We start from the raw sequence: 144,179 nt of genomic DNA, 5'->3' as shown, positions 1-144,179 counted from the left end.
AGACGACTTTAACTACATTCTGACTTTAAAGATCAGACTTTCCCCGTCCAGTTTGTGCTGTGAAAATCTTGAAATGTGTTCCTAAAATTCAAAGAAAACGACTTCCATTCTTCTGTTTAGTAGAAAGAGTTTTGCCCAGTATGGTTTGGTATTTTGGCACAGTGATAACAGAGAGAAATGGGAAATTTCCCTCTACGATCTTATTTCTTTGTCATTTTAAAAAAAAAACGTGTCCTGCAAACACTGCAGTACATGCAATATATACATTGAAATGTGTACAATCATGTAAAATAACAAGTCAACTTTCTTTTCCCTAAGTAGAGTGTTGGTGTTTTCAAAAATAGCGTGTTAGTGCCAATAAGATGAACGTACGACACTTATGCCACATGACTGTAGAGCTGCAGCTAACGATTATTTTTCGTAATCGAATTATCTGTTGATTATTTACCGTTTGGTCCGTAAAATGTTAACATGTTGATCAGTGTTTGTCAAACCTGGAAATCACAATGTTCTCGAATGTCTTGTTTTTGTCCACAAACCAAAATGATTCAGTTTTAATGATTTCTTTGTTACGTGGAGCGAAGAAACGAAGAAAATATTGACATTTAAGAAGCTCTACATGACGGGGGACTTTGACCAATCACAGGCCGGTTTAGAGAGAGATAGAGAAAAGCTTTTATTGGCTGTTCTACTTCCAACCCCCTCTGTATAAATTTCCCCTTAATAGAGAGATCACAATTCCAGTCCTGGTAACAACTGACCAATGTTCCAACTAAAGAGACTTAAAAAAAGCAATCTAAGACATGTCGGTACCTACTCAGAGAGATTGCTTCAGGTCATGAGTCATGTATGAAACGAGTGTGTGCTCATTTGCACGTGAGCAAGCTGGTTTTGTAGTTATTAATACAATTTCTGATTCTTAAACGTGACTGTTTTCTGGTTTCCTTTGCTCCAAATGACTACAAAAAGAATTCTTGTCCACTACACAAAATGAAGTCCGTGTGTGCTGATGGTCACGTGTCATGTGACGCGTTTATCTCTGCCACAGTGAGCTGGATATCTGGATTCCCCAGCCGTTCCACGCCGAGGTCCCGGCTGACTGGTGGGACAGCGAGGCCGATAAATCCCTGCTCATCGGCGTCTTCAAACACGGTAAGAGGCCGCGCGCCAGCGTGTGTCGCAGGCTATCTGTTGCACGGAGACCTAAATCTTCCAACATGGCAGCCATTTCACACACACACACACACACACACACACGCACACACACGTCAGCGCCCTCAGACACTCACTGAGACACTCCAGTTGCTTCCAACCCAGTAAGCATCAAGCATGACACACACACACACACACACACACACACACATCCCTGTCAAACTGGGTGAGTGCACACACACACACACACAAACACACCCCACCCACTACTCTTGCCACCAGTTGATTGGTGTTGCTATGGTGATGGCAGAACGCAGCTGCTGCCGTGTGTGTGTGTGTGTGTGTGTGTGTGTGTGCTGTTACAAGTGTTAATGTTGTTAAAGCAGATGTCAGAAGTTAGACTGACCCAAGTCCTTCCTCGTGTGTAAACTGTTAAACTGGTTATATCGGTTCATCCTCTGGTAAATATTCCAGCCGCCGCGGTTTAATATGCCCCGGCGAAGCGCGCATGCACGCACATGTGGGCGCTGACTGCCGAGTGTGACGCCCGGTGACAGGCGCCGTCTAATTGTTGTGTGCAGAGACCCTCATTCATATTAATTTGGCATAATTGTCATAATTTTTCCATCATTGCCACTCTCTATGATTCTATTAGGGGAGACACACACACACACACACACACACACACACACACACACACAACCAACCATAGTTAATCATAATCCTCATTCACTAGGGAGGCCCTTTAGGGGGCGGACACACACACACACAGTGAGCTTTGTATGCCGACACACACTCACACACAGAAAAACAGAGCATCTCTCTCACACACACGCAGACAGAAGAGTGATGGCCTATAAAGGCCCTGATGATTAACGTGTGTGTGTGTGTGTGTGTGTGTGTGTGTGTGTGTGTGTGTGTGTGTGTGTGTGTGTGTGTGTGTGTGTGTGTGTGTGTGTGTGTGTGTGTGTGTGTGTGTGTGTGTGTGTGTGTGTGTGTGTGTGTGTGTGTGTGTGTGTGTGTGTGTGTGTGTGTGTGTGTGTGTGTGTGTGTGTGTGTGTGTGTGTGTGTGTGTGTGTGTGTGTGTGTGTGTGTGTGTGTGTTTGCGAGGATGACTTTCAGTCACCGGCTGTACAGTGTGAGCATATATTTAGCCGTGCTACATACAGTCCTAGTGATTTATTTTGAAGTGCCACAAGGGGGAGACTGTGTCTTTCCAGGATCTTGTGATTTACAATGATCAATGTTTTCCTGATTTTGAATTTAAAATAGTCACTTTTTTTTATAGTGATGACTTTGTACAACTTTTTGTGTGTGTGTTCCATACATTGCCGATATCACAACTTTGGTTGTTTTTTTTTATTAAATGACCAGGATCGGATCGCACAAAGTGCTGCTTGAAAGCACAAATCGGGTAAGGTTTAATTAAATCGGGCTCGTTGTTGAGGTTTAACGTTTTAGATTCGACTCCACGTTACATCACATTAGTGATAGGACTTGGTACGTTTTGTTTGGTGCCTTCTCTGGTGAAGGTTCCGAGCGACCTGAGCCAATACTCGACGTGACCTCGACTGCGAGCGCGGTTAAAACCAAACGATGCCGAACTGTAGATCGGTTAAAAAAACTTCATATAAGACATTTGAGGACCGTCTGGTGTAGAGAATAGAGATTTTTGTTGTGGATGATTGAAAGGCGGATGTAAAAATGTGGTTTGCTTTATTAATGCCAACCCAGAAGTAAGAATATACTGTATAGCCACCAGGGGGCAGACGACCCTGGTTATGAAAAGAAGTGTTTGAATGGAAGACTGTGGTAAAAATGAGTCTAATTCTCACTTGATTTCTAAGATTTTTCAGAGCAGTAAATGCTCTCAATCGCTAGATTCAGGTTTTCTTCGATAGAACATGAGGTCAGTTTTGTAAATTGTGCTCCCATTCAGAGGATAATGGAAGGAAAAAAAGCACAGCACACATGAGCGGACACCAGTTCATGTCATAAAACAGCTGCCTGGTTGCAGGCGATGTCTGTGTAATGTGTCTGTGGTTCACATTCTTAAAGAAAGTGCTAAAATAGGCCATGACATGTTTTATTTAAGGTTTTCACATTTAAAAAATGACAGTTTTATGTCTTTGTTTTATCTTAAAGGCGCCATATGTAAGAATGTGGCCAAAAACAGTTACTACATTCAAATTCAGAATAACGAGGTCTTTTAGGTTTCGTTTTCTGACGTAACTGGCAACCCGTGGTTGCTCGGCAGCTGAGACTCTACTGACTGCAATGATTGGTAGACGGCGGTAGGTGGAGCCACATGACGCCAAAACATGATTTCAAAATAATAAACATGATTTGCAATTTTTTAATGCAAATATTTTGTCTGTACTGTTGTTGTTGGTGAGTTCAGTTTGTTATATGAACATTATTCCTGAGTCTCTGTGACATATTAACTGAATCCTCCATATGAGGAGGATTCAGTTGCTTTAGATTTATTACATAATGCACCTTTAACATTAATTATATATACTTTTCCCTTCTACGTGTGTTGGGAGAACCCTGTGTTTTGTTTGTCCACTGTGGGCTACTGTTAAAACATCATGGTCCTGATATTAATGAGAAAGGCTCATTCTGGGCTAATGAAAAAGAACATTTCATATTTAATTTATCTTTAATTTTACACATTACGTTCAAAAATAAGTCTGCAGAGCTGACGCGGGCCCTCGCTTACTGTACGTCCTGGTCATGCGACGGCGAACGCGCTTTAGTGAAGTGCTTAAATATTCCGAGATTTACGGATCATATCGGATTTTGCTCGTCTTTCCTTTCTTTTTACGACACCTGATCCGGTGAGCGGCGTCCGTCAGGATGGACGGATGAGAAGCTGAAGGCGAGGCGGCTGTGGTCGTCATGGCGGCCCCTCCCTCCCTTCTCATCTTTACTCCCCAGTCTCCTGACCTCTCCTCTCCCGTCTGCCTCCCCCTGTTTTTCAGTTTCTTCTCCACCCCCCCTCCCCCCTCCACACACACACACACACCCCAGTGTGTCCCAGCGGGACCTGCACATTCTAATCTGCTCTGCCTGAATGCTTCCAACGGACACTCGCACACTCGCACGCGTGCTACTTTTCTCACACCCACCGGCTCATTTTCACCGACATCATGACGCACACTTTTTTCCTCTTCATCCCCTCTCTCTCTCTCTCTCTCGCTCTCTCGCTCTCGCTCTCTCACACAAATGAGCACCTGCAGGCTCACTTGGATACACACACACACACACACACACTGGACAGTTTCTCCTGTACACACGCGCGCACACCCAGGCTGTCTGTCTTGTCAGCAGCTGGCTCCTGGGGTCTGCCCTTCTGCTGCAGTTTTTGGCTATTCCCTTATTTAATATGGATGCACCGTGTGTGTGTGTGTGTGTGTGTGATCGTGTCTGTCGTAGCTTGATCTAGAAAAGCACAACTTATTTTTTCCCGTCTTTGGAGGAGTTTGTTGTGACCTTGGTTTTGTGTCGACAAGGCATGGAACATATCTTGGCCAAAATAAGTGCGAACTGGACTATTATTGCAAACATAATAATAATAGTAATAGTAAAAGATTAATTTGGGATGAGCCGCTGCGATACTTGTTCTCGGTCCGATCCTGGTCATTTAATCAAAAAAAAGAAATGTATAAGATGCGATCTGTAAAGCCTGGCGAAGAGCTGATTGACTTTCTACCAATACGAATAACATCAGTTTTCTCCTTCAAACCAAAGTTGTGTATGGAACGCACAAAAAAAGTTGTACAAAGTCATCGCTATTAATGTTTCAAACGTGGCTTATGCGGAAAAAAAATCAGAAAAGCAAGTTCCTGGAAAGACAGTCTCCCCCTTGTGGCACTTCAAAATAAATCACTAGGACTGTATGTAGTATTTCCAAGTCTGAAATTTTAAGGATTTTTCACATTTAGTTTATCACAAATATAATGGAAATAAAACTCTTGCTTCACTATACAACAGTTGTAATCCCGTCACAATCTACAATATTATCGCTAATCTCACTAATATTGCCGTGTTATTGACCGAAACCTGTCTCTTTTTTTTTTCCCTTTCAGGCTACGAGAAGTATAACTCCATGCGAGCGGACCCCGTCCTGTGTTTCTTGGAGAGGGTAGGCATGCCAGACGCCAAGGCCATCGCCGCCGAGCAGAGGGGCACCGACATGATGGCAGATGGTGTCGACGGGTAAGAGCGCAGGCTTCACTGACCACAGGGCTGTTGCACTTTATTCTGCTCCAGGTCTTCACCTGGCTCGGTCACTGCTCTTGCTTCATGGTCATTTATTGCCGTTATAAAGAAAACATTTTGTATGATGCACAACAAAAAGCGTACGTTTATTACGCCGAATAACCTTGAGCTACGTCATTCCGAGGTCCCGGAGTTGCAGATCTGTACAAATTTAGTGTAAAGTCACTTGATTTGTTTGTCTTATGTTGCTAAATATTACACACTGTACCGCTTTAACATAAAAATAAAGTGTTTGAGGATTTTTAAAAACCTAATTTGTGCCTGTCCGTCTTCTTCAGTGAGGAGGACGATCCAGAGTATAAACCGTTACGAGTCCCTTTTAAAGACGACATGGATGACTTCACCAACTCTCCCCTGGACGACGCTGTGGAGGGCGAGACTGAAGGTAAACTTTAAATCCACTCGGAAACATTTGATCAGATTACGATCAATTAACGTCTCGTCTTTCCCCGGATCATCCTTCACGTCATCTCTGTCTTACACCCTCAGGTGCCACGTCGGGTGAAAACGGTCAAGGTGCGACGACTGCGGGCGGAGCCTCGGGCTCCAACGAGCGGCTTTATTGGCCCGTGGCGTCGGCTCTCACGGCCCGACTGCGTCGACTCATCACGGCGTACCAGCGCTCCAACCGCAGAGAACAACTCCGCCAGGAGGCCCTCAACCGGCCCGACGGTCGCCGCCGCCGACGCAGGGAGTTCCTGCCGACCATCTCCATGGTTACCGAGACGGGAGGAGGGGCCACTTACATCCAAGATGGCTCTGCGGTGTACATGACCGAAGGAAGCCAGTATCTGACCAAAGGAGGCGCTTACTTTGCCAAAGGTGGACAGTTGATACCAGAGGCTTCCCCGGTGATGACCACCAGCTCCCTGATGTCTGAAGGAGCCATGTACTACAAAGAGAGAAGGCAAAGGTACACTTCAATTTCTTCCAGCATTTATCCTCCAACCATTTCGTCAAAAAAATCTCACATCAAATCAAACGACCGTTTACTCACACCTCTCTCTTCCCCCCCTCTCCATCCTCGTTCAGATGGACTCGTCGCGAAGAGGCCGATTTCTACCGCGTCATCTCCACCTTCGGCGTCGTCTTTGACACCCAGCGTCAGAAATTTGACTGGACACAGTTCAGGGCCTTCGCTCGACTGGACAAGAAAACGGACGAGAGTCTGGAGAAATATTACTACTCGTTTATTGCCATGTGCAAACGGGTCTGCAGGATGCAGGTCAAGACTGAAACGGGTAAGAGGAAACATGCAGGGCTTCAGGAGGCCGCTTTGTACTCTGGGGGTTTGTTTAAAGGAGATATAGTATGCAAAATAGACTTTTTAATCATTTTAATACTTATATTTGGGACTCTGGAGGCCCTATGCGTAGACAGAGTGTGAAAAAAGATGACTCACTGACATGTTTTTGTGGTCCGCCTCAAGCCCAATTTATACTTCTGCGTAAAGTGCTCTGCGTAGGTTACGCAGAGACTCTGCGTCGATGCAGAGCCTGTCAAAGAGCCTCTACGTAGTCTCCGACTGCACGAAATATTTTTTAAGTGTCCGTCACTCCGTCAAGGGACAACGGAGACGGCAAGAGCTGCGATTGGTCCTCAGGACAGGCCGAGCTAAGCTGCTCTGTGCCGGCTCGCAGTGCACACCCGACCGTCCACAGAGGCGGAGCTGATCCCCGCCGATAACGTCGCTGCCAAACTATAAATACGTCATATTTTAACACACACAGCACATGTTTGGACTCTAAATGGCCAATTTCTCGCCTCAAACGATCTTAAAACTGCGTTCCGTGACACAGAAAAGTGAGAAACGGCTACTGTTTCAACAGTCTTTCTCTCTCTTTCTCTCTCGACGCCATTGCTCACTGTAGCCAGAAGCACAACAAGCTTGCGCAGCGACCCCGACTGATCGGGCGGGAAATTGCAGCGCGTGTCCGTCACCACGACGCAGAAGTATAAAGGCTCGAGGCGTCTCCGTGGTGACGCAGACGGATAACGCATACGCAGTCGGAGAAGTATAATGTGGCCTTAAGTCTAAGTACAGGAGATAAAACATGCAATGTTGTGCAGCACAGAGTTCTACACAAACTTCCAGCCTCAGAGGATTTACATTTTATATATAACGGCAATGTGCCGGCTGGAGTTGACAAATGATGGCTTTTCCAAATGCTAACTGCTGTTAGCTGCAGGAGCCTCAGTGACACTGACGTAGTTTCCTGTGTCTCATTTGCATATTTAAAGAGACAGGCACTCAAAAGCGAGCGTTCTGAACAGGGCTGTTTTGGCAGAGTGATTGAACTGCTGTGGTGCTTCATCCTGAAGGTATTTTGACCACAGACATGTTCATTTGGACACCAGGGAACTAGGTTAACCTGTAGAAATAGGGTATAATATGTCTACTTTAATCGACTATGGGATCAGTTGGTTTGCAAGGGGGCAAAAATATTTTCAAATGAGTTTAATTTCTTCCATCTCTTCCAGAACTCCCAGACCCAACCCTGATCATCGACCCCATCACCGAGGAACGTGCCTCCCGCACCTTGTACCGCATTGAGCTGCTCCGCCGCATCCGAGAGCAGGTCCTACCCAACCCCTTGCTCTCTGAGCGCCTCAAGCTCTGCCAGCCCTCCCCAGACCTCCCAGAGTGGTGGGAGTGTGGCCACCATGACCGCGACCTCCTCCTGGGGGCCTCGAAGCACGGCGTGAGCCGCACAGATTATCACATCTTGAACGACCCTACGTTGGCCTTCCTGGACGCCCACCAGCGCTTCACCAGCCAGCGAGGGACTAGCGTCGGCATGGGGACGATGGTGGAGATGACCAAAGCTGGAATGGGAGCAGCGGAAAGCGCCGCTGCACAGCTCCTCTCCGCCGCAGAGCTGGCGAGCGCCGCGGCTGCTGCCAAGATTGCTGTTGATGCTGCTAAAGAGGTGAAAACTGAGGAAGGGAAATCGGAAATAGAGGTGAAAATGGAAACCGAGGAAGGAGACGTCAGCAACATTCCACTTGCCAAGACTGAAACTCCTGATGAACAGAAGACGAATGAGGGAGAGGTCGGAAAAGGGAAAGACGAGACTGCTGCTTCACCAAGAAAGGAGGTCAAGGAGGAGGAAGAGGAGACTCGGCCTAAAGTAGAAAAAGAGGAGATGGTCGAGCTGAAAGAAGAGCCAAAGGGTGAAGAGGAGAAGACTCACAAGCCGTCGGACGAGGAAGATCAAGACTTGACCGAGGAGAAGAGACTTGTTGACTCTCAAAGGGACCAGGAGGAAGTGAGCGTTGAGCTGTCGGGTCATCTCGACACTTCCCCTAAAGCACAAGCGGACGACAAGACTGTGGAGGAGGAAGAGGGAGAGGAGAGGGAGAACCCAGAGTCTCCCAAATCTCTGAAGTCAGCCGATACCGAGAAGAGCCCAGAGGAGGAGGAGGAGGAGAGGATGGATGAAGATGACAAATCTGAGAAATCCTCTCAAGCTGAAGGTATTTCATTGTTTGTTTTTATATGTCTTGTGTGTGTGTGCGTGTTCACATTCCTGTTGACCAGTCTTTGTCCCAGCCTCCACCGCTGCTGACACGGGCCTATTTCTGGTGTTTCCCCTCATGACCTGGCAGAGTTTTAATGAGTCTAATTTCCAGGGGCGGGAGAATAAAATGAGTTTAGATCCCTCGATAGCGGTTTGGAAAGCCTTTTTAATTAAGGGATGTGAAATGACTGTCCCTCTCTCCGCACAGCGAGCGCTGCATCAGAGCAGAAGAACTTCGACGAGGAGAGCATCGCGTCTCTGAGCACGTCAGCCCGTGACGAAACCAGAGATGGATTCTGCCCCGACGACCTGCCAGAGACGTCTGCGCTGCAGGCCTTACAGGAGCGAGCGTACGGCTTCTCATTCTGGCCCAAGGTGAGATTTTTTTTTTTTTTTTACAGAAAACTGAATTGATCGTCTTGTTCTTTACATAAACTTTGAGCTGAAATGATCAGAAATCATTGATCTTCAAAACGATAAATGTTTCCCGTTTGGTTTGAGAAAAGCAAGACGTCAAACTTGAGCGTCAAAGACCAAATGTCAAATGTTTTGGCTAACGTTACTCTATTACAAAAATTCCTCCTCTGAGTGTTCGTGTTATTCCCATTTCGGTCATTATGCGGCCCGTTTTAGCAGACGCACATCCGGATTTCCGTTGTCACGGAGAGTGAAACGGACCGAAAATGTCTGTGCAAGTGTGGGACCATTTAACGTTGTGCAGCGTAACCACTGCAAACTACATCTGACGTACCACAACAGCACGTCCTCGATGATTCTGAGCCGTATTCTACCGATTAATCAAGTAATCGGGTTAATAAATAAATAATAATGATTTTTCGTTCTGCATCCTTGATTAATAATAACAAAAATATTAGATAGCAATTTGAAAAAGTGATGAGAGCAGAAAATTGCTGTCAAATATTCCTATTATAAGCCTCAAAGTCCTGTATCTGCTTTCAGAATTTAAAGTAAAGACCAGCGTGTGTGTGTGTGTTTTTGTAAAATTTGGATCCAAATAAAAGCATTTAAATGTGAATTTTTTTTGTAAAATTTGGATCCAAATAAAAGCATTTAAATGTAACCTCTCCGCCTTCTCTCTCCGCTTCTTAGGATCGAGTGATGATCAACAGGATGGACAACATCTGCGACGCCGTCCTGAAGGGGAAATGGCCCGTCAACAGACGCCACATCTTCGACCTGGTTGGCAACATGTTGCCGGGACACAGCTCCTCAGTCACCACCGCGGCGTTAGCCACACCGGCCGACAGCCCACTGCAGAGGCGGAGCCTGGCCGAGCTGACGATGGCGGGCATCCACACATCGTACAGCGCGAGCGAAGACAAAGCGCTATCGACGCAGGTTCACGTGAGTGCCCGTGTCTGTCCTTCTCACACACGCTGCCGTTGTTTTTAAGTTGTCGATGAAGGGTGTTAACGGTTGACCTGGTGTTGCAGGAGGGCGCGCTGAGCCTGACGTTACCGCGCCAGAGGAGGAGGAGGAGAAGAAAGATTGAGATAGAGGCGGAGCGCGCGGCCAAGAGACGCAACCTGATGGAGATGGTGGCTCAGCTGAGAGAGAGTCACTCTGCTGCTGAGACCCAGAATCAGGCCATAGACCTCACTAAGGTCAGCGTCGTCCCGCCTGCACCGCTGATTCAAACGTGTTGCTGTGAAATATTAAGCATTATTATTGACTGAGTGTTTTTTTGTTTTTTTTGTCGCGCAGGGTATGCACCATCACCACAAGGCCTCGCCCTCATTGGCCAGTTTTCCAAGTGCCCTGGTCACAAGCTCCTCCCTCAAGGCCCAGATGGAGCTGCTGCAACAAGCCCAGCCCTCTGCACAAAGAGCCAATGGCTCACTGGAGGCGGAGGCGCCAATCATGAGGAGGAGGAGAGGCCGCAGGAAAAATGTGGAAGGCCTGGAGCTGCTCTTCATGGGCAACAAGAGAGCAGGAGGGGTACGCAGTTCATTCGATGGGAACGCTGACTCGGCAGTTCCAACTTTTTGTTCTCATTGTCTCGTCATTATCCACGGTCACTTATTCCTTATACATCTTTTTTTTTTTTGGATCAGTTTCAACAGCAACTCATTCCCTGGGTGTCTGAGAATCCTGAAAGTTGTCCAAAATGAAGGCCTTTATCTGCTGTTAAGATAACAATTATCCCCTAAAATCAGAAACAAACAGTAAACTAGATTTTGTTTGGAAGTCTGGAAGTAAAATTTGTGTTTTGCATTTCCACACAACCAGCCATTTTCATCTGCTCTTTGTTTGGAAATCCTCCTCACATACAATGTAAAAGTAAACCCAATTAACCCTGAAGCCTGCAGATACCAGTAACAACTTTTAAAACATTTAATAATACATAAGAATCTGTTTGAAATTCATGTTTTTTTTCCCCTTCTGTGCCACCGTGCAGAGCGTTCAGGATGATGCTGATGTGGCGGTGGTGGAGGCGGTTCAGGAAACCTCCCGTGCCCACAGGTCCATCCCCATCCCCGATCAGAGCCCCAGCGCCAGGTCTCTGGCTTCTGGAAGTCTGGAAGACGAAGACGCAGCAGTGTCCAACAAAGACCTGGGGGAGTGGCTGAGGCAGCACCCGACGTACACCATGGACATGGCTGGATACACACCAGTGAGTAGCAGTTCACCCCCTTTAAGTGAAAACTGATGAAGCTGCGGCTCCAGCTCCGATGTTTAAACGTCTTTTCTTTCGACCGTTCTTGCCGCAGAAGAGCGAGGAGATGCTTCTGTCTCAGTTCTCCAAGCCCAAGCAGAAGCGCCATCGCTGTCGAAACCCCAACAAGATCGACATCAACACGCTGACCGGAGAGGAGAGAGTCCCCGTGGTCAACAGACGCAACGGACGCAAGGTCAGCTGATGGCTAGTAACATGAGTTCATGAGCAGAAATAGAGGTTCATTCAAAACTAACAAGGCTCCTGCTTTTTGTCAACAAATCTAAAAAAAAAAGTATTTTTATGGCATTTCTGTCAGAACAATAGTGACATTAAATTTTGTAATTGTCCCATACCTCATTTGCATGGATTTTTTTGATGTACTCTTAGTTTTGATTGATTAAAGCGCTGTTTGTTTTATTTGCAAAGTATTTATAGCCTTAGTATAAAATCCAGGCATAATCTCCCTCCTTTGAAGGAAAACTCATTTCACTTCCTGTTTGTGTTTTTAGATGGGCGGGGCCATGGCTCCACCAATGAAGGAGCTTCCCAGATGGCTATTGGAGAACCCCGAGTTTTCCATCGCTCCTGACTGGACAGACATCGTCAAACAGTCGGTGAGTGAACGAGATCTAATGCACACTCACAGATTGACCCGAGCACAAAAGTCAAACCTAACCACCAACAATCTTCCTCCTCCTCCTCCTCCTCCTTCTCCTCCTCGCAGGGTTTCCTCCCTGAAGCCATGTTCGACCGTCTTCTGACCGGCCCTGTGGTCAGGGAGGAGGGCGTCCGCCGCCGGGGACGACGACCCAAATCCGAAATTGTCAAAGCTGCAGCGGCCGCTCAGGCAGCGGCTGCAGCTCAGGCTGCTCAGGCATCACTGGCAACCGCTGCTTCATCTGCAGGTACATACTGGACACATACCTGTTTAACTTTGAAGCTGCAGTGTAATGTTTCCACAATGCTGTTTTATGAAAACAAAGGTCTAGTGTGTAAGAATTAGAATCTAATGTAAAGACTGCAGGTTAGGATGGTTATATACAAAGCAACGCACGCTTAATAGTTTCATAAATTGCAAATGTTGTCGTGACAGAGGCTAAGAGCTCCTGTATTCACCTCGTCTGTCTCTGTGTCTTCAGGAGGCATCAACCCACTGCTGTTGAACAGTCTGTTTGGAGGGATGGACTTGTCGTCTCTCCAGAGCCTCCAGTCTCTTCAGTTGGCCGCTGGTCTCATGGCCTTCCCTCCCGCCTCCGACCCCAAGCAGGCCGCTGCCAGCGCCGCCGCCGCCTCCATGCTGCCGCTCATGCTGCCCGGAATGGGAGGCCTGCCCAACATGGCCGCCACCCTCCCCAACATGTTCAGCCTAGGTGGGCTGTTCGGCGGCAACCTGATGACGGCCGCCGCCGCCGCCGCCGCCTCCAACTCCGCCATCGCCGCGTCGGCGAACACAAACGGAACGACGGAGGGAGGCGGCGGCGCGGCGTCGAAGAGGAGGAGGGAGGCGGACGACGGCGATGCGGGAGAGGAGCAGGACGACGACGACGAGGAGGAGGCCGAGGGACAGGAAGGAGCAGGGAAGGACAAAAAGAGGAGGGAGAAATCGGGTAACAATGTCACTGCGGCTGCTGGGATGCCAGCTGTTGACTCGTCAGCGGAGGCATCCATGAACGGCGATGCCGCCGCCCTGCTGGCAGCTGCCGGCATGTCCGCTAATTCTCTGGCGTTCAACCCCTTCCTCCTCTCCACCATGGCTCCCGGCCTCCTCTACCCCTCCATGTTCCTCCCCCCGGGCCTGGGCGGCCTTAGTCTGCCCGGCTTCCCCGCCGCCTCCACCCTCGCCGAGCTGCAGAGCGCCATGGCCGGGGTCCTGGGCGGCGGCAACTCGGTGTCCTCCGCTCCCCAGAGAGGCGCCGGGGCGGAGAAGAAGGGTCTGAAAGCGACAGTCGTAGCGGAGGAGGAGGACGACGACGACGACGAGGATGGCGACGACGACGACAGGAAGGAGGAGGGAGGAGAGAGTGACTTAGTTGAGGAGGTGGAGGAAGGAGCAGAGGAGGAGCTGAGAGACGAGGCAGACGAGGACGCAGGGATCGGGGAGGAAGACGGAGATGGAGTCTCCGCAGAAGGACAAGAGTGACTGAACAGCCCTGGGACATTTCCTCACCTCTGACCTCCCACTTCCTGTGCCCCCCCCCTCCCCTCGTCACGTTTACACGCCTCCACCAGAAATATCCAAACTATTATGAAACCAGTTTCTTTACGTTGTTGTTGATGATGATTTCTTTCTTCTTTTTTTTTTTCCCCCCTCTGTTTGTTATTTTTTGGCCAGGTATATTTACTCTGCGTCTGAGAGGATGAAGTGTGTGTTTGTGTGCGCGTGTGTGTGTGTGTGCGCTGTAGTCAGGGAAAAGTCCTCACAGCCGCTCACTCAGAGTCCGGCTCCTCCTCTTTAAAGACTTGTTTTTTTATTTCTCTCTGGTTTCTGACAAAGTTTCTCTTCCTCAATCCCTCAAACCAGGAAGTTCACGAGGTTCCGATAGTGCTATTATTATTATTATTATTATTATTATTTTTCTTCTTGTTATTATTGCTGCTTTCAGCTCTGTCGTTTAATTTTTTTTTTTTTTTTTGCTTCTTTTCTTTCTTTCTAGCGTCTGAACTGTTTTGTTGCTGTCAGTCGTCGGCAGCAGAAACAAAAAACAAACACAAAGAAAGAAAACGGCATTTACAGCTGACCCGGCTGTCTGTCTGACAAAGCTGCTGCATTAAAAAAAAAAAAAGAAAAAAAAAAAGGAATTGTGGGTAATGGAGTTTGGCTGCGACTGTAGTTTTCACACATATCAGAGCAGGTCCACGCTGAGGAGGAAAACAGAAACTAGACAAAAGAGAAAACTCAGTCTCACACACTGACTACACACACACACACACACACTTTCACCACTAAACACACACACTAAAAACCCTCTGTCATGTGACTGTGTGAGAGGACGTCCTTCCAGCTGTGTGTGTGTGTGTGCGCTGAACCAATACTGTTAAACTCAGTCCCACACTGATCTTAAAGTCTTTCCACTGCTACGTCTGAATCTTCTCCTCCTCCTCCTTCTTCCTCCTCTTCCTCCTCCTCGTCTTCTCTGGATCGGAGGCGGCTGGGTTTAAGCTCGTGAGCGGCGCACGGCCTTCTCCGATTGGTCCGTTTCAGCCGCTCCTCGCGTGTGCGGATGATGATGTGAGGTTTCAGGTTTTTCGTTTCCATGTAAAAGGGGCACATATTTTTGTGTTTTTCCTGGTCGCTGCCACGTTTGTTTTTTTTGTTTTTAAAGAATAAAATAAAATACTTTTTCCTCTTTTCCTTCACATCCCATTAGTTCCAGACCAAGTGCTGCTCCCCTCATGATGACCTTCTCTTTAAATGACTGTTGCTCTAGTCACACACACTGACACCAGACCTGGACAGAACAGAACAGGACTGAGACGCTCGTTCAACAAGAGTTTGGACACGTTTTTTTTTATTATTATTATTATTATTATAATTATTTTTCTCGTTTCAATAAGACGTCGATTTAAAAATACTTGAAAAAGCGCTGCAGGTGTTTGATTTATTTCCATTCCTGAGGCCAGTTTCAAGTGTCTGAGATGAATTGAGCGCTGCGGTGATTCAAATATTTGAAAGTACACACACACACACACACACTCACACACACTCACTCACACTCACTCACATACACACACATCACATAAGTGTGGCCAGGTCATATGATTAACATTTGCTAACACAGCCCCGGCAGATGACGAGAGGCAGAAAAGTGGCAGCGAGACAAAGACGCCCGCGTCGCCTCTCTAATGCTGAGACAGCAGCAATAACCAAGGCAGCTTTTGAATGTTCCAACATTTCTCTCCCCACACACGCACACACACACTCACACACACACACTATATGAATAACCACAAGTGTCATATGAATAGAAAAAAAACAAACTAAAAACTGTAAATGATGACAAATAAGTACTGCAATCAATTTTGTCTCACTCTGTTCCTGTTGATGCACTGGTGTTAAAGAGTTAAAATAATCAGGTACCTTTATATTACTTAGCTACTTTTCTTGAGAAAAAAAAAAAGGACTTTTTGTTACTTTTAGCCAGCAAGCTGAAGAGCATTACCTCAAAATTCTTATCTAGCCTTGAAGTTTACAGACATACCATGTAAATGTGTTTTTTTTTTTTTTTTTCCTCTTTTATTTTGGTGTGTGTCTTTTTTGTTGTTTTTTTTGGAGACATCATGTATGATGAATTGTAGCTATGATGCTTTTAATAAAAGTGAATCATGATATTCGCCTAGGAAACCAAACCCACTGCCTGCGTCTCTTTATTTTAGCGGTAATATTTAAAAGCAGGGTATCCGCGGGGTCTTAAAAAGTCTTAAATCCAATCATTTTAATTTAAGGCCTTAAAATTGCTAAAATTCTCCTAAAAGGTCTTAAATACAATTTTGAAAGGTCTTAAAAATCTATTAATGTTAGTTTTATTTAAAACATGCATAAACTTCAGTCAACAGAACAGTTGTAGGCCACTTGTGCTGCCCGGTGAGAATTTATCGGGCACAACTAGCTAGTGTGCTCGCCACGGTGTGTTATAGCTTAGCATAGCAGCGGAAAAACTTAACGAAAGCCCACAGCTAAGCCGAATTGCTTGCATGTCTTCATGTCTTTTGTACTTTTTGCCATTATGGATGTGAAATGGGTCTTAAATTGTATTCATTATGGTCTTAAAAAGTCTTAAATGTGACTTGTTGAAACCTGCAGAGACCCTGTAAAAGCCTCCTTTTTAATTTAACATTTTAACCCTGAAATTAAAGGGAAACGTCAACAAACATTGTCTAAAAATGGAACCAAAAAACTATGGTTAAAGCATGATTTTGAGTTCTTCCATTTTTGTAGTTTTTCAGCCTATTTCCCTGGACGCGACGTAAATCGAAGTTGCGCATGCGCGAGTCTACAAGCTACTAGCCTTCGTCAGCAAGGTCACCTGCGGCTGTCATGGCGGCGACAAAATCGAATCCAAAACAATAAGGTTAAAGCCATACACGGCGTGATTTCCGCTTTAACAAAAACCATCATTATACTTTCTAAACAACATAAATGCTTCTTCCATTTTTGTAGTTCTTCAGCCTATTTTATTGTCCTGGACGCATCATAAGTCGAAGTTGCGCAGTGTACAAGCTAGCTACGTCAGCTACGTCACCCGCGGCTGTCATGGCGTCGATAAAATCGAGGGGAAAGGAAACGAAAAAGAGTGTTCGAGCTAATGGCTAACTGCTACTTCCGCCTGGGGGGGGACAGGAAGGACGTGGCGGACACTTCCAGTGAGAGGACGCTGGTATAAATAAATCAAACTGTTTGATTAAATATGGATGTTGTGGTCATATATCACTACGTGAGGTCACACAGAGGTGAACGAAAGAAAACAGGAAATTGCAAGTTGCAAGTGTGTGTGCGTGTGTGTGTGTGTGTGTCCAGCCAACTGTCAAAAATGGCCTTTCTCCCACTGGTCCTGCTGACAAGACACAAACTGACAGCCAGACCCCACTTTGCGTGTGTGTGTGTGTTACTTTCTCTTCTCTGTCATAAACACTGACCTTGTCAGGACCAGGAGTCCTCTTGGAGACCTGGTCTTAATGACACAAAAACATCATTCCTGAATTGTGTTGTTTAGACTGATCTCGTGTTGCATTCAAAGACACAGTAGAGTGTCAGTTGATTTGTGTAATCATAATCATAATAATAACAATGATGATGCCTGCTCTGCGTAGATGTTCTGAGGCACTTGTTGGGCCGTGAAGAAAGCTTCATGTTTACAGTGAACAGTGAAGAAGAAAGAGGAGGACGAGGAGTTTGTCCAGAAGACTGTGTTTGTGTGAGTCGACCGTCGAACCTGAGTGTTAGTCTTCATCCACGGATCGTGGATGACGTAAAGTCATTATTATCAGAGCTTCTCAGAGATTTTGAGTCCCGTCTGAATTTTGCCACGTCAGTAAAGTTTATGGTGACTTTTAGTCAAATAAATGATTCCATGTAATAGTAATCCTGTGTGAATAGACCAGTATTATAGGTGTGTAAATATTTCCATCATATCCTGTTTACAAGAGGTTTCTGGAGAGTTTAAAGCAGGGGTTCTCAAAGTTTTGATACCTGAGGGCTAATTTAGGAACCCACGATTGGACTGAGGGCCGCCAAAGGAAAACAAAAAAAGGAAACAAAATGAAAGAAATCCCATTTGTAATCATTTTAATGACCAGATTGCAGTTCTACAATTTACACTTATAGGTCTGTATCCAGTAATGTCCAATAAACATTTAACAATCTTTGTAGCTCCTGGATTAAAACTATAAATTGCAATTCATTGTGGGCCGCCAGAAATGTTTCTGCGGGCCGCCATTGGCTCGCGCGCCGCACTTTGAGAACCTGTGGTTTAAAGCATCTCCTCGGTGGTCAAACGAGTCTGTGGAAACGGCGAACGACGAAAACACAATTATGAACCAAAAGGACAGGAATCTGTCAAAAAACACTTGATAGCTACGCTTCGTTAGCGACCAATAAAACCTAACAATCTTTTTGCTGATTCAGTTTCCATCTTTTATTTATTATCTAATAAGGCATGTATACTGTTACTCCAACCCTTTCAAGAAGCAGTGGTCACTGACAATAAATGAACGAATAAGACAAATAAATAACTTTGTCATGATTAGCCTATTTTATTATCATTTTACAATAGATTTAAATAATTGGCGTTCCACTGAAAAAATATATGTATACATTTTCAGTTTTACAATCTATTTCACACATCATCTCCATACACACACAGGGGATATCGACTTGAAAATGTATGAATAGCGAATATTAAACATGTTCTATGGACATCGTTACTGTTAGTTAGACTCTCATCGTGAACTGATGGAACTCCCCAACCTGGCAACCGCAGGCTCCCTGAGAGCTGTCAATCAAAGTCCAGTGGCTCCGCCCCTGAAAATCTTTCCCCGTTTGCGTTTTTTTTTTTAGCTTTTGACTGCACTTGTGATTTTCACGAAGCAGCGTCATACACACGTCGCGACAGTAGGTGGCAGTGTTGCGTACATGGATTGACCCCCTCCCACTTGTGGTCATTTTACTGAGATTTCTGATCCCGTGAGAGTTTGGATGTTTCTTATTATATGGGAATGACATCTTGACGTATTGACATAAATATAGATGTAGCTTTGATATTATCACGTACAGTAAAGAGATGGAAACGTGCATCAAGAGAATAAATAAATGTCCTCGCAGGTATAGTGATATGGACAAGTGTGTCTGTGAGCAAGTGAGGGTGTGTTTACACTAGCAGACACAAGAGACGGTGTGTGCGTGTGTGTGTGTGTGTGTGTGTGTGTGTGTGTGTGTGTGTATATATGTGTATACGTGTGTGTGTGTGTGTGTGTGTGTGTGACAGACGTCTGGCCTAATCGCGTTGCTGGAGGAAGTGGGACGTGAAATCCACCAGCCTCACAACACACACACACACACACACACACACACAGTGAACCACAAACCCAGCGTGCAGTCTCCATCGTCTTGTACCCTTGTTTCTCCTTCCAGGAATCTACAAAAGAAAGTATTATATAAAAGTCTTATTTTTCTGATTTCCACTCGATTTTTGAAGGTCAGGACAAAAACTGTTGACAAGATGAGATTTTCCAATAAAAACATCATTCCAGTTCATGTATATATATATGTATATATATATATATATACATATATATATACGTGAAAAGATCATTTTCGTATAAAAGTGCAGAAACACACGGAGAATAAAAACGTCAAAGTCAAAGTCACCACAAAAAAAAAATCATATCATTTCTTCTCGTCATAATCTACATTCTCAGACAAAGCTGACCTTTATATTTTTCTTTAATTATGCTGCTCGCAGACGAAGACAAAAAAAACCAAACATATAACCTCCTCAGTGGAGACACAAATAATCTGTAATTATTCCAGTATTTAATGCGATTGTGTTGATTAAAGTGTGTGTGTGTGCGTGTGCGTGTGTGTGTGTGTGTGTGTGTGTGTGTGTGTGTGTGTGTGTGTGTGTGTGTGTGTGTGTGTGTGTGTGTCGGGACAAAGCCCGGCTTTGTTTCTGGAGCTCCGTCTTCGCCTCCGTCGTCTCCGCCGTCTCTATCCGCGTCCATGTTCCTCTGCCTTTGCCAGACTGCGTCAGTTCCTGCCAGATAACTGTGTCGTGGCTTTGCACAGATTAGTTATGATCCGCTCTCACTGTTCTACGCCATGTCGACAACCGACCGGGTCTGTGGCGGCAGACGTCGGGATCAGGAGAATCCACGTTCGCTGGAGTCAGAGCACCAGAATCACCACCAGTGTCTTCAGTTTAATAACCAATTCGTATTTGAATTCCACTCCAGGGAGAAGTTAGTTTCGATCCGATTCAAATATCAAGATGGAATCGTCTGCATAGACGTGAACAAAAAACGCTCGTGTTTGGAGAAAATGAACAGATTTGTGTAAATTTACCGACGTGACAGAAGAAACTGGCATAAATGATTCCCTTCTCCGTCTTATTTCAACATTCTGGCAACACAAAAGTCCGATTTTAGGGCGATAATTAGGTTTTCTTAGTGTCATTTAAACACGTTAGTCCGACTAAAATCAAGCTAGTCTTAGTCGAACTAAGATACCTGGATAATGTGATTCATAGTCCGGAATACGGAAGCGGACTTGCACCAAAACGTCCTCCCCGATCTTTGACCCGGAAGTAGAAGTAGACGACGTATAAACTGGAGTAACAAAATGTACAGAATCACAGCTCGATCCCTCTCACTGTTTTTCAGGAACGGATTCAATACGCACTACTTGCTTATAGAGAGATACAGCGCCACCTATGGAGGCGGAATCAGACGTAATCGCATGTATACTCGGACTCAACAAGTTGTCCGATTGTCTGTCTTGGTCAGACTATGGCCTTAGCTTGATTAAACTGTCTATGTAAACGTACTTTACAAATTAGCGCATGAATGAATAAATTCTATAGAAATTTATTTTTCTGCCAATCAAAATTGGATCTTTTATTTGGACCATTTTCTGACATTATCAGGACCAGTAGTCCACAGGAAGACCCAAAACCTGGTCCTTATGAGGCAGAACCTCATTTCTGTGGAACTGTTTAAATTAAGGGTTAAGGTTCGGATTATTGTGTCCAAGTGAACGGAAGTGTCCTAAGAAAAAGTGTGTGTGTGTGTGTGTGTGTGTGTGTGTGTGTGTGTGTGTGTGTGTGTGTGTGTGTGTGTGTGTGTGTGTGTGTGTGTGTGTGTGTGTGTGTGTGTGTGTGTGTGTGTGTGTTCTTGTATTTGTAGCTTAGCGAGGGACATTTTTGACTGGTCCTCACATCAAGGGCTTGTTAGTAGGTTAAAGGTGCCATATGTAAGAATGTGGCCAAAAGCGGTCACTACATTCACATTTTAGGTTTCGTTTTCTGATGTAACTGGCAACCCGTGGTTGCTCGGCAGCTGAGACTCTACTGACTGCAATGATAGAGGTCGGTAGGTGGCGGTAGGTGGCGCCACATGCCAAAACATGATTTCAAAACATAAACATTTGCAGTCTGCAAATTGAAATATTTTGTCTGTACTGTTGTTGTTGGTGAGTTCAGTTTGTTACATATTCAGAGTCTTTGTGACATATTAGGAGGATTTTATGACCAGTTGCTTTAGATTTATTACATAATGCACCTTTAAGACCTGTTTTCAGGGTTAGAATGGAGTTTAAGTTAGGGTTAGGGTAATTGTTAGGGTTAGGCATTTAGTTGTATAGTTGAGGTTAACGTAAGGAGCTTGATAATGCATTATCTCTAAGAGGGTCCTCACTATGAATGAAGCACAAACATTGTGTGTGTGTGTGTGTGTGTGTGTGTGTGTGTGTGTGTCCTGTCTCGATGAATCTCTCTCCACTCGGCTGGATGTGTCACTTCCTGCTCTCTGCGGTTGTCATGGAGAGGCCAGGGCTCCAGCGATAAAGAGCCATCTGCCGTTGGCATGACCACCTACAGCCCGGCCACCGTCACAGCAACCGTGATTGATAGCCCCCAGAGAGTGACACAGGGAGAGAGCGGAATATGATAAAGAGAGGGAGGAGACAGAAGTGAAGAGAGCATGGAGGCGGGGGGGGGGGAGAGGAGAGAGGAGAGGTTTCCAGGGCTGAGGAGAATAAAGAAGGGAGGAGGAGGAGGAGAGAAGGGGACATGTCCAGATGTCCTCCTGTTTACTCTGGGGTTCTCTCTCTCTCTCTCTCTCTCTGTTTCCAGGGGAGACAAATGGTAGAAATGTGACACTGAGAGTCAGAGAGAGCATCACAACACACACACACACACACACACACACACACAATCTGGTTTCCATGACTTACATTCACCTCCTGTCCGCGGTTCTCAAACTGTGGCGCGTGTACCACCAGCGGTCTTGTTGTTTGAGGCTAGCTTCGCACGACAACGATCTGAACGCAAACCCGCAAAAGTGGTCGTTGCGCTCCCACTTTTTATTTCGCGTTTAGCTCAAGCGTCTTTGGGCGGAAATCTGCATCATGCACACGGTGAGGCAAAAGTCTGTGAAATTTGATGTAGTATGCATGCCAGGTGGCTAGGTGGCACTGTGGAGCACCGTCATACAACAACACCAGGAGCCCGCGCATGCGCTGAAACTCTCGCCGTAATTGCTGTAATGACTCCTGGATCAGTATCAGAGCAGCTAAGGCGACTCGAATGTCCGACTGATGGATTATAATCCGACATGTTTGTTGTTGTTTGTCTGTTCTGCACATGGACCTGATGTCAACGCGTACGGGAGGATAGCTAGCGCGAGCAGCTCAGAGCTCACTTCTGCGTTTTCAACCCTTTAGACGGGAACGCGGCGGCGGAATAGCGTTTTTAATATTTCCACTCTGGAGGGTGGCTTCGGTTTTTTATTAGCGTTTTTAAGCCCCAAAAACGCCGTCGCCGTCTAAACGAAAGGCACATCTGATAGAATATTTGGTCGGTTTCACCCCGGGAGCGTTGTCGTGTAAAGCCAGAGTAAAGTACCTTAAAGGGACACTTGAGTTACTTAAAGTATATGACATTTACAGTATTTAAGTATCACATATGATATATTATGATATAAAATGTCCTTACGTTTTTGGAGTAAAAGTATTAAATAAAAGTGAGCCGTTTTGAGCCATGGTGGCTCAGTGGTAGGCAAGTTGTCTCTCAACTGGAAGGCTATGGGTTCAATTTCTGGCTCTGCTGGTACGTGTCCTTGAGCAAAGACACTTAATCCCACGTTGAAGCGTGTGAAAACTGTAGTGTAAAGCAGCTATATATAAGCTATATATAAATACAGACCATAATACTAGCTCTTCTTCTTCTTCTTCTGAGAAGTACAGATACTTGAATTTTCTACTCAAGTACAACACTGATTACCAGGGGTACGCGAGCCCCACACCAGAGTCTTTATTCATGTTAAGCCCCTCAAAAATGACCAGAAAGCCATGGATATGGATATGAATGAATGAATGAATGGTTTATTTCGGACTTAATATACATTGAGACATTTACATGTTCATTTCACAAATAATAGTAAATAAAAAGGTCCGAAAATGGAGTAGGCTGAAGCCGAGGGCTTATTATAGCCTATCCTTTGCTGTATCCTGAATTTTATTCAAACAATATTGCATCCGATGGATGATATTTCACACAAATAAGAAAAGAAATATATAAAAAAGGAAACGTAAATGTGTTGCATTATATAACAATAATAATACTATATTATATACTAATATAGGGTCTATTGTGGTGCTATTTTAATGTTAACATAGACTACCAACATAATTACTAAATATCTTTATAACTGTTTATCGTTTTATATTAAAAACATTTTTTTAAAACATAGATTGAGCTACACATTCTTAAATCCTTATCACAGCAGTTCCATAGTTTGACACCTTTCACAGAAACACAGTTTTCTTTACGTTTAGTTCTTCCCCATGTCTTTTTAAACATACCTGTGTTTCTTAGTTCATATTTACTCTCATGAATTTCGAACAGCCTCTGAGAACATCTTGGGAGGAGATTATGATGTGCTTTGTATATAATCACTAAAGTTTGAAGATTGACTATATCCCAGAATTTTTATGTATTCAAATGTATAAATAAAGCAATAATAAAGGAGTCGTTTCTGCCCCTAGCATTGGTGCTCGGGCCCTAATAACAACATCTTAAACTGGTGTCAAAGGTCAATGAAGAGGAAATAGTAGATCATTTATCATAGAACTGCTTCATTTGTGTTTTTTGAAAAGTAGATTATTGAGAGAAAGACGTTTAGTTTGACAGTAAAAGTGAAATGTGCTGTTCTGACTGTGGGCCGAGCAGTAGATGTGGATGTATGGAGATACGTGTGTGTGTGTGTGTGTGTGTGTGTGTGTGTGTGTGTGTGTGTGTGTGTGTGTGTGTGTGTGTGTGTGTGTGTGAGACACCGCCGTCCTGGGGTTTGTGTTTCAAACATCATCCTTGTTGTCCGCACTGTTCTGCTCTAATTTGATCTACTTTACGGGCGTTCTGTCCCGATTCTCCTCAGCCGCGGGATTCCAGTAAGAGACCTGTAAGATGAGCGGCTGCATCGCTCCGCGGCCCGGAGAGCTCGGAGGCTGAGTGAGTGTTTTCCTGTCCGACCGTCGCATTACCGCACGCTCTCTGACTGCGGCGACCTTCGTGTCTCCAAAGTGACTCCCGTCGTCTCATCGCTCAGTCTTAAACGTCCATGGAAACGTTTCTTTCTTTTCATATGTGAACATACAGTGTAGTGCAGTGTGTGTGTGTGTGAGTGTGTGTGTGTGTGTGTGTGTCTGCCGGAGTCATTTCTAATTCATTTCTGAGCCTGATCTCATTTCATCCCATTCAGTTCATCTCATCTAAATCAGTGGAGATATGAATCAGCCCTGTGTGGTCTGCAGGGGAAAAATCAATTTCTATGGCAGGAGATTTGAGATCCTCACAGCCTCACAGGGCCCTGTGTGTGTGTGTGTGTGTGTGTGTGTGTGTGTGTGTGTGTGTGTGTGTGTGTGTGTGTGTGCGTGTGTGAGTGTGAAATACGACCCAGGGTGCCCGGGTCCATCCATTTCCAGCTGTAGCTGCTGATGGGACGATGTAAGCCTATCATATCGCTTAATGACTCTGAAGTCATCACTTACCTCATCCTGACATCAGGTATCGATTGGCCGACCTGGAGAAGGGTGGTGGTGGAGGGGGGGGGGGGGGGGGGTGATAGATGGACCAGAGGACAGACGGGTGGACGTAGGGACGAACAGCAGCAGGATATACAGTACTGTCCGTCTTTGCGTCAGTGGCCTTTGAATAAATAGATAGTGAAAATCGATAGATGTAACTTAAACTCCCGGGTGTTCACTGCACAACGTGTGGTTCGGTTTGGTACAGTACGCGTTTTTTAAAAAACGGTCTGGTATGGTCAGGGAGGAGCTCACGACAGTCAGCTGATCGGGCGACAGGAAAATGTTTTTTTTCCGTCTTTGCTTCTCTTGTCTTTCTTCGTTGTCCTCCATTGTTGTCATGCCGTGCTTAATGTCGTCGTTCGTTGTGCGTTGTTGTTCGCTGTCGCCGTTCAATGTCGCCGTTCAATGTCATTGTTCGATGCCGTTGTGCGTTGCTGTTGCTTGATGTCGCTCGATGCCGTTTGATGTCGTTCATTGCCGTTGTCCGTTATTTTATTCTTTGTCATTTGCTGTCCGATGTCGTTCGCTGTCGTTGTCTGATGTCGTTTATTGTCGTCCCATGTTGTTCATTGTCGTTGTCCGATGTCGTACGTTATCGTCCAATGTCTTTTGCGGTCGTCCAATGTCGTTCATTGTCGCTGTCAGATGCTGTTCACTGTCGTTGTCTGATGTCGTACGTTGTTGTTCATTGTCGTTCTCCGATGTCATTCATTGTCATTCGTTGTTCAATGTTCTATGCCGTTGTCGTTCATTGTCATTGTCAGATGTTGTTCATTGTCGTTCTCCGATGTCGTTCGATGTCATTCGTTGTTCAATGTCGTTTGATGCCATTGCACGTTGTTGTTCACTGTCGTCCGATTTCGTTTGTTGTCCGATGTCGTTGGATGTTGTTTGTTGTCACTGTTCAATGCCATTTGTTGGCGTCGTTCAATGTCGTTTAGACTGCTTTTATCCATTACTATGCATATACAAGAATGTGCAATATGGAGTGTTTTATATCCTTTTTCTCAGCACAGCTTAGACAATCTGATGATTTTTTTTTTCATTTCCACCAACTATAAAAACACATGTGAGCAAAAAGTACAAAATTAGAAAAATGTATTTGTGAAATCACTTCTAAAACAAAATATGTGATATAAAAACGAATGCTAACTTTGTCTCAACAACACATAAGTCCAGATCAGGAGTTGTGTATTATTCCCACGGCAATTTGCCGAGGTTTCAGTGCCGCGTGAGCACGAAGGGTTAAAAACCCTGGTCCAGTTTTCACGACGGCCTGTGGCTGCAGTGAAACACAGACAATCACTCAGCAAGAGCAGATAATGAACCAGCAGAGTGCTGAGAGATAAAGACATCAGCACCAGGTTATGAGGACACATCAGTATCATTTCAGCTTTAATAAGAAATGTGATGGAGACACAGAAACCAGTGCATGGAGCAGCTTTCACGTGAATATAGTGAATAAGTGAAAGAGCAGAAAGAGCTCAGGCTAAAGAGCAACAGTTAAAGCTGTAGTGTGTGACTTTTTAATATAAACAAAGTCTGTTTTTTAAAGGTGCCATATGTAAGAATGTGGCCAAAAACAGTTACTACATTCAAATTCAAAACACCGAGGTCTTTTAGGTTTCATTTTCTGACGTAACTGGCAACCCGTGGTTGCTGGGCAGCTGAGACTCTACTGACTGCAATGATTGGTAAACGGCGGTAGGTGGCGCCACATGCCAAAACATGATTTCAAAACATAAACATGATTTGCAGTCTGCAAAAGGTTTTTTTAATGCAAATATTTTGTCTGTACTGTTGTTGATGGTAAGTTCAGTTTGTTATATGAACATTATTCCTGAGTCTCTGTGACATATTAGGAGGATTTTATGGCCAGTTGATTTAGATTTATTACATAATGCACCTTTAATTGTTCGAATTGTTAAAAAAAACGTTCAATGAGTGAACGAGTGCTTCCGTCCCTTTTTCCAAGATAAACGCGCGACGCACTAGTGAATCTCGTCTGTGATTGGACGGTCGTTCTGCGGAGTTCCTGAGGTTCTACCATAATGACGAAGTATACGGGTGCAAAGCTCTATTTCCTCTGCTTTACGGTAGTTTTTGTTTGTTTTGTTTTTCCCAGTCTAGGAGAAGTCGTTTTCCTTCAGGCTGTCTTCGTAGCGCGGCTGCGTCAAAGTGCCTTCCTCTTCCATGTGCCGGAAACACCAAGGTAGATAGAAAATGCATAGATTGCCATGTTTCAGCAACTCACCTCTACCTGTAGATCTCGACAGACTGGACTTTTAGAGAAAATCTTCATCGATATTGAAAAAATATCACCCCTGGTTTAGACCATTCAAATGTGTGTGAGTTCTTGTATGGGTATCTTTGTGAGGACCCACGAAAAACTTACAAACCTAAGGAAGTGAGGACATTTAGGCTGGAAATTCTGACCTGGATTTAGGGTTAGGGTTAGAACTAGGCTTAGGTCAAAGGTCAGGCTTAGGCACTCAGTTCGGGAATGCACGCTGTTGTCTATGAGTGTCCTCACTATGAATGCTACACAAACACAAGTGTGTGTGTGTGTGTTTGCATGCACTGCTCCTGCAGCTCTGCTGATGACCTACACCCCCCCCCACACACACACACACACACACACACACACACACACACACACTCCCCTCCCCCACACCTCCAAGGACTGTATGAGGACAATGGAGGTATGTCGGGGGAGGGGAAGGAACAGATCAACCAGAGTGGATCATCTGCATCACTGAACTCGTGGGCGGGGCTCTGAGGTCATCAGAGAGCTTGCGTCTGATTGGTTAGTTCGGAGTTTATGGATCAGTATGAGCAAAGATCCTTCCTTCCTTCCTTCTTTGCTTCCTTGCTATCTTCCCTCCTTAAGCCGTACCCTTGCTTCTGATAAGGATCTTTATTTCTCTCTTCCGTATAGATCTGATTTAACCGTCATTAACATCGATCGACTCGGGGTTAAACCATCGCGACCTCTGCGTTCACAAGTCGAGAGGCATTTTTCAAAAAATGTTCCCCCACAAATTGAATCTCACTTGTCAATTCAAATGTATTTGTTATGTTGCTTTTTTGCTTTGCAAAATCAGTGTGACGGATATCATTTTATTTACAAAACCACGTGTACATATTTGTTTACTTTGGAAAACGAATCAGCTCCTAATTTAAATATTTTGGGAGGGATTGGGAAGTAACTCTAATCTACCTTTTTTAAAGACATTGACTCGTGGAAAATAAGGATATGAGTTTAATGATGTTTACATTATTGGTGTATGGCTTTTCCTTGGTGATAGGACATGTTTGAATGTTGACAGTTCTGACATTCTCTTCTTTTGTGCTTGTTTTTTTTCTAATCCTTTGTTCCTGTATATGTTGTACACTGTTCAGTGTGTGTGTGTGTGTGTGTGTGTGTGTGTGTGTGAAAGAAAAGAAAAAGGGGGAAAAGGAGAATAGAAGCGTCTCACCTGGTTTTAAGCTCCATCAGCCATCTGTATGAGGCACAAACTGATGATCTCATTCTAGAAGGTCAGTGTAACTCTACCCCCTTTATTCTTATGCGTGTGTGAGTGTGTGTGTGTGTGTGTACTTGTATTTGTTGCTTCTTTAGGACATTTTCTGACATAAACACTGACCTTGTCAGGACCAGTAGTCATCATGGCGAACACAACCTGGTTCTAATGAGGCAGAACCTTCTTTAATGAGGAATTGGTTGAGTTCAGGGCTTAAGGTTATGGTTTAGGTGAGGAATAATGAATGAATGAATGAATGAAAGTCAATGCAGTGTCCTAAGAAGAGTAGCTGCGCAAACCTGTGTGTGTGAAATAAGGTTTTGGTTATGGTTTAAGTTCAGTCAGTCGAACCTGCAGCCACTTTATTAGGTACATCTGTTTTAGTACAGATATCTAATCAGCCAATTACAGGACAGGAACTTAAAAAAAAAAATACAAATCATCTCTGGAGTTGACAGAGAACACACACAATATTTCAACGAAGTGTTAAGTATCATAACTATTATGATTTAGTTTCTGCTTTTTCTCTCTTTTTAATGAATTGGATTATTGCTCAGATCCTCTCTGGTGAAGAAACACCAAGTCTGCATGGTCCACACTGACCTCTGGTGGATTTCAGAGGTTCTGCATGAATTAACACTTCATGAAAAGGAACATTTCACAAATTTTACAGAAAATGGTGAGTTTAGCTGTTTTTTTGTTTGAACGACATAGTATACTTTTGAAAAACTTTTTTTGGTCCAAAACTTGACAAAGACGTCATACTATACTATGTAGTATGTCAAACTATACTATGTCGTCCAAAATGTGACCATTTTTTAAACTCACACTATAGCATGTCTGAAATGCCAGGTAGAAACAAAATGTGTCAAAGTGACACAGAGGCTCAGTGGCCTAATGGATAAGGCGCTGCTCTCATATTACAAAGACAGTGGGTTCAAGTCCCGTCATACTGCATGTTGTCTAAAGAAAGTCAAAATTTTTTATTGTTGTCCGCAAAGTCATACAATATAATGAGGAACATACCTGTGATATTTTTGAAAAAAAAGAATTTGGTCCAAAATTTGACAAAAACGTCATACTATACTACGTAGTACGTCATACTATACTAGTTCGTCCAAAATATGTAAATTTTTTGAAAAAAAAATTTGGTCCAAAATTGACAAAAACGACATACTATACTATGTGGTCCAAAATCTGACAATTTTTTTGAAAAACATTTTTTTGGTCCAAAACTTGACAAAAACGTCATACTATACTACGTAGTACGTCATACTATACTAGTTCGTCCAAAATATGTACATTTTTAAAAAAAAAAGATTTGGTCCAAAATTTGACAAAAACGACATACTATACTATGTCGTCCAAAATCTGACAATTTTTTTGAAAAACATTTTTTTGGTCCAAAACTTGACAAAAACGTCATACTATACTACGTAGTACGTCATACTATACTAGTTCGTCCAAAATATGTAAATTTTTTGAAAAAAAAGATTTGGTCCAAAATTGACAAAAACAACATACTAAACTGTCGTCCAAAATCTGACAATTTTTTTGAAAAACATTTTTTTGGTCCAAAACTTGACAAAAACGTCATACTATACTACGTAGTACGTCATACTATACTAGTTCGTCCAAAATATGTACATTTTTAAAAAAAAAAGATTTGGTCCAAAATTTGACAAAAACGACATACTATACTATGTCGTCCAAAATCTGACAATTTTTTTGAAAAACATTTTTTTGGTCCAAAACTTGACAAAAACGTCATACTATACTACGTAGTACGTCATACTATACTAGTTCGTCCAAAATATGTACATTTTTTGAAAAAAAAGATTTGGTCCAAAATTGACAAAAACAACATACTAAACTGTCGTCCAAAATCTGACAATTTTTTTGAAAAACATTTTTTTGGTCCAAAACTTGACAAAAACGTCATACTATACTACGTAGTACGTCATACTATACTAGTTCGTCCAAAATATGTACATTTTTTAAAAAAAAAGATTTGGTCCAAAATTTGACAAAAACGACATACTATACTATGTCGTCCAAAATCTGACAATTTTTTTGAAAAACATTTTTTTGGTCCAAAACTTGACAAAAACGTCATACTATACTACGTAGTACGTCATACTATACTAGTTCGTCCAAAATATGTACATTTTTTGAAAAAAAAATTTGGTCCAAAATTGACAAAAACGACATACTATACTATGTGGTCCAAAATCTGACAATTTTTTTGAAAAACATTTTTTTGGTCCAAAACTTGACAAAAACGTCATACTATACTACGTAGTACGTCATACTATACTAGTTCGTCCAAAATATGTACATTTTTAAAAAAAAAAGATTTGGTCCAAAATTTGACAAAAACGACATACTATACTATGTCGTCCAAAATCTGACAATTTTTTTGAAAAACATTTTTTTGGTCCAAAACTTGACAAAAACGTCATACTATACTACGTAGTACGTCATACTATACTAGTTCGTCCAAAATATGTAAATTTTTTGAAAAAAAAGATTTGGTCCAAAATTGACAAAAACAACATACTAAACTGTCGTCCAAAATCTGACAATTTTTTTGAAAAACATTTTTTTGGTCCAAAACTTGACAAAAACGTCATACTATACTACGTAGTACGTCATACTATACTAGTTCGTCCAAAATATGTACATTTTTTAAAAAAAAAGATTTGGTCCAAAATTTGACAAAAACGACATACTATACTATGTCGTCCAAAATCTGACAATTTTTTTGAAAAACATTTTTTTGGTCCAAAACTTGACAAAAACGTCATACTATACTACGTAGTACGTCATACTATACTAGTTCGTCCAAAATATGTAAATTTTTTGGAAAAAAAATTTGGTCCAAAATTGACAAAAACGACATACTATACTATGTGGTCCAAAATCTGACAATTTTTTTGAAAAACATTTTTTTGGTCCAAAACTTTACAAAAACGTCATACTATACTACGTAGTACGTCATACTATACTAGTTCGTCCAAAATATGTACATTTTTTGAAAAAAAAATTTGGTCCAAAATTGACAAAAACAACATACTAAACTGTCGTCCAAAATCTGACAATTTTTTTGAAAAACATTTTTTTGGTCCAAAACTTGACAAAAACGTCATACTATACTACGTAGTACGTCATACTATACTAGTTCGTCCAGAATATGTACATTTTTTGAAAAAAAAATTTGGTCCAAAATTGACAAAAACGACATACTATACTATGTCGTCCAAAATCTGACAATTTTTTTGAAAAACATTTTTTTGGTCCAAAACTTGACAAAAACGTCATACTATACTACGTAGTACGTCATACTATACTAGTTCGTCCAAAATATGTAAATTTTTTGAATAAAAAATTGGGTCCAAAATTGACAAAAACGACATACTATACTATGTCGTCCAAAATCTGACCATTTTTTTGAAAAACATTTTTTTGGTCCAAAACTTGACAAAAACGTCATACTATACTATGTAGTACGTTAAACTATACTATGTCGTCCAAAATGTGACAATTTTTTGAAAAAAAAAATTGGTCCAAAATTTGACAAAAACGACATACTATACTATGTAGTATGTCATACTATACCAGGGGTCTGCAACCTGCGGCTCTAGAGCCACATGTGGCTCTTCAGCCACTCTGCAGTGGCTCCTTGTAGCTTTAGAGATCAAGGCGACAAATAAGTGTTTTAATATCTTGTGCATCACATCTAACGTCGACGTAAAATTCAATATTCGGTACATGTTTGGATGCGTCCTGTCCATCTTTGGATCCACATGCCTTTTTCTCGAGCATGAACAACATACAATCCAAATATTTGCTTCATTTATTTCAAAGTGGGTTAATATTTTATTTCTTTAATTTGCCACAAACAATGAAACAATGGAAGAACCAGGTCTAAGGGGTCAAGAGGTTGGGTATAAACTGAACATGTTGTAGTTCTTAAATGTCATCAATGAAAGAGACTATTACTATTGTATGTAGTTTGTCTGTATAAAAACCTTTATATGTGTTATATCTTCATCTTGCGTGTTTTTTTGCGGCTCCAAATTAATTTTATTTGGGTGGAGAGATGACAAAAATGGCTCTTTTCATCCTAAAGGTTGCAGACCCCTGTACTATACTATGTTGGACGACATAGTATAGTATGTCGTTTTTATCAAATTTTGGACCAAAAAATGTTGGACGACATAGTATAGTATGTCGTTTTTATCAAATTTTGGACCAAAAAATGTTGGACGACATAGTATAGTATGATGTTTTTTGTCAAATTTTGGACAACATAGTATAGTATGTCGTTTTTATCAAATTTTGGACCAAAAAATGTTGGACGACCGTATAGTATGACGTTTTTTTGTCAAATTTTGGACAACATAGTACAGTATGTCGTTTTTATCAAATTTTGGACCAAAAAATGTTGGACGACATAGTATAGTATGTCGTTTTTATCAAATTTTGGACCAAAAAATGTTGGAAGACATAGTATATTATGACGATTTTTTGTCAAATTTTGGACAACATAGTATAGTATGTCGTTTTTATCAAATTTTGGACCAAAAAATGTTGGACGACATAGTATAGTATCAAGTTTTTATCAAATTTTGGACCAAAAATGTTGGAAGACATAGTATAGTATGACGATTTTTTTGTCAAATTTTGGACAACAGTATAGTTTGTTGTTATTATCAAATTTTGGACCAAAAAATGTTGGACATAGTATAGTATGTCGTTTTTATCAAATTTTGGACCAAGAAATGTTGGACGACATAGTATAGTATGACGGTTTTTTTCAAATTTTGGACAACATAGTATAGTATGTCGTTTTTATCAAATTTTGGACCAAAAAATGTTGGACGACATAGTATAGTATGTCGTTTTTATCAAATTTTGGACCAAAAATGTTGGAAGACATAGTATAGTATGACGATTTTTTTGTCAAATTTTGGACAACAGTATAGTATGTTGTTTTTATCAAATTTTGGACCAAAAAATGTTGGACATAGTATAGTATGTCGTTTTTATCAAATTTTGGACCAAGAAATGTTGGACGACATAGTATAGTATGTCGTTTTTATCAAATTTTAGACCAAAAAATGTTGGACGACATAGTATAGTATGTCGTTTTTATCAAATTTTGGACCAAAAAATGTTGGACAACATAGTATAGTATGACGTTTTTTTGTCAAATTTTGGACAACATAGTATAGTATGTAATTTTTATCAAATTTTGGACCAAAAAATGTTGGAGGACATAGTATAGTATGACGTTTTTTTGTCAAATTTTGGACAACATAGTATAGTATGTCGTTTTTATCAAATTTTGGACCAAAAAATGTTGGACGACATAGTATAGTATGTCCTTTTTTTTCAAATTTTGGACCAAAAAATGTTGAACGACATAGTATAGTATGCCGTTTTTGTCAAATTTTGGACCAAAAACCTTTTTTTGTCAAATTTTGGACGACATAGTATGTCATTTTTGTCAAATTTTGGAGCAAAACATTTTTTTCAAAAAAATTTGGACGACATAGTATAGTATGTCGTTTTTATCAAAGTTTGGACCAAAAAATGTTGGACGACATAGTATAGTATGTCGTTTTTATCAAATTTTGGACCAAAAAATGTTGGACGCCATAGTATAGTATGTCGTTTTTATCAAATTTTGGACCAAAAAATGTTGGACGACATAGTATAGTATGTCTTTTTTATCAAATTTTGGACCAAAAAATTTTGGACAACATAGTATAGTATGTCGTTTTTATCAAATTTTGGACCAAAAAATGTTGGACGACATAGTATAGTATGTCGTTTTTATCAAATTTTGGACCAAAAATGTTGGAAGACATAGTATAGTATGACGATTTTTTTGTCAAATTTTGGACAACAGTATAGTATGTTGTTTTTATCAAATTTTGGACCAAAAAATGTTGGACATAGTATAGTATGTCGTTTTTATCAAATTTTGGACCAAGAAATGTTGGACGACATAGTATAGTATGTCGTTTTTATCAAATTTTAGACCAAAAAATGTTGGACGACATAGTATAGTATGTTGTTTTTATCAAATTTTGGACCAAAAAATGTTGGACAACATAGTATAGTATGACGTTTTTTTGTCAAATTTTGGACAACATAGTATAGTATGTAATTTTTATCAAATTTTGGACCAAAAAATGTTGGAGGACATAGTATAGTATGACGTTTTTTTGTCAAATTTTGGACAACATAGTATAGTATGTCGTTTTTATCAAATTTTGGACCAAAAAATGTTGGACGACATAGTATAGTATGTCCTTTTTTTTCAAATTTTGGACCAAAAAATGTTGAACTACATAGTATAGTATGCCGTTTTTGTCAAATTTTGGACCAAAAACCTTTTTTTGTCAAATTTTGGACGACATAGTATGTCATTTTTGTCAAATTTTGGAGCAAAACATTTTTTTCAAAAAAATTTGGACGACATAGTATAGTATGTCGTTTTTATCAAATTTTGGACCAAAAAATGTTGGACGACATAGTATAGTATGTCGTTTTTATCAAATTTTGGACCAAAAAATGTTGGACGACATAGTATAGTATGTCCTTTTTTTTCAAATTTTAGACCAAAAAATGTTGAACGACATAGTATAGTATGCCGTTTTTTTCAAATTTTGGACCAAAAAATGTTGAACGACATAGTATAGTATGCCGTTTTTGTCAAATTTTGGACCAAAAACCTTTTTTTGTCAAATTTTGGACGACATAGTATGTCATTTTTGTCAAATTTTGGAGCAAAACATTTTTTTCAAAAAAATTTGGACGACATAGTATAGTATGTCGTTTTTATCAAATTTTGGACCAAAAAATGTTGGACGACATAGTATAGTATTTCGTTTTTATCAAATTTTGGACCAAAAAATGTTGGACGACATAGTATAGTATGTCGTTTATATCAAATTTTGGACCAAAAAATGTTGTACGACATAGTATAGTATGTCGTTTTTATCAAATTTTAGACCAAAAAATGTTGGACGACATAGTATAGTATGTCGTTTTTATCAAATTTTGGACCAAAAAATGTTGGACGACATAGTATAGTATGTCCTTTTTTTTCAAATTTTGGACCAAAAAATGTTGAACGACATAGTATAGTATGCCGTTTTTGTCAAATTTTGGACCAAAAACCTTTTTTTGTCAAATTTTGGACGACATAGTATGTCATTTTTGTCAAATTTTGGAGCAAAACATTTTTTTCAAAAAAATTTGGACGACATAGTATAGTATGTCGTTTTTATCAAATTTTGGACCAAAAAATGTTGGACGACATAGTATAGTATGTCGTTTTTATCAAATTTTGGACCAAAAAATGTTGGACGACATAGTATAGTATGTCGTTTATATCAAATTTTGGACCAAAAAATGTTGGACGACATAGTATAATATGACGTTTTTTGTCAAATTTTGGACAACATAGTATAGTATGTCGTTTTTATCAAATTTTGGACCAAAAAATGTTGGACATGGTATAGTATGTCGTTTTTATCAAATTTTGGACCAAGAAATGTTGGACGACATAGTATAGTATGTCGTTTTTATCAAATTTTAGACCAAAAAATGTTGGACGACATAGTATAGTATGTCGTTTTTATCAAATTTTGGACCAAAAAATGTTGGACAACATAGTATAGTATGACGTTTTTTTGTCAAATTTTGGACAACATAGTATAGTATGTAATTTTTATCAAATTTTGGACCAAAAAATGTTGGAGGACATAGTATAGTATGACGTTTTTTTGTCAAATTTTGGACAACATAGTATAGTATGTCGTTTTTATCAAATTTTGGACCAAAAAATGTTGGACGACATAGTATAGTATGTCCTTTTTTTTCAAATTTTGGACCAAAAAATGTTGAACGACATAGTATAGTATGCCGTTTTTGTCAAATTTTGGACCAAAAACCTTTTTTTGTCAAATTTTGGACGACATAGTATGTCATTTTTGTCAAATTTTGGAGCAAAAATTTTTTTCAAAAAAATTTGGACGACATAGTATAGTATGTCGTTTTTATCAAATTTTGGACCAAAAAATGTTGGACGACATAGTATAGTATGTCGTTTTTATCAAATTTTGGACCAAAAAATGTTGGACGACATAGTATAGTATGTCCTTTTTTTTCAAATTTTGGACCAAAAAATGTTGAACGACATAGTATAGTATGCCGTTTTTTTCAAATTTTGGACCAAAAAATGTTGAACGACATAGTATAGTATGCCGTTTTTGTCAAATTTTGGACCAAAAACCTTTTTTTGTCAAATTTTGGACGACATAGTATGTCATTTTTGTCAAATTTTGGAGCAAAACATTTTTTTCAAAAAAATTTGGACGACATAGTATAGTATGTCGTTTTTATCAAATTTTGGACCAAAAAATGTTGGACGACATAGTATAGTATGTCGTTTTTATCAAATTTTGGACCAAAAAATGTTGGACGACATAGTATAGTATGTCGTTTATATCAAATTTTGGACCAAAAAATGTTGTACGACATAGTATAGTATGTCGTTTTTATCAAATTTTGGACCAAAAAATGTTGGACGACATAGTATAGTATGTCGTTTTTATCAAATTTTGGACCAAAAAATGTTGGACGACATAGTATAGTATGTCCTTTTTTTTCAAATTTTGGACCAAAAAATGTTGAACGACATAGTATAGTATGCCGTTTTTTTCAAATTTTGGACCAAAAAATGTTGAACGACATAGTATAGTATGCCGTTTTTGTCAAATTTTGGACCAAAAACCTTTTTTTGTCAAATTTTGGACGACATAGTATGTCATTTTTGTCAAATTTTGGAGCAAAACATTTTTTTCAAAAAAATTTGGACGACATAGTATAGTATGTCGTTTTTATCAAATTTTGGACCAAAAAATGTTGGACGACATAGTATAGTATGTCGTTTTTATCAAATTTTGGACCAAAAAATGTTGGACGACATAGTATAGTATGTCGTTTATATCAAATTTTGGACCAAAAAATGTTGTACGACATAGTATAGTATGTCGTTTTTATCAAATTTTAGACCAAAAAATGTTGGACGACATAGTATAGTATGTCGTTTTTATCAAATTTTGGACCAAAAAATGTTGGACGACATAGTATAGTATGTCCTTTTTTTTCAAATTTTGGACCAAAAAATGTTGAACGACATAGTATAGTATGCCGTTTTTGTCAAATTTTGGACCAAAAACCTTTTTTTGTCAAATTTTGGACGACATAGTATGTCATTTTTGTCAAATTTTGGAGCAAAACATTTTTTTCAAAAAAATTTGGACGACATAGTATAGTATGTCGTTTTTATCAAATTTTGGACCAAAAAATGTTGGACGACATAGTATAGTATGTCGTTTTTATCAAATTTTGGACCAAAAAATGTTGGACGACATAGTATAGTATGTCGTTTATATCAAATTTTGGACCAAAAAATGTTGGACGACATAGTATAGTATGACGTTTTTTGTCAAATTTTGGACAACATAGTATAGTATGTCGTTTTTATCAAATTTTGGACCAAAAAATGTTGGACGACAGTATAGTATGACGTTTTTTTGTCAAATTTTGGACAACATAGTACAGTATGTCGTTTTTATCAAATTTTGGACCAAAAAATGTTGGACGACATAGTATAGTATGTCGTTTTTATCAAATTTTGGACCAAAAAATGTTGGACAACATAGTATAGTATGATGTTTTTTTGTCAAATTTTGGACAACATAGTATAGTATGTCATTTTTATCAAATTTTGGACCAAAAAATGTTGGACAACATAGTATAGTATGACGATTTTTTGTCAAATTTTGGACAATATAGTATAGTATGTCGTTTTTATCAAATTTTGGACCAAAAAATGTTGGACGCCATAGTATAGTATGTCGTTTTTATCAAATTTTGGACCAAAAAATGTTGGACGACATAGTATAGTATGTCTTTTTTATCAAATTTTGGACCAAAAAATTTTGGACAACATAGTATAGTATGTCGTCTTTATCAAATTTTGGACCAAAAAATGTTGGAGGACATAGTATAGTATGACGTTTTTTTGTCAAATTTTGGACAACATAGTATAGTATGTCGTTTTTATCAAATTTTGGACCAAAAAGTGTTGGACGACATAGTATAGTATGACGTTTTTTGTCAAATTTTGGACAACATAGTATAGTATGTCGTTTTTATCAAATTTTAGACCAAAAAATGTTGGACGACATAGTATAGTATGACGCTTTTTTGTCAAATTTTGGACAACATAGTATAGTATGTAATTTTTATCAAATTTTGGACCAAAAAATGTTGAAGGACATAGTATAGTATGACGTTTTTTTGTCAAATTTTGGACAACATAGTATAGTATGTCGTTTTTATCAAATTTTGGACCAAAAAATGTTGGACGACATAGTATAGTATGTCCTTTTTTTTCAAATTTTGGACCAAAAAATGTTGAACGACATAGTATAGTATGCCGTTTTTGTCAAATTTTGGACCAAAAACCTTTTTTTGTCAAATTTTGGACGACATAGTATGTCATTTTTGTCAAATTTTGGACCAAAACATTTTTTCCCAAAAAATTTGGACTACATAGTAGTGAAATGTTTTTAAAAAGATTTGGTTGTCCTACTCTGCCTTGTCGCAATGACATTCACGTCAGATGGGATTTGAACTCACAATCTCTAAACTTGGGAACCTAAAAATTCAAAAAAAATAAAAATAAAAATAAATATTGGACGACATAGTATAGTATGACGTTTTTGTCAAAGTTTGGACCTAAAAACTTTATTCTAAAAAAATTGTCACATTTTGGACGACATAGTACAGTATGATGTTTTTATCAAATTTTGGACCAAAAAATGTTGGACGACATAGTATAGTATGTCGTTTTTATCAAATTTTGGACCAAAAATGTTGGAAGACATAGTATAGTATGACGATTTTTTTGTCAAATTTTGGACAACAGTATAGTATGTTGTTTTTATCAAATTTTGGACCAAAAAATGTTGGACATAGTATAGTATGTCGTTTTTATCAAATTTTGGACCAAGAAATGTTGGACGACATAGTATAGTATGTCGTTTTTATCAAATTTTAGACCAAAAAATGTTGGACGACATAGTATAGTATGTCGTTTTTATCAAATTTTGGACCAAAAAATGTTGGACAACATAGTATAGTATGACGTTTTTTTGTCAAATTTTGGACAACATAGTATAGTATGTAATTTTTATCAAATTTTGGACCAAAAAATGTTGGAGGACATAGTATAGTATGACGTTTTTTTGTCAAATTTTGGACAACATTGTATAGTATGTCGTTTTTATCAAATTTTGGACCAAAAAATGTTGGACGACATAGTATAGTATGTCCTTTTTTTTCAAATTTTGGACCAAAAAATGTTGAACGACATAGTATAGTATGCCGTTTTTGTCAAATTTTGGACCAAAAACCTTTTTTTGTCAAATTTTGGACGACATAGTATGTCATTTTTGTCAAATTTTGGAGCAAAACATTTTTTTCAAAAAAATTTGGACGACATAGTATAGTATGTCGTTTTTATCAAAGTTTGGACCAAAAAATGTTGGACGACATAGTATAGTATGTCGTTTTTATCAAATTTTGGACCAAAAAATGTTGGACGCCATAGTATAGTATGTCGTTTTTATCAAATTTTGGACCAAAAAATGTTGGACGACATAGTATAGTATGTCTTTTTTATCAAATTTTGGACCAAAAAATTTTGGACAACATAGTATAGTATGTCGTTTTTATCAAATTTTGGACCAAAAAATGTTGGACGACATAGTATAGTATGTCGTTTTTATCAAATTTTGGACCAAAAATGTTGGAAGACATAGTATAGTATGACGATTTTTTTGTCAAATTTTGGACAACAGTATAGTATGTTGTTTTTATCAAATTTTGGACCAAAAAATGTTGGACATAGTATAGTATGTCGTTTTTATCAAATTTTGGACCAAGAAATGTTGGACGACATAGTATAGTATGTCGTTTTTATCAAATTTTAGACCAAAAAATGTTGGACGACATAGTATAGTATGTTGTTTTTATCAAATTTTGGACCAAAAAATGTTGGACAACATAGTATAGTATGACGTTTTTTTGTCAAATTTTGGACAACATAGTATAGTATGTAATTTTTATCAAATTTTGGACCAAAAAATGTTGGAGGACATAGTATAGTTTGACGTTTTTTTGTCAAATTTTGGACAACATAGTATAGTATGTCGTTTTTATCAAATTTTGGACCAAAAAATGTTGGACGACATAGTATAGTATGTCCTTTTTTTCAAATTTTGGACCAAAAAATGTTGAACTACATAGTATAGTATGCCGTTTTTGTCAAATTTTGGACCAAAAACCTTTTTTTGTCAAATTTTGGACGACATAGTATGTCATTTTTGTCAAATTTTGGAGCAAAACATTTTTTTCAAAAAAATTTGGACGACATAGTATAGTATGTCGTTTTTATCAAATTTTGGACCAAAAAATGTTGGACGACATAGTATAGTATGTCGTTTTTATCAAATTTTGGACCAAAAAATGTTGGACGCCATAGTATAGTATGTCGTTTTTATCAAATTTTGGACCAAAAAATGTTGGACGACATAGTATAGTATGTCTTTTTTATCAAATTTTGGACCAAAAAATTTTGGACGACATAGTATAGTATGTCGTTTTTATCAAATTTTGGACCAAAAAATGTTGGACGACATAGTATAGTATGTCGTTTTTATCAAATTTTGGACCAAAAAATGTTGGACGCCATAGTATAGTATGTCGTTTTTATCAAATTTTGGACCAAAAAATGTTGGACGACATAGTATAGTATGTCTTTTTTATCAAATTTTGGACCAAAAAATTTTGGACAACATAGTATAGTATGTCGTTTTTATCAAATTTTGGACCAAAAAATGTTGGACGACATAGTATAGTATGTCGTTTTTATCAAATTTTGGACCAAAAATGTTGGAAGACATAGTATAGTATGACGTTTTTTTGTCAAATTTTGGACAACAGTATAGTATGTTGTTTTTATCAAATTTTGGACCAAAAAATGTTGGACATAGTATAGTATGTCTTTTTTATCAAATTTTGGACCAAAAAATTTTGGACAACATAGTATAGTATGTCGTCTTTATCAAATTTTGGACCAAAAAATGTTGGACAACATAGTATAGTATGATGTTTTTTTGTCAAATTTTGGACAACATAGTATAGTATGTCATTTTTATCAAATTTTGGACCAAAAAATGTTGGAGGACATAGTAAAGTATGACGTTTTTTCGTCAAATTTTGGACAACATAATATAGTATGTCGTTTTTATCAAATTTTGGACCAAAAAATGTTGGACGACATAGTATAGTATGTCGTTTTTATCAAATTTTGGACCAAAAAATCTTGGACGACATAGTATAGTATCAAGTTTTTATCAAATTTTGGACCAAAAATGTTGGAAGACATAGTATAGTATGACGATTTTTTTGTCAAATTTTGGACAACAGTATAGTATGTTGTTTTTATCAAATTTTGGACCAAAAAATGTTGGACATAGTATAGTATGTCGTTTTTATCAAATTTTGGACCAAGAAATGTTGGACGACATAGTATAGTATGTCGTTTTTATTAAATTTTAGACCAAAAAATGTTGGACGACATAGTATAGTATGTCGTTTTTATCAAATTTTGGACCAAAAAATGTTGGACAACATAGTATAGTATTACGTTTTTTTGTCAAATTTTGGACAACATAGTATAGTATGTAATTTTTATCAAATTTTGGACCAAAAAATGTTGGAGGACATAGTATAGTATGACGTTTTTTTGTCAAATTTTGGACAACATAGTATAGTATGTCGTTTTTATCAAATTTTGGACCAAAAAATGTTGGACGACATAGTATAGTATGTCCTTTTTTTTCAAATTTTGGACCAAAAAATGTTGAACGACATAGTATAGTATGCCGTTTTTGTCAAATTTTGGACCAAAAACCTTTTTTTGTCAAATTTTGGACGACATAGTATGTCATTTTTGTCAAATTTTGGAGCAAAACATTTTTTTCAAAAAAATTTGGACGACATAGTATAGTATGTCGTTTTTATCAAATTTTGGACCAAAAAATGTTGGACGACATAGTATAGTATGTCGTTTTTATCAAATTTTGGACCAAAAAATGTTGGACGACATAGTATAGTATGTCCTTTTTTTTCAAATTTTGGACCAAAAAATGTTGAACGACATAGTATAGTATGCCGTTTTTTTCAAATTTTGGACCAAAAAATGTTGAACGACATAGTATAGTATGCCGTTTTTGTCAAAGTTTGGACCAAAAACCTTTTTTTGTCAAATTTTGGACGACATAGTATGTCATTTTTGTCAAATTTTGGAGCAAAACATTTTTTTCAAAAAAATTTGGACGACATAGTATAGTATGTCGTTTTTATCAAATTTTGGACCAAAAAATGTTGGACGACATAGTATAGTATTTCGTTTTTATCAAATTTTGGACCAAAAAATGTTGTACGACATAGTATAGTATGTCGTTTTTATCAAATTTTAGACCAAAAAATGTTGGACGACATAGTATAGTATGTCGTTTTTATCAAATTTTGGACCAAAAAATGTTGGACGACATAGTATAGTATGTCCTTTTTTTTCAAATTTTGGACCAAAAAATGTTGAACGACATAGTATAGTATGCCGTTTTTGTCAAATTTTGGACCAAAAACCTTTTTTTGTCAAATTTTGGACGACATAGTATGTCATTTTTGTCAAATTTTGGAGCAAAACATTTTTTTCAAAAAAATTTGGACGACATAGTATAGTATGTCGTTTTTATCAAATTTTGGACCAAAAAATGTTGGACGACATAGTATAGTATGTCGTTTTTATCAAATTTTGGACCAAAAAATGTTGGACGACATAGTATAGTATGTCGTTTATATCAAATTTTGGACCAAAAAATGTTGGACGACATAGTATAATATGACGTTTTTTGTCAAATTTTGGACAACATAGTATAGTATGTCGTTTTTATCAAATTTTGGACCAAAAAATGTTGGACATGGTATAGTATGTCGTTTTTATCAAATTTTGGACCAAGAAATGTTGGACGACATAGTATAGTATGTCGTTTTTATCAAATTTTAGACCAAAAAATGTTGGACGACATAGTATAGTATGTCGTTTTTATCAAATTTTGGACCAAAAAATGTTGGACAACATAGTATAGTATGACGTTTTTTTGTCAAATTTTGGACAACATAGTATAGTATGTAATTTTTATCAAATTTTGGACCAAAAAATGTTGGAGGACATAGTATAGTATGACGTTTTTTTGTCAAATTTTGGACAACATAGTATAGTATGTCGTTTTTATCAAATTTTGGACCAAAAAATGTTGGACGACATAGTATAGTATGTCCTTTTTTTTCAAATTTTGGACCAAAAAATGTTGAACGACATAGTATAGTATGCCGTTTTTGTCAAATTTTGGACCAAAAACCTTTTTTTGTCAAATTTTGGACGACATAGTATGTCATTTTTGTCAAATTTTGGAGCAAAAATTTTTTTCAAAAAAATTTGGACGACATAGTATAGTATGTCGTTTTTATCAAATTTTGGACCAAAAAATGTTGGACGACATAGTATAGTATGTCGTTTTTATCAAATTTTGGACCAAAAAATGTTGGACGACATAGTATAGTATGTCCTTTTTTTTCAAATTTTGGACCAAAAAATGTTGAACGACATAGTATAGTATGCCGTTTTTTTCAAATTTTGGACCAAAAAATGTTGAACGACATAGTATAGTATGCCGTTTTTGTCAAATTTTGGACCAAAAACCTTTTTTTGTCAAATTTTGGACGACATAGTATGTCATTTTTGTCAAATTTTGGAGCAAAACATTTTTTTCAAAAAAATTTGGACGACATAGTATAGTATGTCGTTTTTATCAAATTTTGGACCAAAAAATGTTGGACGACATAGTATAGTATGTCGTTTTTATCAAATTTTGGACCAAAAAATGTTGGACGACATAGTATAGTATGTCGTTTATATCAAATTTTGGACCAAAAAATGTTGGACGACATAGTATAATATGCCGTTTTTTTCAAATTTTGGACCAAAAAATGTTGAACGACATAGTATAGTATGCCGTTTTTGTCAAATTTTGGACCAAAAACCTTTTTTTGTCAAATTTTGGACGACATAGTATGTCATTTTTGTCAAATTTTGGAGCAAAACATTTTTTTCAAAAAAATTTGGACGACATAGTATAGTATGTCGTTTTTATCAAATTTTGGACCAAAAAATGTTGGACGACATAGTATAGTATGTCGTTTTTATCAAATTTTGGACCAAAAAATGTTGGACGACATAGTATAGTATGTCGTTTATATCAAATTTTGGACCAAAAAATGTTGTACGACATAGTATAGTATGTCGTTTTTATCAAATTTTGGACCAAAAAATGTTGGACGACATAGTATAGTATGTCGTTTTTATCAAATTTTGGACCAAAAACCTTTTTTTGTCAAATTTTGGACGACATAGTATGTCATTTTTGTCAAATTTTGGAGCAAAACATTTTTTTCAAAAAAATTTGGACGACATAGTATAGTATGTCGTTTTTATCAAATTTTGGACCAAAAAATGTTGGACGACATAGTATAGTATGTCGTTTTTATCAAATTTTGGACCAAAAAATGTTGGACGACATAGTATAGTATGTCGTTTATATCAAATTTTGGACCAAAAAAGTATAGTATAGTATGTCGTTTTTATCAAATTTTAGACCAAAAAATGTTGGACGACATAGTATAGTATGTCGTTTTTATCAAATTTTGGACCAAAAAATGTTGGACGACATAGTATAGTATGTCCTTTTTTTTCAAATTTTGGACCAAAAAATGTTGAACGACATAGTATAGTATGCCGTTTTTGTCAAATTTTGGACCAAAAACCTTTTTTTGTCAAATTTTGGACGACATAGTATGTCATTTTTGTCAAATTTTGGAGCAAAACATTTTTTTCAAAAAAATTTGGACGACATAGTATAGTATGTCGTTTTTATCAAATTTTGGACCAAAAAATGTTGGACGACATAGTATAGTATGTCGTTTTTATCAAATTTTGGACCAAAAAATGTTGGACGACATAGTATAGTATGTCGTTTATATCAAATTTTGGACCAAAAAATGTTGGACGACATAGTATAGTATGACGTTTTTTGTCAAATTTTGGACAACATAGTATAGTATGTCGTTTTTATCAAATTTTGGACCAAAAAATGTTGGACGACAGTATAGTATGACGTTTTTTTGTCAAATTTTGGACAACATAGTACAGTATGTCGTTTTTATCAAATTTTGGACCAAAAAATGTTGGACGACATAGTATAGTATGTCGTTTTTATCAAATTTTGGACCAAAAAATGTTGGACAACATAGTATAGTATGATGTTTTTTTGTCAAATTTTGGACAACATAGTATAGTATGTCATTTTTATCAAATTTTGGACCAAAAAATGTTGGACAACATAGTATAGTATGACGATTTTTTGTCAAATTTTGGACAATATAGTATAGTATGTTGTTTTTATCAAATTTTGGACCAAAAAATGTTGGACGCCATAGTATAGTATGTCGTTTTTATCAAATTTTGGACCAAAAAATGTTGGACGACATAGTATAGTATGTCTTTTTTATCAAATTTTGGACCAAAAAATTTTGGACAACATAGTATAGTATGTCGTCTTTATCAAATTTTGGACCAAAAAATGTTGGAGGACATAGTATAGTATGACGTTTTTTTGTCAAATTTTGGACAACATAGTATAGTATGTCGTTTTTATCAAATTTTGGACCAAAAAGTGTTGGACGACATAGTATAGTATGACGTTTTTTGTCAAATTTTGGACAACATAGTATAGTATGTCGTTTTTATCAAATTTTAGACCAAAAAATGTTGGACGACATAGTATAGTATGACGCTTTTTTGTCAAATTTTGGACAACATAGTATAGTATGTAATTTTTATCAAATTTTGGACCAAAAAATGTTGAAGGACATAGTATAGTATGACGTTTTTTTGTCAAATTTTGGACAACATAGTATAGTATGTCGTTTTTATCAAATTTTGGACCAAAAAATGTTGGACGACATAGTATAGTATGTCCTTTTTTTTCAAATTTTGGACCAAAAAATGTTGAACGACATAGTATAGTATGCCGTTTTTGTCAAATTTTGGACCAAAAACCTTTTTTTGTCAAATTTTGGACGACATAGTATGTCATTTTTGTCAAATTTTGGACCAAAACATTTTTTCCCAAAAAATTTGGACTACATAGTAGTGAAATGTTTTTAAAAAGATTTGGTTGTCCTACTCTGCCTTGTCGCAATGACATTCACGTCAGATGGGATTTGAACTCACAATCTCTAAACTTGGGAACCTAAAAATTCAAAAAAAATAAAAATAAAAATAAATATTGGACGACATAGTATAGTATGACGTTTTTGTCAAAGTTTGGACCTAAAAACTTTATTCTAAAAAAATTGTCACATTTTGGACGACATAGTACAGTATGATGTTTTTGTCACATTTTGGACCAAACATTTTTTGACAGTATAGTATGCTATGACCTGCCAGGTTTGGGGGCACTCTTGAGCCATTTCGCCTCACTAATAACAATTTAACTAATTTCCCTTATTTTATAAAAAATTTTCACCATAATTCATTATAATTCCAGAAAAGCCAGAAACAGAGGAAGGACAGAGGAGCTCATAGAGTTAAAGATGAGGAAAGAAGTGGGTGAAGAGAGACAGATGTGAACAGAGGGAGAGTTTATTGACAGTAATAGAGGAGAGTCCAAACATACACAAACACATTTTCACTTTGGGTTCCTTGGTAGAAAAGATGTGTTTAATTTGTGCCGATCTGAACAGAGAAAAAATAAATACTGAGCTCATGAAACTTTAAAAACAACCCCCCCCCCCCCCCCCCCCGCAGAACAACCATCCAATAATAAACTTGGGAACAAGGCAATCAGAGATGGCAGACTTCGCCCCATTCAACCAACAAGCCTCTGGCGCCCTCTGCTGGTCATAGTGGCAAGTGCAGCAGAAACGCAAACAAACAACAGACACACAGAGCCGCCCAAAAAAATACTTCACTTACTTGGGAGTGAAGTAATAAAACAGTCGATTTTCTGGACACAAGAGGAGGAGACACCTCACATCTATGGTTTCTACACGTTTACAACTCAGGATCAACAAACAATAAAAATAATGATAGTAAATCTTTGAAGACACAAAATAATCAACAGTAAAGATCAGACCACAGAACGCAGGACCAGCAGTCCTCATGGAGACCAAAACCTGGTCCTAACGAGACAGAACCTCAATTCTGAGGAAATGGTTTAAGTTTAGGGCTTAGATTTGAGTTTGGGATTAACTGGTTATGGAAAACTCTCTGTGTAACCTGTTGAAATGAATGGGATTCAATGCCGTGTCCTAAGAAGAGTAGAAGAAGAGCACAAACCTGTGTGTGTGTCTGACTGATCCGTGTAAAAGGTGAAGGCTGAAGTGAAACCAGACGATCTGGTCGACAAGAGAGTTTCCCCAAACTTAAGAATGTCGCTTTATGAATCCTCTAAGAATCTTTTGCTCTGCAACGAAATCTTAAAATCACAAATCTGATCAAGGTACTTTAAAGCAGTCCAAGTAAATATGTGGGGAATAAAATAAGGTATTAAACTGGTACGACAATTCCACGATGGATTATTGTTAGGGGCGTCACGATTCTCCACATCCTTGATTGGATTAGATTTTACCGTCACTATTTGATTCCCAATCCTTTTTATCTCTTTTAGCGCAGATGGGTCTGCGAGTTTTAGACTATTCTAGTTTAGTCTAGGAACATTGGTCATTAATTTTTTTTTTTTTTTTAATTCCCATTTCGATTGTCTACGTACAGAAGAGAAGTCATAGAGAGTCACGTCATCCTTAATTCCACCTTCGCTTTCAAAGGTCAAGATTGTGACATCGTTTTCAACCAATATTGGATTTACAATTGAGAACGTTGACACCCCTAAATTATTGTAATATAACTTTAAGCTCTTATTCTTATGAACAGTTGTTGTTTTTCCTCTCTCTCCTGACCAGACGAGACACTCGATGATGATGATGATGATGATGATGATGATGATGTGATACTGTACAACCTCATTTAAGGTTTGGGGACAGGGCAGCAGACGTTGAAAACAGAAAACAGTCCTCGCTCTTCCTGGTCGACGAAGGTGCGAGGGTTAGATGGTGGACTTTGAAAAGGAAACTTTTAGATGGTGATTCCCTCCCATGTCGTAGTTGTGGAGCTTCATCAGCTCTTGGATCGCCTCCTCCACTGACGACATCTGGATCAGCGCCATCTTACGATCCCTGTGAACAGAGAACAGTTCTTTAGGTTTGCAAACCACCGATCTTCCATGTAAACAAAGAACAGGCCGTGTGCAGCTGGGTGACAAACACTCCAGTCGATGTTATCTGAAGAATATTTTCACCACTTTAGCCTCTTTCTGCTGGAAACTGCTCACTCTCCTACACCAAAGTTCATTGAGAAAACCTGTGTTTTTAGCTCTAAAGAACAAAGAGCTGCTGTTCTAACGTTTACCTCGTTTGCGACTGATTTTCCACTCAATTTAAAAATCCGAATGAATGGATTTCAAACACCAAAGTCACAAAATGACATTTTAATTTATTTGTGGAAGCAGCAGTGGATCTCTACGGACTTTGGTGCAGGAAGTGAGCTGTTTCTAAAAAAATCAGAGTAGGGCATTTATAAAATGGATTATTATTTGATTATTAAATTAATCGCAACTAATTTAATAATCAATTAATCCGTTTGAATGGATTTTTTCAGCTTCTTAAATGTAAATATTTTCTGCTTTCTTTTCTCCATGAAACAAAGAAATGTAAACCTTTTTTTTTCATTAAATAAAATGTAATTTAACTGATTTAGCCATAGAATAGTGGTAAATATTATTAAAATGTATGAATGATTTTCCAGTGAAATCAGCAGCATAATAACGACCTGGTTTCCTGTGCTGTATTTCAGTAGAACAGCACATACAGGCCTATAGTCATATGTATCTTAGCTTATAATTAGCCATACTCAAAAATAAATGTTTTACAAGATGCATAAAGCTGAAAGAAAGGGTGTAAAATACAAAGGAGAGGCTGAGTCTGCTTTGTTCTGGCCCTATGTCTGTAACTTGAAGTGTGGCTTTAGTAAGTGTCAATGGAGGAGCAGGAAAGACAGAACAATAATAATAATAATAATGATGTCTTGTGGGTCAAAAACAAAGACTGAGACACGTTGTTTACAAAATTCAACTTCTAATCAGAAAAAGACCATAAACCAGTGAGGTTTCAAAAATCTGACCATTTAAAAAAAAAAACTTTTTGGTCCAAAATTTGACAAAACACCATACTATACTGTCGTCCAAAATCAGACAATAAAAAAAATGTCAGCCCAAAATACCATACTATGTCGTCGACCTCAATGTCATACTACACTATTTCGTCCAAAATCTGACCTTTTTTTGAAAATATTATTGGTCCAAGATTTGACCAAAACGTCATACTATACTATGTCGTCCAAAATTGGACAATTAAAAAAAATATTATTATTATTTTTTTTTAAATAGCCCAAAACGTCATGCTATACTATGTCATCGACCTCAATGTCATACTACACTATTTCGTCCAAAATCGGACCATTTTTTTGAAAAAATATTTTTGGTCCGACCAATACTATGTCGTACAATTTAATTTTTTTTTTTTTAAATAGCCCAAAACGTGACCAAAACATCATGCTATACTATGTCGTCGACCTCAATGTCATACTACACTATTTCGTCCAAAATCTGACCATTAAAAAAAAAATTATAATAATTTTGGTAAAAAATTTGACAAAAACGTCATACATGTCCAAAATCGGAAAAAATTTTAAAAATCATTTTTCTTGTCCAAAATGTGACCACGATGTCATACTATACTATGTTGTCGACCTCAATGTCATACTACACTATTTCGTCCAAAATCTGACCATTTTTTTTTGAGAAAAAAATGTTGGTCCAAAATTTGAGCAAAACGTCATACTATACTATGTCGTCCAAAATTGGACAATTTTTTTTAAATAGCCCAAAACGTGACCAAAACTTCATGCTATACTATGTCGTCGACCTCAATGTCATACTACACTAAAATCTGACCATAAAAAAAAAAAAATAATTTCAAATTTCAAAATTTGACAAAAACGTCATACATGTCCAAAATCGGAACATTTAAAAAAAAAAAAAAAATTATTGTCCAAAATGTGACCACGATGTCATACTATACTATGTTGTCGACCTCAATGTCATACTACATTATTTCGTCCAAAATCGGACCATTTTTTTGAAAAAATATTTTTGGTCCAAAATTTGACCAAAACGTCATACTATACTATGTCGTCCAAAATTGGACAATTTAATTTTTATTTTTGTATTTATTATAAAATAAAATATATATATATATAAATATAAATATATATATATATATATATAAAATATGATATATATATTTTTTTAAATTACATACATGTCCAAAATCGGAACATTTAAAAAAAAACATTTTTCTTGTCCAAAATGTGACCACGATGTCATACTATACTTTGTTGTCGACCTCAATGTCAAACTACACTATTTCGTCCAAAATCTGACCATTTTTTTTTAGAAAAAAAATTTTGGTCCAAAATTTGACCAAAACGTCATACTATACAATATTGTCCAAAATCGGACAATTAATTATTTATTTATTTTTTGTCCAAAATGTGACCAAAACGTCATGCTATACTTTGTTTAAGATATTGCAGACGTCATCTGGCTCACAGACATGGTCTAAAGAATCCTTTAACAGTGTGATTCAAACATGTACTGAGGGTTTTCAGCAGTAAGATTACAGAATGTTTAGGTTTCATCAATGGAGGATTGTTTCTTACTGGAAGAATTTGAAGGCTTTGACAGTCGCTCCACTGTTTGAGAACAGAAGGCGGAGATCATCCTCGCCTACGGCGTCCCTGTGTGTCCAAAGAGACAAAAAACAGCATGAAATCAAGACACATACTCGCAACACAATCTGTGCCCAAAGTAACACGATGAATGAATGAATGAATGAATGAATGTGTGTGTATATGTTGAACTACCGGATATTGGAGAGATGAAGTGTGGCAGAGGGAGGAAAGATATTCTGGAAGTTTTTAGATCCTGGCTTCTTAAAGCGGTGAAGTGGAGAGCCAGAGAAATCTGTGAGGAAAACCAACAAAAACATGGACATAATGACAACAGCCATATTGTTGGGTAATATTATCATTAAACATGTATTCCTGTCTGCTACTGTTCACACATAAAGACGATATAAAGATGGATAAATTGACTTGAGAATTGAGGATAAAATTGGTAGTTTATTATTATTACTTATTTATTAATACCCGATTATAAGGTCTAAGGACAGAGGTTACCTGTAACTGTTTTGTAAACTGTGAGCTATAAAAATAAAATGTGATTTTTATTTTATAAACTTCTTTATTGAAAATAATAGAATAAAAAGATCTACGTTTAATTATGCTTGTACATTTCTTTTCCACAATACTGTGACCTTGTTTTAATACACATTAAAAAAAACCTATAAGACCTATAAGATAAATTGTTTGTATTTTAATGTCTTGCTTTTTAAAATTTTATTTGACTGTGTAAAACCACCCTGAGTTGTATATTTGCAAGACGTTTAAAGGGCACATATTGCAAATGCAAAATCAACTTTTTAATCATTTTAATACTCATATTTGGGACTCTGGAGGCCAGTCATGTTTTTGTGGAGCTCTGCTTTGTCCCTAAAAAACGCGAGAGTGCAGGTGAGGGCGATAGTATCCGGAAAAGCGGAAGTCTGCAAAGTGTTCTATTCTTGGCTGCACAGTGCAGCACAGAGTTCTACACAAACTTCCAGCCTCAGAGGATTTGCGTTTTATATATGACTGCAATGTGCCGGCTAGAGTCGGCAAATGATGGCTTTTCCAAATGCTAACTGCTGTTAGCTGCTGTTAGCCTCAGTGACGCTGACGTAGTTTCCTGTCTCATTTGCATATTTAAAGAGACAGGCACTCAAAAGCGAGCGTTCTGAACAGGGCTGTTTTGGCAGAGTGATTGAACTGCTGTGGTGCTTCATCCTGAAGGTATTTTGACCAAAGCATGTCACAGACATGTTCATTAGGACATAAATAAACAGTTGTCCTCTCTCACCTTTAGTGAGCAGCTGGTCATCCAGTCCTTCTCTGGGTAAAGCCACGGTTTGATGTTTGGACAGAGTCACTCTCATCACTTTACCGTAGACCTTTTGACCGTTCAGGTGACTCATAGCTGCAGAGGACAGACAGAGACAGAGGGGTTAAAGTGACGCACCTCAGTTTTAATATGAATAAAACATAAACAAAGACTTACCCAGCTGAGCCTGGTTTCCGTCAGACAGCTGGATGAGAGCACTGTCTTTTTTGTTGTAGAGGATCTTCACCCTCTGGACATCACCGTAGACTCCTGAAGACACAGGGAGAGAGAGAGAGACAGGAAGAGAGAGAGAGAGAAGGAGGGAGGGAGAGAGAGAGAGAGAGAGAGAGCAGGGTAGAGGAGAACACGAGGAGGAGGACAGAACAGACAGAGCAGGAGAGATGGAGCCGACCAAGATAAAAATAAAAAAAGGAAGAGGTGTGAAGGATGGAAGGAAAAAAGTTAGTGCCAGAAAGACAAACGAAAAGAAAAGATGGAATCTTCCGATTTGACTTCCACTAAAAAAAAAAAACACCTCTTCTCTGTGTGTGACAAAGTGGTTTGACCAGAGAGAAGAAAACACCTGATCTGAGCTTTACCACTGACGCACACCTGAAGATGCTCTGCGTCTGACTGACTCATACACGTTTTCAGGGGGAAAAAAGAACGAAATCCAGGCGTTTATAACCTTTGAGAGAAATGTACTAACTTCACGGAAAACATAGTGCAGTAGGAAATAGTGTCCGAGCAGTCGGTGGACAAAGAAGACCAAAAAATGTGAGGTTATTTTTAGGTCGTTTTTGTGTTTAGTTTAAAGACAATTGTGCAAAATGTAATTTGATGCATAAACCAGGTGATCCCTACTCAGCGAATGTTGTCGAGTAACAGGATAAGAGTCACTACATCACCACTGCGCCTGATTAGCACAATATCTATGAAAAGAGACCAAAACAAGAGAATAGATTGAGGGGATTTAAAGGCTCGGATTTTTACTCTCAGCGAGTAAACGAGACGAGTCGTGATCAAGAACAAAAACACTGAAATGACCTTTGTGTTTCTAGAAAGGTGGAGGCTTCTGACTCTGTAACACAGTTGGTTATGATAGAACATTTAGTCTCACAGCTACAGCAAATACTGGACAGAGAAAACTAAAAACAGAACTAATATGTGTTCTTGCAGGAAAGATATGAGGAATAAAAATGAGAAGTTATTCGTTTTATAGACAAAACAAAACGGTAACAATAAAACAAATTTGGATTAACTGTTTTAAGTGTTTGATAAATGTTTATAAACTAGAAAACTGGTACAACATAACATTTTGATAATGTTTTCTGATATTTCAGCTTCATAAATGTGAATATTTTCTGCTTTCTTTAGCTCCATATAACAAAGAAATCACTGAAACTGAAAAAGAGCACCATTTCAAGGTTTGGGAAACACACTGATCAACATTTTCGGACAATTTTTGGACCAGAGATTGAATCAATTAATGGAGAAAATAAGTCATTTTCAGTCTTTAACGACAATAATTAGAATAACGTATAACGTGACGGAATCTTGATTGAAAACCAGACAAACTAACAGTGAATCTGGATCAACACATGAAGGATTTCAGTGTCTTTGTTCTCATCTGTTAAGGAGTCAAGCTGACCAAACCCAGAATCTCTGAGACTCACGTTTTTTAATGCAGAGAAGTGGATTTTAACTCTGTCACGTACAACATTATAGAGAGAGAGAGAGGCCGAGAGACACAGAAAGATTCAGAGGAACAAGCGAGTCCATGACATCGCTGAGGAAAAGTGAACCAAACTGGATTAACAGAGAGAGATAAACAGATAGAATAGAAGAGGTTGAACATACCGAAGAGGGTAAAGAGACTTTGAGGCGTGACCATCTTTAGAGAGAGAGACCGCAGAGCAGAGGACAGGAAGAGGAGGAGCAGAGGAGGAGGAAGAAGGAGAGACGAAGGTAGAGATCAGACCGCCCAGCGTTGGACGAGGGGGGAGGTGGTGGTTTCCGTGATGATGAGGAGCAAAAATGGGAGGCATTTGGAGAGTGGGTCAAAACAGCAAAGCCAGAGTCAGTTTAGACCGCAATAAGAAATGTGAAGAAGGAGCAGAGGGAATGGAGATGAAGGAAAAATGTGGGTAAATATACATAAAATGGGGGGAAGGAGGGGGAGGGGGGGTGTATGTGTGTCCAACATTGAGGGTAAAAATGGAGAGAGAATGAGTGAAGGGAGGAGGAGGAGGAGGGATGGGGGAAAGGAGGAGAGGACAAAAACCAAAGCAGAGGTCAGTAAACAGAGCATCAGTGGGACATCAACGGAGTCTGAATGATGACACACACACACACACACACACGTGCACACGCACACGCGCACACACACACACACAGCTGCTGGATGCATTTATTGGTGACGAAAAGAAAGAAAAGATGAGAGGAAGGTAGAAAATCATACATTAAAAGAATGGATGACGGGTGACATCAGGAAACTGGGATAACCGGTCACAACCAGCTCAACCTTCACTTCCTCTGATATGATGTGATACACCAAACAACCACAAAACTGTTGTTTTCTCAAGAAATGATTATGATGACACATTTAAGGTTGATCTTTGAGAAAAGACCCCCCCCCCCCCACCACACACACTGTAATAACAGTGACCATGTCCTTTGAAAACTGGACCACCAAACCTTGCTGTAGGAGATAAAAAAGACATAAATGATAGAGGGTCAATAACCTAAAATAGTCACGTGTAAGTAGAGGTAAACGTAAATGTTAATGACTGGGGCTGTCACTTTTAATTCTCATGTCTGTATGAAGTTGTGGGGGAAATTTCAACCATTAGAGTTCAAAATATACAGCCCAGGGGTGCATCAGACTGTGTAAAGTAATTACTGTGAGGTACAAAAGAGGCCTTCAATGCACTTTTTGTATTTTTGAATGCCCTTTTTGGCTCATCAAGCTTAACCCTAACAAAACTAACTATTTGCATCCCACATAATATTCATTTAAAGGTGCATTACGTAATAAATCTAAAGCAACTGTCCATAAAATCCTCCTAATATGTCACAGAGACTCAGGAATAATGTTCATATAACAAACTGAACTCACCAACAACAACAGTACAGACAAAATATTTGCATTAAAAAAAAAAATCTTTTGCAGACTGCAAATCATGTTTATGTTTTGAAATCATGTTTTGGCATGTGGCGCCACCTACCGCCGTCAATGCAGTCAGTAGAGTCTCAGCTGCCGAGCAACCACGGGTTGCCAGTTACGTCAGAAAATGAAACCTAAAAGACCTCGGTATTTTGAATTTGAATGTAGTAACTGTTTTTGGCCACATTCTTACATATGGCACCATTTAAACATGATTTTTAGAAAAAGTGACGGCCGTATTAATGAGTGTCAGAGCTGAATGTTGAGGAAGTTTTAACGGAAAAACAAAATTGTACTTGAAGTAAATTCTTCATGACTCGGAAGGACGGCAAACATCCCACAAGAACAGAGTTGTCTGGGCATGAAGTTGAATTGGAGCGTGTCATTAAATGGTGTAATCAGACTCCATCGCTGCCACAATGGCCAGTTAGCTTGTATGGTCTCAAACGGTCATCTGGTTTCCTACGAACGTTTAAGTACAACAAGAAGATATGTTCTTTTCTACCAAATAAGAGGTCAAATCAAAGAGGGTGCAAAAAGAGAGAGCAGCAGTTGTTCTGATAATGAAGGACCCAACCAACATAATCCATAATCACCTGTATGTGTTCTAAAAACATGACAAGGTTTCGCTCAAGTGCTGGAAACTAAACTAAAGTCGTGCCCTGAATTATGATTCTCATCCTATTTAGATGGTGATTACATGATTAGCAGTGCTTAAAAACAGCCTTCGTCACTTTCTGTCTCACACTGCAACGCAAACATCTTGGACTGCAAATGTAAATATAGCAGTTCTTGATCTACTCGTGTGAAGAACTAGAGGAGATCTGGTGCAGGTGCCACTATATCGAGTTTACAGATGCAACAAGGATGACTGTAGTCGGCAACTCTAGTTTAGAGCTACCAACTGTCTGTTTGACTTATTGGATCGGTGTCATTCTTGAAAAATGATATCAAATGCCAAACTACGAGCCAGTCGTTCCCAAATATATACACAGGAGCTGCTGCTATGGAGCAGGAAAAACGTTACCAGAAGGGAGCAGAAGTGTGAAAACCACCACTCCAGAATGACTCCCCTCTCAGCAGAAGTGTGAGAGGGGCAAAGACAGACAGAGATAGAATGGCGGAACATACGGAAACAAGTAGAGAAGGTTTAGAGATGCAGATAACAGAGAATTTTAGAAATAAAAGAACATCGACAGGACATTTAAAATGTTCATGCATTTGTGTATTTCTCTTTGTTCCATTAAGACTGGCCTTAAACCCATCATTCGGTACGTAATCACAAATGACAGAAAGTCATATTTAAGGTTAGTGTACCTCTTCGTTTAGGTTGGACGCCAACAGGACTCCCGACACTCCAGAACCAGACAGAGCAACACGACCTGCAGCTGCTGCTGCTGCCGCTGCAGCACTCAGAGGACTTATGGCCCCTGTCAGGACACAGACAGGCGAGAAACACTTCACCATCCAATAACAGACAGAAGGGAAAACAACTATGGCACCCAGGGCTATTAACCCTCTTCAGTTGATTCATTTAACCCATTGGTTCTCAAAGTGCGGCCCGCGGGCCAATGGCGGCCCACAGAAACATTTCTGGCGGCCCGCAATGAATTACAGTTGATAGTTTTAATCCAGGAGCTACTAAGCTTGTTAAATGTTTATTGGACATTACTGGATACAGACCAATAAGTGTTAACTGTACAACTGTATTTACTATGTCATCAAATTTTGGATGACATAGTGACACAGTATAGTATGACGTTTTTGTCCAATTTTGGTGTTGAAATTTTTTCCCAAAAAATTGTCAAATTTTGGACCAAGCTTTTTTTGAAAAAAATTAGTCAAATTTGGAACCAAAAACTTTTTCCCAAAAAATTGTCAAATTAGGGACGACATAGTATAGTATGACGTTTTTTGGCAAATTTTGGACCAAATTAATTTTTTTTATTTTAATTGTCAAATTTTGGACAACATAGTTATTACGTTTTTTTTTTTCCATTGGCGGCCCTCAGTCCAATGTTCGGTTCCTAAATTGGCCCTCGGGTATCAAAGCTTTGAGAACCCCAGCTTTAACCCATTAAGGCCTGAAGCGCCTGGAAAAAATGTCTCTAAAACCTGAGCTTCAATGGCGACTAAATGAGTGATTTCTCAGCCTCTGCAGCAGATATAGGAACACAATTCAAAAAGTATTTGAGCGCTCACACCTGTGGCTTTCCTGTGAAATTTAGTTTATTTAGATACAAAAATTTTAAATTAAAGTGAATAACTATTTTCAATTAAAAAACAGTAAGAAAATAAAGTAAAATCAACTTGTGTCAGTGCCTTGATTTAGTCCTGATGAAGTGTGAAGAACAAGAACAGCATGTAATGACTGTAACAGTCTGCTTCACATGTGACGGTGATAGAGCTTACAGCGCTGTGGCATCTGCAGGTAAATCCACTGTCACCCGTGGTGCGCGGTTGTAAACACTCCGTCGATTACGGTGGTATTTATCGTCGTTATCGGCGACCTTGTCGTCTTCAAACATAATTATGTCTTAACCACAAATCCCGGTCGATTTGTTCAGCGCGCTCAAAGTTATCAGCGATGACGTCATCGAAGACGAAACTCCTCATAATCACTGCCTTCAGAAATCTCTCCGCTGTCAAAGTCCTCCATGTTTGCGCGAAGTAATTTCAAAACAATGTCGCGAGTAACCCTTATACCCCCGAAAATTGACGTATCCGCTTTACCGGCGTCTATGGTAGAATAAAACGCAGCCGCTCTCGTCAATGGTAGAAGTGCGGCATTGCTTTGCCAACGTCAATGGGTTAAAGAAGAGAAATATTGTCACATTTGTTGTTATCCAACATGTTATGTCATACAAATACATGCCAATCACAGTCTTTCAACAGGTGTGTTCTGATATGTCGCGTCACAAAAACAAATGGTGACAAAGAATAATTGAATTCCTTTTTCCATGTTAGCAGGTCAATCGCTGAGCTTTTAGTTGAAGCAGTGCTGTCAATCCATGCCAGGTTTTTGATAAATCAGTTGTTGTTTTTTTGTGTTTTTTAATCAAGATACCTTATTATTAAATTTAATCCAACCAAAATGAAGAAACAGATTAATGAAGCATTGGGTGACTGAATCCAGATGAGGGCAGTATTGCAGCATAATGGAAGCAAACTGCTGTAAAACACTAAACACTAACTAACGAAAGCTGATGACTTCAGGTGGACAAGCAGAAAAAAACCCCATAAAAGCTGATTACTAAGTAGTCAACTTGACCAACCACCAGTGAGAATGAATCTTTTCAGTTCTGGTACATTAAAAACAAAGAGTAAGACAGCAGCAGAGACAGTGATGAACAAAAACTAAATCAAGACAATAAATGAAAATGTAAATACCTCCACCCTGTGAGAGGGACAGAGAAGATGAGTAACCTCCTCCACTAGAGTAGGAAGCTAGTGCTCCAGATGGGGTACCTGGGGAAAGAAAACAACAACTCAACTTACTCCATAGCAGCAAAATCAAAAACTTTCTCTCTGCCATTAAAAAATTCAGGCGAGTTATACTAACCCAACAGAGAATGGTCCTTGTTGGTAGTCTCTCCGTCTCCACTGGGAAGGTCAGGTCTGGTGTAATCTCGACTCTTGTCATTGTTGTATTTGACGTTGAGGTTGACCAGTTTGCTGAAGTCTATCCGCAGAGTGCAGCACGAATTATAGATGTTCTGTCCGTCCAGAGACTGGTGTGAAAGAGAGAGGGAATCACAGGGTGTTTTAACAGCGTTTTCTTACACAGAGATGAAGATTTAGAGAGACATCCGTTATTGATCTACTGCACTGACAAGAGCCGTTAGCACTCAGAGACGAGAGGGTCCGTGAAGAACTTTATGGCTGATCACGTTCATGTGCATGATCTTACCAGTTTAGCTTGCTGTGCATTGACCGGGTCACTGAACTGCAGCAGAGCCTGAAACTGGTTGTTTTTGGTGAAGGTTATGATTTTCATCACGGTCCCAAACTTACTGAAGATCTGCAAAGACAGAGAAACAAAGACATTCATATCTGAGTGTGATGTTATGTTTAGTTTTACGATTAACAAAGTCTGCTACAGACTTTTCACAGGAGGCTGATTATTCCCAATAAGATCATTTGCTCTCTCACCATCCTCGTTTTCTTCACATATACTTCACACACACAAACACTGGTATAGTGACATTAGATTAAAGCGGAACTAGACCGGAAGTTCCTATTAACGCTGTTTTTTTAGTGTGCATCTGCGTCATTACCTTGTTTATGAAGCCCTGACGGTTCGAAACAAACAGTGCAGCCATTGCTGAGAACGCTGTGTTTTATTGTAATCTCGGGGCTCAACGAGATCTCTGAAAATCCCGTAATAGTTACGTAAGCAGCGGTTCTCCTGAACAACCGATCGTCTTGCTCCGGGCACTAGTCCGGGCACATCCGGTTGCGTACATTGAACCGCAGAAGAAGAATAAACGAAGCTATTTTTAAACACTGTTAAAACAATGTTTTGATAATGAGGAGCAGTGCATCCACCGTTCCAGAGGGGGGCGCTGCACTTCTGAGAACGGATGTGCTGGATAGTACTGGCAAATCACAAGACTCTGTCTTCTGGGGGTGAAAGTTCACTCTGAAATCTCGCAGCAGAAAAACACTGTCAGAAAAGAGGATTTCTATCGGCTCGTTTATAACAACTAGGAGGTTTTTGACCATAAAAACAAGTTAATATATGTAAGTAGACCTCCATAACTAACATTTATGTGCAACAGGACCACTCTATGTCACCTTTAAGATGGAGCGAGGGATGAGGTAATTATGTCGATTATTTTCTGGATTAATCGAGTACTCCAAAGTGTTCAGGTTCTCACCTGTTGAAGAACGTCCAGCGTCACTGGATAAAACATGTTGTCGATAATAATTCGCAGGACAGGGCTGGGGGGTGGAGCGAGGTCAAGAGCTCCGGGGTCAGAAGATGGTGAGCTTCCATCCTGAACCGCCGACACTGCCTGCAGCACCGCCTGAGCCCTCTGAGCGGGAAAATATAGAGACACGGTGAGGAGATTACGTCATAATCGGCATTATTGGTAGAGACATACCAATATAGGTAGAGTGTCCGCAAAATGTAAGAAAGTGTGGAAAAACTTCAGGAAATGATGACGTTCTCAAATTTCTTGTGTAAAAAAGCCAAAATAGTTGAGTTTGAATGAATTATTTGTTTTAAAGAACAAAGAAAACAGAAAATATTCACATTTAAGGATTAAGGATTTAAGGATAATTCATATTTTGTTGGCCATCAATTTAGTAATTGATTCTATAATCTGATAATCTGTTTATTGTTGCAGCTCTCTTATGTAGAGTAAAAATGTGTGTGTGTGTGTGTGTACCTGGTTCAGAGCTGAATCTGTTTTCAGTTCCTTATGGTTGGAGTACTGGATGAAGACAGGTGCGTTTCTGACCTAAACACAAAAAAGAATAAACATAAAACATCTCCACTTGTATTTTTATAACCATAGAAAGGAACAATGTGAAGTTGAAAAAGATGCATTCATACCTGTGGTGTTACAGCTGTGTAGTAGTTGACCATAGTGATGGCTGCTTCCTCTGTGCCCAGCTCCAGAAACGCCTGAAATAAAGTCATAATAGGACAATGTTTCACCCGTTACTTTCTTGTTTAGAAAAGGTTAACGTTAATAATATAAACTTTAGGGTATTTTCGCGAGTGTACCTGATTTTTCCCCTTGAGCATCAGTATGTTGGTGACTTTTCCAAACGGCAGCCCCAAAGCAATGACTTCAGTCTCTGAGACTTCGTTGGGAAGTTTCCTGATGTGGAGAACTCTGGAGGGAGGCGATTCGTCCAGACGCTGTTTCTTACTGTCACTGCCATTCGCTGAACACACACACACGCACACATTCCAGTTTTGACTAACATGTACAGTACTGTTCTGTGTGTGTGTTGGCTGATCCCGTCAGGGTTAAGGTTGACCTTACCAGTCACTGAGGTGGGGCTGCTGCCATAGATGTTGAGCTCATCCGAGCCTCTCTGGAAAGTTAACAGGAAAACACATTTTAAATCTTAATTTAATTCATTTATAATGGTTACAATTATGTGTAAGAGGGCTGGGCGACATTGCCATGTCTCTATACAGTATATAAGATACTGTATATCTTAATATAAAGCTAAATACAGGCTGTTTAACTGAGCTCATGACATTTTCTTTATAGAGGTTAGTGCTACTGCCAAGACATCATACTGTAAAATACTGAAAATAATAATGTAAATACTCTAGTCAAATACTGTAAGTTGTGTATTTTGCTAATTTCTGAACTGCATTCCTTATTAATACAGTAGAAATGATGCGCAGATAATATTTGGTGGATTTCGTTGACCTAATATGTATTAATGGATATATACGTGTGTGAAGCAAAGAAAGTGCCTATAAATTAGTTCAAACTCACCTGTAAAAAAAAACTTTTCTTAATTGTATGTTGATTTTGTGTATTTTCCTTGACTAAATGCCTCAGTATCAGTATTGCAGTATATCAATATATACTGCAATACTGATACTGAGTATATTGTTATATTGCCTAGCCCTAATAAATAACAATGTAATGCTGCAATCATCTTGTATATTTCGTGTAGGCCTTGCTAACAACAGTAATATAACAAAAAGCAGATTAAACCATGCGATTGCTTATCAAAACTTAGAACATAACACGTATAAATAAACAAAATCTTAAGATTAAGACTTTGTCAGTCTTTTTTTAGCTTATTAGTATGTGTATTACAATGCAACGCAAAGGCATGCATGTTCATGTACAAGTAATAAAAAAAAAAAACTTACCTTCACACCAACTGCAACATCTCTGTTGATGGATGTACAACATTGTGACAGAAAGAAAGAAAGAGAAGGAAAATTAGAAGTTAGATCATAGAAACATGATCAAGCAGCTATTACTGGTTTCACTGATGTAAGAATTGAGCAACATCTTAAATATTTCAACACATGTACACCGGTTTATTTAATGCATATATGAATCCTTTTGATGCAGCCAAATGAAGAATTATGAAACCGGACAATAAACCCAGAACAAAAATCTACATATGATTCAGTTTTACAGCATTTTCTTTGCAATTAATAGGTGCATATTTCAGAGAATTACTCTGTGGTTACTCCTGAAGTCTACTCTTTACCTAAAGCCATTGTTTATTCAGTAAAATCTCTTTTTCTGTTTGCGTTCAAAATAAGGTATTACAGTTAAAACCGTTAAAAGAACAATACGGATGACTAAAAGTGCAGACAAGTCTTGTTATGACTAAAGCTATTCTTTGTCTTCTATCTCACACACACACAATACAACTAGAGACCTTATCATAAAGAAAAGGCAGAATAGATATGTGTGGCTTTGTTGCACAAATGGGATAATTAGTTGTCGTTTAATATAAAATAACCCTAAAGGAATGACCGCTGTGTGGCTTCTGCACAGGCGCAGGCGAACACACTGTGCCTCTGCCTCTTCAGACAAAGGATGCTAACAGACTGACAGGTGTGTTTACCACCGTGTCCGCTAACATGCTCCATTTAAACCAAACCAGGTTTTTTAAACTTTAATATTTATTAAGACGGTAACAAATGACGCTAACCGTTCAATGGCAGCAACGAAAGCTAATGTTAATATGTATTATAGACAAGAGAGAATATGAAACCCCACTTGAGTGCATTTTCACCAATTTACTAACCATTTACTAACAAAAAACGATTTTTTTAAGAACTAAATTTAATGTGAAATATGCGTATCGCTCACGTTCTACTATAAATCTATATTTGCCTACGAGAGAGACGACACTTAAACCCAACGTTTCTTGGTTGGGATCTGGTATTGCTAGGTAGCGAACGTCACTACCGAGGCTCGTAGCTGAGCTAACAGTTAGCATAATCTTAAACAGAGTACGGTTAACTTCTCGTTCTGGCTCTGTCGTAGTCACACGGAAGCTTACGTGTTGAAATAAATTAACTTACCCGTCCATTGCAGCGCTTGGTTTTCTTCTGTTTGGTATTTATTTCAGCCCAATTCGATTGTGCGAGCAAAAATTAATGGGCGTTCGTCTTCTTCTTCGTGTAGTCTATTAATAGCGACAGGAAACAAACACCAGAGGCGTCAGGGCTTTTACTGCCACCTGCTGCTGAGGAAGAAAACTGCGACCTCTGTGGTAAAATGTTATTAAAATGGCTGATTTTCCCAAACTTTTAGTCTGTTCAAACATGAAACATGAAGGAACCATGAAGTAAACACCGGATTTTCACAATTTGAAAATATTTCCTGAAAAAATTGCTGTTTTTATGAATAAATCACATAATTTTTCCGGATTTTTTTTTCTGGCTCTGAATTTATAAGATTTTTTTGGGGGGTCTTTATTTATTGCATTGCACCAGGGTCTTTATAATAGTGATATCAGTAAAATAAATAAACATTGGTAACTAACTGGTATGTTGAGTGAACTATGAAATGTAAAAGTGTGCAATGTGTTGGTTGTGGTTTTGTGTTTTAATGAAAGCTGTGAAATGTTATATATTATATATTAATAAACTCCTCGTTTCCTGCTCATGTCTGATTATTTAAGGAATGACACCAGTTTGTGCTTCACTTTTTTATTGAAATCATTCAGAGTTTATTGTGTCAAATGTGCATTTCTTTATACTTTAGTCTTCACATGCAAACATGTAGATTCAATTTGAAAAACCAACACGACGGTTAAATTAATGACACATTTACATTATAATTGCTTTGATTTTTAACAATTTCCCATAAATTCAAACATTCCGTCTCTTTCATTAATAGGAAAATATTTGATGCTTCCTTAAATACTAATACTACTACTTCTTATAATTTTTTTTGTGTACTTTTATAAGTACCATTTGGTGTTCTAGTTGTGTTAATGCTAATGCATTTTAGGCCATCTGACATTACAAAGAATTAAGAATGTAAAAAAATAAATAATATTCTGCTAATTTTTTTCATATATCAGGCTGCAATAATACAAAAAATAAAAATCTATTTTGTATGAAGTATATTGAAAATAATTATTTTTGGGGGGTTCTAAAAATATTCATTAATATTTGATATGTATGGAAAGGACGGATGTTGGTCTAAAACATAAAAAGAGAAGAAAAAATACAAATGTATACTATGCAATAATAATCAACAAAAATAAAAATCCAGTTTGCATGAAGTATATTGAAAATAATTCCTTGTTTTTTTTAATTGTTTTAATTACAAATACAAATGTAATTTTTTTTTTTTTTTTATAACTGTGTACTTTTATTAGTAGCATTCTAGGTGTGTTGACGTAATGCATCTAAGGGTTAATCATTCCCTACTTTTATTTTTCCTTTTGGTATAATATTATTTTACAAATATTGCGCCATCTTACGACATTATTTCGTCTGTAGCCTGGCTTTAACATGACTCTTGTTAAAATATATATAATATATATATATATATATATATATATATATATATACATAAATTTCAAAAAGGCTTTCCTGGTTAAATAAAGCTTATAATAATCAAAAAAACTGCGTGAACTCCACGATTTCCCTTTCAGCACACAGGACTAATGGGCACGCCCCTCTTGGGCTGATAGGGCGTCGTCCTGGTAACCATCTGGATGCAGTCTATGATTGGACACACGCTCAAGCACAGAGTGCAGCCCGTGCAGCTGTCGTTGACCAAGGGAAGGTGAGTCTCTGGATCAAAGGTTATGGCCTGTGAGGTAAATCAATGTTAGAGGGATAAACACACGTGTTTGTGAAGGACAGGCAGGAAACAGACTGACTGATATACCTGGTATCCAGAGTCATTGCAGGTCATGTAACATTTCCCACAGTTGATGCACATCTCTTCATCTATCAGAGCTTGCACCTGAAAATACACATTTTCAGGGTTATGATCAGTTCACACTCATTTTAATATGAATATAGAACATTTTATAGGCATAGATTTCTCAATCCACAAAGTCCCTGTTCAAACTAAGCCATATTTTAACCCCAGAGTAAGAAGTAAACTCAGGGAAGACGGGATTTACACTTCCTGAGTGTTGCATGAACTCAACATTGTGGTCGATCTATTGTTGTGTAGCTTCATCTGTAAATGATTAACATGTATTTTACCACTTATCTCTGATCAATACTGAGAAAAAGTGTATTTTACGGTCTTAAGGTCAACATCTTCGCTTAGGATACAAAAGAATAATATAGATTTGCATGTGAATTATTACAAAATAAAGTCAAATGTGCCACAGTTTGTACCTGCTCGCTGTTGTTAAGATCGTTGTATGCTCCAATGTGACGCAGAGCTCTGGCGATCACATCCTGTAAACACACACACACAATAAAAACCAAAACCATCAGAACACAGAGCATTTAGGCAGCTTTTCTCTCCACACAGAGGCTATAAGAATGTGTTTTACATCCCTTGTGTTCAGCGCAACCTATAGGCAATCTGATGAAAAAGACCATATAAACACACCTGAGCAAAAACTACTCACCTTTTTATTTATTTATTTATTAAATGGGATTTAATTTGAGAAATTCACTTGGCTTCATAACTGTTTATTTTGTGACTTCTACACAAGTATCCATACTCGTGTCTTTTAAAAAATACAATACGTGATGTAAAATTAATCATAACTCATTTAGTAAAGCCTGAAGATATAACCAATACACACACACACGCCAGGTTGTCCATATAAGGAGTTGTGTATTATTCCCACGGCAATTTACCAAGGGTGTACCTGTGGCACTGATCTGTGCCGTGTGAGCACTAAGTAAATAATGGTTAAGAATACAAAATTCATCCTTAAGAACTGTGTGTGTCTGTGTGTCTGTGTGTGTGTGTGTGTGTGTGTGTGTGTGTGTGTTCACCTTGACTGCTGGAACAGGTTTTTTGGGCGTGTTAACTCGAGCAATGTCAGTTTGCACCACATCAGTTGTCTGAGCTTCTCTGAGCTTTTTCTTGTACTGGGCGAGGGCTTCGTTCTTCTGTTTCAGGTATGGACCAAAGCTGGGGAGGCTCTACACACACACACACACACACACACACACACACACACACACACACACACACACACACACACACACACACACACACAATCAATCAATCAGTCACAAGACTCCAACAAGGTAAATAATGATATAATAACGGTGGTCACTGTAGCCGTACCTGTCCGACCATTTCTTCCAGTCTCGGAACTGGTTTTCCTTTCTGGTGTCTCTCTGTGGGAGGAGACTGACCGTCCCAGTCCTTCAGCTCCAGGCTCTTGAGGTACAACAACGTCTTCAGACCTGGACACACACACACACACACACACACACTAGCAGTGGTGTCATCGTCATCGGCATAAAGTGGAAAAACATCTCACACACAGAGAGAAAGGGAAAACTGTTAATTAGAGAGCGGGAGATTAACTGACTCCAGCGACGACGTGGTGTTTTAATGCCACGTTCCAAACACAGCTGGACGGAGCCGATCTGAAATGTATGACTGACCTCTGACCTCAAAGTATTTACCACCAATTATGTGGAAAAAGTCAACGGCCTCCTGTCAACCAGGAGGGTATAACATCAACAACAATTGAATTGCGGTTGTTTGGAACTTTTGTGTAACATTTTGACATCAATTTACAGGCAGAATTCGTTCTATTATGGAGTTTGACAAAAATACAAATATTAATACGATTTTATGTTCAGACAGGCTTTTCTGTAAAGAATTTGCCCTGAGTTCATGAGAAGGAATTTGAGTGGTCTTTCCCTGGAGGTCGGATATTTATGAATTCCTAGTTGTTTGGAACGTGGCAGAAGCCGACCATTATCAGACTTTACAACCAGAACAAACTTTAGTTATACTTTGGTAAACTACACTCTTAGAAATAAGGGTTCCAAAAGTGTTCTTCTACAAGAGCTGAGGTTCTACCTGGAACCATTTGCTTCTGTTCTTCCATTTGCTTGTTACTAAGGGTTCTTGGTAAGACTAATGGTTCCAGAGAACTCTTTAAAACCCCTTTCCTGAATAAAGGGTTTTAAAAGGGTTCTTGGTGGAACACTCCAAAAGGGTTCCAGGTAGAACCATTATAAAGAGGTTCTACCTGGAGCACCAAAAAAGGGTTCTCCTATGAGGACAAGCTGAAGAACCTTATATGGTTCTACTGCTCACTCTTGGAGCTCAAGAAAACCAGAGGATAACTCAAATCTAGGGATAATATATTCCAGGATTGAAAATGTGGTAATTGTGTGTTATTAATCGTTGATGAAATACAGATGCGGTCACATACCTACACAGTAATCCTCAATGACTGTGAAATCCTGGTTCTGAATTGCACTGCACACCTGTTGTTATCAGACACACGCAAACATTAATAATGAGACATGTTTTATAACAACAAGTGTGTTGCTGCCTGACAGATAATCAGCAGTGAGAGAAATGTGAGTGTCACCTGTAACACTGAGGCTCCGGCATGAAGGAACTGCAGTCCAGACTCGGCTGAGTCAATGCCCCCAGTGGCCAGAACAGGGAAACCAGGAATTGCTTTGGCAATGGCTGACACTGCTCTGAGAGAGATGGGTCTGATGGCGTTACCTGCAAAGATGGTGGAAAGTGCTAAGTGTTTAAATCACCGACACTTCATTAACTCATTCTTGAACGGACAATGCACCTTTGTTTTGACCGTATTTTGTGAAGTTAACAATCACTTTTGCAGCCTCATTTTTGGGCCAAAGCGTTGTCCAATCATTGCATGGCCATATATATATCTATATATATTATGCAAAATCAACATTTTATCATCTGAATACTCAAATTTATGGTACTCTGGTCTGCAAAGTGTGAAAAAAGACGACTCAGTCGTGTTTTTGTGGTCCTCCTCAGTCTAAGTACAGGAGATAAAACACGCGATGTTGACTTCCTCACTCATTGCTACGTCACAATGAAACATTCCTGGAATTGTTGTTGTCCGCTTTATCCCTAAAAAACGTGAGAGTGCAGATGAGAGCAATAGTATCTGGAAGAGCAGAAGTCTGCGAAGTGTTCTATTCTTGGCTGCACAGTGCAGCACAGAGTTCTACACAAACCTCCAGCCTCAGAGGATTTACATTTTATATATGACGGCAATGTGCCAGCTTTTTTCCAAATGCTAACTGCTGTTAGCTGCCGTTAGCCTCAGTGACGCTGACGCAGTTTCCTGTGTCTCACTTGCATATTTAAAGAGACAGGCACTCAAAAGCGAGCGTTCTGAACAGGGCTGTTTTGGCAGAGTGATTGAACTGCTGTGGTGCTTCATCCTTAAGGTATTTTGACCAAAGCATGTCATAGACATGTTCATTAGGACACCAGGGAACTAGGTTCACGTGGAGAAATAGAGTATAATATGAGTCTTTTAAGAGTCAAGCAGTCAGACACTTAATGAGAGCTCTGTTTATCTCTATTCTTCTCTCTCCAGTGTTTAAAAATACCCAGTTTTTGCATGCAACTAAAGAGTGATACACCTGCAACCTCCTGTGGAGCTTTGAGGACCCTTATTAGGGGTCAGGTACCTCCCACTTTCTGTAATTTCAGTAACCTAAATCTACATCAATGATATGAACGTCCATACCAGACACTCCTCCATAAGTGGTGCGTTTTTCCGCCCCGACACTTGGCCAGGGAGAGCCGTCAGCCTTCAGTCCCATCATACCCGACACTGTGTTTGTAGCAGTGACTCCGTCTGCCCCACCTACAGTACGAAACGGCACATACAGGAACATGTGTGTGTTAGACCACGCGTGCCCTGTCGGGAGACGTTTGCAGAGAGAGCTTAAAAGCGTGTGTTTTGCCTTCGTAGGCGGCCTTGGCGATGTCAACAATGTTGGTCACGTTTGGCGTCAGTTTGGTGAAGAACGGGATGGAAACGGCCGCTCGCACCCATCGACAGATGTTACGCACGAGCACCGGGTCCTAATGACAGACGTAAAAACACATTATTTATTATTATTATTATTATTATAACGTGCAGTTTTATGACATTTAATTGTGTGTGTGTGTGCACGCACCTGTCCACAGGCCAGGCCCATGCCTCGCTCTCCCATCCCATGAGGACAAGACAAGTTTAGCTCCAGTGCATCTGGACCTGATTTCTAAAGAATAATAAAGAAAAAATTCTGTGAACCAACGTTTCCAAGGCAAACCTTCCTATGACCTAAAGCATTGGTTTTCAAAGTGCGGCCCGGGGGCCAATGGCGGCCCGCAGAAACATTTCTGGCGGCCCGCAATGAATTACAGTTGATAGTTTTAATCCACAAGCTACTAAGTTTGTTAAATGTGTATTGGACATTACTGGATACAGACCAATAAGTGTAAACTAAAATTCTGGGTATACACCTGGTTTCTATATGGTGAATTTTAGTGTATTATTGGGTTATAAGCTGGTAATAAGCAGGTAGCTACAGCCCCTAATTACTAGCTATTTACCCAGTAAATATATGGTAACAGAAATGTGTTACTTGGTATAAGCCTGTAATTAGAAGGTAAGAACAATGGCCAAAATACTGGGTAATTACCCAGTAAATTATAAAGCGTTATTATATTAATGCTTAAATTACTTAACGCTAAACTGTAGAACTGCAATCTGGTCATTAAAATGATTACAAATGGGATTTCCTTCTATTTTTGGTTTTTTTTTCTTTGGCGGCCCTCAGTCCAATGTTGGGTTCCTAAATTGGCCTCAGGTATCAAAATTTTGAGAACCCCTGACCTAAAGTGACCAGAGGGGCCACTTTATCACTTTATCACTTTATCATAAGAGTGATGAAGTTGACTTTTCAGCCTCACCTCCGCCATCGTGGCTAGTTCTGTCCAGTCTTCTTTGTTGTAGCTACACATTATACTGGAGATCACCACCTGATGGAGAGACAACCAGAGGGTTTGGGTATTTTTTTTTTTTTACTGCCGGCCGTTTTCCCGGCACTCACTTGAGGAACGTTTTTGTTGTTGCACTGACATTATTGGGAAAGTCCTTCTTCAGCTCGGTCACCGACTGACACCAGTACGCTGCCGTCTTCTCACTGATGAGCTCGATGTTGAGGAACGAGCCGAGGCCTGGTCCAAACATGTGACCTGAGGTGGTGCCCCGCACGATACGAGGAGACACGTTTGTCACCAGGTCCTGCAGAGAGACGGGTTTACTCAGGTGAAACGACAAACTGCGCCTTACATGCATCTGTTGAACAACTAAAGGGTTAAATCATACGTGTTTTTCTCTCTGTTTCATCACTGCAAAATCATTTTAGCATGTTAGCAAGATTGGCTATGCCATGCGGCCCCCCAATCGATTACATGCAGCCCCCCACTTACAGTTTTTCTCAATTGTTTACACACAAATTCTGGTACTTGAGACACAATGACCACAACAGGTAACTCATGCGCCAAAACCCCTTGAACCAACTCTGCTAAACTACAAGCACAATTCCTGCTTTACACTCAAATTGCAGTTGTAAAACACACTTTTTTCAAAACACTACACACAATTCTCTGCATTTGGCACAATTTTCATGAAGAAAATCTCTTGTTTTCACAAGGAACACAAACTGTCATTCAAAATTCTAAAGTTAATTTCCCTACTATGCAAAGTCACTCATCACATGGGAAAACACCTGTCACACAGGTTTACAATTTGCAATCAGAGCGTTAGCATAAAAGGGTTCTGTTTTGTATGTAGACCACTGTGCAACTTTGTGTTGGTTTGGATGTACACTGTGTACATTGTTTTTGTTGGAAATATATAGGAATACAATATATTTGTTACTGTGTATTTTGTGTGTGTTTTGAGTATAAAAACAATCCATCCATTATCTACCACTTCATCCTCCACCGGAGGGTCGCGGGGTCACATAGGGCGATCGGTGAGGTCACACCTTGGACAGTTCACCAGTCCATCACAGGGCCTATAAAAACAATATTCTAAAATATTTGACACACTTATGTATGTAGTGTCTGTAATAAGTGTAACACTAAACACTAAAAAAGGCCTAAGTCATTATGGTCGATGAAGAAGAAGTGTTTTCCATTCATCATAGTGTTTTACATTGATCACATCAGTGTTCAACTGGTTCTTATAAATGTCTGTTCATATGATGGTTTGTGTGTGTCATTTGAAAACAAAATACCATTTTGAGAAGAAATAACATTGTTTTGAATGTTAAGTTTCATTTTGCAGGAGAATTGAGGGGTTTTGCCCATTGTGTGTGTGTTTTTGGATTTGTGTGTAGAGGTCTGAGAGCATGAGGCATGCTTTCAGAAAATGTGTGTAAACAATCGAGAAAAACTGTAATATCGTGTTATAATGAAAACATGGCCTCATGGAAACCTCCAGACTGTTGTGTACCTTGTCCAGTCCAAATGTCTTGGTGAGAGCAAAACCCCATCCTTGCTCAAAGGCTCTTCTGATCATGGCCGTGGTGGTGGTGGGAGGAGCAGAAGCCAGGCCAAACGGGTTGGGAAATTTGATTCCGCAAACATCCACACTGATGTCCACCTCATCTATAGCACTGTAGAACAACGGTAGCTTAGGGACTGGGTCCACTGTCTGTCCATGCAGGGACTACAGAGGGAAGAGAGTGGGAGACAAATAGATTTTAGTCATTCATATATGATTTATACAATTTTAAGTCAGATGGAGGTGGTGCTGCTGTGCTACGACAAGAAGGATGTCAGTTCTGAGCTTGGTTTCGACAAACAGCCTTTCCTCATTTTCTTGTCTATGGAATTCAGTACAGGAGAGTGAGTGTTCTTCAAACCTATTTCACCTGTATGTATCTGTGAATGTGCCACGAGGCCTGTTTGCCGTCGTTCACGGATTCCACCGAGGTGTTTGCCAAGCCGGCGATGTCTCCACCTGCAAACACCCAGGGTTCGCTGGTCTGCATGGTGTCTGTGTTCACCTCAGGAGTTCCCCAGCGGCTCAGCTTCACCGGAGACAGGGCCTCCATCACTGCACACAGGCAGCACGTGGATCAGGTTAACATGTGAAAGTGCGTCATCAAGGCCAGCAGCGAGTAAAAACTACCGTTCAAAGGTTTGGGGTCACTTAGAAAATTCCTTATTTTTGAAGAAAAAGCACATTTTTGTTATAATGAATATAACATTAAAGGTGCCATATGTAAGAATGTGGCCAAAAACAGTTACTACATTCAAATTCAAAACACCGAGGTCTTTTAGGTTTCGTTTTCTGACGTAACTGGCAACCCGTGGTTGCTGGGCAGCTGAGACTCTACTGACTACAATGATTGGTAGACGGCGGTAGGTGGCGCCACATGCCAAAACATGATTTCAAAACATAAACATGATTTGTAGTCTGCAAAATATTTTTTTAATGCAAATATTTTGTCTGTACTGTTGTTGTTGGTGAGTTCAGTTTGTTATATGAACATTATTCCTGAGTCATTTTAGGAGGATTTTATGGCCAGTTGCTTCAGATTTATTACATAATGCACCTTTAACTGAATCAGAAATACACTCTATACATTGATAATGTGGTAAACAACTATTCTAGCTGCAAACGCCTGTTTTTTCTTTTGGCATTTCCAGTGTTCTAATGGCATTGTGTTAATCGCATTAGAAGGCGATTGGCTGATCAGAAAACCCTTGAAAACCCTTGTGCAATGATTTTAGCAGTTAGTAGTTGTTGGTTATTTGATGAAAACAAAGTTATTTTGAATAAAAATCATTATTTCCAATCTTGTCAATGTCTTGACTATATTTTCTATTCATTTTGCAGCTCTTTTGATGAATAAAAGTGTGACTTTTAATGGAAAACACAAAGAAATTGTATAGGTGACCCCAAACTTTTGAACGGTAGTGTAATAACAAAGAGAGGGTCTTCACATTTGTTCTAATGGTGATAAGGATGATGTTCATTACCTTGCTGGTCACTCAAAACTGAACCAAAGGCACTGATGATGTAATCTGCCTTAAGCCTCACAACTTGGTCCTCATCTTCCTCCCAGTCACCTTCCTCAGTCTGCTCAGTGCGACAGAACTGTAAGCCGGCGACCCGTCCGTTCTTCATGATGACCTCGCGAGGGGACAGGAAGGGCAGGAACTCGCACTGCTCCTCCTTAGCCAGCTCCATCTGACGGAAAACAACACGTACGCTCAGTATTTTCCATCTACGTCATTATTTTCCTTCTGCTCTCCGACACCTCCTCACGATTACCTCTTCGGGAACAGCTCTGACGTTCGTGAAGCCCTTCCTGAAGCAGACGTACACTCTCCTGGCTCCACAGCGAAGAGCCGAGGTGGCGCAGTCAAAGGCGGTGTCTCCGGCGCCCAGAACGATCACCACGCCTCTCAGCTCCGGCAGAGACGACCGACACTGACACATACCTGAGCAAAAGAGGAGGAAGAAATAAGTGATGATTGTCCTGTTCTGTGGAGCGAGTTGTCTGAAGAACAACGACTGAAGATGTGCTGCAAAATGATGTGTCCTTTTTGAGGAGAAGCTCAAAGATATGAGGTGAAACAGTTAAATTTGATGTTCCTGCCATCAAATCAATATCCAATACTGCTGAATATTGGAATTTGAGTCAGAACTAACCTTCCTGACGGGCTGTGACTCACCTTTCTTGCTGGCTGAGGCCACCAGGGGCAGAAAGTCTTTGGAGGTGAAGAAGCCTTGGTCCATGGTCAAACCCTTGAAGATGCCAGCTCGGTTTGCCTGAGGGAGACCTGGACACACAAACATTTACAACTCCTTCAAATTTCCTCTCTGAAGCCAAAACATACTGAAGAGTCACCAGAGTGACAACAACTCTGATGGTTGCATTATTAGCTCCAGTCAAATTCCCAGAAATGACCAGTTCTCAATCTCTAGTTTCAGGTCATATTCAATAACACACGATGTACATTTTGTAAATGATGTTCCAGTGCAGAGGAAAGTAGATGATAAATGAGTACATATGAGTAGACACCAATGTCTACAGCTATTGTCCAATAGGTGCAAGTAAAATCTGTGGAATATCGAAACACTTAAAGGTGTTAATAGATGTAATTAATCTAAAGCAACTGGCCATAAAATCCTCCTAATATGTCACAGAGACTCAGGAATAATGTTCATATAACAAACTGAACTCACCAACAACAACAGTACAGACAAAATATTTGCATAAAAAAAATATTTTGCAGACTGCAAATCATGTTTTGGCATGTGGCGCCACCTACCGCAGTCTACCAATCATTGCAGTCAGTAGAGTCTCAGCTGCAGAGCAACCACAGGTTGCCAGTTACGTCAGAAAACGAAACCTAAAAGACCTTTTGAATTTGAATGTAGTAACTGTTTTTGGCCACATTCTTACATATGGCACCTTTAAAAGTATGAGTGAATCACTGGAAAACACACACACATACGCTTTCATCAGTAGTTAAAAATACACACACACACATCTATTATATTATGTTTAAAGGTCTAAATACCCATCTAATATAAACACATGAATCCATGAAGCACTCACCGATTCCGACAAAGACGGCCTTAAATCCGTCCTCCTTCAGTGACGCCAGGGTCATTCCATCAGCACTGAGACTCTTTTCACAAATCACCTGCACATGTAAACAACCACATTACATTACTGTGTTAAATCTAAAATATATATATATATATATATATATAGTCATATTGTCTTCATCTGACCAAACAATGAGCAATACACATTTGATCTGATATTTAAGGTTATTATGACACCAAATGTGGTTTGTTTCAATTAGATTTTCTGCCTTTATTTTGTTTGTTATCTTTCAGCATGCATTTTTCTTATATACACTCTTAGAAATAAAAGTGCTAAGTATAACCATATAAGGTTCTTCATCTTCATAGGAGAACCCTTTTTGGCTCCAGGTAGAACCTTTTTATAAAGGTTCCACCAAGAACCCTTTTAAAACCCTTTATTCAGGAAAGGGGTTTTAAAGGGTTCTCTGGATCAAAATGGTTCTTATGGGAACCATTTGTGTTACCAAGAACCCCTGAAAAACCCTTTCTTTGGGAAAAGGGTTTTTTCAGAAGCAAATGGTTCCAGGTAGAACCTCAGCCCTTATAGAAGAACCCTTTTGGAACCCTTATTTCTAAGAGTGCGGTGACACCAATATGCCAATTCCTACCTTTACTCCCAGATCCTTCATCAGGTCTACTTCAAACTGGACCACCTCATACGGAAGGCGGAACTGGGGGATTTCTGATGTGCTGCAGGAAAGAGCATTTTCTTAAAAATTGAAGGGAAGGAGCTCCAGAGATGAAGCAGGTGGGTGCAGACCCAGGAGTCACGTTTGATTTGTCTTGTCTCTGGACGTGACAGAAGGCCAACCATGAAGTTAGCTAAACCCCCCCCCACTGGTTTATATGATTGAGTAAAGTATACCATATGTTGGGATATACGACATGAAGTTACCTCAGTCCTCCAATGTACTTCTGTTTCTCAAATATAGTAACGTTGTCATATCCCAGTCGGGCCAGAAAGGAAGCACAGCTGATGGACGCAGGGCCACAGCCAATCAGAGCAATGGGGCTGTGGTAAGACTCGGGCATCTCGTTGGGGGGGGGGAGTTCAGGACTCCTGATCTGAGGGATGCCCATCTTACTAAACACCTGAGGCGGGAGAAATAACACACAATATAAAGATCTCATACATTCTCAAACGTCCAGGATGATGACAAATGACTAAAAACATCACTTTCTCCATTTCTGTTGACAGATTCTCCTCCTGAATTCTACACATTGGACCTTTAAAGTGGACCTAGACCGGAAGTTCTAATTAACGCTGTTTTTTAGTGTGTATCTGCGTCATTACCTTGTTTAAGAAGCCCTGAAGGTTCTAAACAAACAGTTCAGCCACTGCTGAGAACACTGTGTTTTATTGTAATCTCGGGCTCAGCGAGATCTCTGAAAAAACCCGGTCTGGTTACGTAAACACCGGTTTTCCTGAACAGCAGATCGTCCTGCTCCTGGCAATTCATGTTGCGTACATTGAACCGCAGAAGAAGAATAACGTCCGTTGTGGAGGTGTTTCACGAGCGACAGTGTCTTCTGTCTCTGGGTCAAAGTCATAAAAGGGACTGCGGCGGGGAGTCGTGACGAAGCTATTTTTAAACACTGTTAAAACAATGTTTTGATAATGAGGAGCAGTGCATCCACCATTCCAGAGGGGGGCGCTGTGCTTCTGAGAGCGGGTGTGCTGATTATGTCACTTCCGGGTACTGGCCAATCACAAGACAGTTGGGAAGCCTCTACCACTCTATGTGAGCTTTAAGTGCACACACAAACACACGGTGTGGAATTCAATCCCAGTGTCACATTTTGTACCTCGGTAGCGAACTGCTGCAACCCCCCGATGTTGATGGGTCCTTCCTCGGAGGCGTAGAGGTTACAGCCCCCGACGCACAGATCTGACGTGGGACAAACCATTCCACAGGTCAAACCCAGAGGGTTATCTGACAGGATGGCCCGCGCTGACCCATAGTAGTTCTGGCACACACACACAACATGAGTTTAGTGCTAGTGTTCATTAAAACGCCATCCTGACATAGATCAGAGTGTATAGAGTATATGAAAGCACCTTATTGGAGATACTTGTGATGAACGACTTGACGTCCAGGTTGGTCGGGCAGCTCTTCTGACACGGAGCATCGGCACATTTGAGACACCTGAGTGTGAAATGTGGTGAAATGTGTTAGTATGTGAACGCAGATAAACAGAGCACTTTGAGTTTGGGGTCCTTATTTTTGAAGGAAAAGCACTTTTTTTTCAATGAATATAACATTAAATGAATCAGAAATCCACTCTATACATTGTTAATGTGGTAAACGACTATTCTAGCTGCAAACGTCTGGTTTTTAATGGAATATGTACATAGGTGTATAGAGGCCCATTTCCAGTGTTCTAATGGTACATTGTGTTTGCTAATCACGTTAGCACAGCTGAAACCCGTTTTATGGCTCTTTGACGAAAGGCAAAATGATTATTTTGAATAAAAATCATTATTTATAATCTTGTCAATGTCTTGACTATATTTTCTATTCATTTTGCAACTCTTTTGATGAATAAAAGTGTGACTTTTAATGGAAGAAGAGCCATTGTTCACAAAAAGGTTTGAGAACAAGAACGAGAAAATGAATTTCTATTAAAAGTGTTTAGTTCTATTCACCGAGGAACAGCGTAAATAACAGAACACCAAAATAAAATGGACTGTGGAAATGTTTAGGATAATATAAATCATTATGAATGATTGTCTTGATCTCTACACATCTTCTTCTACACTCTTAGAAATAAGGGTTCCAATAGGGTTCTGCAAGGGCTGAGGTTCTACCAAAAAGGGTTCTCCTATGAAGACAAGCCGAAGAACCTTATATGGTTCTACTTAGGACTTTTATTTCTTTCTAAGAGTGTACAGACTGAAGAGAACATCAATGTTACCCTCAGATCTGCACACATATCACACAGAAAACGAATGTTTGTGAATATTCCATCATTTTAATTAAATTAAATTAAATTAAATTAAATTAAAGCACATTAAATTTAAAATTGAATGTGGATAAAAAATAGTTTGGCGTCAATGGAAATGTGTTACATTCATAAAAGTGTGAGTGCAACAATGTTATTGTAAAGGTGCCATATGTAAGAATGTGGCCAAAAACGGTTACTACATTCAAATTCAAAATACAGTGGTCTTTTAGGTTTCATTTTCTGACGTAACTGGCAACCGAGACTCTACTGACTGCAATGATTAGGAGACGGCAGTAGGTGGCGCCACATGCCAAAACATGATTTCAAAACATAAACATGATTTCTCTGCAAAATATTTTTTTATTTTGTCTGTACTGTTGTTGTTGGTGAGTTCAGTTTGTTATATGAACAATATTCCTGAGTCTCTGTGACATATTAGGAGGATTTTATGGCCAGTTGCTTTAGATTTATTACATAATGCACCTTTAAGTAAAAATGACCATTCCCTCTGATATCGCATATCACATTGCAATCCCTGTCCAGGAATAATGATTCAAAATCATTCAGCCCTACCATAAGTCCACTTTGTAGTTATTGTAATATGGATTCAATATTAAAATCGGTGGTTCTCAAACTTTTTTATACCAAGTACAACCTGAGAGACAACAGTAAAAAAACCCTGCTCTGACAAAGAATAGTATGTTTAAATACAGACGTCCATATAAAACGTGGCTCCATAATAGGAAATGTAACATGTCAATCATCCATATTCACCTCATTGCCTCTCGCAGAGCTCCGCGCTCGCTCAGCGTCGTGTGTTTGATGTCGTCAAAGTTGTTGTCCAACGTCACACAAGACTGAAGAGAGGAGGAAGTGAAACGATTGAAGAAGACAGTAGATAAAAAACTGAGCAGGCAGAGTTTATTTTTACGAGCGCGAGCGTTTCTTACATCGCAGTTTCTTTCTGGGTTTCTTTTCCAATGTTTCTTTTCCTTCTTCTTGTTTGCTGTGGACGTGATCTGAGCGTGAGTTTTCACCCTGGGATTCAGAGCCAGGATGCTCTGAAAGACATAAGACACATCAGGTAGAAAACAAAAAAAAGCATTTTTTTTAAACACTGCACTAGAAAATGTTATATAAGTACATTTAAAGAACAGCAACAGTTGTAAGGTTTGAGTTTTTTCTTGGAAAACGAGTTATGATTAATACTTATTAATATTTTGAGGACTGCAAATCATGTTTATGTTTTGAAATCATGTTTTGGCGTGTGGCGCCACCTACCGCCGTCTACCAATCATTGCAGTTTAGTAGAGTCTCAGCTGCCGAGCAACCACGGGTTGCCAGTTACGTCAGAAAACGAAACCTAAAAGACCTCTGTATTTTGAATTTGAATGTAGTAACTGTTTTTGGCCACATTCTTACATATGGCACCTTTACAATAACATTGTTGCACTCACACTTTTATGAAAGTAACACATTTCCATTGACGCCAAACTATTTTTTATCCACATTTAATTTTAAATTTAATCTGCTGAACAATTAAAATGATGGAATATTCTCAAACATTTTTTTGAGACTAAAAATGTGTTACATAATTATAGATTTTAAGAACAGTCACTGTGGTCAACACTAACACTGGTCAGTCAAAGTTTTCATTCTTTTTCCTGTCTTTACATCAGGTTATAAAATATATATATATAAATATATATACATTATCAGGTTATAAAATCAAACTTAGCAAACCAAAAAAACAGCACCTCCTTAAAAAGGTTTTACTGCTTTGTCTTTTATTTGAGGAAATATATAGACATATATATCTTTATCTATATATATAAAGATCTACATTTACAATTCAAAAATGAAGGTCTAAAAAAAAACTTCTCTTGACTTTTTTGTTCTAAAACACGTGGATCACAAATGTGAATGTTCAGGAAACTGCAGGTGAACCATTAAAACGGCGGAACATTCTCAGAAGTTTGCTTGTTTGGACGGTCGGGGGTCAAGGCGATAAGATAAAGGTTAACCGCAGGGTCAGTGTACGCACGTTACGTGAACTGCTGGATAAACACACGACCGCCGCGAAGAAAGAAATACGTCAAATTCAAATTCTCACAAACTGTCACTAAACGTGGTCCCAAATCTCAAACTGGGGAAAGAAATCGTCCACGTCCGATTGTTTGTATTTTGCATAATTTGACAGATTTTTTTTAATGGCACACGTTAAAACTATTGCTACATGTGCACACCATACCCTCATCACTCTGACCATACGTCACTCATTTACAGTCTGATGCACGTGGCGCAAAACACATGGCTGCTTACGCAAGGACACAAGGCCACAAGGACACATCAGGTCCGCACAAGATCTGACTTCCTTTCGCCCTCTGAACCTTCTAGATCAGGGGTGTCAAACTCAAATACAGCGTGGGCCAAAATTTAAAACTGAACAAAGCCGCAGGCCAAGGCTGAACAAATTAACCTTTTAATAGGGACCCAAACAAGTTTTGCATTGAATATTGAACAAGCAAGGCTTATATTACTTTATAGTGACATGCAAAATCAAGTTTCAAATAATAATAATAATAATAAAAAAATATCAATGGCATATCAAATAAAATTTAAATAAAAATTGAATGCACCCTAAATACAGGATAAGCAGTAGATAATGGATGGATAAAAATGTAATGCCTCTTTTCTATTTGCAGCCTTCTGAGGTAAATATCAAAATAAACTTTTTCCACAGGCTAATAATACATTTGAAAATAAAATAACAATAATGAATGAATCAAACATTCAAGCCTTGAAGTAGCAAGAGAAAGTGCATGAATAAAACGTTCATTATTGCTCAGTTTGCCACACTGATTTGCTTTAACACTGAATATGGAACAAGCAACGCTTATATAACTTAAAAGTGCAAAATCAACTTTCAAAAAACAAACGAAAAACATCAATGGCATATTAAATAAAATTTAAATAAAAAATTGAATGCCTCTTTTCTATTTGCAGCCTTCTGAGGTAAATATCAACATTAACTTTTTCCACAAGCTAATAAATTTGAAAATAAAATAACAATGAATAAATCAACCATTCAGGCCTTTTAACTGCTCAGTTTGCGACACACTGATCTAATCTGATGTGCCCAAGACAGATACCTGGCATCTTTTCTTGGATGCTAGTTCATTAATGTTGGGGTTCAGGCTTTGAGCTGAGGCAACCTTCATTATCGAACGAAGGTGTTCATCAGTCAGACGTGCCGCTGTATAATACCGGCGGGCCAGCTCTAATGTTAATTTGATATTGCCTCAAGGGCCAAATGAAATTACACGGCGGGCCAAATTTGGCCCGCGGGCCAGAGTTTGACACCCATGTTCTAGAACCATGGATCTCTAACTTCCTCTGGTTGGTACTTCCGGAATCCGTAATACTGTTCTACTGTAAATACCAGGGAATGTGATCGGAGTGGAGCTGAGGAAGTTAGACGGGAGTGTGTTGATTCATTTCGCTTATTATGAATTTATGTTTAACCTGACAATGAATATAACATTAAAGGTGCATAATGTAATAAATCTAAATCAACTGGCCATAAAATCCTCACAGAGACTCAGGAATAATGTTCATATAACAAACTGAACTCACCAACAACAACAGTACAGCCAAAATATTTGCATTAAAAAAAATGATTTTGCAGACTGCAAATCATGTTTATGTTTTGAAATCATGTTTTTTTTTTTGCATGTGGCGCCACCTACCGCCGTCTACCAATCATTGCAGTCAGTAGAGTCTCAGCTGCCGAGCAACCACGGGTTGCCAGTTACGTCATAAAACGAAAACCTAAAAGACCTCGGTATTTTGAATTTGAATGTAGTAACTGTTTTTGGCCACATTCTTACATATGGCGCCTTTAAATGAATCAGAAATACACTCTATACATTGTTAATGTGGTAACATTAGGCCCATTTCCAGTGTTCTAATGGTACATAGTGTTTGCTAATGGTGTTAGAAGGCTATTGGATGATGAGAAAACCCTTGAAGCCCTTGTGCAATGATGTTAGCACAGCTGAAAACAGTTTTGCTGCTTCTTTGACTAAAGGGCAAAATCATTATTTCTAATCTTGTCAATGTCTTGACTATATTTTCTATTCATTTACAACTTTTAATGGAAAACACACACAAAATTGTATAGGTGACCCCAAACTTTTGAAGGGTAGTGTATGTTTTGACGAGCCAGAGTTCACCTGAAGTGGGTCAAGGACGGGCCACCTTCTTATCACTGCAGATACTGTACACAACAGTGTCTGTCCACACCCAATAATGTATATGACTTATACAATGACTGTGTTATTGTAAATGGGAATTTAATTTGTCAGTATTTTGTATGCTATACTTTTCAGTTCCAGTTACACGCGACTAAATGTCTTGTGCCTTTGGAGATCCACTGTGATCTGTAAGTTGTGATGCAAAATGTGAAAATGGTAAACTGAGGCATAATATTGTTGACATTGCACTTATTTTTCCAATCTTATTTCATCATATGATTTTTTTTTTTTAAATGCTTCATTAAATGTAAAACAAAGGGAAACATTTGGAGATCTCGTCGTTTATAGGTTATTATACTATTATTTTAGTGGTCTGGACCCTCAGATTGTCTTTGGTCCCTGAACTAAAATGAGTTTGACACCTGTGTGATTTTGACCAGTACCTGATTGAGCAGTCTAGTGATTTATTTGTACTTCTGTGTAGTAAAAATAGAATAATGTTTAAGATTAGGCACTGGTGTACCCTGATATACCCAAACTGTGACATGCTGGGATTATCAAACTGTGTTAGTCCCTTGTAAAGGATTAGAGCTGGGGCCACAGCGATGGAGAATAATCCATAAACTAAACAAGAAAAATCTTCTTTGGACTTTGAATAATTGATATACTTCTTGTTTTTTAGACTTTTTCTTCACCAGCCTGTTATTTAACAGATTTAGGTTAAAAAGATTAACTTAACACGCAAATGTAGATGCATCATATATGTTGTTAATGAGAACATGATTTACCTCAATATCTGGAAGGTCTCTACTCAACATGATGTCTTTGTCCAGTTCTTCAGGAGATTCTTCAAGCGTTTTGTTCTGGATCAGAGGTCTGAAACACTGTCCAGGACTGCTCTGCTCTGCTCGACCGCTCTTACTGACGGAGAATGACAGAATGACTGGAAGCAGCCACCAAAACCGATCAAACGTTAACTAGGAAGGCTGAGCGGTAGAGCATTTATCACTCTGTGAGGGTAAAGTTCAGGGCCCGTATTTATCAAGCGTCTTAGAATTACTCCTAAGAACCCTGCTAAGAGTAGACTTATGAGTAAAAAAATTCTTCGCTGAAAGCTGCACTTAAAAGTTAGTTATCAAGCGTCTTACTCACACTTTCAGCGAAGTGTAGGACTGAATCTTAAAGCGGAACTAGACCGGAAGTTCCTATTATCGCAGTTTTTTTTGGTGTGTATCTGCATCATTACCTTGTTTATGAAGCCTGACGGTTCGAAACCATGGATGTATAATATGAACTGGATACCTACAGCCACTCCCGAATGGCGGACGGGAGGGCTTATGTGGCGGGCTTTTCCTCTCGACACACTCAAGTTGATGACAACACCGTGGAGTGCCACAGACTCGTGTCCTTTTCCTTAAAGGAAAGCCTCAAGGCTACAACTACCAAGGGTACAGAGAATTCTGGCTTGGGGTCTGCCCCGGTGCTGCCCCCCCCCCTTGAGTTGAAGACTGCCTTTCTCCTCACCATCACTTTAGTAAGGAGTGCTGAGGAGCTACATGCTCTTTCTGAGAGGGACTCATGTCTGAGGTCGAACTCAGACTCAGATGGCTCAGGGGTCACTCTGTGGCCGAATACGGGCTTTTCCTCCTCAGGTTCTCTCATCGTCAAACCTTGATCCTGGCACAGTTTATCCTCCCAGCAGGGGAGGAAAGGTCATGACGGCCGTGCCCTGTCCAGGCCTTAAGAGTCTATATAACTTCGACCGCGAGCTTGAGACGGTCAGAACAGCTGTTTCTCTACTACGGCGTACTAATAAGGCCGTGCTCCCTCCAAACAGTGACTCTCACACAGAATTATGGACATCATCACTCAGGTGTACAAACACGGTGGTTATCCCCTGCCATCCGGGGGAGGTGCCACTCTACTAGGGCTGTCGCTACATCATGGGCGGCTCTGCGCGGCGTGCCCCTGGTGGGCATCACCAGATACCCTCTCCAGATTCTATAGGGTGAATGTGCCGCCTCTACCCTTTACTCTCACTGAGGTACGTACTGGCATTCCTCGTGACTTTGTTGTTATGGTCATCCAGTGCTAAAGCACCGCCTCTGGCGGTCAGTAAGGATGAAATAGAACGAAAGTTACGTATGTAACTACGGTTCTATGAATCCTGGATGACCGCCAGAGCGTTCTGTCACTCGGAATCCTCGTGGTTTTGCGAGAAGATTCTACAGGAACAGATCCTCTGATGTCACCGGAAGATATAGGCTAGCCGGCGTCATCAGGGGTCATGGGTGACTTTGTTGGTATAAACACTCGACCTGCGCATGCGCAAGATGGAGACATTCAGTGCTAAAGCACCGCCTCTGGCGGTCATCCAGGATTCATAGAACCGTAGTTACATACGTAACTTTCGAATTACGACAGTGCTATGTGCCGTAAACTGAATTTTAGGTGACGTCACTTCCGTGTCCATAGAAATTACCAATCACGAAAGGGTATCCCTTGTCTAAGAATAAAGAAATATCGCTGATTCCGCAGGTTCTCCCGGATATTGCCGAGCACCCACGGAGATTGTCGAGCACTCACATGTGCCAGCCTACGCTCGTCATTGATTTATTAATGACCACTAACTATCAACGGGTTACATTGTAATGTCGGAAAACTTATCTGCGGTCCACAATGGACCAAGGCTGAACTGCCACAAGACATTGTCAAGGAAAAACAACCTGGAAATAATCGCGGACCAGTTTATAAGATGCACCGCTACTAGTGGAAACACATTCCTCACCAATTAAAAATAATGGTGAGTGACAAAACGACAAATTAAATATGTGTTATAGCCTACTGTGGTATTATGTTTTAAAGGATGTGTCGGGATGGTTTTGAATTGTGGATTTGGTCCATGATTTGCGTTTATTTGAGCCTTTTTGCTGTAGTTTTGGTGAATATGATTATTTCTTTCCTGGTGTGTGTAGTTTTCAACACTTTAGATTTAACCCATATTTGTGTCATCAAAGACAGTTGTGATCACTGATGGTATCATTAATATCTGCTTTTGATTAATTATTGAGTGAAGTTGCAGTTCGGTTGGTAGGCTGTTATTACCTTAAACTTATAGGCGGTTACGGTAGCTACGCTGTTCAATCCAGGCTGTGGTGCTGGGTTGTAGATTTTGTTTTTCCTTTTTCTTTTTTCTTCATCTGAGTCTTTTGCGTTAGGGTTGCATAATTAACATTACTATCCTCGTATGCATCACCAGTGTGTAGACTCTTTTTGTGAAAGAAATTGTGTCCGTGTGCGTGCGTGCGTTCATTGCGGCCGCTGCTGTTAATTAATCTAATGTGTTTTACTATGAGACAAACTATGACAAACGCGTGTCAAAATAGCAACAATCATGCTAATACGATGATGAGAACCCACCAGCGAAAACATAAATCGGCGCCCCTGACGTTTGATCAGCTGCTCGTCATCAAACAAAGTCAGGACATCCTTCTCACCTCAGTGCCATCCCCTGCTGGCAACTCCTAACCACTTAAGACACCTCTGGAGGTCTCTTAAATATCTGGGAGAGTAGGAGTGATTCTTAGACTTAAGAAAGTTGATGAATAGCTTTTATTCTTAAGTTTGAGAGTAGGACTAAATTTCACAAATTCTCAGGACTTAAGTGTAAAATGGCACTCTAAGACGCTTGATAAATACGGCCCCAGAAGAGCTGGGCCCCGTATTTATCAAGCGTCTTAGAATGACTCTTAAGAACCCTGCTAAGAGTAGACTTATGAGTAAATAAATTCTTCGCGGAAAGTTGCACTTAAAAGTTAGTTATCAAGCGTCTTACTCACACTTTGAGCGAATCATGGATGTATAATATGAACTGGATAGAGCACCGCCCCTTCGCTTCCGTTCATTCCAATGAAGCTGCTCACCCTGAAATTCAGGAAATTATCCACTTGACAGTGAGCTGACTTTAGTCTCAACAACAAAAAGTATCTTGGAATGACTTGAAATTCAACATTATAATAGTCGGCATCGCCCTGAACAAGGATCCCTTGAAAATATTTGCAAACCTCTTAATGAATAATTTAAAAAAAAAATTGAAATTCAGGAAATGATCCATTTGCCCTGATGCACTTTGACAGTGAGCTGACTTTAGTCTCAACAACAAGGAATTAAGGAACAACAGAGGAGATGTGTTCAAAACAAAAACACTTTATTCTGCATGTGTTTGTACCAGTTTGTACACGTCAGACGTCATTGAGATAGAGCATTGAGGCAGCAGCGGCGAGTACGGCAGCGGCGGTCGCTATGGCAACACCTAGAGAACGCAGAGAAGAGAGAGAATCGGGTGTTTCTTTGTTATCATTGTGATAGGAGAATGGTGCTGATTAATATTTACCCGTGAAGCTTTTTCTCTTTGGCTCCAGGACGTTGACAGTTTCCACAGTTGCCTCTGCAAAACGCACAATTTCATGAACTTCCACAAAGCTGTAGTTCAATAAATCACAGCTGCACAAAAGGCAGAGATGATCAGTGGTGACATAAACCACTGTGAGCACAACCAACATGTTTCTGCACATAACCAAAGTCCTGTTTATGGTGAACATGTTCTTAGTTACCGATTTGGATTAAACTCTCCTCAGGTTTAGTTTCGAACCAAAACTTCTAGGTCTCTACAGGTGTTAGTTTTTGGTTGCACATTTGGGTTCCCACAACGTTCCCCTAATGTTACTTTGTCACAACCTTTATAGAACATTCTCTTTTGGTTCCCGGAACATTTTGGGAACGTTCCCTGAAGGTTCCACCCTAGGTTGTCCTGTGGTTGATATGGAAAGTTTTCCAAACGTTAGTTTTCGGTTGCACATTTGGTTCCCAGAAAGTTCCCCTTAAGTTACTTTGTCACAACATTCATATAACCTTTATAGAGCGTTACCTTTTGGTTGTGGGAACGTTCCCTGAAGGTTTTCCCCCATATGTTGTGCTGTGGTTGCTATGGAAAGTTTTCCTAACGTTAGTTTTTGGTTGCACATTTGGGTTCCCACAACGTTCCCCTAATGTTACTTTGTCACAACCTTTATAGAACATTCTCTTTTGGTTCCCGGAACATTTTGGGAATGTTCCCTGAAGGTTCCACCCTAGGTTGTCCTGTGGTTGATATGGAAAGTTTTCCTAACGTTAGTTGTGGTTGCACATTTGGTTCCCAGAAAGTTCCCCTTACGTTACTTTGTCACAACATTCATATAACCTTTATAGAGCGTTACCTTTTGGTTGTGGGAACGTTCCCTGAAGGTTTCCCCCATAAGTTGTGCTGTGGTTGCTATGGAAAGTTTTCCTAACGTTAGTTTTTGGTTGCACATTTGGGTTCCCAGAACGTTCCCCTAATGTTACTTTGTCACAACCTTGAGAGAACGTTCTGTATTGGTTCCCAGAACATTTTGGGAACATTAACTTGTGCTTGCGGGAACGTCCAGGTCGTCCTGTGAATAACGTTAGCTTTTGGTTGCACGTTTGGTTCTCAGCGCGCTACTTTGTCACAACCTTTAAAGAATGTTCTCTTTTGGCCTTTCACCCTATGTGAATGAATGATCAATAATGCCACAAAACATACAGCGTATGAAATACATCGCCTACCGCAGCTTTAAGTTAAATGTCGGACGACGTGGTTGCGCCCGCTCCCTCACGACGCTGATTCCTCGCTGCTTTTCTTCCTTGGTTTCATTTTTTAAAATGCTGGGAGACGTCTGATGACCAAGCCAAGGCTTACAGCATGAGCAGAGGGACTGACACACACTCACTCACTCACACACACACAAATCTTTCCCAACCTGCTTGAACACTGCTCTCTGTGATGTCAGCAGTCATCTCCTGCCTGGTGTCCAAGTCTTCCTCGGCTGTGTCCATGTCGAGCATCTCTTTCAGCCTGTCGGTCACCTCGCACAGGTCCTCGTCACTGAACTGATAGTCGCACACACACAGCGGTCCGGTCGCTTTGACGGGACAGAAGACGCGGCGAGGGAGTTGTTCTGAAAGGAAGACAGTGTGACAACTCTAAACAAATGTTCTGGACCCAATTCTTCACACATTTTCCTGGTGTTTATATCCGAGAACTGCCCCAGTGTGTCCTTGCAACTATAGGACAACAAACGAGGGAGTGTGTTTACCAGTCAGCTGCGTGTCTCTGCTCTTGCCTTCCTCCTCTGACGCCTGCAGCTCCTCCACAAGCATTTGAACCCTTGTGACCACCGTAGAAACCACATCTCTCTTTAGCAGCTGTTCAAAAAAAAAAAAAAATCAGATTTGATGACAAAATGTGGGCCTATTCTTTTCAGCTGCATTTCACGACATGTGATATATACACTGTATATAAATGTGTTACCTTCTCAGCCAGTTTGGACTTTGGCTTGTTGCTGTGCAGGTAAGCTCTGCTGTGGACTGTTCCTCTGACCGAGACGCTGCCTCCACAACTCTGGATCAAATCTGCTGGCCTCAATTCCTCCTGAAACAAACACAGGAACTTAATTCATTTTTATTTCACTTACCGTGATACAATACACACACAATTCCAAATTTCCAATGAGAAATGCTCCAGTATGAATTTAGGCCAGTGTGAATAAAGACACTGACAGTATAAATGCAGTCTTACCGGCGTGATGAGCAGCTGAGTCATGTACGTCTGTTTCACGTTCCTTTTCTGCAACAGGAAAGAAACCAGTGTAACAGCACAATAAATTAGGTATATAATACGTTTAAATCCATCACTTACTGATAAAGATAGATCAGTTTTTTTATTGGTGAGATTTAAACAACCTGTCCTGCTGTGAGCTCTGTGTCCTCTGGCAGCTTTTTCCCATCAATCAAACAAACGCCGTTGTCAATCTGATAAGCCCAAGTTTTCAGTCCCTCCTGAAACATGCAAGAGACGCAAGAACAAACAGTTCTGCTGTGATTCTCAAAGATAAATTGTTTGTGTTAGTGTGAAAGTGCTCTTTACCTTAACACATGTAGCCACGTGTTCTGCACTGGTTCTGTTGTTCGGTAGCGGCACCAACACGTCCACATTTAGACAACACGACACCGTGACCCAGGAGGAACACACACCGGACTGGTACCTCCAGTCTGCAGGCTTGGCCGTGCTCTGAAACAGCCAACAACAATGACATGATGTTCAAAATCCACACATCGTCATCATGTGCAAGTCGATTAAAAACAAGTGTGAGAGTCACAAACTTGAACGGTTCACTTCTGTGATGAGGACACAGTGGATCTTTAAAACAATGCTGATTTTCACTATGAAGCAAACATACACTACCGTTCGAAAGTTAGGGGTCACCGACACAATTTCGTTGTGTTTTCCATTAAAAGTCACACTTTTATTAATCAAAAGAGTTGCAAAATGAATAGAAAACATAGTCAAAGACATTGACAAGATTAGAAATAATGATTTGTAATCAAAATAATAATTTTTGCTTTGGTCAAAGAACCAGCAAAACTGTTTTCAGCTGTGCTAACATAATTGCACAAGGGTTTTCTAATCATCCAATAGCCTTCCAACGCGATTAGCAAACACAGTGGAAATGGTGTTTGCTAATGGTATTAGCATACTACATATTAGCATACTACATACATACTAATGGTATGGTATTCTAATGGTATTAGAACACTGGAAATGGGCCTCTATACACCTATGTACATATTCTATTATTTCATTCCATCCACTAAAATCTTAATCATTGTGAAGGGAAGTACTCTTGAAGGTAACGTTTCCTATTGACTGTGGCTGAAAGCTACTGCTTGGTGAAAGATGTAAACTGACCTTGGGGTCTTTGACTTCAAATGTTCTGCAGGTGGTTCTGACATGTTAGGTTAAAGAATACACACATACACACACATACACATTCACACACAGTAGCTGGTAGAAAGAGACGGACGCAAAAGGATACTTCCTGGTTTTGGGGTTGACGTGCAGTGCGACACATTCTGTGACGTCGTCGTCTGCCGGTTTCCACAAATGCTCCGAGGAGATCAGGTTGTCCACCGCAAACACCAGCTGAAGAAAAAGACAGCACACACTCTTTTCTCCAACATTTCTATTGAGGCCCAGCGGTTGTAATCGTTTGTCTTTACAGTGTGTTATTGTGAGTCTTACCTGTCGGAGTGTGGCTTGCGTGTCCTTACCATCGTTCTCAGTGATGATGAAGATTCCTAACACAGACAGACCTCCAGGCAGCATCCTGGACACCTACAGATCAAAATCAGTGACGAGTGGATCCTGTTACACATTATGTTGGGTGTAATAAAGAAGTAATGCTGCCCTCTACAGGGGAGAAAATGTTTCTGTCACTTTATATGCATATTATATGCATATAGGAACAATAAAGCTTAGTTCCTACTCGTAATACTTACTATTTATTAACTGTATCACAAAAATGTGTCCAGTGTGTTCAAAACAAATGTCCTCATTCTTAAGTGTCATGTGAATGAGATGAGAACACCTTCTCTGTCGCGCACCTGTCGGGCATGCTCAGTCACCCAATCCTTATCCACAGAGTTTCCGGCTGCTGTGGCAGACTCCTCCCTCTGCGGTGTGCGAGTTGCCATGACGACAAAATCCCTCTGGGTTGTGCTCTGAAATGTTTAGTCACAATCCTCAGTTGTTTAGTTTTTATTGAGAGCTAATTTATATAAATACAGTTCCGTATCAAAACAAACACTTTTATTTTGAAATATCCTGAATATCATTACTGCAATATTGTGATGGAGGACTGTGATATAAATTTAAGCTCATGTCATTCACCCCTGCTGAGCAGTTGTTTTTCCCAAACAGCTGAAATTTTTTTGGCCCCAGGGTCTTTTCAGTTTGAGATCCCTGGAGTAAACAATTGGGGTACTTTGTACCCTGTTCCTTTTAATGTTTACAATGATGTCTATGCAGTTGATTGCGTGAAACACTGGATGAAGGATTGGTAACAAATAAGCCGTAAAACCATATGTATGCAGATGACCTTGTTGTTGTTTTTTGTCAAAGTTTTGCTGATTTACAACAGCTGCTGAATGTATGTTCAAATTATGGGGCTAAACATTTAAAATAAAATACATAGTTCTGTGATCATATGTCACTTTAATGAAAGAAAGATAATTGCATTATTAAAAGTGTTTGCAGACTTCCCTGAGATAATTTTGGAACAATCCAACATCAAATTCAGTGCCAGTTTTCTTTAGTATTGTTCTTTTATTTCCTTTTACTGAAGTATGAGTCCATTAAAAAGCCTGAACTGAATTAAACTATAATGAACATACCTGTCCAATGAGCAGTCCTGTGACTGGGACTGTTGGTTGTCCACACAGTGCAGACAGATATCGCTCCACAGCATCGTCTACTATATAACCACGACCCATTCTGTCTGAGGAGAGAGTGGAGAAACATGTCAGTAACACTACACTGTGTACAGTAAAGCTGCAAATATTATGCAATTACATTTTATTTGTATAGCGCCAAATCAAAACAATCATTATAGCAGGGCACTGTACACAGTAAGGCAGAAACCTTAACAATTTCAGAGAGAGAAAAGAAACTCAACAATTCACACAATGAGCAAACACTAGGCATCAGTGGAAAAAATCTCAGACAGAAACAGGCTCAAAGATGTGCAGCCATCTGCTTCGACCGGTTGGGGTGAAAGGAAAAACGGGGGAGAGGTGAGGGGGGGGGCAGAGAGACCAGGAACAGGTGTAACAGTTGTATCATGTTACAGGTTTAGACACAACATATTTGTAGTACTACAATGTAATTTATACACACAGTAGCATATATTGTTGATAAAAGTATACTGATACCGATTGTATTCATAGCATAATAATGATGACAATACTACAACTGCAAATGAGCCTCAATTATTAATCAATTACTAAATTAATCGTCAACTATTTTGATAATCGGTTTGAGTGTTTTTATGTTTTGTTTTTTAATAATGAAAACAAGCTTTTAGATTTTTCAGCTTCTTAAATGAATATTGAATATGAATATTGTTCTGGTTTCTTTGCTCCATAGAACAAAGAAATCATTAAGACTGAATAGTTTTGGTTAGAGGACAAAACAACATATTCGAGAACACTATCATTTCCAGGTTTGGTAACATGTGTCAACATTTTCTGACCAAACAAGCTAGTTGCAGGGCTAGCGTACAGTTGCTGTGACAGAACACGTTTAAAAGAGGGATTTAATGAGGGATTACAAGGGTTGCGTAACCAATGCTATATACAAAAACACTTTCAAACACAAAAACACACTCAAACTTCATCAACTTTTGGCGAAAGGCAGTCTGCTGCATCGCTCTAGCTAGCTAACATAAAACACATAGCTGCCTGTAAATGGTCAACGTTGTTGTTAAAAAAAAGTTCTAGAAACTTTAACTTTAAAAATCCGTCCACGTAACGTCAGCAAATATCTGTAAAATAGCTCAAACACGAGCCTGGACGTTGATTTTTACCTTTAAATTTGACAGATGCTACGGTGGTTCGTCAGCAGAGCAGAGACAACACAACTTCCCGTGATGCTCTGCGCCGGTGAAGTATTTCCGTCGCAGGGCTCTGACGCAGGAACCGAGTTTATGCCGCTCGCGCTGGACGTTTTTAGACTAGATTGTGCTCCCTAATTCTAACAGATTTTGTCCATTCGGGGTAACTTGTCGGTAGGGGGGTTCGGCGGAGATGGCGGCCGTCCTGCTGCAGGCTCTGGAGCGGACGGAGTTGAACAAACTCCCCAAAGTAGTCCAGAACAAGCTCGAGAAGTTTGTGACGGAGCTGCAGAATGCTAACGAGGCGCTGAGAACGCAGCACGAGCGGTTCAAAGCAGACAGCGGTGAGTAGTTACTGCTGTTTAACATAAACTACGAGCTGTGGGCTGTCTATATCAAACATCAGTGTTTATTTATGTGTTTCACTGAGGTGTGTTTTCACCACAGCTTTAAAAAAAAAAAAGAAGCCCGTTAAAGGTGGATTATGTAATAAATCTAAATCAACTGGCCATAAAATCCTCCTAATATGTCACAGAGACTCAGGAATAATGTTCATATAACAAACTGAACTCACCAACAACAACAGTACAGACAAAATATTTGCGTTAAATAAAATATATTTTGCAGACTGCAAATCATGTTTATGTTTTGAAATCATGTTTTGGCATGTGGCGCCACCTACCGCCGTCTACCAATCATTGCAGTCAGTAGAGTCTCGGCTGCCGAGCAACCACGGGTTGCCAGTTACGTCAGAAAACGAAACCTAAAAGACCTCGGTATTTTGAATTTGAATGTAGTAACTGTTTTTGGCCACATTCTTACATATGGCGCCTTTAAGGTTAGCTTTCATGATGGGTTCATTCTGGGCGACGTTTGGCCAAAGAGACAAATAAATTCTGTTGTCCAGTACATGCTCTGCCCTGTGTCCTCACCTTTTCCTGTTAAATGTCGTATACACCTATAGAGCAGCAGTACTTTGACATCGAGAAGAGGCTGGTGGAGAGCCAGGAGCAGATCCTGTCTGCCACCAAAGACCTGCAGACAGTCAAGGAGGAAAATAAGAAACTCAGTAAGTGTAACTGTGGATGAACAGAGCATCGAATACAAATTGAATGACACAACCTGTAACAGAGTGTGGACTTCTCGTCACACATTTAATCTCCAGCTGTTTTTTTTCCAGTTTTACTTTGAGTGATTGTGATGTTGGTGTCATTCTTTCACTCGCACAGATGACGAGCTGAGCACTCTGAAAGGAATAGAGGGAGAGACGCCTCAAGATAAAACGCCACAACAGGTAAACAAACCCACAAAACTAACAAGGAGGATGTCAGAGATGATCGGTTATTGTGTGGTTGTGGTGGATCACATCATTTTAGAGCTGCAATTAGTTTTTCTGCTGATTTGATCTGCTAATTATAAAGATAATCGTTAGTTGCTGCCCTAAATGCAGGCAGGTTTTTTTTAATGTGTGTGCTTGCATTTCTCTCCACAGCAAACAAAGACCAAGCATGAGATCGAGGCAGAGAGGCGAGAGCTGGCGAGGCTGCTGGAGAAGAGGACGCAGGAAGTGGAAAACCTAAGTGGTAAGATGTTTGATAGCGGGGGAAAAAGAAAAAGTACAGTCACAAAAAATGGAATGGAAATGTAATAGGTTTTTCCATTTATAGCAATTCCATTTGTATGTGTTTTCAGAGGATGTGAACCGTCTAAGTGAGAAGCTGACAGAGACCAACAAGATAAAGGTGGAGCTACAGTTGAAACTGGATGACATCCAATCATCTGAGGCCTCTGTGCAGGTAAAAAAAAACATTTAAATACTTTTCTTTGTTGGAAAAAAATGCAGTTGTCTTCCTGAAAAACTTTGGTTGTGGTTGAGTAAGTGCATCCATCGCACCGTCATGTGTTGTAGCACCGGGAGAGGCGCATGAAGCAGGAGAAAGAGTTACTTGAAAAGAAAATTGAGTGGCTCACCGCTGAACTGAAGACCAAAACAGATGAGCTGCTGAGCACCAACAGAGACAAGGGCAAAGATATTCTAGAGCTGCAGGGGAACCTGAAGAACAGCAAGGAGCAGGTAACTAACCAACTACGCACACATTCACAAGACAAATCAATTTAGATGAGTAGATCAAATATACGTTTCTGTAAACGTACTCACTGAGGAGTATGTCAGAGGGTGACGGGTTTCTCCCAGGCTGTGATCAGTCTCTACTCGCTGAAGACTGAAACTCCTCCACCGTGTTGCTGATGTGTTTTCCCTGATTACTTCTCTTTCTATCAGGTGACGGTGCTAGAAAGTCAGCTCACGTCTCTGAAGGAAACCTGTGAAAGCCACAGTCGAAGAGCTCAAGACCTCAACAACAAACTCAAACAGGTAACGTCAATGTACCACTGTTTTTCCTCATTTCATAATTGGACATATCAGACAGGATCAATTCGTATTCTTCATAAATATAAATATGACCCTGTAATGGCCTTTCTCTTCCACACAGTCAGTTATGTAGTGCTATTGTTGTGCTCATGTTCTGCGATGCTCAGCTATGTTTATGTTCATTTCCCTTTAGGCTAAAGATGAGCGTAGCGCGATGGAGGAGAAATACCGCAATGAGCTAAATGCTCATGTCAAGTTGTCCTCACTCTATAAGGTGAATTTCCGATGTTTGGGGCACATTTTAGCATGATGCAAAATAATGCGTACTTACCTGCATGTTGCTGCTCTGACCTATATTCCCTATAGGGGGCAGCGACAGATATGGAGAAAAAGAACCAAGAACTGAGCAGAGCAGTGGAAGAGCTTAGCAAAGTGGTTAAGGAAGCCGGGGAAGGTAAGACTCTGTTATTTTTGCATTCCATACAAGATAAGTAGGCGCATGTCCATGTGATTTGGACAACTATTGTGTCGGGGTGCACAGATCACGAAAAGGAAAAGTCCACTTTCCATTCATTAACAATGACTTATGACCGATGTTGCTGTCTTTTCAGCTAATAAAGCTCTGGAGAAAAAGGTGTCGGAGGGCAACGAAATAAAGGTTCGCCTCGAGGCTGAGCTCAAAGAGAAAATCGGCAAAATGGAGAAAGAGCTGGAAAACGCCACGATGAAGGCTGTTAGCAAACACTGCTGTAAGAATACACACACACACATTCTTGTACAGCATGTTCTATACACACATGTATGGATGTATGTCAGGGTAAGCATGTGTTTGTAATTCAGGTGCACCTTCTGTGACCGAGGAGCAGTTGGAAAAAATGTGTCCATCGGCAGCCGCCATTTCTGCGATAGTGAAGCCTGGCATGAAGTTCTTTGATGTGAGTGCTCTTTAATATCACAACAGTGATACGGTTAATATCCTCTGTAATTACTGGACTAGTTCATTTGAGTATTAGAATACAAGGTGTTAATCCCCCGCCCTGGGTCTTTGTGTCTAGCTGTATAATGCCTATGCCGAGTGTCAGACACAGCTTCAGCTGGAGAAACAGGAGACCAGGAGAGTGAGCAGAGTGTTGGATGAGATCGTGCAGGAGGTCGAGTCCAAAGCGCCCGTCCTGAAGCGTCAGAGAGAGGAGTACGAGAGCATTCAGAGATCCATGGCCTCCCTGTGCACCAAACTGGAACAGGCTCGAGTGGTCAGTGAAGATGCACGCTTGTCTTGACGTTGTTGTCACACATGTACACCTCGTAGCACTAAAACGCTGAATGCCACGTTGTAATCAGGAGATCCACGGTCTGCTGAAAGAGAAGGAAGAGGCCAAGCAGCTCTGTGACGCGATGGAGCGAGAGAAACTGAAGACAGAGCGACAGCTCGATGATACGTCTGCACAGGTACGCTCCGCCACACTGAGACAAAAGCCCCGCTTCCACCAAAACTGTACAGTTCAGTTTAGTTCATGCAGTTTGAAGTGTTGCATTTGTCTCTGGATCAGCTGTGTACTCTTCTGGTGGAGCTGGAGGAAGCCAGAGGTAACCAGGTGTCCAAGGACGACAACAGCTCTGCGGACATTTCCAGCACCTCTGAGGTCATCGGCACGCAGCAGTTGTCTTTCCGCAGCGTGGAGGAGCTACAGAGGCAGAACCAAAGTCTGCTGGGGAGACTGAGGGAGCTGGAACACGAGAAGGCCACTCAGCAGAAACAGGCAACATCAGCACGGTAAAAAGTCGGAATGTATATGCCGACATATATAAATGTTAAGGTACAGGAGGTGCAGTGATGAGCTCCGTCTCTGTGATCCCTGCAGTGTGTCCGAGTTGGAGGCCAGCATGGACAAACTTCAGAAGGAGGTGGAGCAGCTGAGGGAACAGAGGAACCAGCAGAAGCAGCTGGCTGACTCCAGCGCCAGGCAGAGAGACATGTACAAGGCCCTGTTGACACAGAGCACTGGCTTCAGCCTTCCCCCTCAAGGTGACTCACAAATGCTTCCTTACGTTGCACCTCGACAGTGAACAGTTTGGGTTCTGGTTCTTGACAAAATGACACGTCTCTTCCACTTGTGTCTGCGCGTCCAGATTCTTCACCTCAACCTGCAGCTGTCCGTCCGTCCGCCCCAGGCACTCGCTCTACGCCGCAAAGAACTGCTGCCGCTGAGTCGGTGCAGACTGCTCAGACTAAAGCAGCTTTAAAACAGGTACGTTCATCACACAGACGCCAATCTAATCCTCATCAAAAAGATGTGCTCAAATTCTGTTTAACGTTGCTCTTCCAGCTCAGTGATGCCTTCAGTCTGTACAAAAAGGAGAAGGCAGAGAACGACAGGATGTTGACTGAAACAAACGACAGGCTGCAGAGACAGATAACTGAATTCACTGGCAGCCACGCCAAGCTGACCTCCCAGCTGGAGTTCAGCAACAAGAGGTTTGTATTTGTCCTTAAAAAAGCTTCAATTTAAATCACATGAGGTTTTTTTTTAAGATTTGAAAAGTGCTTACATTTTGGATAAAGGGCTGAAACGCAACAAATGGCTTATTGACTGAATAGTTTGCTGATCAGATGGAGGAATAAAATAAGACCTCGCTTGCATGTGTAACTATTGTAAAACATGATTTTGGTTTTGTAGCATAATACCATCTCTTTTGTTGTGATTTAAGACGTGAAAAAGTATTGATTTATTTATGTATAATATTCACCTCAGTGTAAGATACTGGAAAGGCAGGAACATTGACACTGAAATAAGCTAAAACCAGTACTGGAGTACAGTTATTGAAGATAATCTACTTCGTATGCTCGTCTTTATGTCAGGTATGAGATACTCCAGGAGACGGTGTCCGCCTACCGCAGAGAGATTGGCGCTCTTCAGGACAGGAACCAAAAAATGGCTGCTGTAGTCCAACGACACGAGCACTCGATCCACACGATGTGTCAGGATCTGCGACAGGCGAATGAAAAACTGGCACTGGAAGAGGTGAGAGGATAAATGTTAAGATGATTAAATCGATTATAAAGCTACTAACTAACTAAATTAATTTTCAGCTTTCTTTGCTCCATATAACGAATAAATCATGAACACTTTTTTCTTAGGTGCGTGTAAAAAACGTGACAAAAGAGAGAGACATTTTAAAGCAAGGGGAGAGTCGACTGTACCGAGAGAAGGAAGCCGTACTGGCTGAGCAACGTAACCAGAAACTACTGCTCACCAACCTCAAGACTATACAGGTGCGTATTCACTTAAATTAGTGTTTAATAATGAACATGTCTCCTCATTATATTATTGGATCAGATGCATATGTTCTATTATAAATAAAGGGTTAGCACGCAGTGTTTCGATTTGGTTAAAATAAATTTGTCTCCTCTATATTATTTGCCCAGTTGACGATGGAGCGTACGGAGACGGACACACGCCAGCGTCTCGAGAACAAGATAGAGCGCCTGGAGGGAGAGCTGACTGCCATGAAGACTAAGATGGACAAGGAAGTTGCACAGAGACATACCCTGGGACGTACTATGGATGTATGTAGAGCATATACACTACTACTCACAAAAAGTTAGGGATGTTTGGCTTGTTTTGGATTCAATTTCAGAATGCACCTAAAATGCACTATAACCTTTACAGGTGAACTTAAGTTAACCTTCTCTAAACTTCTGAATGCACATGTCCAATTGTTCAATGTTTCAGTACTTATTATATATATATACTATTTGTTATTGAGGTATTAGGTAGTTATTGAGATGTTTAAAGTTTGAGATAAAGTAATGACCATTGCATCTTTCTACTTAAATTTTTGTTAAATGTATTTATATACTCTCCTTATCTGGTGCTGTTGTAAAGTCATCTTTGTTGCCACACATCCTGTGCAGGCTCAGTTGTTGGAAGCAAAGAAGCAGCTGGAGACCCAGAACGTCGTGCTACAGAAGACCAGGGATTTGTTGCGTAGTTCTGAACAGCAGGTGGCAGCGTTGAAAGCCCAGCTGACCCCCGGCGGTTCATCTTCAGATGCCGCAAACAACGGCAACAACTCAAACAGCCCAGCTACCCGAGCTACACCGCTCAGAGCTCCACTGAGAAGTAACTGACACGGATGCGCAACAATATGACAAACACCAAAGTGTCACAAGTTCAATACCCAGCTCGAGTTAGAACCTCTAATAAAGACACTTTTTTTTAACATGTTCGCTCTCTCTCTCCACCTATAGTGCGCCCTCAAACACCAACAGCTCCACCCCAGCAGCCAAGCCAAGCGTCCGGCCAGCAGCAGAACCAGTCAGAGAAGGAACTCGCAGAAGTGAAAGGTCTTCTGCGAACTGCTGAGGAACGGAACGATGAACTCAAAGAGCAGCTGAAGATTGCTAATACCAATGTTGAGCAGTACAAAACTTTGGTACTGACTCTGGAAGACAGTCTGAAGGAAGAAAAGGAGGTAAGTTACGGTCTTCCATTTTCTCTTTGCTTTTTCTTTCTTTTTTTTTTATATATATATAAACTTGGCCTATAACATGTCTTAACTTGAGAAAATACTCCCAGAACATTTCACTCACAACCTGACTTTTGTCACCAGTTCCGTGCCTCCCTGGAGATCCGACTGAAGGAGTCGCAGGAAATGCAGCAGCAGCTGGAGAAGAGGATTGTAGAGGTGGAGAAAATGGGGCAGCAGGAGCAGGAGGAGAGGAGGAAGGCAAGGGAGATCCTGGAGAAACAAGTAAGCATGAGTACTCACAGATGTTCTGTAATTTATACACATGCTCTGCGTTTTCTCTATTTCATAATGGCAATTACAATTGCAACTTCTTCTCCCCTCTGTCTTTTCCAGCTGTGTGAGGTGCAGCGTCAGCTGAAGGCCAGTCGGACTGAACAGCAGGAGGCGCTGGAGAGAGCGGCTGCGTCTCTCACAAAGGAGCAGAAGGCCACACAGGAGAGTCTGCTGCAGGTTCATGAACGCGCACACACACACACACACTCGCACAGTTACCACGGAACACATTTGTCTTGGCTTGGCGTTAACATTCAGAATGGACTCGGTCCGTCTTCCGATCATCTCGGCTGATCTCTGTTCTCCTTTCAGACCAAGCTGGCTGGAGAGGCGCAGGCCAAGTATGAGCGAGAGCTCATGCTCCATGCTGCCGATGTGGAGGCTCTGCAGGAGCTGAAGAAAAAAATCCAACGAGATGTGGCTCAGAAGACCGAGTTGGAGGAGAAGCTAAACAAGACGTCCCTGCTCCTGCAGGAGAAAACTGCAGCCTGGAACACGCTGGAGAAACAGCTGAAGGTAGGATAACTAAGGCACGAGAGTGAAGGAATGGAATGTCGTGTTTCTAATCTAGTCTTGGACTCTTCTTTAGGAGGACCTGTCTAATCGTAGTCGTCGCACTGAGGAGCTGGGGAAGCAGAACTCCCTCTTGCACCAGCAGATGGATGAAATGGCCACCAGTAGCCGTCAGCAGCAGCAGAAACAGCAGCTGGACCTGTCGTTCAGTGAGGAAGGGAAGACCACTGAGCAATTATTAGAAATACTCAGGTACTACTGCAATACCGTGGGTGGCTGGGTATGCATTGATAACGCTTCTCGAAGGCTGAGTTAAACGTTTTATGTATTATGTGCCTGTTTTGTAGGTTTGTGCGGCAGGAGAAAGATATTGCTCTGGCTCAATGTGAGGTGTCGGTGGGAGAAGCTGTTCGCTACAAACAGCGAGTGGAACACCAGGACCGAGAAGTGAAGGAGCTACAGGAAGCTCTGAATGCTGAGAGGGAGAAAATGCAGGTGGGAAACCGGAGATGAATCAAGTATTAAAAGAGCTTTGAGCTTGAGATGATGAACCTGGAAGTAGACGGATTTAGTTGGGATTACATTCATGTTTTACATTCATGTATAGCATGAAAAAACCTGAACTGGCTCGCAATATGAATAAGAACGGAAAACATACCGCGTCGCAATGAATTTACGACAACTGGAAAAGATTTTGTTTAAAGTAATGTTGATGTTTGATTTCTCCTTGCTCTCCCGTCAGGTTACAGCTAAGACTCTGTCGCAGCAGGAGGAACAGCTGAAGAAGATGAGCAGTATCGCTGCTCTGCAGGAAACCAACAAGATACTCAAACTGGACAGAGACAAGCTGCAGCAGGAGCTGCTTCAAGCGGAGGCTAGAGTAAGATCAAAGTGTTAATGTATGCTTCAAATGTCCATATGTTCATATCTAATATTGATTTGTCAGCTCTTTTTCTTTGATGCAGTTTTGTTTTCCAACTCAACAAGGGAAAATTCTAGACTGTGCCGTGTTGATATTGTTTCAGAAATGAGTGCAGTTTGCCTATGGCATTTAATAATGGGGTTTATTTGACTTACTGACTGTCATTTCTGTCTTGTCAGGTGAAGAAGCTCCAGTCAGACATCAACCCACTGCATCACTCGCTGTCTATGCTGTCAGAGAAAAATGGCGGCCTTCAGGCTGATAAGAGGCTTCTGGAAGACGACATCAAGCACTGGAAGAACAAAGCACAGGTAGCTGTTTGGTGGTCCTAGTTTGGTTTATACGACTCACATTTTGTACTTTGTCACAGTTGTAATGCAGCTTCACTGACTGTGTGTGTGTGTGTCTCTCTACAGCAACTGATGAACCAACAGAAAGATGGAAACGTGGAGGAGAGGCAGAAGCTGAACACAGAGCGAGAAGCTCAGCAGAGACGCATCGCACAGCTCACTGAAGAGCTGGCCAAGCTGAAGACTGAACTGGCCAGGTGAAACACACACACACACATTTCAGCCTAGATCAGTGTTTCCATTTTCTGCTTGGGGAAAGTAGGAGTGTTTGATGCATCTTAAAATGTGACCTAACTGAGAATATGGTGTGTGAATCAGATCCACTGCCAGCACAAATGCAGCACAGTCTCAAGTGCAAGGCTTCAGAGACTCGGTGGCACATCTGATGTCGGAGAAAGAGACTCTGAAAAAAGACGTGGAAACAAAGACCAGTGACATTCTGGAGAAGAACAAGACCATCACACAAGTCAAGAAGATCGGGCGACGCTACAAGACCCAGTATGAGGAGCTGAAAGCCCAGCATGACAAGGTTTGACTGCAGTTTGGATTAAGGCTATAGCAGACGATCAGATGAGAAACACTGGAAAGTCAAAGTCTTGTGTTTTGTCCGTGTGTCGCAGCTGGTCGAAGAAACGGCAGCTAAAACAGGAGGTGAGGCAGCTCCAAACCCGGAGTTGCAGCAGGAGCTGAGTAAAGCCCAGGAGGAGCTGAAAACCCTCAGAGAAGACGTTCAGAAAAAACAGGAAGCTGTGAGCAGAATGATTCTTTCAACCTTCATTAGCCCAATGTAGAAAGATGGTGCACCACAGTTTGTTAAATCCTTTCTTTCTCCAGACTCAGAAAGCCCAGCATGAGTTGGAGGAGGCCCAGAAGGAGATGCAGAAGACCAGGGAGAAATTGCAAGAGGTCACTAACCAGATGACACAGAACCAGAGCCAACTGACACAGGTACCGAGACAAAAAATAGCAGACATTTCTAAGGTCTTCAAGGTGGGCTGTGTCTCTGAAGAGCCACATAAAAAGGTCTAAAATCACATCTGTGTAACCTCTTTCCTTTTTATAGCTCCAGACCCAGTTGACTCAGTCTCAGACTCAGCTCCAGCAAAATCAGAACCAGCTGACCCTGAATCAGAAGGAGCTTCAGCAAAGCAAGGTCCACAACCAGCAGGTAGGAAGAAGTCACCCTGGGGTCACATCATCATTTTATTGTAAAAACTCCTAGATTTCCAGACGCATTAATACCCAGCCATCATTTTCCAAATTCTAGGTACAAAACCAGCTGAAAGCAGCTCAGTCTCAAGGTCAGGCCCGTCAGCACCTGATCCAGAGAGAGCTTCAGCAGGCCAAAGAGGCGCTCCAACAGAACCTCGCCAGTCAGAAAGAGCTGCAGCAGACGCAACAGACGAGTCAACACAGCCACAACCAGGAAGTCAATAATCTCAAGACTGCTCTGAGCCAAGCGGAGGGGAAGGTGAGCACCAGGTCTTTTTCTGTGATCTATTTTCTTTGTGCAGTTTTTAAACAGAATGTTCCTCTCTGTGCTTGCATTCAAACAGGTGACTGAAGTCCAGGGACAGCTGGACAACCTGCAGAAGGTTGGAACGACCCTATCCATCTCTTAAATGTATGATTCAATTAAATATGATGTGTGCCATCTATATAAATATTCTCCTGATTATTTACCCGTCAGGCGGTTGGTGAGCGGGAAGCAGACTTCCAGCGTCTGCAGGAGCAGCTAACTGAAGCTAACAAGACCAACGAAGCAAATCAAGCAGCACAGGCCAAGAGTTCCCAGGCTAGAGATGCTAACACTGCTACTGACGCTAACCAAGAGGAGGTCGCTAAACTCAAACAAGAGGTAGTTCAAAGTCTAATAACTATTTCATGCGTACTTAACCTGCTAAATAACAATGCGTTGTGGGTTTGATTTATTTCCACTTCAATTAAATACATCCTGAAATGGAATAGGTCTTCTGCAGTACATGGCCTCGTGTTCTTCACCATTTATAATCGCAGTGATTACAGTGCTGTTATGTTTTTGCTTCAGCTGAACGAGAGCAAGAACAGAGAAGAGCAGCTGAAACAACAGATGGCCGACAAAGAGGAAAAGACCAAGAAGGCCTTCATGGGAGCCAAGACCAAAATCAACCAACTCATCAGTGAGTTTCACATACACACACACACACACTTCATTGAGAACACATACTCGTGAGTTTAACATTAATTTGTCCGTGTTGCCTACGCTTTGATTCGTAGCTGCCAAAGATCATCTCTCTAAAGAGACGGAGGAGCTGAAGCAGAATAAAGAGGAGCTGGAGGTGAGAATGAGCGCCCTCAAGTCTCAGTACGAAGGTCGACTTCTTCGCCTGGACAGAGAACTGAGGGAGCTGAAAGAGACGCAAACGCACTCCGAGTCCAGAGAGGAACCACAGGACCAGAGTGGACCTAAGGTACGTGCGTCACATGATGTCATCCACCCTTAAGCATCACCTGCTTTCACGACACAATGATTATTTTATATCTGGTAATAAGTAGACTTTCATTCAGTTTGTGTTTCTCTCTTTTTGAACGCAGGTGGTTGATCAGCCCAGATCTTCAGACCAGCGGCAGATATCACTGAAGAGTCCGGCTCAAGGGTAATTACACACACCTGAAACTGCTCTGAATGGCTGTAAATGCACTTTTTCCAAGTTTCCTTCAGTGAATTTAATCAGACAGAAATAACATGAGGTCCACTCTACTGAAAAACCATTTCACTTTCAGCTCCAGTCTGTCTGAGCCGCCGACTGCGAACATCCGCCCAACTCCAAGTACGCCATCTTCTAGCAACAAGCCCAGCCCCTCCCCGGGTAGCAAGTCCACGCCCCGTGCCAGCATCCGGCCTATGGTTACCCCAGCAACCGTCTCCATCCCAACACCTACTGCCACTGTGATGCCAACCACACAGACTGACAGCCAAGAGGGTGAGAGTAAGATCTGATTGAACACTAAAAAAAACATATTTGACACATTATACGATGCAGATTGCACATTCACAAATGAATGAGATCACATGCTTTGCTTTATGTTGTAGTGCTAATGAGTACAGGAGCCTCGGTACACTCCACCACCTCCAGTCTGGTGAGCGTGTCCACCCCCATAAATCAGCCAACCAGCACGCAAGCCACAGCGTTTGTCCAGCCCACCCAGCAGCAGCAGCAGCAGGCGGCCAGTCAGGACGCGGGATCCAGCATGGAGGCGGAGCGACCCTCCACGTCCTCCGCTCTGATTGGAATAGGTGACCAATTTATTACCCACTGCCTAAACGTTATGACACGCTTTTGTACTCGACGCAATGTGGTTCACGAGTTCCAAAACACAAGGTCACAAGGGGCTGTCTGGCTGGATTTCAGTAAATATTAACCCAAGGCTGACGACACTACACAAAGGAAGTAACGGCAAAATACGCAACACTCTTTGGACTTTAAAAAACATTTAAAAAGTTAAGTTGCCACTTGATGTTAATGAATCAGTAGAAAATCTCCATATGTGAAATAATCGTAGGAAAATAAATAGTATTTTTACAATATTGCCCTAACCAGAATCTAGCTATTTATTAGCAAACCGTAATCAAAGCTGATGACAATTAATGAGTCATCAGATTATCATTTAAAATGATATAATATTGTTGTTTACACATCAAATTGGCTTTAATTTCAATGATGGAACTATGTGTGTTTGGGTCTATGGTCGATGGTGGGTTGTTACTGTATTTGGATCACTCTGATTTAAAACTGTCTGAACGAAAGAACACACACTCTCCTTATGTCCTTGTGATTTTAACCAATCAATATCCCGGTTTGTGTTTGCGTTTTTGTGTCTCACCAACACAGGAACAGGTTCAAAGCGAGGCAGAGAGGAAGAGGACGATGATGAAGAGGAGAGCAGGCCAGAGAGTTCCATCTCGCCACCGTTCACGAAGAAAACACGACTTAAACCATCAATGGCCCTGCAGGTAAACGCATGTTCAACAACAGGAAACAAGACCGACCGTGACATCACATCCTGTTGGAGTACAGCTCTGTAATCTTTGTGTGTGTGTGTGTGTGTGTGTGTGTGTGTGTGTGTGTTTACAGATGGAAGGTGATGAGGAGATGGAAGGTGAGCTGAGGGATGACGGGGAACAACAGGACTCACCTGATGACAGTCAGGTCAGTCACTGATGAACGCCACCTGGTTTAGCAGCAAGTTTTATATGGAATAACATATAGGTCAGAGGAAAAGTAAAATTTCTGATGCAAAATGAAATTATAAATTACAAAAACAAAGTGCGAGTCTGTAGTTTTCATCCTTTCGTTTTCCATGAATACGAGTATTGTTTTAAAAAGTCCTTACTGAAGGAAGTATGTTTGTGTGACAGGAGCTCCCAGAGGAGGTTTTCCCCGTCTTGGCTGAAGACGACGAGGACATTGAGGAAGAAGGCGTGTCCCAGTCCGTCCCCTCTTACCAGATGTCCTCTCAGGACTCGGATTTGATCCGAGACGTCATCGTGATCGACACGGACAGCGAGAGCCGCGAGAGCCGCGAGAGCAAAGAGGTGGACAAGCAGAACGATGAAGGCGAGGAGGAGGAGGAGGAGGAGGAGGAAGACGAGGAGGAGGAGGAGGACGACGACGACGACGAGGAAGCAGAGGTGCTGCTCTCTTCACCAACTGTCCAGAATGTTTTCAGCTCTGACCTGAAGTGTTAATAACAGAGTTTACTTGCCTCAGTATAAGGAGGAAGAGGAGGAAGACGATGACGAAGACGATGCTGATGGTGACGGTGGGATGACGGGAGGAGACGAGAAGAGCAGGGAGGCTGAAGATGAAGAAGAGGAGGATCCATCGGAGGCCACAAACGCCGAGGAGGACGTGTACGGAGCGTCTTCGGACTCCCAGCATGCACCTGAGCCGCCACAGAGCAGTGAGTGTCATGTGACGCGACGTGAGCATGAATTGATTCAGTCGCCCCTCGTTTTCTTATCAACTCGTGTTTGCTCATTTCCTGCAGGTGAGGGCAGCAGCAGTGTCCCGTCAGAGTCTGACTCCACCAGAGAACCCGCACACTTCCCCCCGATCTCCTCCTCTGTCCCCTCCCCCTCTTCCTCCTCCTCCTCCCTCACTCCCCACCTGCCCCATCCCCGCAGACCCACACACTCCCTCCCTCCAAGGCTCTACATCCAACCTCCGGCTCCAGAGCTGGGACCTCCACACACACAGGTACATTTTCACTAAATTGCAAAAAAATGATACTTTTCCATAGAAGAGATTTCATAAATGTTAGAAAACCTGACGGTAATATTGTGATGATGTTGTTCAGAGACAGTCCTCTCAGCTGCGCAGACCATCAGTCGGACGTGGACTTCAGCTCACTCCTGGAATCGGCAGCACGGTGAGAGACGGAGCTCGTACATGAACTGGATTTTTTTGTTCAATTTGTGTCGTTTTTGCGTCGTCGTAGTTACCCAGGTAACGTTTGTGTTGCAGCAACATTTCTTTGACGACGATGACAGGATGGTTCCCAGTACTCCCACTCTGGTGGTTCCACACCGCACTGATGGCTTTGCTGAGGCTATACAGTAAGACACACACACACACACACGTTGTTGTCATGGATTCAATTAAATAAATATAACATTAAATGAATCAGAAATACACTCTATACATTGTCAATGTGGTAAACGACTATTCTTGCTGCAAACGTCTGGTTTTTAATGGAATATGTACATAGGTGTATAGAGGCCCATTTCCAGTGTTCTAATGGTACATTGTGTTTGCTAATCACGTTAGAAGGCTATTGGATGATTAGAAAACCCTTGTGCGATGATGTTAGCGCAGCTGAAAACGGTTTTGCCGGTTCTTTGACTAAAGCAAAATTATTATTTTGAATAAAATTCATTATTTCTAATGTTGTCAATGTCTTTAACTGACTGCCATGTTGTCAGTTCTCCTCAGGTGGCAGGTCTGTCCACCAGGTTTAGGTTTGGACCTCCAGAGGACCTGCTGCCTCCGACATCAGCGTCTCACTCTGACCTGGGACAGCTGGCCTCTCAAGGAGGTAAAGCTGCACTCTTATAACCTCTGACCTCACTAAGAAACACTCCAGGTGTTTTGCTGTATGTTGCGAAAATGGATTCTGTCTGTTGTAGGTTTGGGGATGTACGAGTCACCTCTGTTCCTGGCTGCTCACGATGAAGACGGAGGAGGACGAAGTGTCCCCACCACGCCTTTACAAGTGGCTGCACCAGGTAACACACACACACACACACACACACACACACACACACACACACACACACACACACACACACACACTCACACACACACACTCTAACCCAGGGGTCTGCAACCTTTAGAATGAAAAGAGCCATTTTTGTCCCCTCTCCTTTCATCCTTAAAATGAAGATAAAATAACATGTAAAGTTGTTGTTTTTACACATATACTGTATTCAAAGAACTACAGTTTGTCCCACGTTGATACCAAACCTATAAAGTGTAGAAAAATGACTTTGAGATGAAATTTTATGTACAATTTTATGTAGTTTATGTATGAAAAAATCTGCCTGGCCTAAGTATATGGATCTAAGCATGGACAGGACTCCAAATGTGAAATTCTTCATGTATGCATTACTTTAATGGCTTTCAGGGGAGGTTTTTCAATTGGATGTGATGGACAAAATATCCAAAACACTATTATTTACGCCTTTAACTTGACAAAAAAGTGTGAAAAACATGAAAAGTTTTTTTTCTTCAAAGCGAGAAGGAGCCACTACAGAGGGGCTGAAGAGCCACATGAGGCTCTAGAGCCGCAGGTTGCAGACCCCTGCTCTAACCTCTTAAATCCCCAAAACGCCTTTTAAAGATGTGAGGACCAGCCAAAATGTCCTCACTGTCCCTCTTACTCTCCGTCAGTGACCGTCTTCACAGAGTCGCTGCCCTCAGACAGTGGCGACAACATGGCCTCCCAGTCTGTTCCCATGGTAACAGCCTCCACGGGGATCCCTGCTGCCGCCTCAGACGACGGAGACGAGGTCTTTGTGGAGCAGGAAGGAGACGGGTGAGCGACGCGATGCGTTTAAACGTGTATTCTTAGGTTTCTTTCGGAAACCGTTGTTTTATTTTGTAGCGTTAAACTAACTTTTGACTATAAAAGGATTAATTTGTACGATAATGTGCGTGTTTCCCGCCAGGCCTGGTATCGAGTCGTCTTTGGACAACCAGGCAGAAGTGGAGTCGTCGGGGCAGCAGAGTGACGACGCGTCGCTGCCGTCGACAAGCCAGGACCCTGGTAACTGATTCTGTTTACTGGGAAAAAGAAAAGAGTGTGTTCAACCCGCCTCTTGTTTCGTCCGTCCTGCGTTGACGGCGTCCTCGTCCTGGCTCACGTTTCCTCTCTGTGTTTTGTCCTCAGACACCAGCAGTGTTCCTCAGCGACGCACAGTGAACAGCCAACATCTGCTCAGCAGTCTGTCGGCCAGAGGAAGCAGAGGACGGGAGGTCAGGATGTTGACCAGTCGCAGAGGTAACTCGCACACACTGTCTTACAAAAAACTAGATTAACAAAAAGTACAAATTACACTCATTTACACAAACTAACATCTGTCTCTTCTCAGGGACTTACTCTCGCGGAGGAAGAGGCGGGGCCATGGGCAGAGGGGGCTTCGCCTAATCAATGAACAGCACTAACACTTCAAAGAGCTCATCCAATCACAAAATAAAAACATGGACACCATTTTCTTTTTATACACATATCAACGAGACACCTGCTACGTTAATAAATCAGTGATTCTAAATCGTTTGAAGCGCAGGAGACGACGACGACGTGACCTTTGTCCTATTTTTTACCGAGTTTTTGTCCTGTTAAATTTCATCGTTTGTACGATCCGAGCTGTTGACAAACTTATTTTAATAATAAAGTTGAGTCAGTTTGTCCTGTTAACAGCTGTCTTTATTCCGTCTCGTCTGATGTTTGTCGATCTGAGATTTTGATTGCGATGGGAGACGGGGGCACTGTCCAAAATAGGGGGACGTTTGGCGTTAAAGATGAGGAAGAGATACATTCATGTACTCTAGTCTCATGTCGGAAAACAACCGCGGAACTTTGCACTGATGCTTTTAAGATGACAAAAACTGGATACTTTCAGCAGCTTCTAAAAGGTGAAGGGGAAAAGTACGTCCAGCAGGTGGCAGCATTTTCTAAAGCCTCGTTTGTGATGCGTGCGACCTACATAGCATACACCGAGACCCGAGTTTGTGCTCAACGTGTTGTTCGTTACAGTATTCGCCTCAACGACAGGGGGCGTACAACAAAAAGATTCAGCGAATAAGCAGGAAGTCAACGTCACGCTGCCTAGCAACAGTAGTAAACAACAACTTTCCGCCATTTAATTTTAGCATATCGCTTTTGTAACGCGTTAGCTAACTCGGCGCTGTCGGACAGAAGAGTCAAGCTAACCTGCTCGGCCAGTCTTCCCTCGAAGGCGTCCATGTTGAAAGGGAAGAGTTGTCGCGGGCCACAGCCGACAAAGTTACAAAAATTTAAGCTAGGTTTCTGTGTCGGACCGGGCTATCGACACAGGAAATGACGTCATTGTTGTCGCGAGCCCGGCACACGACAATAAAGCTAGCTTTAGGTGGTGTTGTTTTGTTTTTTTACTACAACTTAAACTGCCATTTTTGTTCAATTAGGACATGAACATTGATTAATTCCAGGTAGAGCTGCTCCCGCACAAAGCTACACTTGATTTGAAATGCCGTGGTATACTTTCCGTGACTTGGTACATTCCACTCCTCCCTTCGCTGTCGATCTATTTGGAATGTTCCGATCGTGTTTACCAGTCGGAGCTTAATTAAATGCGGATTCAGAAGTAAAGAGGAGGAAAACATGGTACCTGCTGCTTAAAAATGATCCACACGCTCTGTTTACACCCGATGTTAGCATCCGAGCTGAGTAATCCGATCACAGGTGTTCTGATTACACCTGCTAATGTGACGTCACTGCTGCTTCACTTGTCAATGCAAACGTTTTCAAAAAAACTGACATGGTATTAAAGATTTAATTTCAATAGTATGACGTCAAAAACGTCTTCATACTTGCATACAACAATGTACTACTATGTCAACAACTGTCCAAAGTGGTTGAGTATAGTAGTTTCAACAAAAACTGTCCAATCATAGACCGTCCTGGTATATTATGTTGTCAAAAATGTCATAGTTTAGTATGTCAACAACTGTCCAGTGCCCTAGAGTATGTCAAAAACTGTCCTAAAATAGTATCAACAAGCTGTCCAAATATAAACCGTCAAATGTCAATAGTATATTATGTCGTCAAAAATGCAATGCACTTCAAAAATTACCGTTCTAAAAAAGGAAAATCTAGCTTGTTAAAGGGACACAGTGTAGTATTTATGGGTTTATATAACCCAAAATCCACTTTTTTATACATATTATGTGCTCCTGCATTGTCTTGTCGCTGTATAATAGTTTTTGTTTCATTTTAGTAGTGTTTCAAAAAGTCATGTAAAATAACATGGTCGCGGGCCGCGGTTGCATAGCCACTGTTAGCAGCGAGACACCATGTTTCTACCGGAGCCTGTAAGGACAAAAGTGAGAGAACAAATCAAGCGTCTCTTTACTTGTAGCAGAAGTCCCGCCTCCTCTCTCTCCGCTTCGTCTGCTACGGCCGCGGTAGCTCGCCCTCTCCCTCGCCTAACGAACCTCATCTGCTGACACGGAGAAAGACGACGAGGACGACATTTGACCAGCTGAGGATACCGTAGCGCTCAGGAAAGGGAGGGGGTGAGCAGAGGAGCAGTTCTTTGTTGTAAATGTCAGCCTCTCCTCTAGATGGCACTATAAACTACTTACTTCACCTTTAAGAGCCATTATTGACATTTTATTCTCTGCATCTCGCACAAACGTGTGTCTAAAAAGAACGCAGTGAAGAAACGCTCGAGTCACACCGAAGTCGTTGTCTTAAACCTTTTTTTTATTTCAGCTCCCAAAACAGATCATTTACAGAATGCTGTGACACTCCCGAAGCTTCCTTTTAGCTTTCTCTTCTTTTTTTTTGCTTTAAAACAACCGTCATCATCAGAAGAGTCACAATAATTTAATCAGCATGAACATCGCGTGCAGGACAGCGTCACATCTGCACACCTTTAAGTTGACGGACAATACAACAATTCTCCTCGGCATCTTTTGAGCTCACGTTGGCTCTTAACATGACTCCTGATCTCAGTTTAGTAAAGACAAAAAAAAAACACCAGTTTCGCTCATGACTGCTGTCACGTCTCTCCTCTCTTATGGCTTTGTTAATCGCAAAAAAAAAAAAAAAATCCCTAAAAGTTCTTAATAAAAATGTTTTCCTTTTTTAAAAAAATCTAGAAGCTCAATCTTTTTTTTTTTTTTTTAAATGTTACAAAATGTTTCACATTGACTTTATAAAGTGTTAGGGAGTAGAAAAGACCAGCTAGTGTTAACACACACACACAACGTGGAAACATCACAGTAAACGTGTGACGACCGAACTATCACACACACACAAAAACAGAAGTGTTGTGATTATTCCTACAAACGTCGGTTTCTTTACTCACAATCTTATCTGTACCAAAACATGAAGTGATGTTTAAACTGTGCTGCAACCATTTATCACTTACTAAATTAATCTTGATAATCAATTGTGAGTGTTTTTCAGCTTCTTACATGAGGTTCAACATTTTATGAATTAAATTCATCAATCGGGGCCGCATCTTAGGACTATTTGTCATATCTCGTGCTCGTTTTGGTCCTTTAAATGTCAGAAAATGTTAAACCAAACCAACAAATATTCACATTTAAGAAGCTGAAACCCACTCAAAAAAAAAAAAAAAAAAAAAAATCAATAGTTGCCGCACTAAGTTGGAATCATTCGCTACCAAACGTCAACCATTTAAAAACCTCATACAGACATTTAACGACATAAAACCCCACACATACACACGAGTGGGGTTTCCACAGTGAACCAGTGGGAGCAGGAGTCGCATGGAGCTTTAAAAAAAAAAAAAACATGTGCTGCTGGTGAATTTAAAAACAAAGAATCCTGACGCCCAAGTTCTTCACTTTTAACTTATTTGATCATGTGGTTGGATGCTCCTAGTGTTATTTAATGTTTGAAATATGAAAAATAAAAATCGACACAAACGCACACAACAAAGAGGAAAAAAAAACAGTTCAACATCCTGATATTTAACTTTTCACAGAAATGATTTGTCAACACACACACACACACACTCTCGTCTCCAAGTTAAGATGCTCATGGCTCATCCTGGAGTCGACACATACTGAGTGGTAAATAAACTGAGGAAGGGTGAGGAAGAGGGAGACGAGCAGCTTTGCATAGAATCTACAACAGAGTCCAGGTGCAGCCACACAAAACACACCCACCGCTAACCACGCCCACTTAATCCTAACCTTAATGGTGCGTACCATTTGTGGTACGGAACTTCGTTTTTTGTTTTTTTTACGAGATCAGCAATGCCAACATGGAGACGACGCAAAGGCCTCGTTTAGACTGAAGCCCAAAATTGGATTTTTTAAAGAATATCCACATTCTAGCTAGCTCAAGTTTTTCGGATTTTTCCAAAAAAGGATTCAAACCCGTTTGATTTTTACATCTGAACGTCGGTCAGGAAGATCGCAAAGATTCTTACACAAATCTGATTTGGGCTGCAGTCTCAACTAGAAGCCGAAACACTGTTTCATTTTCAAACATAAACATGTTTGAGTGCATATAAATATCACGTAGAGCGCCGATATCCACTAGTGTCGCCAACATCGGCTCGCCCCGAAGATACAGTTGCGTCTATTTTTTCCCTCCCGCGCAAATTCTCAACCGGAAGTCCCAGTTCCGACATAAGTGAAAACTGTCAGGGTGTGTGGCGTTTAGTGGACACATGGTGGCGCTGGATATTCCCAACAGAGCAGAGGGGACACAATGTTTGAGTGAGACCCTGGTAGACGAGCACAGAGTTCCTAGTCGGATGTCTGAACTGTAACGCCCCCCCCCCTCAGATCAAATTTCCAAAGTCCGAACAAGTGAGCCAAAATACAGGTTGGAGCATCGTAACCGACTGGTGTTGGTAACGATAGCTAGGCCTGAGGTATGTTCACGCTACACAAAATCACCTGCGAGGTGGCGCCAGTTCCAGTTCCGACGCAAATGGAACGCACCATGTGTCACGAGAGGCCGACCACTACTCATCCCTGTGGAGTTAACAGCTAAGCTAATGGGCGAGTCGGCAGATTTGTTCCCAACTTTCTCGTCCATGCTGGGAAAAGCCGATATATTTTCACGCGCAACATTTCCGCTGCTTTTCTGATGAATTCTAACTCGCTGCACTCACTCTGCCCTCTGCTGGTGGTAAATACTTCAGGTGTAGTGATGGGTTTTCTAGGCTGTATATTTTGAGAAGTAAAGGTTTAAAAAAAAAAAAAAATAGAAAGTGACAGTCCTACTTTCTGTGGCCTGGACATCTAACCATAACACACACACACACACACACACTTACACACAACGTAACCACCCTAGGTGCTCGACTAGAGAAGAAAACAAAAAAGTGTAAAGTTGACAAAAAAAAAGAAGGTGTATAACCAGTTTTCAGACATTTACTCAAATGAGGACCTCGTTCAGATCTGGTGTCAACGTTTATCCCCAGTGATTAAGCAGCGATCAATCACAGCGTATGTCAGGTGTGAACGTTTTTGTACTCAACGTCGTCAGATCTCAGCGATGGATGTTAGAACCAGGTCTGAACGAGGCTTTTGACACTACAAATAAAATATTTTTTAAAAAGGAAAGAAACAAAATTTGAAAAAAGCTAAGTACAGGTGTGAAAACAGAGGGGTGAGGGTGGGGTTGGGGGGAGTTGTCATGACGACTCAATCATTTCTCTGGAGGTGGAAAAATGCATCATTGTCCCGAGTGCACTCAGGTGGTGCTGATGCAACGTCAGTGGGCTCCTTCTCCGTCACCACGACGACCGCAGCAGCCTCTACGTTTCTGTGGAGAACAAAAACAAGGAGGGAAATTGGTGAAAACAGGGCGTTTCCTTCACGGTCTCGCAGTGTCTTAAAAAAAAGGTACATTTTGTATAAAATTACCATGATTTGTTTAATTTTAGAGGAACCATACAACTTTAAATAAAATAAAATGATGTTTCAGACCACTAGATGGTGCCAAGTGATCACCGTCACTAGAGCTGTGAGAATTCTGCAAAATATTATTTCCCAAATAAAAGTTTGGTAACACTTTAGATTAGGGAACACATATTCACATTCATACTATACATTAGTAAATATTATCATGTCATAATAGAGGTAGAAAGGCACGTAATATTTTCAGTGTGTGAGCGTCAGAACTTTAAAAACACATCGTCTTGTACATGCTACCGTCTTTTTAAAAGTAATTTGCGTGTACAGCTGTAGCTCAATTGCAGCTTATGGAATGAACCAGTATTATTTTTTACCTGTGGGCTCATCCTGACTCTGTTCCTGTGACTCAACATATTCTGCCGCAGCTGCAAAAAAAACAAAAGCACACAGACAACCATGCAAAGTCGTGTTATATATTTGGTATTTAATCACAATCAAACAATCCATGCTTAAATTTCAATGCAAGCTTTATTTCTGATTCCACGAATTGTGATAAATACAAATAAAACAGTACATTTGTGTGTGTGCCTACCTTCTTCTGCTGTCTCTTCTACGTCTTGTGCTACTTCTTCCGTCTCTGTAACTGCAGAAGAAGAAGAACAACAAAGAAAGTTAGAAAACCATTCTGGACCATAAATGAGTATTTATTGTACGAGTGCTTGTGTCCAACATAAATAAGGCACATACTGCATACCGGCCTATACTGCAGTCAGCCAACAGGTTGCACTACCCATGTTATGTGTTCAGTTAAAAGCACTGTTGTCCACTTGTATGTCAAACTACTCACCTGGGACTGTTTGATCCTGGACTGGTTCTGGAGCAGCCTCTGGCTGTTCTGCTTCTTCTTCTGGAGCTGCCTCCTCCTCCTCCACAGCTTCTTCTTCTTCTGGAGCAGCCTCCTCCTCCTCCACAGCTTCTTCTTCTTCTGGAGCAGCGTCCTCCACAACTTCTTCTTCTGGAGCAGCCTCCTCCTCCACAGCTTCTTCTTCTGGAGCAGCCTCCTCCTCCACAGCTTCTTCTTCTTCTGGAACAGCCTCCTCCTCCACAGCTTCTTCTTCTGGAGCAGCCTCCTCCTCCACAGCTTCTTCTTCTTCTGGAACAGCCTCCTCCTCCACAGCTTCTTCTTCTGGAGCAGCCTCCTCCTCCACAACTTCTTCTTCTGGAGCAGCCTCCTCCTCCACAACTTCTTCTTCTTCTGGAACAGCCTCCTCCTCCACTTCTTCTTCTTCTGGAGCAGCCTCCTCCTCCACAGCTTCTTCTACAGACTCCTCCTCCACAGCTTCTTCTTCAGGCACAGCCTGCTCCTCCACAGCTTCTTCTTCAGGCGCAGCCTGCTCCTCCACAGCTTCTTCTTCGGGCACAGCCTGCTCCTCCACAGCCTCTACTTCGGGCACAGCCTGCTCCTCTACGATTTCCTCCTCCACAGCTTTTTCTTCAGGAACAGCTTCATCCTCAGCTTCTTCGGAAACAACTTCCTCCTCCACAGCTTCTTCAGGAGCAGCCTCCTCCTCCACAGCTTCTTCAGGAGCAGCCTCCACCTCAACAACTTCTTCAGGAACAGCCTCCACCTCAACAACTTCTTCAGGAGTAGCCTCCTCCTCCACAGCTTCTTCTTCAGGAGCAGCCTCCACCTCAACAACTTCTTCAGGAGCAGCCTCCACCTCAACAACTTCTTCAGGAGCAGCCTCCACCTCAACAACTTCTTCAGGAGCAGCCTCCTCCTCCACAGCTTCTTCTTCAGGAGCAGCCTCCTCCTCCACAGCTTCCTCTGAAGGAGCAGCCTCCTCCACAGCAGGTTCTTCTGAAAGAGCAGCCTGTTCTTCCGTTACCTCCTCAACAGGCTCCTCCTCCTCTTCAGATGTGGCCTCCTCCTCAACTGGAGCAGCCTGAGTGAAACAATAAAGTGAGTGACAGATGATGAAAACCTGTGTACAGTTATACTAGACATCATGAAGAGGGACGATCAAGCTGGCATCAAAAACCAACATTACAAATAATACATTTATGTAATAAATGTTTCTGAATGTTATTTTAATGTCAAGATACAGTGAGACATGAGCAGCTTTACTGGGTAAACTGTACCAGCAGGAGGTGCCTGAGTTTCATTTGAGCTGCTAAGGAGATTGTGAGCCGCTGATACCATTACTGTCCTTTCTTATGGGTGGAGCAGTTCAAAAATAAAGCTGCTGTAAAACCCGCACTTAAGTCCACACATTCAGGAGATTGTTAGGAGGAGCAGTATGTGAGGATGCAAATGTTTCCAGAACTTCTGCCAGCGAGTGAGTCTGTGTGAGAACACCGCAGAAAAAGGTCAGGACAAATTCCGTCTCCTTCTCACTCAAGCCAGGCTCCGCCCCTCACCTGGATGCTCCAGACTATCTAATGTTGTTGAGAATGTCTTTGACCTGGGTTTGCCATTTAAACATGAAGAACAATGTCAGAACCTTGTTCTCTGGACATTTTCTCATATATATATATATATATATATATATATATATATATATATATACACATGGATATATACATATATATGTATATATGGATATATATACATATATATGTATATATATACATATATATGTATATAACTAAATAATTTTCAACATCACTGCACACCATCATAAAAACATTCCATCTGCCAGCATAGCATTGAGTATTGACCCTCTTTGCAATTATGCTGCAGAGAACAGTGACAAAAACTTCATACCTCCTCCTCCTCTGGAGCATCCTCTGGAGCCTCCTCCTCTGGGACATCCTCTTCTACAACAAGAGGCTCCTCCTCCAGCACCTCTGGATCCTCCTCAAACACCTGAAGAACGGTAAAACATCCAGGTGCCATCAATGGTTGAATATTGTATTTGTCTTACCATTCCAGTCTTCAGTAAGATACTTCAGGCTAAAAAAATGTGATGCCTCTAATGATTAACCAGGTCTGTACAAACCTCAGGTTCAGGTTCTGCCTCTGGTTCTTCTTCAGGCTCAGCCACTTCAGGCTCTGGAAACAGAAAAACAGACTGTTCCTTCACATGCACTGGGAAACACCCTGGTAAATCATGCCGTGACACTGCCTGTTGCCAAGTTCTACTTCTTTGTTTAATTAAATATGTTCATATATTTAACATCAGAGAGTAAAACCAGTTCACCCTAGCCTCTGTTTCACATCCATGGGTGTTAATCAGCCTACAGTGATAAAGGGTAGAAGTGTTTGTACTGTACCTGGTGCTGGAGCCGTAAATTCCTCTGCCACAGCAGCTTCGATCACATCCTCGTCCAGAGGCTCAGGGTCAGGCTCCACAATATCTGAGGTCAAAGGCACAAAAAGATGCACAACTTTAGAGAAGGACTTGCTTTTCTTCAATATAGGCAGTTGCAAAAGAGAGTTCGAGTCATTTTGGTTGATCAAAACAACTTTATGACACAATTTTAACCAAATGAGTCTTCTCAGAGCAGATGCAGCTGTATTGCATTGAGGTGTTAAACACAAGCAGATGCGTAACCAGAAACAATCATAGCTCTTTCCCAAGCCAACAGTCAGAAAATGCTTCTAGCACTTGTTTAAGTACAGTGCCATATACTGTATATATCGTAAATATAAGGGTACGAGGGCAACGCTGATGGTAAGGAAGCAGAGTGAACAAGCCTCTGAAGAGTTTAGGTTTTATAGGGGGCATTCTAGGGCTCAAAATTATTGTTTCTAGGTCCAGATTTAACACTGAAGCAGCAGAGTTCATGTGAAATCAATGTTTTAGCTGTCTGATTGATGATTACTGTCATCCATTAGATATTTTTATATATAAAAATATAGTTATTCTTTTAAGCAAGACTGGCATGTCATGCAAAATAAGCAATAAGCAACGACTATTCTAGCTGCAAACTGGTCTGGTTTTATGTACATAGAGGCCCATTTCCAGTGTTCTAATGGTACATTGTGTTTGCTAATGGCGTTAAGAAAACTATTGGATGATTAGAAAACCCTTGAGCAATGATGTTAGCACAGCTGAAAACAGTTTTGCTTGTTCTCTGACAAAAGCAAAGTTTATTATTTTGAATAAAAATAATTATTTGTAATCTTGTCAATGTCTTGACTATTTTCTATTCATTTTGCAACTCTTATGGTGAATAAAAGTCTGAATTTTAATGGAAAACACAAACAACATTGTATAGGTGTACAGTCATATAGGTACATGGCTCTCATGTGTAGGAGAAAGCAGGTACAGCATAACAACTCATGGAATGGTGGCAGCAAGAGTTTAAAATAACCCTTAACCCTGTTGCTTAAGTACTTTCATTGCTTGCACAGAGTCTACAAAAGGTGTGTCCTCACATTCTGTGCAACAGACTGTTGATTTCTATCACTTTCTACAGGTGATGTGTGAAAAAGAAATGTGTGAAAGCAGCTCAAGTAACCTGTTATTTCCAGGCCTCTGGGCCCACCGATACTCCAGCTCTATTTCAATCCAGCTCATTCTAGTTCTGCATTTTGTGCCACAACTTAACTATCCCATTCTACACCAGTAGTCCCTACTATTTTCTATGGCAAAATTATATTAAGAATTTCAAGCCACGGACCAATAGATTACATACTCACACACCACCCTAAAACACCAGTGAATGCTTTTTTTTTCTTTTTTTTACATGCAACGATGCAGCTGTTGTGTTGTCTTGTGGGAGATTCTCTAGTGTTTCTAATATTTAATAGGATAGTATTGATGCAACTGCAAAAAGCATTTTAAAATGTCTTTGAAGTCATATTTATTCATTTATTCCAGAGTCTCTGAACTGAGAGTTTGAGTGTGAGCTGCTGCTAAGACGACACCATTGGGCCCAACACGGATGATGCTGTCACCTCACTACTCTGGCTCATTATCTACTACCACAGTGTTCCTGTGAGGACAGTGTGTGTGTGTGTGCGCGTGTGTGTTACCGTCTGGTGTTAGTTCAGGCTCCAGTGGGGCAGCAGCATCTTCACTACGGGCGGCGACGTCCACAGCTCTCTCTTTCAGTCCTACACGAGATGATGCACATGTTGGCAACCACAGAGGTATAAACACACATGTACCGTGTACTGCACGTGAAATCAAACGCACATTTAATGATCCAGGTTTAACTTTCTTCTCAAAGAGGCACTGGTTTTCTTTTGCAGACTCGAGTTACATGGCATTGACACACGTGTGTGGTTTTGTTGTGGTTCACCTTTAGCGTACACAAACACATTTGTGTCACATTATTATGGTGATCTGAAAGATTTTGATCCAACACATCTTCACTAAACAAATTCCAAAATGGATGTTAATCCATTTCTGTTTCGTGAGGATGAGTTTTTATTAATTTGAAGAAAAACGAGACAAAAAAAGAAAATGGGTCACAAACTTTATTGAGAATAGACAAAATCTTTTATAGAACCCAATATTTTCACATATCCTACTGATTTCTGACAAGTGAAATCTATCAACAAAAAAAAAAACTATCACAATCGCACATGTCCTGATCTTGACAACGGGACAAATCCATGTTTGGTTTAGCAGAGATGGGTGAGTTGAGGAATAATGACATAATAACACTCCCACTCACTCACTCACTGAATTCTCCAGAAAAAAATGGTCTCAGTCCAAGATCACACACACTGCGTACCATGGTCCTGCCAGAATGTGTTTTAGTCATGTTGTTTACATACAAGCATGACCTCGTTATTCTGTCCTATTATAGACACATCAACCACACAGTCAACAAATAAGCCTTCCTTTATTTTTGGGATCAGCCCATACGAGACTCGGTAGAAGTAACGATATGCATTGCTGGCCAAAATTATGATGTAGACGAGTCACTTAACACAAGCGACCACCACCGACACCATGTGCCAAAGGACGATATCTGACCAATAGCTGTAGATACTAAAGCCAGAAACAGAAGTGCCATTAAGCCACACCTTTTTTTTTTCAAAGCCACGCCTAATAGCAACAGGAACCACTTAATACTGTATATCTTCAACTTGCAACAGCAGTCGGATGGTAGAAAAATTAACATGTACTTTAATTCTTTTTTTATGTGCTATATTAACCTCAACGGCATATTGTTTTATTTATTTATTTATTTAAATACATGTTTGAGAAGGAACACGGTGGTAAACCCTGATCTTAATTTGGGATTTTGGTGTAATAACATCGAGTGTGAGCAGAAGTTTAATTCTTAACCGATGTCCTGTCGCCGTGGCTCACACTTACTTCTTGCCTCCTCGCTCAGCCTTGCTTTTCTTCTTTTTTTCTTTTCCCCTCCCCTTCTCCTGTTCCTTCTTCCCTTCAGCCCTTTTCTCTGGCCTCTCCTTTTTCTCTCCCACTTTCCTCGACTTCTCCCCTTCCCGTTTACCCTCATCTTCACTCGTCTCCTCCACCACGCGTTTTGCCTTTTCCTCCTGCAGTTTCCGCAGCGCTTGCTCCATCTCGTCTTTCTCCATCTTCTCCTCTTCCTCCTTCAACCTGGCAGCCACTCTTTCCTTCACTTTGGCGGTTATCTCCTTCCTGCCCAGGTCCACCTCCTCCTCCTCCTCTTCTTTGGCCAGGAGCTGCCTGACTTCAGCCAGAGCCAGCTTGGCGAGCTTCTTGGCTTCCACACGTTCGTGGATGATGGCCAGCTGCTGCTTCAGCGCTTCACGAAGCTTCCAGCCCACATCCTTTGATGGAGACGTCTCTGGGATAGATGATCATTGACAATATTTGGGGTTTCACATCTCAGCAAATTGAGCGGAAGAAGTGTTATTGGGCATCTCCACACGCCAGGCACTTGCATGCCTATGAATGAGGGCTACATTTACCCACAGCAAGTCCATGCCGTAACCTTTCTTTACTGCTGGTATCCAAGAAAGACACTAATCTAATCAATATTCAAGCAGGATTAAATTATGACGAGACCACAGGCAAACAATAAGGATTATTTTGTCTGTCAGATCAAGAAATGCACCAAAACAATGGAGTGAAACATCATCCATTAGCGCACACTGCAACACAGCACAGCTCCATGCATGTGGCTGTCTGACAATACCTTTCTTAGCTCCTCTTCTGGCAGATTGACTGGATTTTTCATCTGTCGTTACACAATAGGACACAAATTACCACAGCGGACACTATACGGCTTGCTCCGTTAGTTCTGGGAGAATTTCATAACCAAGCAAAATTGGCATGGAATGAAAATGAAATCAATATTAAATTGGGGCTTAGTGAATCAGAATTCAATCCGAAGCAACATGAACAAGAGCCAAATAAACCAAGAAAACATGACACTCGAGTCGGCATGCACAAGAAAAAGGAGCAGGCTTCAAACCCGTGTGACGAGTAAGAAACTAATACGTGCAGAGAAACGACACAAGCAAATGTTTGAGAGAGTGTATACATACATCGACTTCTCAGTGTAATCAGGGTGAATCGTTTTGCAAAAGTAACAGCTACATAAAAGACGATCTAAGTGAGGACCACATTTTTATAAAGGAGATATAAACTGTGTTGTTTTACGTCACAGAAGTCTGACCTGAGAGCTCCTGTTAAAGGAATAATACAGGCTTTTTAAAGTGTGGTTGCATGAGGTCCTAATCAACATAGGAGATAAGGGTTTCTAACACCCAAGTCATAAAATTGTGATTTCAAACTTACTTTTCCAGTCAAAAAGCATACAAACTTAAGGTCAGAATGGCTCGCACAAAGCAGTCAGCCCAGTCTACGTCACAAAACCTGAACTATGACTCTAACAAAGCAGGAGTGATAAACTTGATCAGTGTGATATTTCCTGAATCTCAAGTCAGTTTTGTGCTTCATTCAGTTATTCATGCAAAGAAAAAAACCAAAAAAACCTGCTGAGTGATTTCAAATCAGTCAGCACTTAAGGTTTGCACGCACACCTGTTTTTGTCTGAGTTTTTGTTGGTTAAGTAGCAGCATTCAAGCTTGATGAATCAAACCTTTCAGCACCACCTGTCTGAGGCAACCGCTGCTCATTTACCCTAACCCTTACCCTAACCCTAACCCACAATTATGCTTGACCTTAACCTTGGCATGAACACAAATATGGCTGTAAACTACCATGAACGCAAATATTTGTCATTATTTGCGGAGGTGAAGAGGAAAATTATCGAAAGATGTGATCAATTCTGCTGGCGAGCAGAAAAATGGAATCAAAATCAATAATGAGGCTCTATTTTAAGTACAATCTCAACCTGATGTTTGGTCATTAAATGAAATCCTACTGTGCCAATTGAAGCTAATTAAGTTTGTCAGTTAAAGTACTCAGACCCTGTGGCTCTGATTCCACCTCCAGCAGTGATGTGGAATGTCCCCAAACAGGTCCAATAGCAATGGATTTTGTGAACGATTAAACCCGCCTTTAACAAGCATTTCTTTATCCATATACTTATTGCATGTATCACGTAGAAATATAGTCCAATAAAAAAAGTACAAATCATAATCCTTCGGTCCTGAATATCGGCTTGTGTAGCATGCAGCACTAGGAAAAGATTGCAGGTCATAAAGGGTCCGCAGAGCTGCTGCAAGTGCAAATCATCCTGTTGTGCAGAAAATGATAAGATTGCCAGAATCTTAAAAAAGGTTTTAAGATGGGGCTTATAAAAGTGTTCCCCGAGTATCGCGTCAACGTCATGGCAGAGGAACTGACGTCATAGGAAAAAACAAACAAAAAAAAACTCCTTCAACAGGTTTTCTGCAGTCTCAACAGTCTGTTGATACAGGACCGAGTCTTGTTTTTCAAGCGTGACGGTATTTAGGGATGACAGAGGGCGTAACCTGGGTTAGGTGGGGCTGAGAGCACGAGGCCAGAAAGGAAGTATTCACATCCAAAGCCACTGGTGCTAGGTGAAACCTGCAAAAGGTAAGTAGAGTCAGAGAGACGGTTCTCCCAGGCGATGTCATGGCTTTTCCACTAAAAAATTTGCCCGAGGCTATTGATTGTGGAGGCCGACTATGACAATCTTCTGTCCCTGATTTCCATTATTTCTTGCCCTTCTTCGGGCTCCGCTCTCATCCTCCTCCTCCTCCTCATCATCATCATCATCCTCCTGTTCATCCACAGCTTCTCCTGAGGCGCTGAGCTCCTCCTCTTCAGTCGCCTCCAGGGGATTTATTAGACCGTACAGGAAAGCGACGAAACCGTTAAACCAATCAGAGCCGCCCTCCTCCACTTCTGCTAACCAGTCCAGAACCTCAGCGTCACCCTGACTCTCGCCCACAGCGGTCAAGCCTACGCAAACAAGAGGTTTGGGGGGATGGTGGGGGCATGTGTGTATGGAGGAGGATGACCGGGAGCAGTGTGGGGGGGGGGGGGGGGGGGGGAGTGACCAACACAAACGGTGTGGGGAGAACTTATAATAGATGGAAGGAGTAAAGAATGGTGGAATAAGATGGAAAAAAACAAAGTCATGTAAAATAAGAAATATAAGAGTGGAGGAAAAGAGGGAGGAAAGGAAACAAGAGGAGAAGGTAAGAGTTTAAGTGTAGGTTAGGCAGCATGGGATCTCTATGTCTCTATGCAAGCCAGCAGGAGTTTACTAACAAACAATGATATGATGAAAATCATTCACTTTGACCTGAGCTCTCTGCACCGACCGTGTGGACACAACTCGGAGAGCTCGGCTCAAACTTTTTGTGTTGAATAACCATATACCATATACCACTATGAGGAAAAGACAGGCTTTTCAGTGCACAGAACTGTGCTGTGTATGTGACCCACACCCACAACATCTGGGGCGGAAAAACGTGGCTGTCGACAAGGAAACAAGGTAAAGGCTCGCATAATCAATATCCAAGCCTGCTTAAGTCCATGAAATCGCGAGGATATATACACGCCACCACTTTATCTTGCTGTGAGACAAGATAATTGAAGTTTATTAGCTACCTTTGCACACCTAAATCCAAAGAGAAACCCAAGCTGCTGGTCTATAAACCATATGAGACCATGCAACATACATAAGGTTCGGTGTGGAAAAATCCAAGCACTAAAAAATGACAGGGAGCTGAAACTTCTTACCAAGGCTCCAGCTCCTTTAATGTTAGCCCAGTGGTACTGGGAGCATTAACATGAATTACCTCTTTAGCTTCCCTGCCCAAATGTATCCTGAGCTACATGTTATTATTACTATTAATAACTTCTCTGTCTTTGCTCTGCAGATACCCGTGACTCCAGAGCTGCACATCCAGATCCAGCAGGATGGCTTTTATTATTGGTAGCACTACTGTCATTTTATTTTTCTTTACAATTAAAATGGTTTAACTTATTTACAGTACATGCTACTGCTTAATATTAATCTTAAAATATTAGAAGAACCATTTTCTTTCCTTTCACCCCAACCGGCCGAGGCAGATTTCTGTGCTGCCTTAGTGAAATGTGAATTTATCCCAATGAACCACAATAATTTTGTCTTTAAACTTCTTTAGGTTATGAATAACTTTAGTATAATATGATTAATATGATCGTCAGTCGTGCAAAAGAAACCCAAATGCCTTTTAATGCAATTCAACAAACTTAAAACACACATCAGTGTTCTGCAAAAACAAATGTGCTTTAAATGACTGTATAGTGAGGGAGACAGATAATGTCTCCTCCTGTCATTTTTTTTTGATTATTTTCTGCAGGACACTGTGACATTAATTGTATTAGAGAAGAATCAACTTGCCTAGAAGAATCTTAGCGTCCTCAACGTCAAAATCACCATCGCCGTCTGAGTCGTAGGCCGCCAGTTTACCTGCAGCAGAGACAAACACACAGTGTAAACGATTTCTGTGAAAAACAAACGTTGCACTGATGATTCAACATGGACACACAAGCACAGAGGGGGTTCACGGATGTTGTGAATGAGGACATGTGGACAGTGGGTTTAACACAAGATGACACAATGGAGAGGACAAGATGGAGGCAGATGATCCACTGTGGCAGCAACCCCTACAGGGAGGAGCCTAAAGTGGAAGGACATGGACACACAAACACAGAGTGATGGGCCTCAAATTCTCTCAAGTGTGAACCAAAAATGCACCAAGCTCACTGCTGCCAATCAAACATGAGGTAGAGGAGTTCTAAGCATGGTGAATTTCTTCAAAAACATGGGAGAACATGGTAAACAGGATGATGGGATGGACAAAAGTAAATAGGGATGAAAATCGATACCCAATGAGGATATGACGGTGAAGTTAATGATCCATATTAAATAATTAGATGCATTTACACCTGTTATCTTTTATTGGAAGTTCCAGTGTAAGAATTAGTGAGACTGCAGATTACAATGGAGTCCATCAGAGAATTACAGTGGCCTTAAAATAATGCAAAACGTGCACCGTGGCTGTTTTGTCAATTCGGGCTGCTGTATGAAGGGTGACCATTAATCCAAATGCCATAAATGTTGACTTACTGTCAACTGGAATACAATACTTTTTTGTTTTTTAAAAGAGGAAACAGCAGGGTTTCCCACAAAGTGCATTTTTAGTCCAAGTGAGAGGTTCTCATGGCCCTGATGCCACAAGGGGTCTTAAGGGGCTTACTCCCAAGTGTTAAGCTTTGAGCATATATAGAAAAATATTAATAACCAACAATTACCTCCCATAATATACTTCTAATGTTCTTTTAGTGACAAAAACCAATACATATTTAGTGAGTGTTGTTGAAAAATGGAGACGATTATTGACACACAAGTTCTTTATCAGCTGAAGAGGGATGATGAAGATGAGAATGGTCCATGAGAAGAGGAAAGAACATATCTTAGGAAGAAGATGCTGAAGAGAAATATGCCATGTGATATAGATTTTTTTTTTTTTTACCTTGCAATGCCTCAGACAGATTAATTTGAATGCCCTTAGCCTTGTCTGCATGCAAAACACACAAAAGAAAGACATATTGGAAAAACAGCACCATTCAGAGATAAGAACATTAATAGCAGTCGCTGCGCAGACGAGAACATTCCACGTTGATTATTGCAGGGATGTGGAATAGTGGTACACAAACGTAACAGACGCATGCAAATCGTAACACATCAGTAAAGTAGATTGACTTTAAAGTAGAGGTTGTGCATGCCAGAGTCCAACAAGACAGCAGTGACTGGACAATTACTGAACTGTAATGTATGCCTGTAATAAATGCAGTACATTTACAAATAAAAATGTGACGTTGTAAACTTTACAGCTTTTACACCATCACAAGTCTGATGTCATAATGAGGAGCCAAACACTGTTAAATTACATGATATTAACTGATAACATGATTAGACTGAATATACAGTGGTCTCTCAAACCTGTTTTCTATTTTTATTTGACAGATCTGGCATATAAAATAACTATACTTCCTTTGACTTCACTAGCACAGAGTGAGACCTAAATATTTACATCATTCTCTAGGACTGCCATGTTTTGAACAGACAACATAAACATCTTGTGAGTTTTATGACGATATCTGAAGGCTAACGGGTTTTCCTACGTGCTTGGAAGGAAATCAAGGTAAGAGTTATTGAGCTGTAGCTTCACCACTGCCATTTCTAAATCCTACACATTGTACCTTTAAAAGCTTAATTGATGGACACAAGCCCACACATTTCAAGCAAGTGACACGAGGTGGAGAATACAAGATCAAGCAAACTTACCGATGACTCCCTGATAATCGACCAGGTCGAAGTAGACCACAGCCACAGAAGTCCAGACTCCCAGCAGGGCCAGGACGATAAACCAGTTGAAGAAGCTGCTGCTGCTGCTGCTGCTGCTGGAGCTTGCCTTCTTCCCATTCCTATTGACTGACGGGGGTTTAACGCCATCTGCAAACATACAACATCAATACATGGCGTCAGGATTCATGTGTATGGAAATCCCGTTTGTGCTTCTGGGAAAAGTCATGCCGCACACAGTGAATATGCAAGAATCCTGGAGCCCAGGTATTATTTTTTGTTATGGTTTTTCAGTAATTCTGAGGGACAGTCATCTAAATCCCATGCGTGAGAATTGATTTTTATCGAGAGGTGTAAAAAAATTGAAATCTGTGAGGAACCAGCTGTGGTTTGGTGGCTCCGTGAAGGGAAACGGAGGCGAGGAAAAAAAACATAAAACAATAAACCACACACGAGGAGCTATTTCGGAGAGTGCTAGTATCAAACAATGCATGGTGGGAAAATAATAAATAGTGTCAGCAAGAATGAACAGGTGTTCAAGTCCGCTACATGGTACTAGGTCAGATCTCAGTCGCGCACACAAAGCATTATTTAAAGCACCAACATGCACATCTTAAACACTTCCACTGATACACATGCAGTATCACATTTTGAGTTTTAACCCTACTATTCACCTGTCCCCAAACACCCATGGGTTGACTCAAAGCTTTTGGGGAATTATACAATTTCTCATACCAATATCAGCTTGATTTCTCATACTGCTTTGGTCTAGTTTGACATAAATCCTGTACCACTGCACCAACAACACACAAAACAAGCTTAGGTAATGGCCCAGAGGACAACACGAGGCTGAAACTGTCCCAGAGAGCGACTCCGCAAAGCCAAAAAGCCAAACAACCTTTCCCACACAATGACCTCCCACCTCTGGTTTGTCCTTCTCAGCGCTCAGCTCAGCAGACCTTGAACACAACCTTCCTCACCTTGCATTTCCCCAGCGATGACAAGTGGAGGGACGGCGGACTGGATCGCTGGATCACCCATTCTTGCCTTACAAATGACGGGGCAGCATGCAGTCCCAGCAGAGGGGACAGGGTGTCTCCGTCTTACAGTCTCACCTCTGCTCTGTCTCAGTCTGTCCCTCCCCTCTCTCTGTCATGACTGTTTCCTTCTCCTGTTCTTCCATCAGTCATCCTTGCACTTTTTCTATGTGCCCGATTTGGCTATAGGGGGGGTCAAACACTGCTATTTATAGTAATGCGAGACCAGCTGGCCCTGACACCGACAGAACAACACAGACATCAACATCACCGAGGCTCAGTGGACGCTGCCCATTAACACAGCCTGCTCGAGTGCATTACCGTCATTGGTTTGCATCACTGCAACTGTGACGCCAGCAGAGGTCACAAGAATATGGGTCAAACACCAGATTGAATTGAATTATACATAGATTATTTGCCTTTTTCAAGATTTCTTTCTTGGCATCAAAATATGATGCTAAATTCTTGTCAAAGACATGACAAGGTCAGATTAGGAAAGGCATCACCAGATGCACGATTATAGTGGTTCCCACTACAGTGTTGGGAGATGCCAAGTTCTGATTAACCGGGGGGGGGGGGGGGGGCTTGGACCCCAGGTTGGGAACCATGGCACTAATATCAATCTAGAAGTGTTGTAGTGACGAGCTTAACTCTTCAGCTTACTTTTTCAGTCACAATTGTACTTGACATTGTGCAGTCCTACATAAAAGGCCTGATGATACGTCACACAATCCTTTATTCTCTTGATGACTTATGGAGACGTACGAGCACGCACACAAAGCGGTGTTATTGTAGCTGCTAACTAAACCAAAGGGCCGATCCAGTGCAGGCAGTTTGTGTGGCGACATTCAATAGAGCAAGAAATTCAGGTTTGCACATTCAGGCGCATTGTAAATGGAATTAGAAACATTTTGATTGATGAATAGGGGAGTTAGTTAGTCAACGTAATCCCCTCCCAAAAGGTATTAGGCGTGTGCTGAAGCTGTCCGACAAATGTGATCGACTAATGTAACGTCCAAACTTTTATACCAGCAGAGGACATGCATCAACCAAATTACTGCAGTTGTGACTGATTGTCTTACTGAATGTTGGGACTATTGTTGCGATGGTTAAAGAACATAATATCACCATCTTATTTTCAGAATGGGAAATTAAAAATGGATCCCTAATTCAGATGATCTGATGCACACCAACTGTTACTGGTTTTCAAGGAGTGAACCGATATTCAGTAAGACCTCTGAGATATTGACACACCAACACCGACTCTGCCTATCCAACACTACAGAACCAACAACGAACGATTGGCTTAAAACAAAAACACGCCAGCAAATCTTCAATCCTGAGGTCTAATAAGTAAAACGTGTCATACACAGGCCAACAGCCAACATCTCAGGCACACACATTTGGCAGAAACATAGAAAACGTGCAGCGACATACCCTCTAGATCTCCTGAGTAGTCCATTCTCAAATGAGCACAGCAGCTAATTTGCACAGCAGGAATAAGCAGGTCTCGCTCTTTTTCCTTCTAAACAAATGTCAAAATGTCTCTGCTCAGTCCTTCAGTGACAGTCGGTACACAAAGCTGCTCTTTAGGCTTATGTAAGACATGTGGTGCACCGCCTTCAATCCTACTCCTCCCTCAGGTTTTAAAACATGTGCGCGTGCTTGTGCGTGCACACCCACAGCACAATCATCATCCCATGCAGATTTAAATACTTTTGAAGACATTCTTGTTGCACACACCTTTGACTCTGCACACTGAATGCCAAACTGTGACCCTCGGGCTAATCCAAACTTCTCAAAACGGCTGCTTGGAGAAGTGAAAACCAACAGAGCCACCCAAAGAACAGCCTCAGCTAAAGTCATCACGTGGCCTACAGACCTAGGCCATCCTCTTCTTCACTTTCAGGAAATGTGCTGGTGAAGCTTATGCTTTCAAATTAGGCCCCGTTCAGAGCAGATTGGGTGCATTCAGACCCGTTTTTCCAGAGCTGTCAGCACGAGATCGGATGAATTGGCACATATGTTCATGACAGATCAAAATAGGGCTAGGCACCAAGAACCAGTAATAAATTGACACCAATCCCTGGCTGTGATGGCCACGTAGCGTGACGCCATACCAGTGCACCGACGACAAACCCAACAGAACAACGGAGGACAGTTCCTGGCCATTTGTCTCAACAAGACACCAAAGCTTTGTATGAGAATTAACTGAGCCAATAGAGAGCCGGCCTAGCTTCACTGTTGCAAGGGAAGGGTGCCAAAGAATTAAATAGTATGGGGCTGGTTATTTTGGTACCATTTCAAATGGAAAAGCATAGGAAAATGCACATTGAACCAAACCAATTCCAGTCAACGGGGTAACACTCAAACTCACGACACCCCTACAACACTAATGTCTCTGCAGCATTCCGTCATGCAGCCTCTTGGCTCATGATGTAGTTGCTTGCTCCAGGCAGAGTTGGCCTCGCACCAACAACGCAATTACTAGATAATGGCAATAGCAGAGAACGTCAGTCAAGCACACAGCCACATCAGTCAGTCTAAATCAGGTAACAAAAGTGTGAAAAACAGCTGATGTCAGAGCTGTCGCCAGGTTTATAATGACAGATGTAAAGCCTTTTCATTACAGAGGGTCTGTCACCGCTGCTAAGAATGCTGCTGATGGTTAAATTACGTTTGGATAACTAATCTGGATGAATGAGAATCTACACGGGCATTGTAGATTTCAGATCACCGCCTAACATGCATGCAATCCCAGTGCGTTTGTAAAATGCATAACCACATTCATAGTCATTTTGAACTTTCTTTTTATATATATATATATATATATATATATATATATATATATATATATATATATATATATATATATATATATATATATGTATAATATATATACAAAAAATACAATATTATATTGGGATAATAATTAATTTTCTCCTCCAACGGCCAATCAAAATAAAAGGCATACAATCTGAAGAAATCAACTCATGGATTTACCAACTTTGCAGCAGTCATGACATTTCTGCAAACTCCACTGGTGCCGAACCAAACATTTCCTATCATCACACACATGATATTAAAATCATGCAAGACGCACGCACACACAAAACACTGAAAAAAATACACAGCACCACACTGTCATGCAAGACAGGTTACATGGTGAGGTTTTTTCATGTGCAGGGTTTTGTTTGCTTTAAAAAGAACACACTGCAAAGCAGCATAACACAACACTACACAGAGATGAGTTACCCACTCTGCATAACTTTCACTGACTCCCAGCATGTGGAGGGGGGAGGGATGGGAGCCCTGAGGGACTGAAAGGACACATGATGTATAAAACAGAGATAAAACAAGTTAAACAATACACAAAGGGGTAAATTTGTGTTTATGCACTAGTGATGGTGCAAAATACAATTTTATTGCACTAAAACTAAATTTATTTTGTAAAGCCACATGAGGGACATGTGCATAAAGACCTTTATCAGATTTTACATTTTTATCTGTCCAATAGCCAAGCTAGTGATTTACAGCGGTACCGGGTATCATATCGGCTCTAATTTGAAGATTAACTTGATGAAATTTAAAGTGAAAATCGTCATCCCATTTTTACACAACGCACCCAGCAACTGATGCATCACACCCACCCACTCCCAGTCTGCCCTCTGGTCCAAGCTCCACCCCGCCAACCATAACATAAAAGGTAAATGTCTAACAGAAAGGTTGGTTTACGTTTACAATGTTCGTAAAAGTTAGTTATTCACCAAAACACCAAAAGATTAACTGACTTTATTACAGTATTTTATAGAAGATTTATACAATCACTACACTAAAATTGTCAATCATATAATTCCAAAAATTCTAAATATTCTCACTCTGAGATCTATGATTCAATTGAAGCATGTGATCAACATCTAGTGATACATTTCAGACTGAATGAATATAAAAATACCTGGCATGCCATTCCCTGTGAAATGTAGCATTGTCGCTTTTCAAACTTCACTGCGGAGCCAAAATCAATATTTGATAAGCCACCACCACTGATAATAATAGATGTATGACTGGGTATGTCCACCATCTTCGATTCAATACCCGATTCGGTCCAATTTCTGATGTGAAAACCGATTCCACAAAGAGATAATTTGGCTTCCGTGCCAGTTTTACTTGGTTGTTCACTATTGCTGTAATATCTTCAACATCACAACACCCACCCACCGAAACTCAACAGAATAGCTGTAGGTGATAAATTAAGCCATAAAAACTCATTCACTCAAAAAATAAACAGCCCAGAAGCAAAGACTAAGAGACAATTTGAAGAAATTACATAGTTGCCCGGCAGGGGTCGCTAAAACGTTCTGTTGTTGTTGTTGGCTATAGACAACACAAACATCCTTAACCATCCCCCTGAGCAGAACGTTTAAGTATTTCTCTATCGAACACCATTTATGGCAAAGTTATACACAAATCTGGGCCACATCAAAATGAGGAGACTAATATTAGTGCGTCAAACGTTGACGCGTTGATCGTAAAAAAAGACGCGTGTGACGCCATGTTTAAGTAACTCCGGATTGTTAAAATGAGTCTGTAAAGTAACGCTAAAGCACTTTAAAAACAGAGGCACACATGCAATACACAGGTTATCTGTAGCGCTGCGCTTTTCGTTTAACAAACGGACCACTGCAGTTTGACTGTAGGCACGCTAAGGGGAGCTAATGCAGCTAACTGGTAAACCGTGCAGTGGCACGGCCCGTAAACACGACGTCACACGCGTTAACCTATTGTACAGCCTTAGTGAATATGAATCGTAAACCTGGTTTAGTCACAATAATTTCTCTGAAACGTGTCCAATCGTGGCACAGACAGAAAATTAATTTATGTTAATAAAATTTAATTTGGAAAAAGCATTCCTTAATTGTGCTCAGCTGATCATCTAGTCTACAGTAGGGATGGAGATCGCCTATCACGATATGATATTGCCCATTGTAGCATTTTTGTGGTATCGTGAGTTGCGATATTCACACAATAGCTTTAGCGAGAGTGAGCACTTGGCACCATCTAGTGGACTGAATCTTTTTTTTTTTTGCATTTCTTCTTTCCTCTGTAACATCTGTTGAAAAATATTTAACTGTCAAATTTTGAGATCAAAGTCAGACATTCCCTCACAGATCGGCTCGACATTGCTAGTTTCACAGAAATCACCAGCTATGGACTGTTGAGCCATACTCTTACAGGGGCTGCGGTGGGCGGGGCCAGAGGGGGCAGACCCGACAAAGGGGGCTAAAAAAAATGAACATTTTGTACTTTTCTAACAATCACGGTTCATTTTGACTAGACACAATAATGTAATCGGTTGACAAAAAAGGTGCACACTTCTCCACTGCACATTGATTAATTCATATGGAAATGAATTAACACTAACAAATAAGTTACACAATCCTGTTGCATTTGACTGCATTTTCATACATGTGACATGCAGCAGCTGCTGCTGCTGCGGGAGGTGTGTCAGTGTTGAGCCGTCCGTAGAGGACATTGTGTTCTAAAACTTAAAGGACACGTCTCCTATAGATTGTGCCCACATACACGCCACACAAAGGGCAGCCGTGCGCGAGTGCGAGGCTAATTCAACGCAGTTAAGCAAAGAAAACGTGTAAATATACTCTTATTATAAGAGATATTTAAATGATTACAAAGGGTCAGTTGATGTGCAGTTTTGCAAATGTGTGTGTGGAGCGAACAAAAAACAACAATCGAGAGATGCTTGGTTTGTTCACAGCGTCGCCCTCTGGATGTGCGATGCGTACTTAAAACACAATAAAAACAACACGGGAGTTTTTAAAAGACCCCCCCCCCCCCAACTCGTGTAAGTGGGGTACGGGACAGACACAAAGAGACCCCCGGCGTCCACGTCGAAGCACCACCCCATCGGCGCCTTCTCCTACTGACACGTGAACGTTTTATTTAAGTGAGTGGACTGGATTGGGGGGCGGGGTGCAACACACATACGCGCTGCTGCGTGGACAGCAGAACCCGGGTTTCTGGTTGAATAACCCGAGCCTCTTCACACCATGTACCGTGTCACAACTGTTGTCCCACTGTAATCCGTCACGGTCAACAAGCCAGAGCCGGGATAAACAGCTGGTGTTGCTAGCTGGGTGAGCGACGGCACGGCGAACAACGCACGTTCGTGTGTCGCGTCACGTTAATACAGTTAAAAACTCGACGGGATAACTTGCACCGCAAGCTACATATTTATGCCGACATTAAACTCAACCCCCCGGAGCGACAGAAACACCGCGTTTACGCGAGCGCTACGGTGTTTATCGCGTCAATAAACCGGCTACACAAATGGCGACTGCAGGTACAGCACGACGGCCGTTTCCATGGCTAACGTGTAAGCTAACTGACCAGCTAGGTTCACTCTGAACTGGGGCAGTTACGCCGAGCGGAAGCAGCGACTCACCTTTGGCTTTCCCCTGGCTTTTATTCGCGCTTTTCTTAGGAGCCATTGCTGGTGGAGCTTCTGGAAGAGGAGAAGGATATTGCTCGTTTCTGTGAGTGGAAAAGGAATTAAAATTATTTTTCTCTTGCCTGATAAAACTCACGAACACACAAAAGCCGCCCCCCCTCTTAAAGGACCAGGCGGCTCTTTAAGCCAATGAGAGGCTCTCTTTAGGAAAAATGGGCGACTGTCCGAGCCAATGAGAGTCGAGAGGCGTCAGGCTTATTCAACTGTGTGGATAGCCAATTCCCTTTGACTCCGCCCCCGCGACTCCGCTGGAACGTGGCAAGATGGTCGATCCAGAGCATCGCGATGTTTCCCTCTACTGAGCTCTATCAACGCAACACACGCGTTACGTAACGACAGCTTTCAAAGGATGTGTGGCCTATGACTGTAATATCAAAGGATATTTATTATGAATCCATTTTTTTTATTCCATCGAATAAATGTTGGGATACTGTAGTGAGGATTGTGTAAGAATAAACATATTCACCAACTGGTGCATGCTTTACTAAACTTATAAGTATTTTCCCCTAAAGTTAAAGTGTAATCTTATAATTACAACTTAGCTTAACTTAACTTAATTTTGAGATATCTCATTATTATTACTTAGCATGTCATAACTTTGCGATAGTATCTCATAATAATAACATTGCATCTAATAATTATGACTTAGCATCTTAATATGAATTATAGCATCTCTTAACTTTGAGATAGTATCTCATAATAATAACTTGGCATCTCACAATAAGAACTTAGCATCTAATAATTATGATGTAGCATCTTATTATGACTTAGCATCTCTTCACTTTGAGATAGTATCTTATAATAACAACTTAGCGTCTCATAATTATGATGTAGCATCTTATTATGACTTAGCATCTCATAATTATGACTCAGTGATGTTATATTACGTTCACACACAACTTGTAAATAGCGTTTTAAATGCGTCTGTTGAACATTAGCAACATAAAAAGGAATGATCCGCTCCAAGCTAATACCCACTAACGTGATAATGCTAACAGTTTGTTTTAAACTGCTTTAAAAAAAACAGGTTAGTTTTGCAAACTGCATGTATTTAGCAAGCTGAGTTTACTCCTGAAAAACAAACACGATTTGAGAGACTACACAAACATTCACATATGGCTAAAGGGATAGTTCACTTTTTTGTGTGTGCTTAAGTGCAGACACAGCTTGAGAAAAGGACACTTGCTACCACGGAAAACAGAATGTACAGATTATTTTGCAATTTGTAAATGGGTATATAGTGTCTGAAATTGTACTATTATCACTTTAAAGTCACATGTTATTGCCTCTAACCTGCCAGAATGTATGGTGCAGAGACCATTTGGTTTTCTCACAGCTCACAGACGAATTGAGGATGGGGGAGGAGGTCGATGTGAGTTCAGTTGTTTTCACTTACTGTTGATGTTGACCCAATCATTGTTGTGCAGATCAATGCTTCGGGTGTGAGCGGCTGATCTAATCACATGAATACAATGTCATTTGCAAGATGGGGGTTTGTTTTTGTGTCCCTCTCTCAACCACTTTGGTTTTGTGACTGGGTGAATTAAGGGCGTGTTCATGCGGAGTCGTCTGCTTACAGAGAATTCTCAAAGATTTTTGATCACAAACACGAATAGTGTTTTTTCCCAAATGAAATGGAGAATATTACAGCAACTGCCCCTCTTTCACAGAACTCATCGACTTCACTGGCCTTACGCCAACATGTCTGCACGTGAAATCAAAATACTACATTCAGAATGGAGTAGGAAAAAACAAATATATCCATATTAAATCAGTTTCACTGACTCCAACTGAGTTGGCTCCTATACGTTGGTCACTTTTTACTTTTAATATAGTTTATAGATGTATAAAACATTTCTATTTCTAGTCACTTTAAATTTTTTTTATATAGTTTTTGCATAGACGTTAAACATGGGTTAACTTAACAGTCAATATTTATTTGCGATGCAAATGTTTAATTCCTTTGCACATTTTTAATTTCTCTGTACATATTTAAATTCTATGCAAATATTTAATTTTGTTACATATGTTTAATTTACCCACGACCCTCCGGTGGAGGATGATGGAGCTTGAACTTCTTTCGGGATCAATAAAGTATATATCTATATATCTATAAGGTAAAGTGGGCTGAGGACTGAGTAAATAGTGATATAACACCCCCCCAAAAAAGACATGCAACCTGCTGTGGCAGCTTGTGGCAGCACATTGCTTATCACCAGATGGACTCACTACAGTACAGTACATGTTACAGATAAGGTAACTGTGTACAGTGTCTGCAGGGCAAAGGGCAGAGAGGCTCTGTGGCTGCAGGTCTCAGGTTTTTATATCTTACAGAGACATTTACCTCCCAGTGTCAATGATGAGAAAGCATTTAGAGAGGAAGTGCTGTCTGCAGAAACTAAAGGGGGGCATTAGATTTTTTCACATATGTGCTATTATATGACTTTTAAACAGTTGCATACTCGTACAGATGAAATAGAAAAAGACGAGGCGATGACAGACGTGTTGCTTTGCTGCCGGATATACAGCTCTGGTTTATTCTGTAAATGTATGCTTTTTCCTTTTTCAAGTATTCAATTACTGTTTCATTTTGTCTGATTAGACTTATGGAAATACATATTTATCAGACTACATCAAAAATAAAAAAAATACTCAAGTCTTCCCAATACAGCAGTACACTATTTTTTTCCTTCATTCACACAAAACCACAGTTTGTCAAAATAGTAATAAATAGTCCGTGTACTAAAGTATAATCCGTTTTTCTGACATTGTTTCCGTTTTTTCGTCGCTTGTGTACAAAGACAACGATATATGTATGAAAATAAGTTGGCACGCTACTTTTATTTTAAAGTTTCTTACGCTTCACTTCCGCTTCCGGTCCATCTACCGTTCTATTGAAACGAAAAAAAGGATTTTTGTCCTCGTGATTACGTCTATAATAAGTTTGAAAATAAACGATAAAGAGCGACGAATAGATAACTAAAACCTTATTTGTCGTAATATTAAAAAAAAGTAAACTTTAAAAGCCCCTTATCGCCTTCAGTTACTCACATTTCTCATAAAGTGTTCATATCGTACGGTTCACTGACGCCAACTGTTCCCGAGACGTCACATGACTGCGCCGACACACAACTGTGACGTCACGCTGTGAAATAATAATTTTCTGGACTTTTTATGGCCTTTAGGAAGGTTTTTCAAACATGACACTCCATGGATTAAACATATAGAATATAAAGATCTTTAAAAGCCCGTGTCCATGTCTCACACGCACTTTCACAGGCGTCCCTTTTACTATTGTACTCAATGGGCCGCGTGAGTATTTTTTTGTTGCAGTACCCAGAGTGGCCACCATGACAAGCCCCCTCTGCTTTGAACACAATTTTGTCATGGTGGCCACTCTGGGTACTGCAACACAAAATACTGATAAATGTGATGAACTCATGAATTATAGTTGAAGATTAGTATGTATTTATATATTTATGTGAGTGTTGAAATGAATACAGCACCTATATGTTCATCTTTTATTATTTATTTGTTTGTGTGTTTTTTTCCCTGACGTAACACTTTGGAAACGCAAAACGTGTAAAACAGCAGCAGCTGTGACTGTGAGAGAGTCACAGACAGAATGAGCAGGAGGTGAGTGATTAAAATCACCGCAGGTAATTAACTGCAGTCGTAAACACGACTGCGAAATTAACTGAGCAGCAAAATACACACACACACACACACACACACACACACACACACACACACACACACACACACACACACACACACACACACACACACACACACACACACTAGAACTGGGGGGAAAAAAACGTCTCAGTGAACTCACCACGACCACGTGCTCGCTCACTGACACACACTGACGATACTTAGCCACCAGGTGTCACTGTAACACAAGGAATAGCACACAGACCGTGTGAAGAAGACCTGTGTGGAAGTGAAATCAGCCTGAAATTGAACAACAACAACAAATCATTCAGAGCTTTTATTCTGAAAAAATGAGCTGATTCAAACGGACAGTTAACTTAAAAATAAAAGCCATAAAAGCCATAAAATCCTCCTAATAGGTCTCAGGAATAATGTTCATATAACAAACTGAAATCACCAACAACAACAGAACAGACAAAATATTTGCATAAAAAAAAATATTTTGCAGACTGCAAATCAGGTTTATGTTTTGAAATCATGTTTTGGCATGTGGCGCCACCTACCGCCGTCTACCAATCATTGCAGTCAGTAGAGTCTCCACGGGTTGCCAGTTACGTCAGAAAACGAAACCTGAAAGATTTCAAATACTGAATACAGAGATTTCAAACATTCTAAAAACCCAGGGTATTGACAAACTTCGCCCTCGACCACATTTACAGGATCGTTTTGGTGTGGTGTCACGGCTCCCTAGTGGATTGTGATGGTACTGCAGGTTTGCGTGTGGACCTCAGAGGATTCTCAGATTTGGGTCCCTGCCCTCTTAAATTTGAGAATGGCTGGATTAGGAAAAAAAAAAAAAAAAAATCAGCTTTTGCCTGATGAACATAAAAAATATTTTTGGCTTGATGTTGGCCTTGGACCAATTCCAAACTGACTCTCCCACCACCTCACTTCACGAAAACCTTGTAGTAAATTACACACTGTGTTTTGGTGAATGTTAACACTCTCTAAAGCAGGGGTCACCAACCTTTTTGAGACAGAGAGCTACCTTAAGGGTAAAAAATAATATGGAGGGCTACCATATAATATATTTTTGTTTGTTTATCATTTAAATGATTAATATTATGCATTCAACTGCATACACATTCATTCCAGTGCTTACTCCTAACGATTACCAGTTTTTATAAACAATATCAAAGATATTTTACTGAGCGATCATACGGATACATGCAAGTGAGGTGAAGTGAAGTGAGCCCGCGGGCACCGTATTGGCTGCCCGCGGGCTACCAGGTGCCCGCGGGCACCACGTTGGTGACCCCTGCTCTAAAGGTTCCCAGAACGTTCCTCTAACGTTACTTTTATACAAACTTCACACAACCTCTAGAGAACGTTTTCTAAATGTTCCCAGAATGATCCATTAACGTTAGTTTTTGGTTGCACATTTGGTTCCCAGAACTTTACTTTGTCACAACCTTCAAGCAACCTTTCGAGAACGTTCTCTAAAGGTTCCTGGAACGTTCTTTTAAACTGTGCATAGACATACTTGTCTTAGATATAAGAATAGGCAAAACTTGATAGCTACTATAATAATAATGTCCCCACAAAGATAGGTTTATGCATTTTTTGGACCTCACAGAGACATAAACGCCAATTACACTCACACACAGACACACACGCTCACACGAGTGTGTGCTTCTTATTTTTCGCATGAACCTTTAGTGTTGTCGCCATCTGTCCTCATCAAAAACACTGATGAGTTTTGTGCTGGAAGAACAGCTCCTTCTTCCCTCTGTAATAACACAAAGCAAAGCATTTCTCCCTCTGACAAACTGAAATACACAGTCGTAAACACAACAATACCGTGGCCGGGCCATGGAAATATTGTACTTTTATCCTTCATTTAAATAAATAAATTAATGAATAAATAAATCTTTATTCATGTTAATTCTGGCAGCTGAAGCTGCGAAATAATGTTGAAAAATGAAATCATTTTGGGGAAAGGAACCTGTTTTTATTGTGCATCATGTTACGATGTTGTCTTTATTCTTTCATTTTCTCCCTTTTCTTATATTCTTCTGCACTTCATGCGTCTTTTCTATTCCGACCGTGGCATTTAAGTGCATTTGAATTGATTTCCCAGTGAAAGAGAGAAGAGAGGAGAGGAGAGGAAGGGGAGAGAGAGAGAGAGAGAGAGAGGGGAAGGCAGAGGGGGGAAGGGAGGATGTTGCCATGACAACTGCCATAATAATCATCCTAATGATTGATGTGCTGCGCTCCATTTCTCCCTGTTTGGACACTCTCTGTTTTCTCCCTGGATTGTTTTTCTCCCTCTTTCTCCTCTCAGAGTCCATCTCTCCGTCTGTTTCGGACAGCGGTTGTTCTGTGTTTGTGCATTTTCTTTTATTATTAGACGAGGCAATAATCTCAGTGATGAACGGGCAGGAGGAAAGAGGAGAGGAGAGGAGAGGAGATGATTTAACATGAAGGGATGTGGCCTGTTTAGGAGCCTGAATCAATCTCTCTGTGTCATTGTATTAGGCCATTCAGGCATGTGTGTGTGTGCGTGTGTGTGTACGTGTGTGTACATGCGTGTGTGTGTGTGTCATAGCAGATAGCTCTGTGATATACGATGCAGAGATTGCTCTATAAATGTTAAAATGGATTACTTTTACTGGGCGGTCTGGGTCAGGATGAGCAGCCAGACACGTGATTTTTAGACAAACTGGAATAATAATATAACACACACACACACACACACACACACACACACACACACACACACACACACACACACACACACACACACACACACACACACACACACACACACACACACACACACACACACACACACACACACTTTATATCTTAGTGAGGACACATCATAGACATAATGCATTCTTTACCCTAACCTTAACCATCATAACTAAGTGCCTACCCTTACCATAACCCTCTGAAGTTGTGGAGCTCAGACAAAATGTCCTCACAAAGAGAACAATACGTAAAGTACGCACACACATTCTTAGTTAGGACATTGTTGTGCTTGTATGTAATGGATTCCCAAAGTGTGGGGCACGGCCCCCTAATGGGTCATGGCGGTACTGCAGATAGGCTGTGAAAGGTCATTAAATATGTTTTCTCTGACCATGTACAGCAGGTAATACATACACACACACACACACACACACACACACATATATATATATATATATATATATATATATAAATACCCAGTGTCAACTGGTCAACAACATAAAGGCCTAACAGCATTTTTTTATTTGAATTTTTAAGTGGTTATTTATGATAATAATGCATTTTAATTAAGCTTCAAACCTTAAACCTAACTTTGTGAACCTCAGAAGATTCTCAGATTTCAGAAGTATTAAGTTTGGGAATGGCTGCCCCCTTAACTTTAGTCATCTCAACTAAATGCCTAACCCTTAACCTTAACTTAACTTAAACTTATTTTCCGCACTAATCCTAAAACCAAGTCTTAACCCATAAACAGGACTGTGGTTGATAAGGTTTTGTGCTCCTCACTCAGATGCGTGTACAAGTACACACATTCTAGTACTTTAGTACTGTATTTGATCCTCCCATCCACTTTAAATCAGCGAGGAGAGTTCAAACAAAATAACAAACAAAAACACAAAAGTGCGGTGAGTTTTCGGGGTTCACAACCTCTCTGCCTGACAATGAAAACAAAGCCTTTGTTCCTTTTTGTGTTTAATAAAATCCCTAAAGTGCCGAGTTCCACACTCCCTCTGGAATTCAATAGATTTTTTATTTAATTTTTACAATTAAAATGGCACTTTTTGTGTTTTTTTAAATCTGCACTGAACTTTGTGGTCACAAATTCAAACCATGACATGGATGTGTGTGTGTTCTGCTTGACAGAACAGACATGAGAGTGACCACCAACAGATGGCAACAATGAGCTGCACCGTAACACGTGAGGTTTCCATTCTTTTCACTTTGTATTAATGCACACTTTGTGCTCCAAGTGTTCAATTCTGCTCTGATTTCTTGTGATTGTGGAATCCAGAGAAACCTGAGGGTCTGGTTCACACCTGGAGCACCGGTGTTCCTGTTCCATCACAGCTGCGTCACAGACTCTAAAGCCCTGTATGGCTGTACATATACACATATACTGTATATATGTTCCCATATAAGTACATCACTCTTTCGATCACCTTGACAACCAGCAATTACCCTGAATCCACATTGTTAGAAATGTTCCTGTAAAAAAAAATAGTAAAGAACTGGCAGCTGGGTTGCCATTATGTGACTGTAAAATTAACATCTTTTTACTGTCACTGAAATGTACAGTTTTGCCCTGTAAATAAAAATGCAGTGTAAACTGATATTTAAAATTACTCTCACTGTACTTTACAATTAAATGACTATTTAGCTTGTAGTATTTGTACATTTCAATAATCTATTAAAAAAATATGATTGCACACAGTTAAAGTATCAAATTCCGAGATACTTTTTGTTTTTCAGACTAAAGTCAGCTAACTGTCAAAGTGCATCAGGGCAAATTGATCATTTCCTGATTTTAAAAAAATCATAAAAATTATTTCTTAAGAGGTTTGCAAATATTTTCAACACATCCTTGTTCAGGGCGATGCCGACTATTATGATGGTAAATTTCAAGTCATTCTGAGATACTTTTTGTTTTTTTGAAGAAAGTCAGCTCACTGTCAAAGTGCATCAGGGCAAATGGATCATTTCCTGAATTTCAAAAATTCATTAAAATTATTCCTTAAGAGGGTTCCAAATATTTTCAACGGAT

At 40.5% G+C, this 144,179-nt stretch overlaps 5 protein-coding genes and 2 long non-coding RNA genes across 7 annotated transcripts in view; 2 read left to right on the top strand and 5 right to left on the bottom strand.

Moving 5' to 3' along the window:
• chd7 (chromodomain helicase DNA binding protein 7) overlaps window positions 1-13,777 on the top strand; it is a gene marked incomplete at both ends in the record, with an annotated part of 53,331 nt that extends 39,554 nt beyond the window's left edge. The window contains 15 exons of the mRNA XM_083888906.1: window positions 1,049-1,152; window positions 5,244-5,373; window positions 5,715-5,821; window positions 5,926-6,349; window positions 6,469-6,677; window positions 7,918-8,913; window positions 9,166-9,332; window positions 10,068-10,322; window positions 10,412-10,582; window positions 10,683-10,916; window positions 11,386-11,592; window positions 11,690-11,830; window positions 12,147-12,251; window positions 12,362-12,542; window positions 12,777-13,777. Coding sequence (XP_083745032.1) covers window positions 1,049-1,152; window positions 5,244-5,373; window positions 5,715-5,821; window positions 5,926-6,349; window positions 6,469-6,677; window positions 7,918-8,913; window positions 9,166-9,332; window positions 10,068-10,322; window positions 10,412-10,582; window positions 10,683-10,916; window positions 11,386-11,592; window positions 11,690-11,830; window positions 12,147-12,251; window positions 12,362-12,542; window positions 12,777-13,777 — 4,432 coding nt within the window. The remainder of the gene's footprint in view (window positions 1-1,048; window positions 1,153-5,243; window positions 5,374-5,714; window positions 5,822-5,925; window positions 6,350-6,468; window positions 6,678-7,917; window positions 8,914-9,165; window positions 9,333-10,067; window positions 10,323-10,411; window positions 10,583-10,682; window positions 10,917-11,385; window positions 11,593-11,689; window positions 11,831-12,146; window positions 12,252-12,361; window positions 12,543-12,776) is intronic.
• A 33,769-nt stretch (window positions 13,778-47,546) lies between these two features.
• On the bottom strand, window positions 47,547-64,183 carry LOC310927031 (polypyrimidine tract-binding protein 2-like). The gene is made up of 17 exons (XM_083889269.1): window positions 64,091-64,183; window positions 62,915-62,936; window positions 62,061-62,112; window positions 61,796-61,959; window positions 61,622-61,693; window positions 61,455-61,526; window positions 60,939-61,097; window positions 59,969-60,079; window positions 59,621-59,789; window positions 59,449-59,526; window positions 57,376-57,488; window positions 54,753-54,786; window positions 53,070-53,162; window positions 52,872-52,988; window positions 51,779-51,878; window positions 51,575-51,652; window positions 47,547-48,972 (listed from the first exon to the last, which is right to left on the bottom strand). Exons 1-17 carry the CDS (start codon window positions 64,096-64,098, stop codon window positions 48,843-48,845), a joined length of 1,572 nt encoding a protein of 523 aa, XP_083745395.1. The 5' UTR covers window positions 64,099-64,183; the 3' UTR covers window positions 47,547-48,842.
• Window positions 64,184-65,672: 1,489 nt separating this feature from the next.
• Window positions 65,673-83,662, bottom strand: dpydb (dihydropyrimidine dehydrogenase b; the record flags this gene model as incomplete). The annotated part of the gene is made up of 25 exons (XM_083890445.1): window positions 65,673-65,837; window positions 65,916-65,993; window positions 66,380-66,442; window positions 66,995-67,144; window positions 67,293-67,414; window positions 68,401-68,455; window positions 68,563-68,705; window positions 69,718-69,837; window positions 69,938-70,058; window positions 70,154-70,237; window positions 70,932-71,000; window positions 71,101-71,265; window positions 72,484-72,699; window positions 72,905-73,089; window positions 74,019-74,229; window positions 74,314-74,483; window positions 74,718-74,825; window positions 75,608-75,695; window positions 76,251-76,332; window positions 76,538-76,734; window positions 77,449-77,610; window positions 77,702-77,789; window positions 79,363-79,445; window positions 79,539-79,649; window positions 83,633-83,662. The coding sequence occupies 25 exons, from the start codon at window positions 83,660-83,662 to the stop codon at window positions 65,673-65,675; spliced, it is 3,066 nt and encodes a 1,021-aa protein (XP_083746571.1).
• Window positions 83,663-87,030: 3,368 nt separating this feature from the next.
• Window positions 87,031-93,394, bottom strand: odr4 (odr-4 GPCR localization factor homolog). Its single transcript, XM_083890230.1, has 14 exons — window positions 93,326-93,394; window positions 92,136-92,239; window positions 91,347-91,463; window positions 90,985-91,077; window positions 90,779-90,885; window positions 90,652-90,688; window positions 89,830-89,973; window positions 89,646-89,741; window positions 89,482-89,529; window positions 89,215-89,334; window positions 89,000-89,108; window positions 88,664-88,861; window positions 87,238-87,291; window positions 87,031-87,156 (listed from the first exon to the last, which is right to left on the bottom strand). Exons 2-14 carry the CDS (start codon window positions 92,232-92,234, stop codon window positions 87,086-87,088), a joined length of 1,293 nt encoding a protein of 430 aa, XP_083746356.1. The 5' UTR covers window positions 92,235-92,239; window positions 93,326-93,394; the 3' UTR covers window positions 87,031-87,085.
• A 151-nt stretch (window positions 93,395-93,545) lies between these two features.
• Window positions 93,546-110,216, top strand: LOC310927709 (nucleoprotein TPR-like; the record flags this gene model as incomplete). The annotated part of the gene is given in 56 exon segments (XM_083890082.1): window positions 93,546-93,696; window positions 94,317-94,421; window positions 94,582-94,646; window positions 94,845-94,935; window positions 95,045-95,148; window positions 95,262-95,426; window positions 95,634-95,726; window positions 95,917-95,997; window positions 96,090-96,177; window positions 96,335-96,472; window positions 96,564-96,658; window positions 96,779-96,976; window positions 97,065-97,172; window positions 97,274-97,497; window positions 97,586-97,787; window positions 97,789-97,817; window positions 97,819-97,972; window positions 98,051-98,199; window positions 98,584-98,746; window positions 98,863-98,997; window positions 99,151-99,291; window positions 99,640-99,847; window positions 99,976-100,199; window positions 100,338-100,478; window positions 100,590-100,706; window positions 100,842-101,045; window positions 101,119-101,294; window positions 101,390-101,537; window positions 101,785-101,922; window positions 102,144-102,275; window positions 102,381-102,511; window positions 102,633-102,843; window positions 102,935-103,063; window positions 103,149-103,262; window positions 103,378-103,482; window positions 103,582-103,785; window positions 103,871-103,909; window positions 104,005-104,172; window positions 104,362-104,473; window positions 104,571-104,764; window positions 104,889-104,950; window positions 105,078-105,277; window positions 105,388-105,591; window positions 106,187-106,308; window positions 106,430-106,504; window positions 106,714-106,986; window positions 107,066-107,258; window positions 107,346-107,554; window positions 107,655-107,726; window positions 107,822-107,913; window positions 108,280-108,392; window positions 108,484-108,582; window positions 109,247-109,391; window positions 109,525-109,622; window positions 109,746-109,856; window positions 109,948-110,216. Coding segments are annotated over 56 exon segments (7,698 nt in total). The 3' UTR covers window positions 110,004-110,216.
• Window positions 110,217-115,001: 4,785 nt separating this feature from the next.
• LOC310927640 lies at window positions 115,002-116,445 on the bottom strand. The gene is made up of 4 exons (XR_014592825.1): window positions 116,313-116,445; window positions 116,058-116,108; window positions 115,840-115,890; window positions 115,002-115,373 (listed from the first exon to the last, which is right to left on the bottom strand). It is a non-coding gene; the product is annotated as an uncharacterized lncRNA (long non-coding RNA).
• A 908-nt stretch (window positions 116,446-117,353) lies between these two features.
• LOC310927746 lies at window positions 117,354-118,512 on the bottom strand. The gene is made up of 3 exons (XR_014592832.1): window positions 118,468-118,512; window positions 118,233-118,334; window positions 117,354-117,411 (listed from the first exon to the last, which is right to left on the bottom strand). It is a non-coding gene; the product is annotated as an uncharacterized lncRNA (long non-coding RNA).
• Window positions 118,513-144,179: the final 25,667 nt, after the last annotated feature.

The sequence above is a fragment of the Microchirus variegatus genome (assembly GCF_963457635.1).
Source record: "Microchirus variegatus genome assembly, chromosome: 5".
NCBI lineage: Eukaryota > Metazoa > Chordata > Actinopteri > Pleuronectiformes > Soleidae > Microchirus > Microchirus variegatus.
The sequence above is the reverse complement of the archived record's forward strand: the minus strand, read 5'-3'. Positions and strand labels throughout refer to the sequence as shown.

Coding starts and splice junctions, on each gene's coding strand:
- odr4 (XM_083890230.1), bottom strand. CDS start 92,234: ATGGGTCGTGGTTATATAGTAGACGATGCTGTGGAGCGATATCTGTCT. Junction 90,689..90,778: donor GTCAACCCCAAAACCAGGAA/GTATCCTTTTGC, acceptor CTAACATGTCAG/AACCACCTGCAGAACATTTG. Junction 89,109..89,214: donor AGTCCAAACTGGCTGAGAAG/GTAACACATTTA, acceptor TTTTTTGAACAG/CTGCTAAAGAGAGATGTGGT.
- LOC310927031 (XM_083889269.1), bottom strand. Junction 51,879..52,871: donor TGACCAGCTGCTCACTAAAG/GTGAGAGAGGAC, acceptor TTTTCCTCACAG/ATTTCTCTGGCTCTCCACTT. Junction 51,653..51,778: donor CTTCATCTCTCCAATATCCG/GTAGTTCAACAT, acceptor TTGGACACACAG/GGACGCCGTAGGCGAGGATG.